Consider the following 144,179-nt stretch of genomic DNA (forward strand, 5'->3'; position numbering starts at 1 on the left):
AGATAAACCCTCGACTTCCTCAATGACAAGGTGGGAGGGAGGGGTGGAGGAGGGGGGTTAGAGGAATCCTCTCGCTGTTTCATAATTGTATGAATTTTAAATACACTGTCATAAGATCCTCTTCCGCATTCACAGCAGGGACTGGAACTATCATTATAATATTAGAGCTACAGGGTTGGCTGACCGAGAAGAGGCAGGCAGCCTTTGCACCTCTGCTCACACATGCGGGCCAGATGGCCAAAGACGCAGGATTTGGAAACACACTGTCCTTGTGTGCGTGTGTGTCTGTGTATTTTTCCTTAAACATCTCCGCCAACTCTTATTTTATTCCCGAATACATCGAAATTATATTAAAGTATCTTTAATCGATGAGAAACAGCGCACATTTCATCGCATGCTGCTTTTGAGCGGCATCAGCAAAACAAACAAAAAGTAGCACATTTTTTTTAACAGAGAGAAAAAGATCCAACTGAAATTAAGTCCTATGAATATTCAGCCCCACATTATAGCGGTTAGTGACGTTAAATTAGTCCTTATATTAGTGTGGGGCCTCTGGAAGCCCCTTCAAGGACCCCTGGAGGTTTTCGCAGGCTGCAGGAGATGCTGCAGGGCCAGTTATTATCATTCTGCTGCTACCTCACATTCACCATGAAAAACGGGAACCCTTAACTATAAAAAGGTGTGTATATATAATGTATTTTGCAACTTCTACGGTCACTTTTTGTAATTTAAACCTTTCTCTTTATAATCGAATTCGTTTTTTCTCGACATGCGCAGTTATGTCTGCTGGTCGCTTTGAGGGATAACAGGCAAACAACTAAAGATTTTTAAGGTAAAACCGTTCATTAAAATCTGTAACCTGCCTTTAAAGTTCACGATCGTCGTTATTGAAATCCATTATTAACACGTGATGCTGCGCGGTTATTAAATCTGTGCTCTATAGGCAGAGCCGAACGCAAACGCACTTGAAATAATTAAAGCTCCTGAAACGCGGAGGCCGTGAACGCCTCTGCAGGCTCGTTAGCTCTTAATTAAATAATCTGTTGTATAGAAGCGCCGGAACAAACAGAAACAGCGCTCATTGAGCTCACAAATGTCCTCCGGATGCCAGTCTTTTTGCTTTATTTCAACGCACCCCCCCCCCCCCCCCCCTCCAAAAAACAAACAAACAAACAAAAAAAAACAATAAAGTCAAAGAGGAGAGCTTTCCTCTTCTTTGTTTATGTGCGCCACAATCAAGTGTGTTAAATGTGTAATTTGATCCAGGTCGAAATAAATCGGTGGGGATACTAAAAGGCTCAGGTGCCTGTTTTTAGCAACGAGGGGATGCTGTGAGGATTCTCACTGGACTCTATCGCTGACATAAACTCCAAATATTACAGTTAGAATTACCGTGAAGTGATATAACTGAAAGTGAGCACAAATTTTAAAAAAATCTTAATAATTGGAGGAAAAATTCAAGCTGGCAAAAAAGAAGGCAGACTGTTCAGCGTAGACTAGTCTGATACTAATACTTCAAGAGTCACAGTTTCTCTTTTTGATTTGGGTGAAATTAAATGTATTTCTATAAGTCTTTCTGCTGCTGACCTTGGAGTGCGACACACACCACGCCATGCCACAGAGTTCACAGCCAGGCTCAGTCTAACCTGAACCTGAGGTCAAGTCAGGCCGCGCAGGACAGAGAGACGGAGCGCTTCTCCCCAAACCGCGAGTTCACGTTTCATTAGTATTAACTCGAGCGTGCGCGTTCACGCTCCAGCGTGTCCGGGAGAAAGTTGAGCAGAGGCGTGAAAACCTATAAATGCCCAGAATAGTTTTAATAGGTGAAATGGTATCCATCAAGGAGGCGCTGAAACAGGACCTGCTGTGCGATATATTTCTGTGTGTGTCTCAGTTTGATATGAAAGCTCCGATAAAGACTTCACATAATCCGCTGTTTTATAGACAGACGGAATTTAAAAAGGCCCGTAATTACACTTTCCTCCTTTAAACACGTTATGTGCCACGATTATATGTCCGTGTGGGCGTTAATATGTTGGGGAGTACAGGCAATGTAGTTCAAGTGAAATAATATTAATAATAATAATAATAATAATACCCAGAATTCCCGTAAATTCACCATATTGTAAGGAATCACTGTGACATGCTGACAGCTTATCATAGATTTAAATATGTTTTATTCTCAAATATGGCAACAAAACGCTTTTATTTCTTTCTCTTTTTTATCCGTGGAAATGTATGTAAGAAATAATAATTTAACCCATTAACTACCGCTCTCTCTCTCTATCTCCCTCTTTTTTAATTTCAGACTACATGTGAACATATTAAAATCTTTGGCTTGTTTGGCTTGACTGATGTGTTGAAGGGAAAATATGGCGCAAATATGGGGAAAAGGGGGGTGGGGGCAAGGAGACCACAAGAACCTATAGATCCTAAAAAACATTGAGGACAGAGAGGAGAGAAAAAAGGACCGGTGTGAAGAGACGAGCCTGAAATTAAATATACCGTATACAACATGATAACTGTGTGGCTATATAAACTTTAATAACGAGCGTTCATTTATATAACTATGTCCATATACTGTTACCATAAACAGAAATCTGTGTTTTTAAATAGCGTCCCCCGCTTCTCCTTCTTCTCCCAGTTCGTTATGTCCAAAAGAGTCCGGCCGCTCATTCGCTCTCCTCCTTCTCCTCCTGCACGGTGGTCGTTGAATGGTTGTAAAGTCCTTGAGCCATGAGCTGCAGGGCCAGGCCGTTCTTGTAACCGCTGGCCTTTTTAATCTTGGCCCTCTTATTCTGGAACCAGATTTTAATTTGGGACTCGTTCAGGTTGAGTTCCTGGGCCAGAGACTGTCTCCGCTGCTCCGTTATGTAGCGGTTGGCCTGGAACTCGGTTTTGAGTCTCTGCAGCTGCTCGGCCGTGAACGCCGTCCTGGGCCGCTTGTCCTCCTTGCCGCTCTTTTTCTTCTTCAGTTTCCGTGTCCTTGGGCCTGGTGTAGAAACAACAATAGGAAACAAAGATTTATTCTAAGGCTGGACACAGTCTGACACCGAGCCCCACTTATTGTTTTTTCTCTTCTATTTTAAAGGCGTTTTGAAAGCGTCTCTGTGAGCGATGATAGCGCCTTATTATCTGCCATGCCCGAATGTAGGTCACAAGTCTGTGCGGGAATGATCTGGGCAGGTTAGCCTGTGCTGGGGATGACTTCTATCAAAATAATGTTTTGATGTTACAGTAAAAAAAACAGCACAGAGAATGAGCGGAACTGTTAAAGCTGGACGCTGTGCAAACACAACTTGTTCTAAATCAGAGCAAATAAATATAAGCCTTTGGTGGAGGAAGTGGAGGGGGGATTGTGGGAGAATCTCACGATTGATTATTCATTACTATTTGACATGCTGAAGGTCTGCCTCACAGGTGAGTGTGGGACGTGGGAGACAAAGTAGCCAATCAGAAGAGAGCAGCAGCAACCCAAACAACAACAACAACAAGAAAAAAAAAGCTCCAGTGCAAATGATGAGACTTGTTAAAGCCTTATGAGCCTTGTCCTATCGCTCACACGTGGAAGTGTTGGAGGTGCAGAGATACAGATATCCTCCCTGCACACTCCACAGCTCCACAAGCTGCAGCACAGCTAATGGGACCTCATCCGAGGCTGCTTGATCAGTTATGACTGCAGCAGCGCGGTATTTTCACTTCAAGGACCCGATCGAATAAAGCTGAAGCAGCAAAAAAAGAAAAAAAAAGCACGGGAATTTGGTCACGTAGCTGAATATATGAGTGCGCATTGATCCGCTGATTAACTGTGTACTGCGCACATTTAATCCAGTGGGACAAAGGAAGCGCTGTCGCTGTGATACAGGGCAGGCTGGGGAGCTTCGGGTCTAATATTAGATTTCATAAAAAAATAATAACAATAAGTCGCAGAAGGACCTCTGCCTTTACCCTGACACATAACCACCACCATTAAAGCCAATAAAACCTTCCGCACCATCACATAGGCCGGCCTTGAAGCTATGAGGCACGCGCGCGCGCACACACAGACACACACACACACACACTGTTTCAAAGATAAATCAGCATCCTGTATGTTTGAACTGCTAAACATTAAACGGGCCTAAAAAGTCATTGCATGACATATGCAAACACTCGAACCTGTGTGGATTCAAATCTTTAAACGGCTTCAAACTCATCTCTACATCGAAAATACATCTTCTGCATCTGCTCAGAGGGAAGAAAGCGGATAAAAGTGAAAAGAAAAGAATTGCTTTCAGAAAAATAAAAGCAGCAGTGGTGGAGGTTAGAAAACAGATCCATGCCTCTTTTTTTAAGTATTATTATTTTCAGGATAAAATTCGGGAGCAAAAACAGAGAAAAACATTCCAGCTTTAGTTCTGTCAGACTAAATAAAATTAATGTAAAATAACCGGCAAAAACACGTTAGCCCGTGAAAAACCAGACAACAATACATTTGATTTTTTTTTAATAACCGTGTGGACTTGAAATTGGGTTTAATAAGGTATGAATCCTCGGCACTGTTGTTGGCTTGTTTTACATGACTTTGGTCTTTTCCGCATAAGGGAGGAAACATTAATATTAACAGAAAAGCCAAATACATTTCATATATTTTTGTGTAGTTTGCCTTATTTAGAGTTTTTAAAAAGTTTTTTTTTAAAATACATAAAAAATAAATCTGCTCGTGACACTGCCTGGGGCCCACATCAGCTTTAGCCCCAATGTGCTTCAACTTCACTCTGAATTAATTGACTTAATTCTTCACTTTGACTTGTTCTTTTGTCACATTGTGCTTCCGTTACACGCTCCACTATAAACTGCTAACCACTTTTACTTCAGCGACTTCTTTTCAGCACTTTACCCCCGACAGTTCTTATTTTCGAAATCAAATCCCTTTGTTTTGATTGGCTGGAGCACCTCGGTAAACTATTTAAACACTCACGTGCCAATTGTAAATTCCCTCTTTTTCTTCACGCTGGCACCTGGAAGAAATGTATTTGACACAGCGGAGAGAAACACAAGTCATCCCACTCCAGCACCCCACTCAGTATAATTCGGGGACTACTAGCGCCTTACCAGATGAGGGCCGGTCCGAGTACCGCGTACAGTACACCCAAGCGGGCCACAACAGCGGCTGGCTTTCTTTTGCCATGGGCGGAGAGCCTCCATTGCTGCCGCTCATGACCATAATTGACGAGGGGCTGTCTGCGTATCTACCAGTCCCGTTGCTCGTCGATTCGCACTGCTTCGACGAGTTCTGCTTGGAAGAGGGGGAAGAGGACGTGGACGACGACGAGGAAGGCGACGACGAGCTGCTGTCGCTGCTGCAGTTGGAGTCCAGGCACAGGCTGCCGGTGTGCAGCGGCCTCGCGCCCAGCGGGTTCACGTTTTCCCGACCCGACGTCTGGCTCCGATCGCGGTAGCTCGGCTCTTTTCTGCAGCCAAAGTCCGGCCGGAGGATGTTGTCTATGAAAAAGTTCGTGGTTCTGTGGGCTTGCTGGGCTGCCTGGTGGGGTAAAATCATAGCAGGGGATGGCAGGTTCGGCGACAGGGACATGCTCTCCTCCTCGGTTGTGTCCCGGCCGCTGTTGGACTCCTTCTGCTCTTCCATAGCTGGTGACCGTGAAAAACGTCGGCCTCTCCACGCCAAACTCCACTTGTTGCTCACTCTCCCGTCCCCTTCGGTATCCAATTCAGACAGACAGCATGTAAAAAAGCCTTTTTTAACTAGAATAAACACCTGCGTTCGTTAACAATATCACCTAAAGCATGCCCTCTCCTAACAGTGTTCCGAGACCTGGCATAGCGAACAGCTCCACGTTACAGCCAGTGTCCCTGCCGCTCCTCGGTGCAGCATAATATCTGTGTATTCGCTCTTCCCAAACTCTCCTAAAACCGTTATCTCCCCCCCGTGTGTGTGTGTGTGTTTTCTCCCTTTCTCTTACACCCAGCCGGAAGCACGTGTGCGCGTACACACAAAGCAACCGGCCAATCAGGAGGGAAGATCGTTCCTGTCACAATTGACGCTGTCCAATTAGAGCTGTGGCTGTGCTGCGGGAGAGCACGCGCACGCAGCACGCGCTTATTAGTTGGATCGATTCGGGAGAAGCGCACGTGCACAGACGTAATACACACCAAAACAAAAACAAGCGCGGAGACAGCCACCATTAAAAACACTGCTCAGAAGGGCGAAAGGGTTTTATTCCACATCGCTCCATGCTCTTTAAGCACATTTTAGTTTTACAAACTATTTGAATGCAAGCGCACTTTATAAAAATGATGAAGGAATAATAAAAATAAACAAATAACAAGAATAATTTTAGAAAAATAGGACTACTAGCATTAATGTTTTAGCTAAAATGTAACACCTTCTATTTGGTGAATTTTGCAGCGTAAATACTGTTAACCGTCCAAGTGTAAATTACATTACATCACGTGAACTGACATCAGCTATGTAAAACATATTTCATTTTACGTGGAGTGTTTTAAGTATGTGTATATTTAAAAAAATATTTGTATGTGTCTTCATAATATTAGATAAAATATAAACAAAATAAACAAAAACATTTTGTGCGCTAAACAGCTCCTCCGTAAAGTGCATAAAATGCACATTGTGGATTACAGCATTAGTTTCTACAATCTCATCAGATGATTTACCCTTGTTCTTTCCTTCTCATTATTTTTTTTTCTCTAACAGTGAAATACAACGAGGATGCTGTAAACGAGAACACGTCAAAGCTTGGACTGTTAAAACCACCAACAGCATCTGTACAGCGTTACTTTACCCTTAATCACAATTTGAGCTATTACAGAGCCACCAATTTGACATGAACAAACCCAAAATTCCGAAAAAGTGACCCAGTAGTTATTTAAAAAAGCACAAAAATCAAAGTTGAACACTGTAGTCTGTACAGTGTGTGTCCACATAAAGAAAGGTAACTGTATAGTTTCCTTCCTTCCTCTAAGTAGCTAAGACTTTGACTTAAAGTATGACTTTTGTGTTTTTTTTCCACAGCAACACGAAAAACCAACATGTTTGCGTTTCCCTGTGATATTTCAGTTCACAGGAGCCCACTCGTGAAAGGGTATAGGGGAGGCTGGAAAACAGGAGTGTGTCCCGATAATAGGTGGCTGCTGTTTTTTTATTTTTTTTCCTTTTTTGTGAAGATCTTCAGAAATTGCCTCCAAGCTCTAATTGGCGATTTGAATTAATAATAATATTAATAATGATAATGGCAACAGCGTGAAAGTGGGGGACGTGTTGATGGTTAACACGGCCGCGGTGAAATCTTCATCCGCACGGGGGTCGGAGTTAAAGATGAAGGAGGGGGTGTGGAGGAGGGTGTGGGGGGCACCATGGCTACTTAATTAAATTCCAATTAGGACAGTATCAATATGGCGTTTAGCCGCAGCGCCATTGTGGCTAAATGAGCACTCAGTCCCGCTCTTATCTGGCGCCGCAAAGAGAGGGGCTGCTCGAGAGGAGCTGCAAAAGATAATTTATAGCTTTTAATTAGTCTTCATTCCGCCCGATGTGCCCGGTGTTCATCACCGGGAGCGGGGGGCCGGAGAAAACCCCGAGTCAAAGCCGCTGTCAGCGCTCCCTGGCAGGGCCCTTAATCAAAGTGAAGCAGGGCCCGCGCTACAAGCCACGTAATTTCCAAGGTGCTGATAAAGCTTGTTGAATAATAGCGGGGGCCCTCGGAGACACCATTTACAGAAATGACTTTATTGACGGCTTAACGTTGGTAATTCATTTTACCTTTCATGTATTGGGAGCCGGATTTGTCGCCGTAATAGGATGATAAATGCACTGACGGATCGCAGCCCCGGTTTTATTGAGTAGCCTATATACTCCAGGAGCTTCACTGGTACACGCACACACACACACACACACACACACACAGTCAGCCCTGATGAGCTGATGTAAAACTGTGTGACACTGTGTGTGTGTGTGTGTGGACTGCACCTGGACTAAAGCAGGTTTCTCCGTTGTTTTAAGCAGCACATTGTTTCTTTCCTATCTGCGAGGTTCGGTGAAACGAGGAAGCCTCGCGAGAAGCAAAAGCAGAAAATCTTACATTTATTTCTTTAAAAAATAAAAATAAAAATCCTGCTTCACTTTCTCCACGTCCTCACTCTTAAACGTCACTGGCTTCATCTGTGTTTGCTATAAAACCAACAGTCTGGGCATTCATTCAAACACTACGCTTGATTGTTTTTTTTCTTTTTCACACAGAATTGCTAGATATAGAGTTGTATTTTGAAAGCTCATAAAGATGTATAATAAAAAACGCTTGGATTAAACACAAACATACTTTTTTTTATATTTTGTTTCAAAGTTTAAGAAATAGACCCGTTATTAACCTTTCAAATATGTGAACAAATGATTAGTTAAGCATTTGTTCCACATCCTCAAAATACTGCATTTATAATTTCCACACCAGCTAAAATGAAACACTGATGTATTTTTTGTTGCTTTATTTTATTATATTTCCCGATTGAACCATGTGTTTGGATGTGGTTTGTCCTCAAATCGTCAAGGATATTACAAATGTTTCCAAATGACAGCATAATTGTGATGCTCGGCGGAAAGTTGTGAGGTTTTGGATGGGCTGCTGCAGGTGTTTGTGTCTGCTGCCATCTAGTGGAGGATGACGGGAAGCGCAGTAAATGATTCTCTCCAAAATTATGTTGGCTTTTTTTGTGTGCATGCTCATTAAGGTGAAGTAAGGGAATAAGCCAGTATAACCAAATGTTGTTGTTCCTGAGTGAGAGAGTGAGAGTTCAGCTAAAGCTGGTATAAGCAGCGGCTGTAATCAGTTGGCTCCACCAGAGATTAATTCCCGCTGAGCATCGACTTAAATGCAAATGTTTTTAAGTTGAACAAATATGTATGAAATCCGGTGCTGAATGCAAATAAAGGCGACTCTTAACGTTAACCACTGCGGGAAGTCCCGGGCTTACATCGTCACTTATGTTCCCTTTACAAGTTAAAAGCGACTACGTTACTTTGGCGCCATCTACTGACCACACTGCGTAAATAGTTTTTTCTCCTTGCTGCTCCCTTTAGGTGTCGTCACAGTGGATCGTCAGCCTCCCTCTCCTCTTCTGTCCTTCCTCCTGTGTCACACCGTCCTCTGCATGTCCTCCTACACTGGCAAATCCCTTCTGTGGACTTCCTGTTTTCCTCCTGCCTGGCAGCTCCATCTTCAACATCCTTTGTCCATTTGCATCCACTATCATCTGCACATGCCCAGACCATCTCAACACTGCTTCTCTAACTTTATCACTACAGTTCAACCTGAGCTGTCCGTCTGTCCACCCTGGTCACTCAAAAAGAACATCTTGAATCTTCAGAGTGAAATACTTTTTATTAAATTCTTATTACATTTATTATTACCTTTGAAAAGTTCAGTTACTTTACAAACCGAGATTTAATGTCACAAACAGGTGGCGCTTACCCCTCAGTTAATGTGTTACAACAACACACTTACTTGCTCAGGCTACAATAATTTTGCACACTTTGATTTCACACTGTGCATTGATGTAGAAAGGAACTTTCAAGTAACCAATGAATGGCAGTCAGTGCAAAACATTCATCCATGCAGGCCCTCTCACTGTTTGCTGGAAATCTTAAAGGGGAACAGTCATGCTTTTCCTTGTTGCTCAATTAAGTTTCACATAATGAAGTCAGACTGTAGCCTGGTAGGATGGCCTGCTTTGGCAAGTCAGAGGAACTCTCATTTATACCGTTTTATATATAAGGACATACTTGGATTGCTGCCTTCCTATGTATGTTCCCTGCTTGCAATGAAACATGCTTGTTATTGTCTTTGTCTGCAAGGTTACTTGTTGGTTTCTGTTCCATTTGCCCAAACTGCATTTGGTAAAAGCGCTTTTGTCCATTTAGCACCCTTGACTTGGAAAATACTGCAGAACGACTGGAAAATGACAGAATTCATTTCATTTAGTGCTTTTAAACCTAAACTAAGAATCCTCGAGGCCAAGTCCATAACATGCAACTGTGTCAATTAGATTGATTGTCATTTCAACTGAATTTTTGCATTTTTTTTATTTGAATTTTATCTTTATTTTATTTTTTTTTCATTTATTTTTGCATGTGTGTTGTTGCTGCCTGTGTTTAATTGTGTAATTTTTGTAACTGTGAGACACTTGCTGCTGCCTATCTTGAAAAAGAGGCTTTTAATCTCAGAAGGATTGCTTCCTGGTTAAAAAGGTTAAATAAAATAAAAAAATAAAAAAATATGTGCAAGCAATCGCTGTGAGACAAAAGCTCTAAATGCTTCCTTTTTCTGCTCTTGTTTCTGTATGATGTCAAGGAGAGAGAGTATGGCTAATAAGGATATCGTAGATACAGAAGTCAAACCCACCTGCTGTTCAATTCTTTTGTTTATTAGGGGCAGCCAATCATCATCATCATCAATATTTATTTATATAGCACTTTAAAAACACACCTAGTAGACCAAAGTGCTGTACAATATAAATATGCATATAGTAATAAGATAGCAGAAACCAGACATAGCAATAAAATTAATAAAAATAAAAGTCAGTTACCCACAGAGTTAAAAGCCAGGGAATAAAAATAGGTTTTTAATAAAGACTTAAAAACTGGCACTGATGTAGCCTGTCTAATATGCAGAGGAAGGTTATTCCAAAGCATCGGCGCTGCAACAGAGAACGCTCGGTCTCCTCTAAGTTTCAGCCGTGACTTTGGGATCGAAAGCAGCAACAGCTCAGCTGACCGAAGGGAACGAGTGGGGACGTGGGGCTTCAACAAGTCAGACAAATATACAGGTGCCAGACCATTTAGAGATTTAAAAACCAATAAAAGGACTTCAATTGGAAGCCAGTGTAGAGAGGCCAAAATCGGAGTGATGTGATCAAATTTCCTTCTCCCAGTTAAAAATTGTGCCGCAGCATTTTGCACTAGTTGCAAGCGTGACAAAGTGCCCTGCCCAACCCCTATTAAAAGAGAATTGCAATAATCTAAACGTGAAGTAATAAAGGCATGAATAACACTTTCCAAGTCACGCTTGGAAAGAAAGGGCTCAACCTTCGTTAAACGTCTGAGGTGATAGAATGCTGATTTTACCACCCCGTTTACGTGGTCTTCAAAGGTAAGTGCAGAATCAATTTTTACTCCGAGATTTGTGATCGAACTCTTTAGTTGGGAAGTCAAAGCTGCAAGATATTTGGGTCAAATAAAATCGTTTCTGTCTTCCGATCATTAAAATTTAAAAAGTTTTTTGCCATCCATGCTTTAACATCAGTAAGGCAGTCAAGCAGAGGTCGACTTGGGAGACTATCAGAATGACTAAAAGGTAAATAAAGCTGGCAGTCATCTGCGTATAGATGGAATGGCACTTTATGTTTTCGGAAAATCGTGCCAAGAGGCAAAAGGTACAGTGAAAACAATAATGGCCCAAGAATAGATCCCTGTGGCACACCCCAAAGCAGAGGGGCCACAGAGGATAAAGCCAACACCAACTTAACACAAAAGGTCCTATTTAAGAGATAGGACTTTAACCACAAAAGTGCCGAACCAGAAATTCCCACACAGTGCTGTAAGCGGGAGATCAGCAAATCGTGATCCACTGTGTGGAATGCAGCGGTCATGTCCAACAAGACCAGCACTGCATATTTACCACGGTCTGTCGCTATCAGGATGTCATTCATAACTTTTACGAGGGCTGTCTCCGTACTGTGAAATGGCTTAAAGCCGGACTGAAATATTTCTGACAAATTAGAGTCATTCAAGTAGTCCATCAACTGAGTATAAACAATCCTTTCCAGAATCTTACTAAGAAAGGGAAGCTTAGAGATGGGTCTGAGATTTGATATGACTGAACTGTCTAAGCCTGGTTTCTTGAGTAAAGGATGTATGACTGCATGCTTAAATTCCCTAGGTACTTGACCAGACGAAAGACTAGTATTAATAATGTTCAGAATGTGTGGTCCGATGGTAGGAAATACCTTTTTAAGAAAACAGGGAGGAACAACGTCATTTGGAAAGCCACATGGTTTAGCATTCAACACAAGTTTCTCTAAATCAGATACAGAAACTAATCCATCTGAGGTGGACAACTCAGGAGGATAAGAAATAAGTTGGTCAAACAATATGGAAAACCGCTCGGCGGTATCTGAGCCAAAAGCACGATAACATCGAGCAGGTACAGCCCGCTTAACAACAGGAGGAATCAGAGGAAAAGGTGGCTTAAAAAGAGTTTAAAAAGAGTTTAAACTTATTATTTCAGACTGAGTACACGCTGGGGTGATGGACTGAGACCCAGTGTAAGATAATTACGGCTCATTTCAAGCATTCAGTAATGCAAAGAGACTCTAGAACGGATACAAAGGTTCCCTATCACGTGGTAGAAATAGAACTTGACACCGTGAACACAATAAAATAAATTGTAATGGAATTAAAAAAGACAAAAAAACCCCCAAAACTGGACAAACACTAAAGAAATAAAGACAAAAGGAAAGCAAAAAAACAAACAAACAACCCCAAAACAAAACCTGAACACCCAAGAAAGTGTTAGCATGGTAGCACTTTAAAATAGCCGTTATCTTGTTTAATGTTTCCATTTCAGCAACTGGAAGAAAAATGCAGATACTACTCTGTTTGCCCACCAGATGTCAGAATAAAACAGCTGAAATTATTCCAGTGAGGAGGAACCCAAACAGACAGCAAAAACCCTGCATTAACCACTAAAGATCAGAGGCCTGCTGCAAGGTTGATGATTTTTCTTACTGTTACTATCACTCGTCTTTCACAAAGGTCATCAAAGCCAGAAAAACCAACAGCAAAGACGTCTTTCCTGGATAAAAAGACCAAATAAAAATGTCCCTCTGTGGAACTTTGTGAACTGAAGCACTGGGGGTGTAAAACCACACAGCAAAACCCACAACCACTGCAAAAACTCATAATTAAAATAATGTTGTTCACTACAAGGAGTCTTTAAATGCAAATGTCTAATGAACAGTGGACCCAAAATGATTATCCCACCTGTTTCCTGCTTTTTGGGCTGTTTGACATCTAACATCGTGCCACGAGTGTCAAAGCGCCACATATTTGTGCTGAGGAGACACAAACCTTAACGAGACATCGCAAACAAGGACAAGTTTTCAACTTTGCGGCAGTCAGTCCCGTCTACTTTCTGCCACACACACAACTCCCTTCAAATATTGAAATGCCACCAATGTACAGGGGACATGTTTGCATACTAAACGGTGATTATCATTCACCGAGTGAATGTCTGTCTCTCTCTGTGTCTCCACGAGGTCCGGACTTTCTCCACTAATAATACATGAAGGGTTCCTCTCCCTCATCCATTAATCAGGAGGGAGGCTGAGGTAACGCAGGGCTGATCTTTGGCCTTCGCACACACACGCACACACACACACTTCACCCGCCATTAATAATTGAAGGGATATTAATGCAGATAAATAATTAAGCTTTGGGGGATCTCTGCAGAGTTCTAATGAGAGGTGGGCGACAGATTGCTCCTCAGTCTTATTACATCTTACGGAGAAGTTTGTGAAAGCTTAAGGTGATGATAAATGGGGGCCATTTAGTAATTGGCAAATTAAATCAATGCAGACAGTCCGTGGAGCTCCATGCATTCTCTTTCTGGAAGAAGAAATGTCTTCTTTTACGTCTGTGTGCTGAATTTGACCTCTTTTTTGGGCCTGTTGGTTGTTTGGTGACCTCTAGGAGGCTTAAATTAACAGTTATTTATGGAATACTTCAACATATATTTAGATAAGAAATTTAGTTTAAACGTTTGTGGTCCCCTGATGATGACTCCTGATTACCTCAGTTCAGCCCATAGAGCCAAATAATCAGGCTGTAAGTACCCACGTAGCCTCTGTAATGAGTTTCTATTCATACACAATGATTTTAACTGCTTTAAAACTAGAAGTTTCTATAAAAGACAACAATGTGGTGCTATAAACATAAATAGGTAAGGGAGTCCCAGATGAAGGTTTGATGTTTCGAAAATAGTCATCTTATCCCAAACACTACAAGCTGTCAGGACAATAGCTTGTATGTTAAAGATGGACACTGTTAAGTCACCCACTGTGTGTGGGATACATTTGCAACACCACAGGATCATTCTTCAATCAACACAGGCCTTCTGCTCAGCCTTTCATGATTTACATGAAAATTTATGTTGCAAATTTTGCTCACATAGAATGAATACAGAAAAGTTTGATATATTTTCCAAATTAAATCATTTAAATAATATTATAATTGTAATATTATTAATAATAAGAATTTTACCTATTAAAAAAAAAGTTGGTAGACTAGATTTGCATTGCCAAACATGTACCAAACTTAGCTGCTACATTTAGCTTGCAAATGTTGGTTAGAAGACCAGAGGCTGTGAAACTTCACGTTTAACTCTCAGCATGTACCTCATTGTATAATGAGCTTTCTGTACGCCATATAGTTATCAATATTTATGTCAAGTTGCCTTTTAAATCTCATAAACCAAAGACTTTAACAAAGCTAAAAACAAGCTAGCAATTTTAGAGCCGTGGCACTGACAGCGGTCTCCTCCTTTGCAGATCTCACTACTAGCTTTGTGAAGCTGTCCTTAGCTCGCAAGTGGTTCTTAAAAAGTGACATAGAGCTTTGTGGAAGCAGACAGGCACTTACTGTCACCCCAGGACAAGATAACTCACAGTGTAAAGGCCATCCTCTGTGCCATCGTGCTAGCTGACATGACTGACACAGCGGCAGGATTGAATACATTCCACTGGTCGGTGGGTGTGTGCCAATGAGTTGAAGCAAATGTGCCAGGAATACAGTAACATTCTGCTATAATGGGCTGCGTATTCTAAAAACGAACACGTTTGTAACTGTGAACCAAATGAGAAACTTCTACAGATGTCATCACAACTTGTCTACTTGGGTTGCTCTCCACTTTATGATGTGATTTTCCTTTTTATGCTTTTTTTTATTCCATTTTTTGTAAAGTTACGGAGAAAAAAATATAATCAACTTGTGGAATGACATACAGCCACCACATCAAGCAGCTCAGGCAGCTTTTTACACATGATTGAATGGGGTTTTGGTGTATGCATGTATATGTGTGTGTCCTCATCAGCCATGCTGCCTGGAGCCAATCTAACCTTTCAGTCAACTCTCAGAGGATCATCCCTCTCATCTGGCGTCTTTCGGCCTGTCATTGTCATCAGCCAGCAGAAAGATAAAACCTACAGTCCTTATTGGCTTTGTTACAAAAAGAGGCGCCTGCTTCAGTGACTTATTTCATTGTAACCTTTTCTCCCATATATTCAGGAATGACAGCCCGCGTGACACAGGATTCCAAAATCTTCCGCAGAGACGCTGTGATAAATTAATAATATCTCAGATAAGTCCTGATCAGATGTGAAAGCTGACAGATGACAACCATTTTGCATAGCTTGACTAATAAAAAAGAAAATATGATGCAGTTCACTTTGGTGAATTTAAACTAGACTGCTTTTTTATGACCAGAATTCAGTGTTTAAAGGTCAAGGTGCCTGTGACCTCACAAGACAACACGTCTTTGGTCGTTACTCAACAAGAAGCACTCAGCGAGTGCAAACCTCTGCCGAGGCAGCTCAATCTCTGTATTTACTTTTAAAGAAAGTTTTTGTTTTCTTTGTTACCATTTCAATACACTTGACATAATTCTGAGTGCAATTATTGTTATTTGTTATTTATGTGGATACAGTACATGTGTAGCATTCATTCCATTGTGTAGTAAAATTGGTTTAAATGTTTAGTTATAAATATGAAGTGCAAAACGTTTTTGATTACAAAATAATACTTACTCTGGAACATGTATTCAAATTGTAACCTGTTACTGTAATGTACCTAACAAAATAATACAAAATTATTAAACTGTACTCAAAAGGGATCTCATGCCGACATATTCCCTTCATTCTGAAAACAGCTATATATGGCATTATTATCACTTTAACCTTCAGATCAATCTATTGACCTCGAAGAGAGGTCTAAGGTCAAATGTGACATATTTTAATTTTAATTTAGTCATCATGCAAATTCACTATTTATAAGTTTGAGGAAACCTGTAGTCAGCTGAGACTAAATTCAATTCAGTTTTATTTATACAGCGCCAAATCACAGCAACAGTCACCTCAAAGTGCTTTATATTGTAAGGTAGAGTGTACGATAATACATACAGAGAAAAACCCAACAATTATATGACCCCCTATGAGCAAGCACTTTGGCGACAGTGGGAAGGAAAAACTCCCTTTTAACAGGAAGAAACCTCCAGCACAACCAGGCTCGGGGAGGGGCGGGGCCATCTGCTGCCACCGGTTGACTGAAAGTCGCGACTTGGATGAGTGAAATGTTTCTCCCACTGAAAACACTACATCCAGATGACCAGATTCAACCTTCTGGCATAGTTTCTGAGTTATTAGCCTTTTTGTTAGTTTTTCAAGTTCACCTTGGTGGATGTAAGCCAAATCTTAATGAACCTCCCTTCACGTGTAACTACACATCACGCTGACAAAGCCTGGATATACTCCAAAGACTTGATTCATTCATTCAGCACTGTCTCTTTCATCAATTAATTTTTTAGCTAATTCTTCTTCTGACACCATTTGTCAAATTAACTGAAAGAGAATGAATCAACTCGAAGAGGGAAACCAACACCAAGCACAAGTTAAAATGCTAGCAAGTGTGTCAGCAAGTTGCATATAGGCACTACATAGACTCAGCGCAGAAATATGAATTAAGCTTTATACTTTAACAGATTTTGCATCATCTTTTGCACCAAAGAAGCTAAGGTGAACCCAAAGATTTCCAATCCTAATGAAGCTAAAAACAGATGCTTTTGAATGCCCAAGAAATTTAGGCTGTTGGCTTCATGTTAAGACCTTTAGAGCGGCAGGAGGTGAATGGTTGAAGGCTCTAAAGCTGTCAGTCACGATGGGCTGAGGGAGGAGGCTGGACATTAATAATGACAGTATCAGTGAGAGAGAAAGCAGGGAGGAGGTGTTGGGAGTGCAGAGGTGGATGATGGCTAACAGGATGGGAGAAAGAGAGGGTGTGTGTGTTGGAGAGAGGCATTGATTTCTGTGTACTCTCCTTTAGCTCTCATTATGGCAGAACAAGACAGGGACGTGTTTTTCTGACAGTTATGCTATTTCCTCTGCATGTGAGCTGTTTCATTTCAGTGTACAAGAATCAAACGCCTTCACAGAAATAGAAAACAAATCAGCACCTGGAGATCTGGATAGAAATGAAAATTTATGAGTGATTTTAAGTCTAGAACTAGGATCAGGCTTATATTTGAGTAACTAATTATTATTATAGAGGATCTTAAAAATGTCGCGCTTCTTTGAGACCATCTTTAGTTTATTGCCGCAGAGCACAAATATCACTAAATATTCACACTGTTGATAAAAGTTAGCTGATCATATATATATATATACACCTTTTAAGTAACTAAGAATTTCAGATTAAAAGCACATGAAAATTTGTTTCTTGCCCTTCCAAGTGTTTCTGCAGCAACAATAAGGCTATAGGAAGTATAAAAATGGAATTTATTTGACTGGCTTAGAGGACACAGACAAGGGCGTAGATTTGGCATGGACGGAAGGGACATGTCCCCACCAATATTCAGCGATTATTGAATTGTCCCCACCAATAATTTGATCTATTCGAGTAAAGAAAATCAAACCCGATAGAAAGAAAGAAAAAAAGATCTGTCAACGTCTCATTCACCCAGCGGTGCAGAAAGAGTTAAATTACGTCCTCTTCTAGAGTCCTACCTCATGTGACAAACAGTGGCGGTCCTAGCCTGTTAGGCGCCCCTGGGCAAACACCCCCTCTGGCGCCCTGTGTCTTACCTGTGTCTTTTGCTCGTTTCTCCTTGTAGGAGCCATAATTAAATGTATTGAATTTTAAGGATCACTGGGTTTTTATTTGTTTGGTTGCTATGGTGATGTGTAACGGGAGTCACGTGGGTGCTAGCGGCGAAATTAAGAGGGCGTTGTCAGTCTGTCATTCACTGGTTTGATTTTGACAGAGAGGAGGGCTGGGTAGCCGTAGTTTTTGTTGACCGCAGCACAACGAGTTTCCCCTTGTTGAATTAGAGCCTGTGATGTTTTAAGAGTTTGAATCGCGAGCCGATCACATTGCTCTGTAAACTTTTCAAGCACTTTAATAAACAAGCAAGCAATTCCACCTCTGGCATTACTAAAGTTGACAGCGCATCAGGCAAATAGGCAGGCTCAGTCCCCGACCTCTAGCGACTGTGGAAGTTGCTACACTCCTCCTCTTCTTTTCTCTTTTTTTAAACTTTAAAAATGGGTTGTGTGTGAGACTTTAAATAAACAAAATATAAAATATACATTTTAAATTGTTATTGATCCCTTTACCCCGAGTACTAAAGTGTATATTTATTTTTTTTACTCTTAAATATTTATTGTTTGTTTTCTTGCACTGCTGTAACTGGAGCCTCGTCGTCTTGTCTCTCTATATACTGGACTGTATGTAGCGGAGATGACAATAAAGTTTACTTTGACTTCAGCAGCAAGCAGGCGCACCGAGGGCTCTCACGCTCACTTTTCGTGTACAGAATTTTGAAAAAACTCGGTGCAAATTATAAGTCTGTATCATGATGTCTGGTGTTTTCGTGTTTGTTTTTATTTTGTTTTATTTTGAGAGTTGGTAATTTTTGCTGCTCCAGCCAGCCAGAGAATCCCCCGTCGCCCCGCCCTCTCCTCCCTGTGCCGCAAGCAGCAGGCGCACCTCGGAGGGCGCCCTTACTCCCATGAGCGATAGAAAACCGATCGGTGCCTATGCCATTCCCAATATGCGCTCGCATGATGTCGGGGCAGCATGAGTACAAGCAATTTTTTTTTTTTTTTTTTTTTTTACCGATGCCCGTGATGCCGCCCCCACCACGATGCCGCCCCGGGCAACCGCCCGTGTCGCCCGTATCTAAAACCGCTACTGGTGACAAATATGGCCAATGTGATTGGCTGTGCCTTTCAGGGAGCTCTGTTTAGTTTTAGCAGCGGCAAGCCTGCGCTGCGAGGAGGAGAGGAGGACGGCAGCAAAAAGGAAGAACCTGGATATAAGAAAGTAATTTTCAAAGAAACCTGTAAGTCACTTAAAGCCAAGTTCACTCATAAAATGTGTCCGTCATAATAACGTTACAGGCTATGCTAGGCTTTGGCCCACATCAGTCTAAAATTGTATGTAACCACGAATAACGTGTTTTGGAAACTAACTGCACAACAGGCAGCACTATTAGTTATCTTATTCTCAGAGTAGCATTTCTAATTTTGATTGAAACTGTCAGAGAAAACAGCAGCCTCGAGCGAGCCAGGATATTAGTTTACAGAGGCTGTTAAAATTATATGTCTAACATTAAAATGTTGGTGATACAATAATTTCATCCTAATGGTCCTGAGATATTCATAGGGTTAATTTTTTTTAAGTCATGATTTTGCAAATATCCACCTTGTAGTGCAGTTTGCACAAATTGTTTTAAAAATGCACTCACCCTACAAACATTACTGATGAGTCAAGATCTGCACAAATTGACAGAAACACTGAAGCAGCTCCACATTTTATTCTTATTGTCATGTATGTCCTATTTGTCAGGTGACAGAAGAACCAACACAAAGCTCAGAGAGTAATGGTGACACAAGATCACAGGTGATATTGGATGATGACTTGCTGGTTCATGACTGCATGTATGTTGAATGTCTCACTGTTATTCATCAGGTGACAGAGGCAGCTCTGCCATGTTGTAGCTCGGACAGAGGTGAAGAGGCGAGGTCACAGGTGACTGACTGATGATTTGGTGCTATAGATTAACTAGTATTTATTATCATGACAGTTGTTAGGCTGCTGATGTAAATTGAATCATTAGTGTATATTTGACAAAGAATCTGAATTGACACGTCTCACTTTTTATATGGCACGAATCAATGTGTTATTTTATCAGTTGGCAATATGTCCTAGTGCAGTCAGAGGGGAAGAGCCAGGGCCAAAGGTGAGGCACATCAAGCACAGAATAATAATTGTAATCTGAGGATAAAACGCATGTACTGAGGCTGAAAGAAGCTTCAGTGCTCTCAGAAGACTAAAAAGATGGCTAAGGTCAACAATGACTCAAATGAGATTAAACAATGCTGCTGTATGTCCACCAGGAGAGACTGGACAGTATAGATGTAAACAAATATGCCAGCAGTTTATCTCAATTAACGAGAGGAGCAGGCATGTGTTTGGCTCCTTCACATAGTGGATATTGAGTTGGTGTGTGGGACACCAGTAGCTGTAACAGTAGTTCATGTTTAGAATAGAAAATCTCAGCTCACTGATTTGATCGGGGCAATAGTGCCTAAACTGTTGCATAATTTTGCTGAGAGATCTTTTACTTTGTGGTAATCTTAGATGAGTAGTTTTATGGACCAAAACCACCCGATCATTCAGTGTTTCCTTAGTGCTAATGTGTCAGAGATGTTGGTGTACTATAACTGAAGTAATGATGTTAAGTCCTCAAGTCATATTCTTTTATTGTCATGACTGTATTTGAAGCTATTTTTATGTTTGTATGATACCTGATTTATATGGATTATGGCTGAAGTAAACTAAAGCCTAAAATACTTAGTCAGTCATTTGTTTAATAGTAATTTAACATTATATAATTCACATATAAAACTATGAATTGTGATTTTAAATGGTTTAAAAGCACGTAGAATAGCATATGTAGGCAAGTATATTTCTCCTCTTTTTATTAAGAAGCAAAAACAAAAAGGAAAAAAAAAAGAAACAGGGCAGAGTTCGGTGGTTGAATCATCCGTCCCCACCAATGCCAAAACCAAATCTACGCCCTTGGACACAGATATGATCCGTGAAAGTCCCAGAGGTAAACAACTGCCACATGAAAAGGAGCAAAACCAGAATAAACAGAATGCATCAGGTCACCGACATATTTTAGAGCGAGGCAGTTACAGCAACGGATTAACACACGTGGACGTATTCATGATGCAATGTGTCCATTCGCCAAATAAGCTTAACCCTGAGTTTACACCCCCTGGAGGGCTGCACATGTTTTCTTTATTTGCCTTTATGCTCTATAAAAAAAAAATGAAGTTCCATGACAGAAAAATCCTCACTCTTATTTTTTTACCCGCTCATGGCTTTGTCTTTCCCTTGCTTTCTTTTTCCTTCTGCTTCCCCTCATTTGGCCGATTAAACTGTAGAGTAGATTTTTCGGAGTGCACGCTGACAGATGAAGTGAGTCACTATTTGGCCGAATCATTATCCAGCATATGAGCTGTAATCCTGAGCATAAATTCCACTGGAGCTAAATCTGTATCTCTGTGTTGTGGTGTTTGGACTCACTCCATCTCATTTATACATTGTTGGATTGTTAAATGTATAGCTGTGCCTCATATGTGATGGTGATGCAGATAAAATTTAGTTCTAATATAATCTGAAATTTTTAATGTAATAAATTTAAAGTAGCAGATAGAACAGAACTCTCATGATAAAGCCCATTAACTGTCTCATATCATACACGTTTGACCGTGCAGAAGTCTCCCATAGAAGCCTGGATTCTTCGACATTGAATATAACAAGGTACAGTAGTGCTGTTCAGCCACATCTGTGGGCACTCCTGGCACTATTCGCTGCCTGACTGCCTATGCAGAACCTATGAAGCCATACAGGTTGGGAGTTTGATACTTGGCTCTTCTGCTGCGAATTGTCTTTGGACAAGAAATTGAACCCCAAATTTCCCCTGATGACATGATCATCAAAGTTTGTCTTTGTGTACTTCAAATGACAAATAAACCGCTGCATACAAAGTATCTTGAGTATTCAGTACAAGCAAAGAACTAGCATGATATAAATACGAATGGACTAGATGTTTGGCCCCTGTCACACTGGCCTAGAAACTGGTTGGCAACCACATGTAGTCAGAGAAAAATGAATATTCCCTGAGTGGTTACTAGAAGCTGCTGTGTAATCAACTGCTAAAGTCCCACCTGCCCAAGCCTAGATTCTCCTGGTTGCAACAAGTGGTTGCAGGAAGTTGCTTGCATCTTGTCAGCAAACAGTCAGCAACTACTCATGAAGTGCTTGTGAAACTGAGTGTGATGCAAACTGGAAACAGAAAATATTTGTTTTCACAGTAAAAGTTACTCCTTTTGAAACATATTGGTTTCAGCAGTAAGGCACAACTTTTACTTTGAAGGTGAACAGTCTCCCTTTCCAGCTTTGCGTTCCTCTCTCTCAAGTTTCGCTACAGCTCAGAACAACAAGTGGTTGCAGAATAGTTGGCATCCTCCATGCAAACTACAGGTGACCGTGCCAATCTGTGTACAAAGCAATAAGAGGTGCAGCACCTCTTTGTGACCAATTTTACCCAGGGACCGCTCACCAAGCAGTCAGGGAATAAACAGTTTTTACTAGATACTAGCGAATATATACAGGTTTTACTCACCAACCAGTCTCTAGAATTGAGGACTTAACTTTTTGGGATAACAAATTTATTGTCATGATCCTGGGTCATTTGACCCAGCGTCTTGAGTTTTAATATAATTTGATGTTTATGGTTTATGTTTAAGTTCTTTAGGTTTAAGTTCATTTCGATTATGCCTAGCTTGCTGTTGTGGTTCGTTGTTTCTTAGATTCTCTTTGTGTCTTCAACCCTGTTTTTAAGTCTACAAAATGATATGACCAAGACAAAAACTGTGGTGTTTTGTAAATATAATAATAAACCTGAATTCACAGTGTGATTCTGTAACTTTATTAGCAGCGTCCTCCTGAAATGCGGCAACAATATTGAGAGTACCATCCTCCTCTCTGCTCCTTAATGCTCTCTGGTCGATATCATAACGCGTAAATATTTCCTTCAAAATAAGAAACACAACTACAACACGGGAAAAGACCCAGGGAAACCGAGTTAACGATACAAACCCTGAAAACCATAAATTTCATACCTGAGCCTCAACTCCTGCGGCCCAGTACCAAATGACTCACGGACCGCTACCGGTGCGTGGCCTAGGGGTTGGGGACCGCTGGTCTAGCCTTCAGATTTGCGTCACCAGCTGTCTCGGAGTTTAATAAAGCTGTGTAAAAAACTATAACTTTAATCAGCCAAATCGATTTACTCAGGAACAAATAAAACATTGAAAAAAGCCAAATAATAACATTTTTAAGTTATCTAAGTGACTCATATATCATGCTTAACCTGAGTAACGAAAGGTTTGAAAACGATGTACCGGGAGTTCGCACCAGCTGGAAGCCTGGAGCCTGGAACCCCGGTTAGCTATCGAGCTATTGGTAACAGGCCTCTCCAAAAACGTCGGAGCACTTTTGCAAATATGTGATGTCTTGATAAACCGAGCAGATATTTGAAGTTTACACAGCTACAAATATCTTAAAAGTTTATTTTGTGACCCAGAAAGAGTAATAAGAGTAATATTAAAACTAAGTAGCCTCCGCCGTTGTTGGAAACTGGAATTGGCTGGGCTGCGCTATGAATTCTGGGATAGGTTGGGCCACGGGGAAATGAAGGACGCATTTGGAGCAGCCTTCAAATTGGGACTGTCACGGCTGGGGCAGCAGTCGTGTGGTGAAGTGAAGGAGGACCCAAGTTGCAGATAGCGGCGGTGATGCGAGCGAGTTTATTTACAGTGCACAATCAATAACAAAGGCGAGGGGGAAACTAAACCTAAACTGGGGAAAACTAATATTAAACAAAACCCGAAACCATAACTCACGAAGTCACATGCAGGGGAAAACATAAGAAGGTTACCCGGGTGATGAGGAGCTGGAAATGGAGAGCAGAATGTGGAGCAGACAGACACGGAGATGACCAAACAACACAGACGAACCGACGGGGAACACAGGCAGGCACACACTACAAATACACACAAGGAAATGAGGAAATGACACACCAGAGGGGAACACGGCTAAACCTAATTAAACAAAACGAGACACAGACCTTCAAAGTAAAACAGGAAACTCACAGACTGTTTTACAACACAAACTCAGGGACACGAACAGAGCACAGGAGGGACAACACTAAAACACTGAACACAAGAACCAAACCCTAGGGACTAATACAAAATAAGAATTAACACAAAACATAAGATGACACCAAAGTGAAACACAAAACACTGGGTCAACGAACTAGGACCATGACAGGGAAAGCCTTAGTCGCCTGGATGTGACGTAATCAGACCGCAAATGCTGCCTTCGAAGGATGCGACCCCTGAATTGGGACATAGCAACAGTCTGCTTCTGCACACTGTGACATTTATAAGTTATTAGAGGAGACTGTACACATACTGGTACTGATATCATCTTTGTATGTTTGAAATTATGTTGTAATGATGTTCTGATGTTCTGACTGCAGGCTACATTGGACTCACTACTTTCAGTTTGAGTCACAGTGGATCCCACCAGACTCCATCTTTTGGAATAGCAGGACAAAGATGGAAAAAACTTTTTGCTTTCCTGCTGCTCAACTTTTGCAATTAGCCAGCAAAATGCCAGAGGTCATGATTTCCAACATCAACAGTCTGAACTTCTTAAACAAGTTCTCCATGTGTTGAAGGTCTTGGAACCCCAACCTTCCAGTAATCGTGTCTGCGCTCAAACCAACTAAAAATAACCAGAAAAAAATCACAAAGAAAGACAAACGTAACTGTTTCAACTGCACAGCAGAACAACAATTAAATGTGGACTATTAACCTTTAGGTCGCTCACCTCTAAGTCCCTGTCAGTATATGATTTAATAATTGATCAAAATATTGATTTATATATCCTCGCAGAAACCTGGCGGCAGCAGGATGAATACTTTAGTTTAAATGAATCACACCCCTGAGTCATATTACCTGTCAGAATCACCGAAGCACAGGCTCAGGAGGAGTGGCAGCAATGTTTCACTCTGGATTATCAATCAACCAAAGACCCAGACAGAGTTTGAATTCATTCGAAACTCTGACTCTGAGCCTCGTACACCTTAACGGGAAAACACAAGAAGCTGGCACTTATTTAGAGTTTCTACTGAATAGCTGAGACTTTTGATCTGACTTAGAGCTCAGTTCTGATAACAATTATTATAGTGTGATTTTAACATTTATGTAGATGTTGGAAATGACAACATCAACATTGCATTTAATGTTTTATTTAATGTTTTTAGTAGACCCAAATCTTAAATTTAACAAAATTTAACTCAAAATAGTTTCATCACAGTTTGGATCCTCTTTTGTCTGACCATTTTTTCATAACACTAAAGTTTACGATAATGAATTACACAGCGCTGGATGAAAAATTTCTTTACAGTAGATTTCTTTCTGGTTACTGTCTCCTCTGTAAAAGAAAGCAACAAATCGGTAACACCTGACTTCCTGGTATAACTAGAATGATCAGGCAGGCATACTTTTGGTTTCTAGAGTTTATAAAAGTAGAATGGGAGACAGATCCTCCAGCTTTCTTCCTGTTAAAAGGGAGTGTTTCCCCCCCGTGCTTCCTGGTAGGGTCTTTAACTTACATTCTGAGGTGGTGCTTGTTGTAATTTGGTGCTACATAATTAAACCTGAATCAAATGTCATTGTCTCTCCAACACAATAAATAGATATTTTACTGATAATACCTCTGATTTTTTTCCTTCACTTTTTGTTGATAGTTTAAGTTCATTTTAGCGGGTTTTAAACTTGCTAACTCTACAGAAACCACATTTAATTTAAAAAGTTTAAAGATTACAATCCTTGGCTTTTTTCTCTCTCCAGAACTCTTCATCCAGGTTCAGAGCATTGTTTGAACAAATGATGAAGTAATATTTAATCCATAAGGCGCAATCTTCTTTCATTTTTTTCCCCATGTGCTCTGCACTGACTCCACAGTTCCATCTTTAATGTGACGACTCTTCACTTTAACCTCCTTTGTTTGCTTTTCCAGTGAGCCTCGTCATCTCTCCCAGCTGTGCAGATTGCAAGCACACCATCTTGAGTAAGACTTATGCGATAAACAAAAGAGGAAGATAAGCAGAAGGTTTTAAAGTGTCAATCAGAGTGAAAACTCTCAGCGTCATCCCTCTCTGGGGGGTCTCTTTAGATGTCCCTGTCTTTATATTTCACTCATGCCACACTGCCATTTGCATCTCAGGCGTGAACATGGATCAATCATTGTAGGGAGAGAAGCAGTGGAGCGAACGAATGAGGAAAGGTTTTAAAAATGTCCCAATGATTGGCTGCCTTGTCTGCCGCAATATTTCACGCCGAGTTCGGCAATCAGACAAAATCAGCTGAAAGGAGACTGCTTTTTGTTCCCGCAACACGCGTTCGGGTAGCAGGCTGCTATGTGTTTTGCACTGCAGGCTCTATTGTCAGATTCAAAAATCAATTAAACTGATCTTAGTTAATAAAGGTGGCAACACTAAAAACACACAGCTCAGCCGCCTGGCGACACACGCTATCATTACTTCAGTGATGCCTGTTGCTCAGCTGCCTGTCAGGCTGAATTCCCCCAAACACAGTGTGTGTGTGAGGCCTTGCCCCACTTATCTCATCCATCAGAGAATTTCACTACTCCACCTGTCAGTCAGCAATCCCTCACTGTCAGGCAGAGTAGGGGGAAGCAGCAGCCTGATCATCTATCGTGTTGTTTTATATATATATATTTATATATATATATATAAAAAATATATATATATATATTATTTGTGTGTGTGTGTGTGTGTGTGCGTGTCTGTGTGCGTGTCTGTGTGTGGGGGGCATCCGTCAGGCAGTTAGTGACACTGTTGATGTCTCAGTTGGTGTCAGCAGCTCCACTTTTCATCCTAAATGTGTCTGCAGTGGGGGCTGCAAGCCTTTCCAAGGCCATCACGCTTTGATCTTTAAGCAGTTTAAAAGAGCCCTAGTGGTGACATCATTGCTCCAGTTAATGTCTCTAAACCTCTCTGAGCAGCGATCATCTCAAACAAATACTCTAACGTCACGCATTTTGATCAAATCTAAGAGATTTTTATTAATAAGCCCAAACCATACTGTGGTGTCTGCTTTCACATGCTCTTTTCTTTGAGCAGTTTCTAAAACATCACCTCCGAGGAGGATAGAGCTGGTTTTTGTGCAGGAAAATAAGCCAACACCTTAATAGAGGTTTATCTAACCAGACATGCTAATATTTGTTTCCCATGATTTCCATTTAAAGTGACAGGAGTGGTGTGTAAACAGCTGGTGTCCCTGAAGGGGATGGAGTCGAAGGGGGGGGGAATGGAAAATACACACAAAACAGCCATCATCTTAATAGATGTTTACAGCAATGTTTGGATCTGGCTAAGCATTTGCACATCTCAGGGCAAACTGATCAAAAATGAAACCACCAGCTTCCAAGATTTAGATCTGAGAATGTAACTGACGGCTTCATGAAGTCTTCAAGGCGGTTATTCATGCTTACCATAGTTTATACAAGTAACCAATATGGAGATTTGCCCATCTCTCAACAGGCTTCTGCAGGGGTGTTTCTTTGGAGGTTAAATTGGAAATTAGCATTGCCCCAGTTCCCTTGGCTGAACATCCGTTGGGTTTTTCCATAATGTTTGTGGATTATTGCAGAAAATAAAAGTAGAAAATATAATTTTTGATGCTTAAATGTTCCGTTCAGAAAGATCATGTCTACAAATTAAAGCAGTGTAGATGTAGATATAGATCTGAAGCTTAAGAAATAAACGCTAATGTTATTATTATTATTTTATGTATATATAGTACACATGTAACATTCATTTAATTTTTTGTAACATTTGTTTACATTTTTGGTACAAAGCTAGATTATAACAAAAAATTCAACAACATTTTTTTTGTTGTTACATTTACATTGTAACAATTTTTGTTAATTTGTTACGAAAAATGTTACCAACTAACTTTGTTACAAAAAATGTAAACAAATATTCCAAAAAATTCAATGAATGTTACATGTGTACTATATGTACATAAAAAAAAACTGTTTTTTGTAAACTGACCATGAATAACTTGACCTTATATAATATTATACTAAGTATTTTTCAAATCATGTTGGCAGCTCTTTCTTCTGATAATACTTTCTTTAAAGAAATAACACATTTTGGGTTGGAAGAAAGGCAGATGTGAAATGTAAAAGTGAACTCATAGTTTAAGTATCATGTTATTTACAGTCCTCATATATCTGCATCATTTCCTATATGTCCTTTCTAAATACAAAGGCATACTTTTAAAGAAAAAATAAATTTTATTTAAACTTAAAGAGGTCAGAGGTAGAAAGTAAAATGATATTTAGAATCCTCATATATAATTTGCTATATGTATATATGCTGAAAATACAAACAATGGCAGTAACAAACATAACTTTAATAAAAAGCTCTATATATCATTACATAGAGCTATATAATTTTGAACTTCAGATCACTCTATTGACCTTGAAAGCGAGGTCAGAGGTTTGACATTTTAAATCTTTATATGGTACTTTCTATATGCTGCCAACACATACCACACTTGTAAGAGTCATAATTTCTAATTTATAAGCATTTTGTCAATTTTCAGCCAATAAATCATTAAGTTGACCTTAAAGATCTTGGTGGATATAAACCAAATTTTAATGTATTTTTAACATGACCTCCCTCTGCACCCCGACAAAGTTTTATCAGAAACTTTAGTTCCATTCAAAACTTTTCCAATGATCGTGTTTGCAGACAGAATGACACGCACGCACAAAAACGCTACTAAAAAGATAACTCCGTGAAAAATGTTCTCAGTCAATGTTATATGGATTAAAATGACTACTGCAGATATTTAAGACTGAGCTATCAAATATTTTACATTGTGCTAAATCAGTAATGTAACATATTCTGTAAAATCATATTTTTGTAGTGACTTACCTGTGACAACCTGTGGCCTTCATCGATGACCCTGATTAAGGCCACAAGCCGAAGCCGTTGGTCAGTCAATAAAGTTGTTCCTCTTCCCTTAAGTGTTGCTGGAGTTCCTGCATTGTTACCTGTGACAACCACATGTTGACCAAAACACAAAAAACAAAAGTGTTTATTAATAAGCTGAGAAAAAATATAGTATCAAATAGAAAAACAATGAAGTGTGAAAATAGAACCTTGTCTTGTCCTGTCCCCTGTCAGTCTTCCATCAGGTTTATCCATGATGTGAATTTGCAAATAAAATGGCAAAACCTAAAGATTTCAATGGCTCGTAGTAAAGCTAGCTTCCCCAGACAACAGCCATTTGTGATTCCAAAAGGTAGTAATTTAAAAGCTGGATGCAAACAGGCGATAGGAGACATTTGATGGGATACAAAAGTGATCTTTTCACTTGCAAGTGAATGTTGCCCTAGATAGAACGCCACTGTTGTTTATTTTGTTTGCTTTTTTTCTTTGTACCAGGCTGTAGACATTGCCGCTTCCATCATGGCATCATTTTTCGGCCCCTAAGGTTTTCAAAGCTTAAAGCTGAGCTGGTTTGACACGATGATGTCACCAACAACGTTTGTAGTCTGAAATACATCATAGTTTACTGACATATTTAAAGTAGATTGAGAAGAGGAAACCAGAAATGCAAAATACTAACTAATTTCTGGGATTTAAGACTCATTCCTATAGTATTTAATAACCACAATACCAGCTTTGTGCCCTTCAAAATAAAAGCATGTAAGCTACAGAAGTGATCATTTTTTGCTCAGTATTATACAGAGAAAATCTCTTCTGCAAAAAGATATATTCAAATGTAGTGAGGTACATGTCATGGGTACATGTCATCTGGTCATTATATAGTCTGTGAATGTCAAAGACACCCATGATCCGAATTTCGATAGATGGTTAAGAAAATGTCAAAAACAAATTTAAAAATGCCAGTACCAACATCTGTGTCCAAGTTTATGACTGATATTATTTATTCAAATATATTCTGAATATGAAAATAAGAATTATTGATCATTTCAGCTCGCCAAAATAGAAAACAAAATATGACTAATGTGGTAAAATGCAAAGAACTCACTGTAACCTTTCTGAATAATTACAGCTTCAGTGGTTTGCAGTAGAAAACGCCAGAGAGCAGACTTCCTGTGTCCAAGCTCACTGACTAAAAATGTCTCCAAGCCACAGCAGAGCAAAGGACATTTAGAGAGGCACCTGGAACCCGAGGGACACATTGTAGAGAGGCTGCTTTATAGGCTACAGTGCAATGCAATGCATTCAGGCAGGCGACGGTTTTTGAGACCAGTGTGAAACAAAACGTATGCAGAAAGATTTCAGAGCTGTGGTGAAAAATTGAACCGGAAACGCCAAAAGTCGTTAGAAGACAGATGACAATTCCACCTACGTTTGCCGTGAAACAACTCAACACAAATTCCATCTGCATTTTCCTTAGATTTACATTCTCCTCTCACCCTTCTGCATCTGCATTTTGAAATGTGCTTGTCCTCACCAGGATTCGCTCGGTCACAGATACTCAGACAAACCAAACTTTTTGTCAAACAGTATTTATTGATGTCAGTGAGAGGAGAACAGAACAGATTCAGTAAGGACGTGAGACATCCATGTGTATCTTTCACGTGTGGTGATTAGTTACTTTGTAAGATGCTGGACACTATTCAGATTACCACAGATTTCCTTGTCACAGTGAATGTCTTCCATGTCTTTAAGCTCTGGCAGTTTCCACTGACTGAAGAGTTAAATGTACTGCAGTCCCATTTTAAGGATTAATATTTTTTTTCAAGACTATCTTAAAACAATGCTCATATGAATAAAGAAATGACTTTAACATTTCCTCCTGTCCCAGCTAAACATTATTGGATACGTCTGTGGCAGCGTTCCATAGCCACACAATCGCAACATCTCCAAAATTTGCACTCTTTTAGTACCACACTTCATTCGTCTCTCTTTAACATCTTTCTGTGCTACTCTTGAATGGAAAATGAAAGCACAAACAGGTATACGACTCCTGAACATGACGTTTTGCTTTACACTTTGTATTTAGTTCCTCCATCACTTACACTGAAACCACATTTGAAAGCCAATGTTAACGCGATGGTTTAATACACCAAGAAAAAAAAAGTTTTGTCATGGATATTGATACCTTATTATTGTTTAAAGATGGATATGAAAAAAAATATACACCTTACTTTTAAGTTGTTGCTCCAATTACCCACGCATACTGGTGGTGATGTGCTTGATTGTTAGCAATGGGGGAAAAGAAATAAGGACAGAAGGAAATAACAGTATGTCAGTATGTCAGTTCCACCAAACCAAGCACCTGGTTTGGTGGAACCGTTTTTAGAAACTTGTCGAAACTACTCACAAGCCCTTAGACCTACATGAACAGAAGTATGGGTAAACTGTTTTATCTGGTGGACTAGCTACAGTTATGCTAGCTAGCCAGGGATGTGTTAGCATATATATTATATTTCATCTGGGCTCTTTGCCTTTTATGGACGTAATATTCCCTTGTGGTTATGCATAATTTTATTCAACAAAGAATTTTAATGAATTTGGGGAAAGTATATTTAGAAACTTCTGAGCGTGCTAACTGATAGCTATAGCTAGCTAGTGGGAAAGCTCAGTCAATAAAATAACTTTTTTGTTGTAAGTGTGCAAAACTTGTTCAAGTTAGCCAAAATTTAGACTTTGGACTTCAGATTGCTCTAAATGCTTTATTTCTGCCAGTTTGCTCTATTCTTGGATTGGTATGATATCCTACAGAAAGGATGTTCCTAATATGACCATCACAGGCACACAAACCAGAAGAAAGGTGTCTTAAGGGGAGTTGGAAAGTAGGTAAAGTGAGTTTTTTCAAACAGAGGATGAACTGAGAGGCTGCATTAAGGCCCAATATTTAATAAATAAGAATTGCTTTTAACTGTGACTCATGCAAATCTACTCTACTTGAATGCAAGACTAAAATATGGAACTGGAAATTAACATGAGATATCCCCTTTAACTTTCCACAAACTATGATTTTTGAGTTTTGCTCATAATCTATTAGAGGAAGTTAAATAAAGCTGGACAGTACAATAAAACGACAACAGCTTCCTTCTTTTCCCCCTCCAGCTCCCTGAAAGGTCAGAACTCACTGAATGGATTGATTTTGCCATGAATGTTTTCACTGCTGCTATTGACAGCCACAAGGGCAAACATTACTGGCTAATTTATACTCTGAAAACTGCTTATCTGACATTCAGTTTGCATCTTGATTTCTTCATATTGTCTTCGAAATACTGCATACTTTTAACACACATGTGGCTTCAGAAGACCCTCTCAGCCTGTAAGCATCCAGTTGTTAGCTTTACGTCTTCAGACCTGTTGCCTCCATAGCATTTCAGAAAGGAGCTCAGGTAATATTTTCTCCCAGGGATGCTCTAAATTATCTGGAGCATTTGTTTCTTCACACTAAGGTATCACACACGCACTAATGACAGCAACCTCCAGGTGAACTTAAGTTCAAATAAATATACAAAAAGGATCTTTGACTGAAGTAACAGAACAACAGGTTGCAGATAAAGCCACTAATGTTGCACCTATTCAAAAGAACAGAAACCAAGTTGATCATATTCTTTACTGTAAACTATATTCAGTGACTGTCCAAGGATGTGCTGCAGCGTGATTAGTCGGGGTATAAGATAAAGCCAGAGAAGGTGCTGTATTTGTTATTATTTCCTCCATGAGCTTTGCCGCCGTCGAGCTTGACGTAGACCTCATCTCCAGAGTCCAAATGCAGTACAGCACTGTTGCTGGCGTAGTCATAGTTCTGGTCTGCATCCTGAGCTATGGCACTGGCTCGAACCTGGTTAAAGAGAAAGAGAGAGAAAGAGTTCCTGTAACGAACACTGAAATAGGACTAAGCAGAAAAGTTCACATATACCTGAGAGGCAAAGGGAAGCAGCAGTGGTGCGTAAAATGGATAGATTCCAACTTTTAGCTACCAAGTGTGCGGTTAAAGGGACGTCAGGTTAAAAAAAACGTGGAGGAAAATAGAATAGAGCAAAATTTGGCCCTAAGTCTGAACTGAACCCTGAACTAATGATGTCAACCCTCCTGTCTGACCCCACATCCAACTGAAGCTGTCTCATCTAAATGGGATTTACGCATGAGTGCTACCGTTAAACAGAGCGCACAGACAGGCTTATAGAGAACTAGAAATACCGCTGGTGTTATGCTAAAAACATTAAAGATATATCTGCTTCCACAATTCGTTTGGAGTCCTGTACCTCCGTGTGCGCTTTTGGTGCGTAAAATATGTATTTCGGCACGAGGAAAAAAGCCATTTTATGTATATCTACATAAACTTGAATAGTTATGAATTTACTTTATAAACTGTTAGTGCTCCCGCTTTTCCCGTCTGAAGCTACCCTCCTACCTGCCCGTTCTTGCACAGGTCGGCCCACATGCTCGTCCCGTCTCCTCCTCGCATCAGCACATGATAAGTGAAGAAATAGATCCCGGACACATGGCAGGTGAACTTCCCGGTGCTCGGATCGTAGTGGTTCCCCAAGTTTGTAATCACGTCGTCAAACTTTAACACCTCATATCCTTCGTGCGGATTTTTCAGACCGACGTAGAAAGCGATCCTGAAACCGCTTGCAGTGGCGTTGGCTACCTCTGTCTCGCCGTTGTCACCCCCCGCACCTCCGGTCAGCGCAGGGAAGGATAGTTTTACGTCGCCGCGCTCTCCCGGTGGGCCCCTGGGACCAGGGGGTCCCGGTTCGCCCGGCGGGCCCCTGGGTCCAGGTTTACCCGGTCGCCCTGGCTCCCCGCGGCTCCCTTGCGCCATCGGCGGCAGCGGAGCTGCCCCGTTCAGGTTCTGGATCACTTCCATGGCCGTGGCGCCTCCCGGTTTGGGACTGTACGGGTCGCAAACCATCCGGCAGGTGCCCATCATCTCATAGTAATGAGCGGTGGTTTTAGAGGTGCGGATCAGCAGTAATGGGACAGCGATGGCGAGAACTAACAAAACCATCGCGACGGCGGTCACCAGAAACACCACGGACCACTTCCTCCGCGCCGTTCGGGGACCAATGGAAGATAAAAAACCCGAGGAGCGGCTCTGGGGAGGAATCGTGACAGAGGACAGAGTGGGGGTTCAAGAAGAGAAAAACCAAAACAGGTGAAGTTCAGTAAGTGCGCGGAACTCGCTCCTGCTTTTCTAATTGGAGTCTTCTAGCCCGTGGGCAGCGGATATGACCGGAGAGAGGGTGCGCGTCTTGTCTGGCTGGCTGGGTGCGCGCGGACAGATGCCTCCAGCTGTCAGAGTTAGAAAGGATGAGACCGGAAGACAGAGGATGTGGCCTTCAAATTAAAACTCTTTTCTACCGACCGATGAACGAGTAATATCGAGATTAGAGAAGAAAACTGAGCAATGCAAACGATGTTTACAGCGCTTAGTGATGCGAGTGAGAACCACGAGGCTGCACTGCGCCGTTAAGACGCATCAAGAAGTTAAGGCGCGCAACTCACTGAAGGTCACATGGTGTGTAATTGTACTTAAATAAAGTTCAGAAGTGATTACTTTCAGTGGTCGAAATAAATATTTGCTGGAGCGTTACTTTTAACTTTGCAGATGTATTACACTAAATGTCGAATACAGCAGGTACAGTAGGGTCAAAGCACCACGAGGCCACTGTTGTACTGATTTGACGCCACGTATATGATAGATAAATCTGAACTAAATCTAATCAGTAAATAATCCATGTTAATAAGCCACCGAGCAGTAATTCACTTAGTTGAATTAGTGTCAGACCGACGTCCTTACACACTGAATATTACCCTGGGAAAATGAAATGCAATACTTGGACTTTTAACAGAGTGTTTCTGTACAGTACTCTCATGTTTTTTTTTTTTGGTTTTTTTTTTTTTTTTTTTTACAAAAGTAACATCGCGTTATCTCCATTACTTACTCCATTATATTACACTGCTACCTCAGCTACAGTACAGAGGGATGTGCTGTAATTGTTACTTCACTTCACTACTTGTTTTCTCGATCCCAACGACACAATGAAAAAATCTGTCTGTCAATGTTTAAAAAAAAAAGGTTGTGGCAAACATAAGAAAGGACCTGAGTCATTGCATCATTGGAAATATGACTATAAAATGTGTTAAATAATATGCACTAGAAGCTCTTTTGCTAATTATTGATCTAAAGCACTAAAGCTCAAAGTGATTTGGTCCGCTTTTTTGCCTATTATTCCCAGAGTTATATATTATAACACTTTATAATATGGCCTCTTGACTGAGGGTGTAATTTCTCTCAGTTTTAGTATTTATATGAATTTACAGTATAATTATATTAACCTACAAATACTTAAAGGTAGGGTAACAAGTCAGGTCTATACAGGAAACAAAGAAATAATTACAATGTAAGTCAATTCAAGCAGTCTAAAAGCATTTTTAAGTAACGCGTCAGTAATTTTAGGTGGTCCATGAGTCATTTTAAGTATTGCATAACATCAGTTATTTTAAAGGAAAGGAGATAAAATGATTGTGTAAGTAAATAATAACAGTCGTGATCACAAATAAAATATGGTCAAATAAAAGGACAGTTGAATATGAGAACATCTGTCATACACTTCAACATAATGAATATTAAAGAAAGATGTAAAGAAGAAAGATCAATCCACAACATAATATAGCCCGAGCCCCAAAAAGTACAGCATACTTACCATGTAAGACGGGGAAATTTCATTTAATTCATTATTTTAAGGCATTTTACTGAAATCAAACCTGAAATGCTTCTTTTAGACTTTTTGAACCCCTTCTATCAACAAAGAAATGAAAACTTCATGTCTAGTGATAGTCATGTTTACAGCAGAAGGAGGTCTTAATAGGCGGTTTTGATTCTCTTCATTTTTTTAAACTTTCAAATAATAATATCACCAACATCGGATACAGTTTAAAAGAGCTTTCATTTCTGCAGGCGTAACAGGAAATGCTCTATTTAGTTTTCAGTGACCTGACAAAAAGGACCAGCCATATAAAGTTTGCACAGATGTTATTCAAAATGTCAACGACTGGCAGTGTTTACATCTCGCAGTCTTGTAGCGGACTGCTTCAATCCATGCGTACATACACCGCCTTAAAAAGCCACATGACTGCATATTTGTTTACAAATTTTCTTTATGTAGGCGGAATAAATTACAGGGGAAAATGTATTCATTCATTCCCTTGATGGAAATGAGGTTTTCTAAAATAGATTTATTCTTCTGTTGAAACAAATTAGTGGAAAGTTTGGGGGCTTGAATTGTCTCCTCCTGATCCATCAGCTTTTAAAAATGTTTTGTTTTTTATTCACTTTGGCTTCATGCAGTCTGTCTGCACAGATGCTGAATTTTGCACTAATCATCATAAATACATGAAGTAGTTAATTACTCTGTAGTTAAATGCATTAAAGATGCAGGTTACTTCTTATTTATTTATATATTTGTTGTTGTTGTTTTGTTTTTTTTAGACTAAAGTCAAATTTAATGAAGAGCAGCTAAACTCGTGACCAAATATTTGACTCAGACCACGAGGAGATCTTTCAAAGTCACATCAGATGGCTGAGGGCAGGTTTGCAATGGTGACGTCATGTGACTGACATCATGTTTGCATCGGTCACTTTACACACACACACACACACACACACACACACACACACACACACACACACACACACACACACACACACACGCACACACACACAGGAAGTGGAGCACAGAAAGCAGGGTGGTGCGGGGTGGTGGTAGGGGGGTCAGCTAATATATGCAGGATGTGGACCAGAGATGTCTAACTGCTGTCGACACCTTCAGCAATAAGCTCCCCGTGGCTGCAGGGACACATTTGATGTCTTGCTTCACATCGAGCACCACGGGCCTTGAATTTAGATTTAGATTGTCTGGCAAATTAAAATTCTTGACGTGCACGGGCAATCATCATCATCTATTGCATACAGATTTGTCTTAAATGCCTCGACAGCCTCTCTTAATATCGCCCCGCTGAGGCTGCTGGCCTCCGCTTACTATGTGCTTTATGAGCTCGTCAGTGGAAATAAGACTATTGTTAATATTATTCACTGGTTGTTTGTTAAGACTTGCAAGCTTTTGAGAGACTCAATAAAGAGGACCCATGCTCACTGAAAATAAAAAGCATCTATTGATTTCCTTTTCAAGCTCAGGCCCTGAAACACTTCAAAACAGCAGGTCAGCGGAGCTAAGCACCTGGAATTGGAGCACGGGCCTCTCATCCACGACAGAGGCTTTAAAGCTCAAGGCAATGTGGAGAAATCTTCAGAGGCTGAAGACGAGGCTTAGCCGAAGCCCTTGTGCTGCCTCCCTCTCCAAGCAATTCCAGCTTGTGCTCAGCTCAGCTCCGACTCCCCTGAACATTGGTCCGGCTGGGTTTTTCTTATCTGAAGGTGAAATCATAAATGAAATTGGGGTTAAAATTTGTGGACGTGACTGTCCTGGCAAAGCTGAAATTTTTTGTTTTCCTCTAACTGAAAGGAAACAGGAAGTAATTAATAGAAAAAGAAAACTCTTAAAATAAGTATGCATGAAGGCGCACAGAGCACAATGTGATCCCCGACTGCAGAAATGACCTTTACCCAGGATTAGTACAGTGAACTGTATCCTCAGGCCATGGTGAGCCATGCAGGACACACTGTCCACATTAGGCACTGCGGCTTCTGAGAATATACTGCCCTGCAGCGCTGCCATGCTTCTAATCATGTTAGAGCACAGCTGTGTCGCGCACATGAGCCATACATTGAGACGAAGGAGGCGATGCATTATTAGGTTCCTGTCTAAATTGGGTGTAATCAGGGAAGACAGTAAACCAATATAGATACAGAAATTTCAACAAAGCAAAACGTGTGGTCACTCTGAGAGATCAGCTTAGGTAATGAAACACACGCAAATAAAGAAGTAATCTTCTCATAACTGGAAATGCATCTATGACATCTTCAGAGATCTGTTCAGGGTTAGACTGACATCTACGTCTCTACATGGAATATTCACCTAGTTGTCATACTCAAATGGAAATCTTATAAATGAGTAATATGAATGACAAAATATGTGTAAGATAGAAAGAGCTGACTTGTAGGTTCTGACATCTTTGTTTACCATGTATACAATTTACCATAAGTTAAAAAAAAACCACATGTAAATACACAAGTATTAACAGCATAATTTTATATCTTATATTTAAATCAGTTCAGCGCAGTTTTTAATACTTTTAATTTGGTCTCTATTTTCCTACAAAGGCAATTCTATACTCAGTAATTTTGGAATTACAGTGTTTGACATTTTATTTTCCAGCTTGGTCTTATTAGTGATTCACATAAACTAACTCCCTTGAATTATAATGACATTGTTGTGTTGTGAACAGTGTTGGTTAAGTCACATGAAAATAGTGTTTAGTTACTAATTACTGATTACTTCTCCAAGAAAGTAATCCCATTGCTTTACTGACTACTTATTTTCAAAAGTAACTCGTTACATTATTAGTTAGGTCCTTTTAAAAACATGATACACAACCTGAATACGTAATAAAGAAATAGACCTTTCAACCAAATTCCGTTTTTCCTGCGTAATCCATCATATAAAATTGAATCAAATGAAAAAGTGTCTTTTTAAAACTTGTTTTATTAGTTTTAATCTTTTAACTTTATGCACATTGCACGAAGCAAAAATTAAATTATATCCAACAGTCTTTGACTTAACATTTAAACGTGGTTCACCCCATTTCTGGCGGATAGAACACTTTTAGCTTCAGCTGGAAACTTCCGGTCAGATGTAGCTAAATTGTCATGTGGAGTCCCACAAGGATCAGTTTTAAGTCTCTTGTTATTTTCACTATGTGTTCTTCCTTTAGGCCGTATCATTAGCAGTTTCAAAATTATTTCCTCTCTCTGTCTTTTGATGCTTAAATCAGGTCTGTGACCCCTGCTGCTTTTTTTCATTGGAGAAATATTGGTAAACTTAGGACTATTGTCTCCAAAGGTGAACTGGAGATGCTTGTCCATGCCTTCATCTCCTCCCTGTTAGACTATTGTAACGCAATCTTTTCCTGTCTGTCTATTGCTTCCTTAAATTGTCTTCAAGTGGTCCAAAATGCAGCAGCAAGGCTTTTAACCCACAGTAATAAATTCTCTTTTGGTACAGATATCAGTTTAAAATCCTCACTTTTACATTTATGTCTTTACAAGGTGAGGCCACACCTATGTCACTGAGCTTCTTCAAACCTACTCTCCAAAGAGTAGATCCACTGATAGTGGTCTTCTGACTATTGCACAGACCCGTTTGAAAACGAAGGGGGATCGCACTTTTGAAACCCTAGCTCCAGTACTTTGCGTAGTGGGGGAGTTTACCTCCCCACTATGCACCATCGACTCTGTGGCTTCTTTTAAAAAACAGCTTAAAACACATCTGTTTAGACAGGCATTTGAGTAATGATCACGTGTAATATGTTGTTTTATTTGATGTTTTTATACTTCCTTTGTATAGTTTTATTGTTTTGTTTGATATGCTTTTATATTCCCATGTGAAGTGCTTTGTAATAGCTTCCTGTCTTAAAAAGTGCTATATAAATACATTTACTCACTTAGTTATACTAAACCTATTTTCTGCATATTGCAGCATATACAATAAAATAAGTTTTTGTGTTTACAAGTAAAACAGATAAAAAAAAAAAATAGAATCAAAGATTCAGCATCACTGAGTCCTGTCACTCTTAAATCTATTGCCACCTGTTTAGCAGGAGTGGGGCAGGTGGAGGTTTGCCCGGTGCCACAGCGGTTATGTCAGTGGGGGGATCCGGGGGTTTCTCTGTGAATTTCACATTCCCGTGGCAGCGTGCTCGATGCTTGCTCAGATTTGAAGTTTAATTTTTCGCTGTAGAAAGAAGTTTTCTTCTCACGTCGAGTGTACAGTGAACACTAATGTTTTTAGCACCTTTTACGTAATCAAACTCAAAGTAACGTCAGTACGTCCACGCTTTAAATGCTGCATGGTCGTACTCTCTCCCGCACTTCATATTATCCATTGTTGATCTGCTCACATCTGTCACCATGGACGTCGCACGCTCGTACGTCATTGTCATGAGACACTCTCACAAACAAAATCACGGTTTAGTAACGCAGTAACGCAGTGTGGTTACGGGAAAGTCACAGTAATCTAATTACATATTTTGCAATAGTAATCCCTTACGGGGGACTTGAAAAAAGTAATCAGATTACAGTAAAGCATTACTTTTAAAGCTCTATTAGATATTGTGTTTTTATTACGGCATTAAAAAAGGAAGTCAGAAAACTGCTAACGCCGTGTCCGAAGCTTTAATTAGCCAAAAGGTGCATTTACTGAGAGTAAAATGTTGCATAGTGTTACTGCAAATGTGCATGAGAAACCTGTAACTGAACCACAACAGGACAGCGAGGAGAACTGCAACATCAGCTCCTGTCTCAACGTGTGACCCCAATCCCCGGTGAAGGGCACTAGAGACACCTCTGCCCCTGATGGCTCTGATAGAAGCGCCTTCCTGCCTGCAGCACTTTGACACTGAGGTCCTGTCAGATGTTAACATTGCATCGCTGTACCTGTCCACCTGCAGGCAAACTTTTTGTGACCTTGCCTTTTGTCGCCTGCCACAATATCTCCCATCCAAGCCCGTTTGATTCATGATGAATTTTGCTTTGCTTTCATTCACTTAGCCACATAGACAAGGCAATTCGTAGCACTTGATATAATTTTTAATATTAGAATCCATAAAAAGAGTACTATTTTTTCCTTTAACAAATGTGTAAACAGTCTACTGGATCAGAATACCCTGCATTCACCAGTAATCGATACATATTCACGAAATCTCAACATCATATACTTGTATATTAAAGATATAAACAAACTAGAGGCCATAGCTGAGTGAGGGTGAGGGAGAAAGACTGTGTGTTTGTGTGTGGTGGCACTGATGCAGCACAGCGAGCCGCGGGGATTCAACCTTTTGCAAGTGGCAAAGGCAGACATGATGAAGTCATGTTGACAGTGCGTGTCCTGCGGTCAGGCAGCTTTTAAACACAGATTTGCTTTTGCTTTTCTCTTCTAATCCCAAGGCCAGTGTATCAAATACTCCGATTTTATAGCAATAGGGAAAATGTGAGGCGCCACTATCTAATATACTGTTACTACTCCTTCATTAGGCAGACATGGCAGTTTGGGATGAGCCTCTAAAATTATTTTTATAATTGAGTCCGCAGCTACAGTAGCATTTCTGTAAGGCTGGAACATAGACTGTATATAAAGGATAGCCGAGGCTGTTGTGTCGCCACACATTAGCTGCGAAGATTCAAGCTGAGCGTTGTCGCCGTTGGCTTCTCTGTGTTTTGTAAATGACCACGAAGCGCAGTCAGCAGACTTGAAACTGAGCGTACTATGTGCTCAAAGCGTACCCCTGCATTATATTCCTAACATAGCGTTCAACAAGACTAGCATGTAGTCACCAGGGCAGTGTTTATAGTGTTTTCCGGGGTGCTGTTCAGCTGTGTGCTGTTAATGTTTAGTTGTTTACAACGATCTACAATCTACATCTTAAATGTCAGACATTATAAACTGTCCTCACCCAGGAAACAACCCCTCATAATGTGTGCTGTTGTCTTCACCTTGAGTTGGGAGAGGACTTTACACCCTGGTATCCTAGAAAAGTGACATTTCTAATGCTTTAATGTTGAAAAAAGCTATTTTAACCCAAACTATGATCTGTTTCTAACCTTTAGTTTAGGTGCCCACCTGTCATAGAATGAAGGGCGAGGTAGACCCTGGACTGGTTTCCAGTCTCTCACATGGCCGACCTAATAAAACAGAGTGGAAATCTGGGCATGGATGCACCAACCAATATGATTGTTAACTTGGAGAACTTGTCGGGGTATTAACTGATTAACACTAAACTGTACAGAATCGAATTTTGAGCTAACAGTGGCACAAAATGAAACGCTGGGAAATCACTGAAGTATAATCACTGTGTTATACTCTGCCTGCTCGTTTGCCATAACTGGCTCAGGAAGTGGGGCCCAGATAATGGGAACTGTTGAACTGGGAGTTGTTTAAATCTTATCTGCCTCAGCAAACTATGTAACATGTCAAAGTGGTCAATTCTTTATCCAGAGCAGCTCTTTAGTTATATTCTCCCCCCAGCATGTCTTCTACTGTTATTTATCCTGATGATTCACTGTCGTATCTTTCTTTGTTTCTTTCCCTGAAGCTCCACATAATCCAGTACAACCTTACTGCGGTTACATAATCATCCCCCATTTCCAAAGGCTCCAAATGAATTGAACAAACTAATATGAGGACTGTTTTAATGCTTGGATGAAAACCCTTTGCAGTCAATTGAATGCCTGACGTGCAGAAGTCATGAACAAGACCAAATGCTGTGTTTCCGCCCTTGAGATGCTCTGCTGGGCCTTCACTTCAGCCTCCTTCAGCTGCTGCTTGTTTGTTGGTCTGAATTCAGTTTTGTTTTTAATAATTGAACAGCATGTTCTATTGGATTGAGATCAGGTGTCTGATTTGGACACTGAGGAATATCCTATTTCTTTGCCCTTAACAATGTTGGATTGCTTTGGCAGCATGTTTCCATCATGCATTTTTACTGTGAAAGACTGTTTTCTGATCCCATCATTCCATCATTTTTCCAGAACCCGGCTGGCTCTTTTAGATGTTTTTAAAATCTTATCTGGCCTTCCTGTTTCTGAGTGTACCGGTGATTTGCACCGTGCTATGAACCCTCTACAGTTCCATTCTTGAAGCATTGATTGAGTGTAGATTTTGACAGTGACAAAATTACCTCCACAAGTTTGTTATCAACTTGGTTCAACGATGCGAAGACGTTTTTCTTAACCATGTAAGCAAATCTCTGCTTTGATATTCTAGGCCTATTGATTTAGGTTTCTTCCTGTTAAATGGGAGGTTTTTTTTACAATAAAAAAGTGACTGATGCTGTGAGTTGGTGCTATATAAATAAAATTCAATTAAATTGAACAGACTGATGATTTGGCCACTCTTTGAATGTTGCCATTTCTGATAGGAGGATGTGTATGTATATGTGGCGTTGATATTTATTTGGAACTCAAGTTGAGAGTTACAGTGAACAGCTACCAAATGCAAGTTCAGCTAATTGGGCACTGTAAGTAAACATTAATGTAATTCACAAGGAGGTAAAGTAATACACTTGCTAAATCCCTGAACTGAATTTAAGTCTGCACTTAAATCACATCATGATTGCTTGATTTACAATCCACTGTAGTGGTGTGCAGACAATAAAATACAAAAATGTATCATTGTCAATAAACCTATGAACATAATTGCATATATGGCACAAAAAGAAATGCATTTTTGGCTGGCCACTCCATTTCCTTGGCTCATGTGCAACCCTGCCCTAAATGTATTATGTGAAAACTGGTACTGCACATGAGTTTAAACACTGTTTATAGTAATTACCGGTTTTGCAATGTAACAAACCAGGTATTAAGAGCTTTTCATGAAATAAAAATCATTATCCAACTTAAGTAACGTAACAATACTCATTTCTTCAGCACCAAAATGTGCTTAAACTATCTAAAGCAGGGATGTCAAAACGATTTTACATCATGGGTCACATTTTGTTCTTTAGTGGGCCAAACCAGTGAAAGTCCCCTTTCTGTCAGTCTAAAGTTATTTAAATCCTCATTTAAAGCCAAATTAAAAATAATAAGAAAAAACCTGCAATTTCAGCGTGACGTAAATGTTTTACAGTTGATAGTGAAAAAACAGGAAGTTTTCTGTCATTTAGTTGTTTATCTCTTACATGATTAGTTGTTGTAGTATGAATAGCAATGGCCATGACAGAGGTCTATATCAGTGGAGAATGCTGTAAATAAAATACATTTTAAACTTATGAAATTACAGTTATATGCAGTTAAAAGTCCAAAGTCCATGCTCTCCTTCATATATTCCTAAGCCATTTAGTGGGCCAGCTTGGCGTCCTTGCTGGGCTGATTTTACATTTGACACCCCTAATCTAAAGTAACGTTAAGATTTGCAGCTCTGTAGCCCTGTCTGGTGGTTAAGTCTGACGTCATTAGCCGTGTCTGGGCCCAAACTCCGCTGCAGGTCCCTAAGTCACACGATCACTGCGGCATCACTGAGAGTTAAAAACTGTCTAAATTCTTTAATCTATAATAAAATGATCAGTGCGGCTGCTCTACCAGGTGTAACAATTAAGTTTAACATCCATTCATCCATGAAAACCAAATTTATGAAATTTAACGGAGTTAAAAGTTAGCAGGAAGTTAGCTCGCTAGTTTCCATCTAAATATAATATAGCATATTCTGACTGAGAAATTTTGAAAACAAATTAAGACGTACAGCTCTGCTATCACTTCCGACATAAATGAAGACATGAAAGTAAACAGCAGTGACGTTTGTAAGGTTACTGAAGTTTGGCTAGCTGGTTTATAATGCTACGTGATCGCCAGCGACACAGCTATGTTAGCATAACAAACACTGAAGCTGAAGGATGAACGCTAACCTTCTTCCACTTGATAAAAGTTAATGTGAGGGTTCCCGAAGGTTAGGGGCAAATGTAATCGCATGGCAGGATGCTATAAAAGGACCAAACTTCAGTCGGGAGAACAACTGAGATAATCCATCCACAATATGAGGTTAGTCATTAATATACTGCTGCATGGGATGAGCTGCAGTTACATCGTAAGGTTTTAAAAATTGAGCTTTAAGATGAATAGTGGTAATAAAAACCGAGAGAGGCCGATTTTGTTTTTGATTTGTTTTAGGGGCTTGTTGAGATTAAGTATAACAAGATACAAGCACTAAAACATGTTAAAAACACAACAGCCTTATTATGTCTGTGAAGGTTCTCAGTCTTATTAAATGCAAAGTAGTTTGTGCCCGGGAGCAGGATTCATCGCATCATCACTTAAAGACCCCATAGCAGTAATCTGGGGGCACCAGAAGAATATATTGTATTCCAGTGGGGGTAGTGCCAGCCCATGCACACACCCCCTCTGGACCCGCCCCTGTTAAGGATGATAAACTTTTCATTTCTCAAACGTCATAATTAAGAGAAAAACGCATAAGTTTTCCTCTTAATTATGGAAATGGAGTAAGAGCCACTTTGTCTTTACTGTGTGCAGTGCTCATGCTTACTGTGGTGTTAACCCGCCCCTTTAAGTGCAGAAATCACACGTGTAATAAATATCATGGAGCCCGTTACGCTGCTTTATCTCGCTTACACACGTGGGGGCGTGGCTTTATCGCCCGCGTCATCTTATCAGGAAGAAAGGCTCCAGTTTACAGAAAGCTCTGTGGAAGCGTGGAGCCTGAACACCTACACGCGAGTAAACAGTGTGCCTGTAAGTATTCACAGACGACGTATTATGTCAGACAAGCTTTTATTTTACCAAAATACTCGTCTTCGTTTTGTCTGCGTTGTCTTGTGTAACTTTCTTCTGAGACAAAGTTTCCCCGAGTTGACTCAAGGGCATCAAGCAAAGTAGCTTTCTATCCTCTTTTCCGTTTTCATGCCAGAGTCTGTGTGGATTTCCGTCTGTTTAAGTTCTTATCGTTCTCCGAACCACTTTTAGCAAAAGTTACAACATTAACCGAGACAGCCTGTGAAGTATTGGCTTTTTAAAATAAATTCGGCATGTATCACTGTGATCATTAAATGATTATTAAAGTGCTTCAAAGTGTGTTTTCATATTTTTCTCGAATCCTTCCGCGTGTGATAATCCCATCAAACGCGCCAAACGTGTTTCAGTAAAGTTGAAATAATTAAAGTGAAAGCCTCCTGGGTTAAATGTGTGTGATTGTTTTGCTTTGTTTTTAATTTAATTTCTTTAGTCAGCGTGTCCAGTAGTAGCAGCAAAATTCGCAGTTGCTATATTTGGGCTGCCATAACATCCATTTACGCTATTATTGGACAGTAACTTTGCTTTGATAGTGCAGAGTTGTGGATCTAGGACATGCCAGCTGAGATTCACAGATAATGGGTATTAGACATCTGTGCTCTGCAAAGGTGCAGCTAGAAAGCTACCGTTAAATTCAACCTGTTGTAACTCTGTTATTAAGATTCGTGTTTGTTTTAGGTCTCATCTGCTGCTCTCTCTGCTGGTTTGTCAGTGCACTATGCCTGATGATATGGCGAGGCCTTTAATCCGAGAAAGAGCTGGGGGCTCCAGACACCTTGAAGCCTCCATGCTGAAGCCCAGCACCCTGTTGATTGGCATCCTGGGCACCGGCGACTTCTCCCGCTCTCTGGCCAGAAGGCTGGTGGCCTCCGCCTATCAGGTTGTGGTGGGCAGCCGAACCCCCGCGCGCTCCGCGGCTCTGTTCCCCGAAGAGGCGGAGGTGACATACGCAGCGACACTGACACTCACGTTCACACTCACAGTGTAATTGGTGTTTTTGTTTCCGTCCCTCTGGTGGTAATTATACATTCCTTTGACTTTTCCCCCAGCAGTGATAATGGATGTTGTTGCTTTACCTCATAAACATAGCTACTAGATAATCTCAGCTGATTGAGAGAAGAAGATGAGAGGCAGTATGGGAGGAGCATACAGCAGTCAATCCATCAGCCTGTGCCACAATACATTTGCACCACAAGATGACTTCTTGTCAGCCCCTGATTAAGTTCCCATCTGCAGCTTGAATAATTTTTTAAGGTTTCTTCACCACAGGCATACAAATATGGATGAGGAACAGAGAGTGCTATTGTTATGTTTTTCACATGCTTACAATGGCTTATATCAAATGCGTTCAAGTAATCCCTCTCAGCCAACAGCTTCAATTTAAGTCTTCTCTCAAGGCTCAGTTTAACACAGTTGTCTTTACTCTTATGGGGTGTGAGTGACTCTGGTAGTCAGCGCAGAAAGCCCCACTCAGCTGCTGTTAAAACCCCTCTGTTAGTGAAGGGCAGCCAATCAGAAAAAGGTTGGCTTAAATTGAGATGAAAGGCTGCACCAAGGTCCAATATCTCCTTATCATTTGTTTTGCTCATTTAGTGTTAGTGCCTCCTAGAATTCATGCTCAGTAATCAACCTGTCTTTTATAGGATCTGGAAGTTAGAGTTGGGCTATGTTGTAAACTTTATTGTTGCTCTGCCAAAAAATTGCTGACTAAAATCCGTAAGATGGCTCGAGTTATGGTCTCATGTCAATGTTAGGTCTCACACACTATCTGACTAGATCCACTTCCACTATTGTCACCAGTGTGGAGCCTTTTACCAGTGTGCTTTCAGCTCAGTATAGGCACCTCGAAGCCACAGGGGACAAAAAAATCTAAGGGTCAATTCTTCTTTGGAGTTAAGCCATGTGATGAAATGTGTAACAGCTGAATAACCTTTAACGTTGCCTTAAAAGCTCATGTGTGAATATAGGGTCAGAAATAGCAGTTGGGAATTTAAGTAAGACGTGTATGTAATGATATGCTCCTTTGCCACATGGAGTGTTTAATACATGGTCAAAGCACAGTTAAAAACCACACACATACATTCATCCTAGTAATGCTACCCCCCCCCCCCCCCCCCCAAAAAAAAAAAAAAAAAAAAAAACCAAACAAACAAACAAAACAAAAAACAACCCTGCAGCTTTCTTGTCATTTCTTTAAATCGCCTTCTTTAAGGACTTTCAAAGCTCTTCTTTGGATGTTGGCTACCTTTTCATCTGTTCACTGGCGTCAAGGTGATCCCACACTGCTTCAATAATGTTGAGGTCTGGGGAGGACACTCCATGATTGTCATAGACGTTATTGTTGCACTGCCAAAAACAGCACTGACTAAAATTACAGTAGATCCATTTAGCCATGGTCTCATGTCTCACCCAAACCGTGACACGAGACCATGACTGATAGTGTTCAATTGTATGTTCCTCTTTTCAAGCATTCTTTAGCACTGTGTTTGGGATCATTGCTGGCAAATGAAGTTGTTGCCATTCAGATGCTTTTTAAACTTCTTTAAATTCATAACGTCATCGATTTTGTCAAACCAGTGTCCAAAGAAAGGATTTGATAGACATTCAGGAAATCTGGAGAACTCTTGCTTAAGACTGCTTTTAATAACTACAAGAAGGTCTGTCTTGTAGAGTTTTAAACAGAACTGTAATAGCATATGTTATTACTACCTGTTTATTCATTTAGAAGCTGCAAGAGAGGACTTCCTGGCTTATTTGAGTTTGAAATTCAAATAATCCCAATAAAGCTTTTTGGAGGTTTTTTTTTTTTTTTTTGTTCTCTTTCATGGTTGTTTTCAGTAAACATAGTTTGTGGTTAATGGGAACTGTGCATTTGACTGAGACTGACAGCGGTGAGCTACAGGGTTTTAATTCAAAGATACAATTTATCTGTCACGTTCAGACGTGTGTTTTTAGAGCCAAATATGTATTAGGGTCAAGGAGATGCTTAGTGTAAATACTGTAAGCAGAGGTCTATGCTATGCTACGTTTTACTAATATTTGACCAGGCTGTATTTAACAATACGAGGAAATCAACTAATGAAATAAGCTAAATATAAGGGAAAGTTTTGATATCTATATCGAGTGTGAACGTTTCTGTCTTTGTCCATCAGGTGACCTCGCAGATGGAGGCTGCAAACCAAGCAGACTTGCTCTTTGTTGCCGTGTACCCTGAGCACCACTCTACATTGGTCCACCTGAAGCCAGCACTAGCTGGAAAGACTCTCGTGGATGTCAGCAACGGTTTGCAAATCAAGCAAGAAGGGCCTTCCAATGCCCAACAGCTGGCTGATCTATTTCCTGAGAGTTATGTGGTCAAGGGGTTTAATACCATATCAGCCTGGATGCTACAGGCAGGACCACGGGATGGGAGCCGACAGGTAGGGGACGTCATCACCACTCTAAGACTATTCGCATTCATGGAGGTCTGGTGGTATATGTGGTTTCAAATGAAATCGGTTTCTAGCCTCTAAACATGTCGTCTTTTTCTCCAGGTTTTCCTCTGCAGTGACGATCAAAATGCCAAGAGCTCTGTGATGCAGCTTTGCCGCAGGATGGGCTTCATCCCTGTTGACATGGGCCTCCTCTCCTCTTCACTAGAGATCGAAAACCTCCCGCTGTATCTGTTTCCATCTTGGCGCACCCCCATCATCTGCGCTCTGGCCCTCTTTGTCTTCTTCTACCTGTATAACTCCGTCCGTGATGTCTTGCATCCCTATGTGATGGCGAAGAAGAACAATTTATACAAGTTGCCCATTGAGATTGTGAATGTCACTTTCCCATGTGTCGCCTTGGTGATGTTATCACTGGTCTACCTGCCCGGTTTGATTGCCGCCTTCCTCCAGCTGTGGTGGGGCACCAAGTACAACCGCTTTCCTAACTGGCTGGACCATTGGTTGATCCAGAGGAAGCAGTTTGGGCTGTGCAGCTTCCTGTGTGCAGTTCTACATGCGATTTATAGTCTGTGTCTTCCCATGAGGAAGTCCGCCCGCTTCCAGCTGATCAACAAGGCCTATGAACAGGTTAGATGAAGAAGAAGAAGAGAGGTGTCGGTTCAGATGTTCCATGAGTCTAACAAACAGGACAGAATAAATATAATATACATATATATACAGAATAAATATACATAGTCTGTAATTAAATTTCCCAACAAACGCATGTATTCTGGTAAACTTATATTTAATCTGTTAAAAAACATAGCAGTGGGTGTGCGGTTTGTGGAAGCAACAATGTTCCCCCATCACATTTGAATACAATGACCAGGAAGGACGTCTCCCTTTGTGCTAGTCTCTAGCCAAATATGCCCAAGGCAGAGGAGAAGGGAACGCATAGGCGTTTTTGTGCTGAAGAGGGGACATTTAAATTAGTGTCTGCATCTTACATCAGGCCTACGCTTTATTGTTGGACGAGGAGTCCTCTTCACCAAAGAAATGAAAATGCAAAAGTGACACCATCTGCATCTTAATAAGATGTAATCTTCCTCGTAACCTTAAGCTTCATCTCCTGAACTAAAGTCAGGGCTCTAACACACGAAACATTCATGAACATCTTATTTATTTATAATAACAGATAGTCATTGGTTACTCGGTTATTATCTGCCCAGGTAGGCTAGTTGCTCTGTTTGTGGCAAATGGGGAAGTTACAAAGCGCCCCCTGATGGACAAACTATGCAACATCAGCAATCAGAACATGGTTGAAGGATGTTTGTACCGTTTTTTTAAGTGCTTTTCTTCCACACTTCTTTAGCACTTGAGAGTTAAAGGATCTGAAAAGGCAGTTGTCAGTTTCACATTTTTGTCATGCTCTTGAATATGTTGCTGTTACCCTTTCATTGACTGCATGTCTATCAATGTTGCTTGTTACGCAGGTGAATGCTGGCCACCCAGATTCGTGGGTTGGGGAGGAAGTTTGGAGGATGGAGCTGTACCTGTCCGTGGGCATCATAGCTCTCGGGCTGCTCTCTCTGCTGGCTGTCACCTCGCTGCCCTCAGTGGCCAGCACTGTCAACTGGAGGGAGTTCACCTTCGTTCAGGTACGCACCCACACATACTTCAGCCATGCTAGCATGTGCTGTCAAATGTTTTTGTTCTCCGTGCTTGTAGGATGATGATCAAAGACGTTGGAGACAGGCAGGACGTTTGAGTCGCACGCATACGAACAGACAGGCGTCACTCTGATGTGCAGACAGATGCACGCTTTGTCTCTTACACCACATAGTGAATGTGTGGCAGTAAGACACATATACAAACACTGACTCTTAGTGTTTGCAGTCCCGCAGCTGCCCCAGATTTGCTGTTAAACTTGTGCTGTGACAAAGCCGTTAGGAGGGTTGTGACTCAGTTTGTACACACTTCCTCCTCTCCTCTCCTCTCCTTACCCCCCCCCCCCCCCCAATGGCCTCCAGTTTTCCAGGACGTGAAGTCTGTTTGTGCCACTTTTCCCATTTCATCTTCCTTTAATTCGGTGGCCTTCAGATTAGTCACATTTCAACAGTTTGTGCGATGAAAGCACTTCTGGACTTGTTGTCAACAGCATGGGTGCACAATTTGTTTGTTTTTGTGTTTCTCTCCTTTTTTTTAAATGCATAAACACTGTCAGAGCTAGCAACTGTTTTTGGGGTCTTTTTTTAGTTTCTGCTTTAGTGTGGGCGCTCTCGGACAATTAAGGAACCTTTGAGTGATCTAGCTGTTTAATTTATATAGATTATATAGTCAATTGTGGTGGCATTGAGTTGCTATATCAGTTCTCAGCTGGCTAATATTTTAGGTGCTTTAGATGTAAAGTATACTGAGTACTCGGGTAGAGCAGAAAAATGCTATATGTAAACCAGTCCATTTATAAGTTGCTGCTGTTACCCAGGCATATGCAAATTGTTAAGCCCAATGTGTGACCCACCTGTCACTGGGACACTGACTTCAATATAAGAGCAGTAAATTTAGGTCATAGTAATGAGTAATATCTCAGGCTAACCACCTCCTATTACCAGTTTAAATTCCCTTTTTTAATAAATAAATGTATGTAAATATGTAACCTGCCAAGGGATTGCAGATGCAAATTAGCTGTAAGATAACAGTGTTACAATGCATCATGGCAGCCTTTATGTTAATTTTGCACTGTGTTCTTTTTCAAATAAAACAAAAAAACAAACAAATAAACCTATGCGTAAGGAATTTTGACTTTCAGTCCTGATCAAAAATTTAAGAGCACTTGAAAAATGGCAAAAAATCATATTTTGCCAGGTTGAATCTCAACAAAGTTCCAAGTAGAACTTCAACATGCAACTAGAAGAAATGGGAGTGAGACAAAACATATTTTTCAGCATGCAATTTATTGAAAACATCTTTTGATCGGGACTGTTTGTTATTAATGTGGCTTGCCTGCAGTACCGTTACAGTCCACCAGGGCTGGCCACACTTTGGGAATCACTGTTTTAGGTGACACGAATGCAAAAAAAAAAATGTTCTGGGTTTAAAAATAATGTGTTTTTTATGGTTTAATTTTTAGTATGTGTGTTTGTGTGTTTAAGCACCGAATGAAGACCACCCTGACCTGCATGTTTCCATAAATTTGTCATTGCTTTCAGCAGTGAGGATAAACTCAAGCAAACTTTGAAGTTTGCAGGATGTCACATGATATAAATAGAAAATTATTCATCTTTTGCCATTGCAACTCACTTGGTGTTTAATTCGCCTCGAGCTGAGCTGACTACATGAGCACTTGGAGAGCACTGTTTCTGTTGGTGAACCTGTGGAAGGATTCATAGCAGAAACCTGCAGCCGCCTTTGGCTGTTGGCTTTGGCTCTCTGACGACCCCCCACCCTCCCGTCTGCCCTTGCACGATGAGTTTTACGGTCAAAAACAGCCTCTAGTCTCAGCCTAACCCTTACTGCTACATGAGTCTTTGTCGCCGACCATCCCACCACTCTTTTTCTTTTACGTATTTGCTTTTGAATTGAATTATATTTAAATTTCAGGGATATCCCTTGTAAAAAGTTTCAGCCTCAATAAATCTATTGTGTTTTTTGCAACTAATTAGGTTCACTGGCAACAGGTCATCAACATGAGTGCGACTAAAAACAGCTTATTAGTCGTAAAGGTTGGCAGAGTGTCATTAATCTGCGAAGAAACTGCATCTACGAATTGTGGAACAAGAATAATTTAGAATAATATCCCTTAACATAAATTTATGAATTCCTTGAATATCTCATCATCTACACAGTCTCTGTATGTGAGGGACAAATCATTTATTAATGCCTGTGATCCTTTGGCCCTTGGGAGGCACTGCAATAAAACAGACACGTGTCTGTCATTGAAATGAATGCATGAGCTCAGAAACACTTTAAAGCTCTGTCAAACAAAGAGGAACTCGTATGTTAACATGATTCAGAAATGCTGCTGCTGTCTAAGGACCTAAGCTCTTTTATACAAAGCAGAACTACCCGGCTTTTTATCAGCACTTGGTTCAAAAGCCTGAATGACTGATGTTACGGCAGTGTTTCAGTGCCTATTTGATTGGCAGCTTGGACGTCTGTAAAGGCACCATGAATGCTGAAAGGTATATACCTTTAAAAGTTATACGCAAATGTTCAATTTAAGTTTATTTATATAGCACCAAATCACAACATTTGCTTCAAGGCGCATTATATTAAGTAAGGTAAAGACCTGCAATAACAGAGAGAAAACACCAACAGCCAGACAACCACCATATAAGCAAGCAGTTGGCAACATTGGGGAGGAAAAATTCCCCTTTGACAGGAAGAAACTTCCAGTAGAACCAGTAGAGTTCGATTAGAAAGTGTGCTAACTAAAATGTAGCTAATTTTTAAATCTAAGATGGAAACAGCGATTTTAATATTGCATTTTTTTTAATTGTCAACACAAGGAAGGTAAAAAAATGCAATCAGTGTTGTAAGATTTTATTAAAGGTATTATCCCCTTTATTCTGCCTCCTGCAGTCCACACTCGGCTACTGCGCCTTATCCATGGCTACCCTCCACACCCTCATCTTCGGCTGGAACCGCGCCTTCCTCTCGGCCCAGTACCACTTCTACATGCCTCCCACCTTCCTCCTGGTCCTCATTCTCCCCCTCGCGGTGCTGCTGGGCCGCGTGGCCCTCTTCCTGCCCTGCGTGGGCCACCGGCTCAGGCAGATCCGCCGCGGCTGGGAGAAGAGCCGGCACATCCGCTTCATCCTGCCAGACGACGACTGCCACAACGGGCTGGAGAATGTCAGCAATGTGTGAGAAGCACCGTTTTCAGCAGCGTGCATGGAAAACCCAGACTCATGAATATAAAGCACATAGAGGATAAAAGATTTATACACTCTTTGAGCACTTTGGAGGATCATCTCTGGCCTTTTGAGGGGGTTCAGAGAGGATCCTCTTCAACAATTAGCTGGAAGACTCTTTGAGATTTTTAGAGCGGTGGTGCCACCTTTACTGCTCGATGCATTGGTAGTTAGACTACTTAGTTAACGTTTAAAGTGTTTTGTCGATCTCTTTCTTTTCTGTTCATCCAAAACTGAAGAGCAGTATTCGTGCAATCAAAACAGCCTCTGTAACCTTACAGCTGATAGTCGAGCTTAAATGAGGTTTACTATGAGCATCAGAAGTGCGCTTGGCTTTCCTCACGCTGTCTGCATTCTTCTCTGGGAGCATTTGGTGTTGTACAGATCTGTTTCTATTTGAAGTCATTTGAAGGTTTTCTTTTCTAATTTCTGCTTTTCTTCCCTTGACAGTGATCAGCACTGTGTTAAAACAATTTTTTTTGGGAAAGGCATATCTTAAAGAAAAACTCCTTCCCAGAGTTGACACTATGTTTTGAATCCTCTCCTTTACAGAGAAACACTGCAACAGTAAAATATTAAACTATAATATTTAAACACTGAATATCATCATAATCACTATTTTTCACAATATTTGACACGAGTGCGTATGTTTGAATTAAGCCATTTTCTCAAACGGATCAGCCGCCTGCCTTGTCGTAACCTAGAGGTGCTAACTGCTCATTTTCCAGATCGATGCACGTAGATGCAGCATCCAGGCCAGCGAGATGCACGTCTGCTGCTGCCATCTCGCTCAGGGGAATCTCACCATGGCCTCTGACTTATTCTGATGTAAAATGTCAGATGTTTCTGCTGCTTTTTTTTTTCTCCCACTCTGATGAAGTAAACACCAACACAGGCAGTAATATTTCAGAAGCTGTATTACAATATTTTACTGTCATTCACTGTTTTACTGTTTATCCAACTGGAGTTGGATAAATCTAAATAAGAAATTATTTATTTAAGCTTACTTCATGTCAGGTGACAGTCCTGACACTAAACTAAGGTACAGCTAGCTTATATTGGGTAAGGTAAGAGGCCATAGTTTAAATGTAACCAAGCATCGTGTGACATTAATACTTGTTACACACCAAACTGAAAATAGTTTGAAAACTCAGATTAATTTTAAGTGGATATATCTGCATGTAGAAACAAATGCAATTTCAGGTGTAATGCTCTGTTAGGAAGCGTGGCACAAAATGAAGAAGTCTTTCACATGTTCTAAATAATCTGTCATACGGAGAAGGCGGAGCGGAAAAATAAAAACGGATTAAAAAGGAAGTTTTAACTCTTCAACCAACTTAAACACTTTTTCTTCATTAAAGAAACTCCCAAAACAACACCTTTGTACATCAGCCCTATGTGCACTCTCATTTTTCTGCTCTTGCCAGAGATTTTCATTTATATGCTGGATGTGTTAAGTCTGTGTCTGTCGTCGTGACAACATGATGATTTCAAGTGTTAATTTATAAAACATGGAATAAAGTTTTCTATGACAGAGCGAGCTTTCACATCTCTGGTGTTTGTCGTCGTTTTTGGAATTCTTCAGATTAGATTAACTTCTGGATTTAAATAAATCATCTTCATGTTTTAAATATTACACTTAATGCCACCAAATCTGCACACACACACACACACACAGCCGAACATGTCATTTTGTGCTTGCTGCCATCTTGTGGTGACTTTTTCTATTGTCTTGCACGACTTGTCCTTGGATTTTTCCCCCCGACTTCATGGCCTCCTCAGTCAACAGATCCCAGTCCAGTAGAGGATATTTGGGATGTAGTGGAAAGAGAGAGTCACATCATGAACAACCTGCTGACAGAGTAATGTTTTCAGCTCCTTGTTGATTATGTGCCACAAAGAATCAAGCCAGTGCTGATGGCAACAGGGAGTCTAACCATGCAACAGCAAACTGTACCTAATAAAGTGGCCAGGTACTGAGTTTCTATGTGTTTTTACCTTACTCTGCCGTCATAACTAAAATATGCCTTTAAATCCACATTTCCTGCTGATAAAGCTGGACCGCCACAACAGGTCTGTTCAGCAGGACTGACTGGAAGAAGCGCACATAGATTAATATGTGCGTACTGCCCTCTTGTGGTGACTTTTTCTACTGTCACACAAAACCACTCCCTTGACATGTAACGATTAGATCTTTTGCAGAAACATTTCTAAGTATAATATATATAATATATATAGGTTTGCTATAGTGGGTGTAAAATATCTCACAGATTCATACTGGAGAGTAGATGTGGATAGATCGATCCAATTATAAGTATCAGTACAAGTATCGATACTGACACTGATATTAGTCTCTGATTGACATTTTGTTTCTATGCTTCAAGATCAGCATGTTGTCCACTGATATCTGTTAAAAAAGTTGGTTATGGAAATTAAAAATACACGCCCTACACACACTATGAAATGACAATCAATACTTTGTTTTAATTGTCTACTTTAGTGCATCAGTGACAGATATGTTTACATTCCAGGTCACCAAGTTTCAAAACACATGATAAGCTTAAGGGTGTGTTTTACCAACTAGTTATTGATGAAAGTAAAAATCACAGTGATCTAGTGGTCATTAAAATGTGCCTAGAATTAGCAAATTGATGACGATCAGTCTCATAAATCATGACTGTAAACTGCCTTTATAGGTTAAAAGTATTGGAATTGGTATCGGCACTGGCAACAGTGACTGTATTTACTTGGTATCCAATCAATACCAAACCCCCCTCTCCACCCCCTCCCAAGAAATCCCATAAACCCTCCCACTTCCTTTCTCTCAGCAAATCACAGCACAGCTGACACAACTGCAGCGAGTTGGACGAGCAGGCCTTTGAACAGGAGCAAAGGTGTGCCCCACTGCAGTCATGACTGTAAGTATGACCTCTTTAGTATTTAAAACTTTCCTGGAATCTTATCTAAAATATTAACATTGTTTCTAAGTGATTTCTCTGTAATGTTGACTTACGTATAAATCACAGGGACTGGAAAGAGGTTTTTTTGGTGGGGGAGGCAGGAACCAGACCGTTTAGCTCGACAGGTTCTTGTAGTTGTAACGTGGTGTTAAGTTTAAACTCGTTCCTGGTTATAAGCACTGAGAAGAGCATTCAGGTGATAGTGAAGATGGGCGAGTGGATATGATCTGAGGATATGCTGTGACTTGTCCTAACCAGGAGGCCTTTGACAAAGCGGTAGAGGAGGTGAAGGTTCTGAAGCAGAAACCGAACCAGCAAGAAATGGGCGATCTGTACGGCTTATACAAGCAAGCTACAGTCGGTGATATTAACACAGGTGAGTAGCGTGTGTGTGTTTGACATATGGAGCCACTAACTGCCTGTGCATGTGCAAAAGCGGAGACGGGTGAGAAAAATCAGGTTTGACGAGTCCTGCGTGATTTGCTGAATAAGTTCCCACAAGTTTTTTTTTTAACTTCTGATGTATATCCCAAACGATATATATATTTTTAAACCCCTGATACCTTAAAGGACTTATTATGCTGATTATTTTAATCTCCACCTTTGTTGTCAAACATAGGGCCCGGGGCCAGAATTGTCCTGGTGAAGACTATAATATGGCCTACTGGACGGCTTTGGCAAATATGATCAAGGGCATAAATTTTTAGACTTTAAACTGTAGTTTTTAAAAATAAGTTTTAGAGCTTTTCTTGCTCATAAAGACACACACACACACACACACACACACACACACACACACACACACACACACACACACACATATATATAAAACCTGTTGTTTGGCTTGAAACACATATTAACAAATTGCTCAGTAATGAACAAATACTCAGATCATTTACCTAAGCAGTGTGCTTTGTCAAAACCAAGTAAGTGTGTTGGTAATGAACAGTGTGTTCATTACATTGACATTCTGTTGTGCAATTGTTATTTACTTGTATTTTATAATTAGACTTTACATACTGCTGGGTGGTTTGTAAAGTTTACAATAACTAGTATTATCATTATGCTATATTTTCTAATATGTATAATAATCTCAAAAGTAATAACTTGAAGCAGAAAATAGTAATACTTTATTAAAATTTTAAACTAAAGTACAGTATTTGAATGTGTGTATTGTGTCTACTGTTTGTTAACTCACCATATTCATAAACATCTTAATAATAAATTCCATATTCTATCACCACATTATTTGTGATCAATGGGTTTGCGTGTGTTAGGGGTGTGGGAGGGTAGGGTCTTTAGGCTTTGGCCCCACCCCTGCCACCAGTATATTTTTAAGCAAGTATTTCTGACTTTTATTTGAATATTCAGTTTCCTACCATCTGCTCTTAAAGGGCAATTGCCAGGTAACCCGCCCTCCCCCTTCGCACACACATGCACACAAACAAAACACACAGTGTAATTCACACCCTCATTATAGTGAATAAATATTTATGCCATTTTACACCATCAAACTTAGATAGCTAAGAATAAAGAAACCTTTTGTTCTTTAAAGAACCGTTTGTAATAGCTAAAAAACCATCTACAAAATAAAAAGGTTCTTTGACGTATGATGGTTCTTTAAAGAACCATTTAATTCAATTCAATTCAATTCAATTTTATTTATATAGCGCCAAATCACAACAAAAGTCGCCTCAAGGCACTTCATAGATACAGAGAAAAACCCAACAATCATATGACCCCCTATGAGCAAGCACTTAAGCATTTAAGAACCATAATTTTTCTGAGAGTAAGGCTAGACCCCCTATGCTAAGCGAGCCAACCGCAGTGTTGTGCCAAACTAGGTATCCCCGACAGAATTTGTTTCCCCTGCGTCGGGAGCACACGCTGGACTGTCCAAATCACGGACAAACAGCATCCCACATTGTTGATTTTTAGTTTACAAACACTTCTTACAATGACTAACTACTCCTGACATTTTTGAGATGTTAGCTCTTTATACAACAAAGTTATAGTGGGATACAAATAATATCAGGCTGATCCTGCCACAATTTGTTCCCCATGTGTAAATCACGCACAAACAGTATCCCACATTGCTGATTTTTAGTTCACAAAAACGTTTTATTATGACGCATTACTCCTGAAACTTTGGAGGATTTAGCTCTTTATATAGTATAGTTACAGGAGAATAAAAATAGTTATCAGCCAAAATGTTAATGGTTTGTTGAAATAATCCCATCTGATACCCCGTGAGCAATAAATATATAATTTTCTGTTGTAACCCTCAAACTGAATGGTAATGTAACAATACTAATTTTTCACTTTTTCACAAAATGAAAACATCAGTACTTCCTGCGTGCTCCCAGCACAGGGGAAACAAATTCTTTCGGGGATACCTACTTTGGCACGACAACGGCCGTAGTGATCGATGTAGTGGTTACGAATGACAGCAACATCAGGAAGAAGGAACATGAGAAGCTCGACAAATACCAAGGGCTCAGAGAAGAGCTCGAGACGATGTGTAGGGTGAAGGTCACGGTGGTCCAAGTGGTAATCAGAGCACTAGGTGCAGTGACTCCCAAGCTAGGCGAGTGGCTCCAACATCGGAGATCTCTGTCCAGAAGAGCGCAGTCCTAGGAACAGCTAAGATACTGCGCAGGACCCTCAAGCTCCCAGGCCTCTGGTAGAGGACCCAAGCTTAAAGGATTGACTGCCCACAGGGGCGAGTGGGGATATATATATATATATATATATATATATATATATATGAAACTGAATTGAATTGAATTGTGGAGCCTCTGCAATTTATTTCCATATATCACTCTTATTATTAAAGCATCAAAAAATATTTTTTCCACTAACTCACAGCTACTTTTATTTTCACAGAGCGTCCAGGGTTCCTTGACTTTACAGGAAAAGCAAAGTGGGATGCATGGAATGCAAGGAAAGGTCAGAGATATGAAGCCTTTGAAAACAAATCTCAGCAATGTCACATTTTTCGTAGTAACAAACTACTTTCTCCTTTGTGTCTGTTTCCTGATCGACAGGTCTGTCCAAAGAGGAAGCAATGGCCAAATATGTTGCTTTGGTGGAGGAACTCAAGGAGAAATGCGGAATCTAGAGAGTGTGTTTCATCATTGTGTGCATTCAGATGGTTGAAAGAGATAAGCCATCCTTACTGGAACCTTATTTATTCGTGTTAACAACAAAATGGGACTGGAAGTGCTCTGGTTTCTGTTTTATGAGTTCTACTGAACCAGTGAGCGGGCTGTGGTTAAATGCACGTAAACCATCCTTTTTGGAGACCCCCCCCTGGTACCACTTCATGCTAAACTAAACCAGCTAGTTCTAACTTCATACTGAGGATAGACATGAATGCAGTATTGGGCTTCTTGCATCCTATCGAGGCAGCAAATAAGTGTTTTGTAAAATGTCTGAAAAATAAAGACTATTAAATAATATAAAAAATAAAAATAAAAATTTGTTTCTGTTGTCTTCGGGAAACTCTTCCTCGCCATCAGCCTTGCATGTTTGCCACAGATGGCTGATCTGTGTTCAGTCTGGCTTCGTGTAACAATCTCACCCCGAGCTTCTTTCAGCTCTGGAACACATCACGGGTGGTGGTGCTTAATCTCAGCTGACGTCTTGAGTCAGAGGGCAAGAAGGAAGCGCTCTTGTGTGGTTGAGGGCAGTAGATGTGTGGCTAAAGCAGCGGCCTTAGGTGCCACTTCTGCTCCATAGAATAAAACATACTACAATGTCAGCGTGGTCATCAAACTGAATTAGTTTTAAAAACTTGTTTTTTTTAAAATCCAGGCTGTGTATTTGAAAAGATAGCGTTGAGTGCTGTTATGGGAGCTGCAGGACATACTCCTCAGGAGCTTCAGCTATGCTAATGACAAAATCAGGATGCCTTTAACTCGGTTTTGACAATTCCCTGTTTCTAATTTCCTATCTTTAAGAAATTGATCAAAATGTTACTAAAATAACTACAGCAATCAACATGGTAAATGGACTTGCTCTTATATACTGCTTTCTGCTTAAAGACCTTCATACAACATGTCATTCATCCACTCACACACATTCATACAGGCACTTTTTTGACATCTAAATGCTTCCTCACATTCATTCCTTATCGAATCGTGGTCAATCAACAGTATGTTGCACTCTTGTGTAATACTCACTCTGTGCCACAAGATGGTGTTGTGATCAAAGTTATTATAGTTAACTAAACCTGAACTAAAAATAGGAATTAAAAGCCTTTGAGTTAAGTAAAATAAAACTGTAAATTTTATTTTTTTTAACAATGTAAAGTGAACTTGAAATATTTTTGAACTTGGAGCACTGAAATCAAAACTACTGGGGGGAAATAGCCTTAGTTTTATCATCTGTTGGTTTGGTAGAAAATTGTACCACAAGTTGTCTGATCAGGGTGTGGATGTGGAGTCTTGCAATAAAAATCCAATCTGGAAATGAACTGAAAGCAAATTGAAAAAAGTCAAAACAAAGTAAAACTAAATGCTAAAACATAATAACTCTGGGACTGAGCTGATGTAAGCTTTATTTAACCAGGCGAGTCATTAGGAGCAAACACTGATTTAGCACTGTCACCTTGCAAGAGGCAAAACCTGTATAAGGAAATGGGGGGTAGGACAATAAAAAATAAAAAACATAAAAGAAAACATTTCAACACACCCACTAGTAAAATTAAAGCTTAGTTACAATGTTACATCCATTAAAAAAAAAAAAGAGCTTATTAAACGTACACCCTGGACAGGTTGCCAGGGTAACAGAGGGTAACTACATTTTGCAGAAAGTGATTAGAGAAAGTAGCTTTTTGTTCACCGACTCCTAAAATCTTCCTGTCAGTACTTTAAATCTCCAAACAAAGCGTCCGATGCTGTTTTAAGCAGCCAAGCTGTCGACTGTCAGCACTAAGTGAGAGTCCGTCATGCTATGGATGAGACGAGCGAGAAAATGAGCTGGTCCCAGCTTGAGTCACATCTCCAAGGTGTCCACAGGGAGCCCACTTGTCGACAGGCTGCCTGGAGAGCAGGGCAGCAGGGACACCTGGGTGTGAGGGGTCCCGCTGTGGCTGATGGAGCCGTGACGCTGGCTGCGTCTGGTGGGCAGGTGCTGAGTCAGCCTCCATCTCCTCCACCGCCTTAGAAATTCATGCTGCACCTGAATACACACATGCACGTTGGTCTGCACGTTCCAAACTTTCCTTTGAATCTATTTATTGTAAAAGGGGAAGACCTCTCACCTCTCCGTTCACAAAGCAGTAGAGGACAGCGACCACAAAGCCCTTCAAGAGAGAAAAGTCAGCTGATCATGTGGTTACATTTGTCATTGAATTGAGTGAAATGGTCAGGGTGTCACCTGGTTTACCTGAGTGGATGACAGAGCCAGCTCTACAAAGGTCCAGATCTTAAACATAGAGCTGCTGACTTCAACGGGCAAGAACACGAACAAGATGTAATGCACGCCAAACAGAGCCACCAGAAAAAACGTGGATTTGATCAGCCTCCTGGGTGAGGAGAAATCAGCATTTTTGTTTAAGTGACAGTAAAAACAACCTATTAAAACTATTAAAAACTAACTTTTTACTAGTCAAAATATGTACTACATGCTATAGGTTTCCCTGGATACAGTCACCCATCTGTGTTTGAACTACACAAGTGTCTGGATCTGTTCTTGTGGGATTGAGTTCAGTGTCCGGCTGGTCATTGGTTGTGGCTGCCTCTGGGACATTGACCCAGCCTGTCCCAGGCTCATGTTCAGTAGCAAACATACCAGGACTAATTGCTAGCTAAGGAAGTGTCTGAATGTGCTCTGAGTCCTGATCCAGAAAGGCCTACTTTGCTCTGGCAGCGTGGAGATGGGCGTTGTTGTGCTGAAACACGAGAACAATGAGGGGAAGGGGTGGTGCTGCATCTCTACTCCACAGTTTATCTGTGTCCTCTCTTCCTCCCGTCAACCCCAGATGATGGCAGATGGCTGCCGCTCCCTGTGCCTAGTTCTGCTGGCAGTTTTTTCCTGTTAAAAGGGAGTTTTTCTTCCCAATTTCGCCAAGCACTTGCTCATAGAGCACTGTGTGATTAGCCTTAAAGGTACTTTTTGTAACAACCCTCCACAAACTGGAACACTCAAAGTTTTTAACAGGGGGCAGCAGTTTCATTGTTAAGTCTATGGAAATGTTTTTGGACGTGCATTGCTGTGTAACTTTTTTCTTTTCAGCCCTACCCCTATTCCTCAGGAGGAATCACATTTAAGAGTCTCTTAGATGTATGAAACATAAGGCCCAGGGGGCTAAAATTGGCCAAGCAAAGACTCCAGTCCTGCCCACTGGACAGCTTATATATATATATATATATATATATATATATATATATATATATATATATATATATATATATATATATATATATATATACATATATAATTTTTTTTTACTGTTGATGTATATTCAGAATGATATATTTTTTAAACCCCAGACACCTTAGGGGGACTTATTATGCTGAATATGTTAATCTACATCAAGGGTGTCAAACATAAGGCCTGGGGCCAGAAACAGCCTGGCAAAGACTCCAATCAGGTCTGCTGGACAGCTTTGAAAAATATGATGGAAGGCATACAATTTTAGACTTTTAACTGTATTTTTTGATGATGACTGATAAAGACCTCCTCCCATCGTCATCCGTTATACACCAACATGATTACGTAACAGACATAACATGTTTTTTTACAATGGGTCCACAGTTTAAAAAAAGCATTTTCTGTGAATTAACAAAAACTTCCACTTTTATAATTACAGGGCAGTCTTTGTGGCCAATGAGCTGCCAGAAAGTTTTCTGTAATTTTACATATTTATTCCTTACATTTTAAGCCCAAAGAAATGCGCTGACAGATTTCTTTTGTTTGCAAAGCATGTAGAGCATGCAGACACACTTCTTTTTCTTATATTGAAATATTTCAGGATTTAAACGTGTAAGTAAAGTTCTTTGCACTGACAGAACAGGGAGTTTCACAGGTTAAACCATGCAAAATGAGTTTGACATCCCTCACTTGCCTGGCTGAATAGAGTTTGCATTGACTTGCCGCATGTTATGTCACAGAGCAGTGTGACTGAGCTCTAGTTAAACTTCAGTTGATAACTCTTCAACACAATGAAACCGTTGTTTTATCACATTCTATTGACAGCTATAGATTTTAGGGTTTTAAACTCTTTTTTTTTTGAATGAGTTTACAAATTTACCTTTAGGTGAACATATTAGTATAAGTATAGGTCCATCAGTATGAGTATATCATAGAAGTATAACAGCAAACATTACCCTGTATGCACTACTCACTTATACTGGCTTAATTCGTTTCTCTGTGCATCTGGCATTCTGAGTTTGCTCACCAGTATCCTCAAAATCCCCATGAAAAAGATGAGGTTCATCTGAAATGATAAAAGCAGTGCAAATGATTGTTTCTCCTTCTGTGCTTCTAGTCCCTTCTCAAGTAGACTTTGCGTCAGAGTTGTCCGCCATATTGGACATGATACAATCAATGATTTCTAGAGAAAAATGCATATTTTCCAACTGGGTGGCAGTGGTTCATGGAGGTTGTGGGTTCTCGCTGGGTGAAATTGGATTCTAAGAAGGTGCTACTCCAAAAACACTCCCAGTAATTGCTTTTGTTGCCACCAGTGTTGGAGAGTAATGGAATACATGTACCGCCATTACGTATTTAAAATAGAAAATATGAGTAACTGTATTCCATTACAGTTACTGTTTAAAAAGGTGGTATTCAGAATACAGTTACTTTGTTGAAATAAAGGGATTACACGGCGGTCTTTTCCGGTTTCATATGTTAGGCTATGCCCTCTCCATTTTTGGTAATTCCACGCCGTTGGAAACCCAAACAAAACACACATTAAGAAGCTCTAATGCCTGTGTCTCGATCCATGTCACCTCTACCTGCAGCCCGCATAATGACATGCTGACATAATTTTAAAAATTATTGTTCAAAAAATCATTTAATATGAAGGCAGAGTGTTACAGGCATAGCCCTAAAGAATGGAACCTTATGGGCAGTGTAACCCAGTTGTAAGTAAGCTATTAAGATTCGACTGTACACAGTGTTCGTGTTTTTCTCTGAAACAATAAGTTCCATTGGAGCAGCCTTTCAACGCCTCTCTCTGTCTCTCACTAGCAAAGTTGACCGAGACAACAAAGTAAAGCTAGTTTTTGGCTACGAGCCCGACACGGAACCCGACGTATTAGCCAGAGGTCCCTTTACTATGGTTTGGAGACGCGGAACTGTTTTATATATGCGCCGAATAGTTTTCTATATGAGATCGCTGCAAAAAGTCCAGCCTTACCTAATACCCACCCTACTGTTACTCATTTATATTAAGATTTAAAAATCTAGTTGGTATTTATATGGCGAGTAGCCTTTAGTAATAGTAATACCTGTCACCTTGACCCTCTTCCCACTGTGTTAGTTAAAGCCTGTCTTCCCTCGTTAGCTCCTCTCATAACCACTATTATCCATTCCTCCCTTAACAATGGAATCATTCCTGAATCACTGAAAAAGGCTTCTGTTATTCCAACTCTCAAAAAGCCTGGTGCAGACCCCAATAACTTTGATAATATTCGCCCTATATCAAATCTCCCCTTTATTTTCAAAAATTCTTGAAAAAGTTGTCACCTCCCAGCTTCACTTACACCTCAATAACCATAATCTCTATGAACAATTTCAATCTGGTTTCTGCCCCAATCATAGCACAGAAACTGCTTTGTTAAGGATTATCAATGACCTTCTGATGGCAGCTGACTCTGGTCTCCTATCCATCCTCATCCTTCTTGATCTTAGTGCGGCATTTGATACAATTTCTCACAATATTCTCCTGAACCGGTTAGCATCCATTGGCATTAGTCATACCCCCCTTGCCTGGTTCACCTCCTATCTCTCAGACCGCACTCAGTTTATCCAATTTAAATCCCATTCTTCAAGTCTCCATCCTGTTTCTGCTGGTGTGCCCCAGGGTTCAGTATTAGGGCCTCTTTTATTCATTATTTACATGCCCCCTCTTGGTCATATATTCCAAAAATATAATATACATTTTCACTGTTATGCTGATGACACCCAGCTCTACATTTCTTCTAAACCCAATTCAATCCTCCCACCTACCTCCCTCTCAAACTGTCTTATCGAGATTAGATCCTGGTTCTCCTCCAATTTTCTTAAACTAAACAGTAACAAAACAGAAGTTTTACTTGTTGGTACAGTCTCTATCTTATCCAAATCCCACAGTTTTTCCATTAACATTGAACGTTCTCCCACCCTTCCCTCCCCCCAGGTTAAGAGTTTGGGTGTCATACTTGATAATACTCTCTCATTCCAGCCTCACATTAATTACATAACCCGGTCTGCATGCTTCCACTTACGTAATATTAACCGACTCCGCCCCTTCCTTACTCCCCATGCTGCTGCCATCCTTGTCCATAGTCTTATTACGTCCCGCATTGATTACTGCAATTCCCTCTTATTTGGTCTCCCTAAAAGGTCCCTTTATAAACTCCAACTTCTTCAAAATTCTGCAGCTCCGGTCATAACTCGTTCTCCGTCAAGAGCTCATATTACCCCAGTTCTTCAGCAGCTTCACTGGTTGCCCATAGAAGCCAGGATAAACTTTAAAATCTTACTTCTCACATACAAGTGTGAGAAATGGCGAATATTTGCCTTCAAATTACAAGTTATGCCAGCCAATACATCTTGGAAGGTGAACATTTTACTTAGAAGGCAAACTGTCACCAGGTATGGAGGTTAAGAGTATAAAGAGTGACCAGCAGGTCAGCCGATCCCAGCCTGTACGCAAAGAAAATCTACGGGAGCTCACATTAGACATTTTTGTCTTTTCTTTACACTGAGCCACTACAGCAGATCTTAGGGTTCCCAACACTTGCTGAATCTCACTGTAACCCCTGACTGTTTTTTTCTGTTTAGGTGTGGAGGCAATATAATAGTAATATAGCATATAGTTACCTTTGCCTAAAAATAGATGGTAGAATTGTCCTTTAGGGAGCTAATTTTACTTTAAGTACATTTCAGAGGCTGTACTTTTTCACTTTTACTTGAGTAAAGAAGTTGAGTCAGTACTTTTACTATCTTTACTTCTACTTAAGCAAAGAATATCTGTACTTTTGCCAACTGTAAATAAGAGCACTCATTTTTCCCTCATGACTGGTGGTTGCCAGTGGTTACAGACCATCACCATGACTGTCACATATTCAAAATGGCAGACATTTTCACAAGTTTTACAGATATAGTTAGAAGAACTGGCACTCGAAGTATCCACCAAATCCATTCATGCCTCCTGGTTTCCCAACATCTTTGAAAAGAGAATGAGAAAAAACTGTCAAATAATAATACATGACATGAAAATATCATAACTGCAAGGCTGAGAGAAACAGACCTTACCCTTCATCTTCATAAAAATATTTTGCACACCCCCAGGAGATGATCACAATGAGTGGCAAACCTGTGTGATGAAATAAATCAGTGACTATAGATCTGAGGTTGAGTTTTAGGAAAGGAGACACCACAAGGTAAAGACGGTTCTTCCCACCCCAGCTGAGGACGATGTACCAGGCCAGATGTTTCTTCAGGGAGAAGAAGGAGCGGTTAACAAGGGTGTATAGGAAGTGGCCCTCCACCAGCAGCCAGCTGTAGTTTGCAAGGATGGAGTAGTTGGAAAACATCAGCACGACCTTACACGGCGCCTGCCCCACCACAATTACACAAAAGAACTTGAGTTAGGCTTATTGTTATTCCAAGTTATCAAAAATAGTTTTAGTTCTAGAACAAAGCGACTCTGCTAAAACGATGCCTATGCTAGAATTCAGTGAGTCCGTGCAGTTTACATCACAACCTCAGTACCAAATTAACTCCTGAAGATTTCTACTCGCTGCCAAAAGAGCATATTACCACATTCTTTCTTTTGCCTTTACTGCCAACATTTATGCTAAGCTAAGATAAGCCAAGAACTTCTTGGATCAGTTTAACTGAGAAGAAATGACAAAACAGTAACACAGTTTTAATCCTATTAAGCCTCAGAACTTGGGTTTCATCAAACAATCGCTGGTCCATCGCTACCGGATAGTAGTCACAGTGATAAATCTCTTCATCTGTAAAGAGCAGAGCATCTCGGATGAAGATGAAGATGGCTCTCAGGCTGAAGGAAATGAACAGTTGAATGTGAATGTAGTTCCTGGTACAATGAAGTTTCCTGAAGAAATATAAACACGGACAATTCGAGGTTAGGAACTATTCATCATCTTTAAGCACAGGGTTGACAGTTATTCAGGCCAAGATGTTGCTCACCTAAACACACAGAATATGGTGATGGCAATGATGAGAGAGATGAGGGAAATTGTGTATCCAACTGTGTACATTGTCTTCACATAGGAGAAATACAAGTGGCTGTCTGAGGACTGAATCAAGAATAGACAACGGTATTCAATTATTTTCCTAAGCAGCAGGATATGAGAATGCAGTATGATATAATATAATGACGGAAACTAAGAATACACTGATAATTTGTCTTATTTAACTGCATGTATTCTGTGCAAAGGTTCATGTCTTTATATTTGGCTAGTTAAATGGAAATAACCACAGTGATTTATTGAAATGTACTACAATGCACGGAAATGCAGTATGCAAGGCAAAAACTAATTATACGATTCTAGCGAGCTTGAAAGTCAAAATTTGATATGACCGCCATTATTCTTCAAAAGAGCCTGAACTCTCTTAGGCAAGCTTTCTTGTAATTTCTTTAAGTGGTCAGATACTGTTCATCTACTGTAGGTACTTTTGTTTGTCCGATACTCCAGCCTTTTTTCATAGATTTAACACTCAAAGTGGGAATAAATGATGTGCTTCTGTGACAGACAGTAACAAAGTGTCTAAAGATACAATTTTAGTTAAGTTATTAGTTATGTGTAGACACAAAACTAGTTTATCCCTTGAGTTAAGTGGCTTTTTTTATGCTTGAATAATTAATAAATCAGCGTTCAGTGGTTTAAAATACAAAAACAAAAAGACATAATATCATGATCCATGAAAAGGCAGTTTACAAGTTTGAGCAGAATTAGAAGTTAGCAGTAAATTAGCTAGCTAGAATATACTGTAGCTAGCATTTCTAAATAAACCAAAAATGTACAGCAATGCTGTGACTTTGAACATAAGCAAAATGGAAAAGTAAAACTAAGTACTGTTTTAAGGGTCAGTTCATTTGGGCTAGTTGGCATTGACAATGCCCTGCTATCATGAGCTAGCTTTAGACATATCAGCATATTACCACAGGAGCAGCTAGGTTAGGTTCAGCGGTTAGCAAAGACAAACACAATCATATATCAGGAAGAAGACACTAAAAATGGGTATCACCTTAGTCATGAGAATACCTGCATAACTCTATCCACAACATGAGCTTAGTCGTTAATGTTTGTGCATGGTCTTTATTAAAGTTGTGGCCCTCATGCTCATAAAAGTGTCGAAAATGACACTGAAAAATGTTACGGCCATGTGTCTATTTCAAAACAAAGAACAAAAGCTCTGAAGAAGATTAAAATGACAGGAGCCTCATCCAAAGCAGTAAATGCGTGGGTCTGGAAGCAGAGCTGTTTATATCATCACTTAGCAAGTGAGATAAGCATTGGCTTTTAGAAGAGTTCCCATGAGGCACTGTTTTTATCCTTCAGACCTGAGCCTGTTTCTGACATCTGACAGTTTGATGACATCTATCTATCTATCTATCTATCTATCTATCTATCTATCTATCTATCTATCTAAACACCAACCTCTCCAAGAAATAAGAGACTTTCATTGAAAGAGTAGCCACAAGCATCTTCGTGTGGAATGAGCAGGTCTGTCCAGCCATTGTTTGTGCAGTTGCGATGCACTTTACCTGTAAAAAGCAATAAAATAACACTTGAGTTTTGTCTTGGTCTGCAAACTGCACTGCAATTTATATATATATATATATATATATATATATATATATATATATATATATATATATATATAGATAGATAATATATAGCTCAAAGGAGTTTGCAAAGAAAAGCGTCTGGACTTCTTTAAGTTCTGGGACTCCCCACCATTTGACCTTAGAACTGAAGACCCTTCTTGGATGAGAGGAGAAACGTCTTCAAGCAAATATATATATATATATATATATATATATATATATATATATATATATATATATATATATATATATATAATATATATATATATATATATATATATTTATATTTATATATATATATATTTATATATATATATATATATATATGTATGTATATATATTCCCAAAGTAGCATACATATATACATATATGTATGCTACTTTGGGAACCTGTGTGTACAAAGAAAGAAAAAAAAAGAACCTGACATCTGTGTTTATTGTATAATCTACCAAAAGACATGCAGAACCTTTTATTTTCCTCTTCAGGCACTTCAAAATTTATCAAAGTTATCTCCCAGAGTAAACCTACCACTAAAATGTTACCCAGTGTCCTATGTACACATGTATTTTATGGCGTAGTGTTTGGATAGAGACCCTGAGAGGGAGTAGGTGTTTAATTTCCTTATGAAAACAAATTAGGTTACTGGCAAATATTTAACAGGTGCAATGTAGTATAAATAATAGGTGCAAGTTAATGCTGGTGTGTGTGTGTGTTTGCATAGTACCTCCTGAATTAAAAAACTCTGGACAAGGTTGTGAAACAGTTTCCCCAAGAAAAGCCGGTGGCCAGCAGTTCAAGTCGTCCCACATTCCTTTGCAGTGTACGCTGTTGTTTTCTTAGTAGATCAAAAACAAATATATATTTCAATTTTATAGTAGGTTTTGTTTCCATACAAACAATGGAGCCACATTTTAAAATGTGAAACACAATCCACTTCAGGATTAATATTTGTTGCAGTATGTTATGTAACCAGCAGGTGTCGATAAAATACCGTTAAGTTAAAAAAAAAAAGTTTAAAAATTTCATTAATTTCAGATATGACTAGTATTCCCTCATGGCACTTTCCACCAAGCAGCGGTCCTTGACATGTCACGACAGAGCGGAAAGAGACTATTTAGAAACCGTATTGACTTACCAGCTGTTTTGTATGATGTTGAAAGTAGCAAATCTTTCATGCACTTTTCTTCCTCTCTCATAAGGCGAACATTAGGATGACAGACTGGTGACGATTTTGCCTGTTTTTAAGGAAAGATTACATCGGGCTCTGCTGATTTATCATAGATTTTTTTTAAAAAAAAACAACGAAACAAGCATGCCTCTTTTTTCTCACCTGTGGGAAAAGTAAAACCCAAATAAGTCCAAGTTTTATCATTAGGTCAAAAACTTTGATTTTCTCCATTAAAATGTGTACTTGCGTCCAAATCCCAGGGTGTATATATGATTAGAATGAAAAATTAGCATGGCTGCTATACAGCAAATGCGTGAAGTCGGAAAATCAAACATGCGCCTCTTTGGCTTGATAATCACGCAGGGTATGCCTCAGGACAAGTGTGATAGGGGCTTTTATCAAGGTCGCGCTAATACAATGAAAACGTCCTTCACGACTTTCAAAGTGTTCATGTATTTACTGTTAAACGTAGTAATAGGACATCTGCGAATATATTTAGCAACATATCCATAGAAAATCTAAGTTTTAATTATTTTATATATATTGATTTACTGTGTAGTAAACGTATTCAAACAAATAACAGCACGTAAGCTTGAAGCTTGACTTTTATTTTGAAAGTAAAATGTTTAGCTTCCCGCCTAACATCGGATTATTGACGTGATGTAACAACACAGGCAGCCGACGAATCAGGATATTTGTCCCACCCCTTCAGAGTTTGGTGGTCACCACGGTAACGGCCGCGTTTGACAACAGCAGTAAGGTGTTGAAGCGAAATACCCGTGTCACGAAAATACACGAAACACGACTGCTGTATTTGAATAAATAAACGCACCCGCCCGTCTGTTACATAAGTAAGTCCTGTTTTTTAAGAGGCTTTAACAAAACTATTTATATGAAGCTTTTAAAGTTATTTCGAATTATTCATATTAATAGTCAACAGTACATGGGTTATTTGCAATTTTTAGCATTCCTAGCGTCGCACGTGAGTTTGTAATTTCTCAGTTTTATAGTGAATGCGTTAATGAGTCTAACAGAAAGTGACTTTATTAAATTAACTCTATTTTCCTTACATAAAAAAAGAAAAGAGAAAAATAATCGCCGTCTTTCTTTCATAACCCTTCCTCTGATGATTCCTTCAGATGTCGCAGTGACTGTCCTCCGACCGTCTGTCGTCCCTCTCGTGAGGAGCAAGGGCTCATCGTTTGCCAGGATGGAGGTGGCTCTGTCTGGGCCACAGAGGCTCTCAGAGCCCCTGAGGAGGAGGGCATCTCTACCTCTGAGCCAGCTGGTGGAGGCGACCCAGAGCAGAGGCAACATCCCCAATCATCTGCTGGAGTCAAGTACATATTAACCATGACCTCTGAAATCCTCGATAGAATTCATAATTGCAGTTTTCTGGAAGCAGTGATACTAAGTACTTGATTTTACAATGACAACTTAGGTTGAGATTTCTGTTTATTTATTTATGTATTTCTTGTAGAAATCTATGCTAACCTGAAAAGCAACAGCCTGATCCAAGCAGAGCCCTCTGAGCTTCACTTCAGTGGCTTTGAGCTCGGCAAGGATTATGTAAAAATCCTGGTAAGGAAAGTCCTGCTGTTTTCTCTTACTACTTTCCAAAAAGCAAATAATGTAGCTAAATCACAGGGCAGGTGTTATGTGGTTTTGGTCTCTTTATTTTGGAGTTATTGTAATAGGAATGTACTTGATAAATGTGACATGTGACACCTCATTTGAGCAGGTAGCTTAATATTAATGGTTGTGAAGACACTATATAGATATGATAGAGAAGATAGTGCTCAGATCTCCTCTGTGGAGAATTACCACAGCTGTGTCAGGCAGACAATAGAGATGGTGTTGGGTCAAGGCCTCTGGTTGTTTTTGTTGAATTTTGCAGTCAGCACTAACCAGACCTCAATTTTGGCACCCGCCGGAGATGTGGAGTTGCTTTGTGTCTTATTATGCAGTCAAACACAAATGTTTTACTGTAGCTAAAATAAGACTGTTATTATAATGTGAATCATGAGTGGGGACCTACAATGAAATATATGAAGTATATGAGATTTATCATCACCAGTTTCAGTAGCAGCGAGCATGTTGCATCCAAATGAATGCAGACTGTATTTGTTTGACAGTCTGTTATATTTAAATAGGCCAAAATACGTCTAGCAGCTGAAGGATGACAAATACTCTATTTGAAACACTAGTTCAAAAAAGGCATTCTGGCTATTATTGAAGTAGCGATTAAGTGTAAATATGCCTGCAGTGCTTTTCTCTTTTCTCCAATCCCCGTTTGTATTTTCCATCAAATTTCTCCCACTTATTGGATGTCGCCAAGCTGCCAGCTCAGGGACAAATACAAGTTTGTGATTCATCAATAAAACGTTTTGATTTAAAGGCAAAAAAAGATTTCAAAGACGTTTTTTGGATTTGCGAACAAGAATTTTTGGTTCACACTTTGATTTCAAAGGAAAATGTTTGAATTAATTGGATCCACAAGCAAAAACAAAACTTTAGACTACAAAAAAAATTCTGGGGTTTCTAGTTAAACTTTTGGATTCACACACAAACATTTTTGGCAAACAGAACCTTTGGATTTGTAAACAACAGATTTGCATTCATTAACAATTTTTTTTTAATTCAGAGACAAAAATGTTTTATTTGAAAACAAAAACTTGGAAGGTTTGGTTTCTAATAAAACCAACTCATTCAAAAACATTTTGAAACATTTTGTTTGCTAATAAAGTTTTTATTTCAAAGGAAAACTTGTGCAAACAAAACGTTTTTGGATTCACAGACACATATTTTTGGTTTGAAAACAAAAACATTAGATTTGATTTTGATTACGAAACAAAATATATAGCATCTAATTAAATCATTGGATTTGAATCAACTTTTTTTCCACAAATAAAACATTTTTAAAACATCGTCAGTACTTTTGCTCTAAAGTTTCTTTTTGATTACAGACATTTTGTCCTTGATTGCATTTTAAAGAAACAGTAACTTCAAACACAAACAGATTCAATTTGTATTTTCTTTACAAAACATTAAAATAATTTTAAGAATCCTATTGCATCATCAAGTCCTCTCATTTGGTTTCCATTAGGGTAATTTAAAGTGAATGGGGGACTGATTTTACACCCTGTGAGCATGGTTGAGCACTGTAAGCACCAGGAATATGGAAATGGCTTTCTCAAGTGCACATTTTAGGTGGAATGAATGATTTTTTTCCTCTCCTCTTCCTCTCCATCAGAAATTAATCAACATCTCATCTGAAGTTATGAATATTCATATAATTCCCACCCAAACCAAGTACTTCCAAACAACTTATACCAAAAAGGTATTTTTTTTTTCATCGTTCCAAATTGCTGACCTGAATATAAGATTATAACTCCACTTGGCCATGAGTGCAATCAGTGTTGTTTCTGATGATTCAGTCTTGTTCCATCTGTTTTCCTTCTAGTATCGACTCATCCCAGGCCTCGCCTACACGCTGAAGGTCGGATTCTGTCCTGATGAGTGGCGCTACTTCTATGACTGCATTCGAGTTCACTGTAAGGTTAGGTTCCAACAGTTTCTGTGCCATTGTGGGCACTCTGTTACTGTTTGGCAGGGAGTCAGCTGCAGTGTGCTAATGCTGTTTGTTTTGTGCTTAAATCGTTCCACCCAAGGCATTAAAGAGAAGTTGATTTTCGCAGAATTTACACTGTGACTCCCTGCAGGAGCTAGCTGGTGTAACATTCATCTTATCTTACTTATGGAGTTTAGCAAACATTTAAACAAGCAGGATTTACTCCCTGCTTTAACTTATCTACCTCAATCTTTACTCTGAGAACTGTTTTCTTTTTTTTTCTGTGCTTCTTTCACACTTCATATCCTCTCTCTTATGTTTTCTCTTGATTTTGTTCATTCAACCTGCCTACACCCTTTCTCAGGGGGAAGATAACCTGTTAATTCCAGTTCATGCTTACCCTGTCATCGATGACCTGCACATCCCTACTCATATCGACCTACCAGCTGTAGCACTCGGACAAAGGTGTGTGTGTGTGTGCTTCATGTTAGTCTCTATGATGGACTGGTTTATTTTGACCTCATGTCTGCCTGAGGTCTTGCCTGTCTCCTTGTATTCTTCCATGCAGCCAGCCATGATTTCATTCACCCATTGATGTCAAGTCATAAAAAAATAATATCATCTCTGTCTTTCTTTCCTTGTCGCTAGTGTTTGCCATGCTATTCCTCTGAGATGTAGCTGTCCCATTGGCTTTGAGTTTCAAGTGCATATTATTCAGCCCCATGAGTCCTTCTCCATCCACCCCCTCACAGGTAACCATTCACTGAATGTTTTCTGTTGTTGACTGGGTTTTTTAACAATACAAAAATCTGAATGTTCAGATTAGAACATATAAGCGGTCTAATCTATTGAACGATTACTGATGGGCTGTACAGCACCACATCTTGGGCACAGAAGGAGCAAGTCTATGGGACCGGCTCTCAGTGACGCAAGCTCTCGCAGGTTCTGAAAATTCCGTGTTTAGACAGTCTTGCTGACTTCAGATAAAATGTTTCCCAACTTTAAAGCTCTAGCTGAGGAGTTGCAGGTAATTCAAGTGAGCCTTCAGAAGAAAATCAAGCCAGACTTGTAAAGTTATCAGTCCCAGTGAAAGATGGAAAACCAAATAACAGTTGTCTAAGGAGCTTGGAAAGAAAAGCGTCTGGACTTCTTTAAGTTGCTTGAAGACATTTCACCTCTCATCTGAGAAGCTTCTTCAGTTCTGAGGGTCAGATGGTGGAGAGTCCCAGATTTAAACCTAGTGGGAGTTTCCCCCCAAAGAGGGACAAAGGACCCCCTGATGATCCTCTACCTAATCACATGAGCCAAGGTGTGAAAACAGGTGTGGGTCACAATCAGACAGGGTTTTGGGTGAGCTCACTGTGAAACCTGGCCCCACCCTATCATGTGATTTCCTGAGGTCAGATGGCCCAGGGTGTGAGTGGGCGTTAAGGTGTCTGTGAAGGGATCTCAAAACTGGATTATAGATGGCAGACAGTTGGTGTCGTAAACCACCGCCTCTGTTCAAAGATGGTCGCTCACAGTGGACATAAATGGTTTCTTTCACTCCTCTTTCAAACCATCTGTCCTCTCTGTCCAAAATGTGAACATTGGCATCCTCGAAAGAGTGACCTTTGTCTTTTAGATGCAGATGGACAGCTGAATCTTGTCCTGTGGAGGTGGCTCTTCTATGTTGTGCCATGCGCTTGTGAAGTGGCTGTTTGGTCTCTCCAATGTAGAGGTCTGGGCATTCCTCGCTGCACTGTACAGCATACACCACATTGTTAAGTCTGTGTTTTGGCGTTTTGTCTTTCGGGTGAACCAGTTTTTGTCTGAGTGTGTTGCTGGGTCTGAAATGCACTGGGATGTCATGCTTGGAGAAAACCCTCCTGAGTTTCTCTGATACACCGGCTACATAGGGGATGACAATGTTGTTGCGCCTGTCCTTCTTATCCTCCCTCGCTGGTGTCTGATCTTCTTTTCTGTGCCTCTTTGCTGACTTTATAAATGCCCAATTAGGATAACCACATGTTTTGAGTGCTTCCTTTACATGTGTGTGTTCCTTCTTTTTCCCTTCAGGCTTAGAGGGAACATGTTCTGCCCGGTGGTGTAGGGTCCTAATTACTCCAAGTTTGTGTTCCAGAGGGTGATGGGAGTCAAAGAGGAGGTACTGGTCCGTGTGTGTGGGCTTCCGGTCAACTTCAATGTTGAAGTTGCCATTCTCTTCAATGTGCACAGCGCAGTCCAGGAAAGGCAAACAGTCGTCCTTTGTGTCTTCCCTGGTGAACTTGATGTTTTTATCCACAGCGTTAATGTGCGCAGTGAAGGATTCCACTACTTTTGATTTTGACCCAGGTGTCGTCTACATATCTGTACCAGTGGCTGGGTACTCTTCCTTTAAAAGAGCCAAGAGCCTTCCTTTCCACTTCCTCCATGTAAAGGTTGGCTACAATAGGTGACACGGGGGAGCCCATGGCACAGCCATGTTTTTTGTCTGTAGAAACCCTCGTTGTATTTGAAATATGTAGTGGTGAGGCAGAGGTCTAACAGTGTGCAAATCTGATCGGGTGTGAAGTTGGTCCTGTCTTCCAAGGAGCTGTCTTCTTGTAGTCGTTTTCTGACAGTCTCCACTACCTCCGTTGTGGGTATGCAACTGAAGAGAGAGACTACATGAAAGGACACCATGGTTTCATCTGGATCCAGGGTAAGTTTCTGGACCTTGTCGGTGAAGTCGGTGGAGTTCTTGATGTGATGTGGGGTGTTCCCCACAAGATTTTGTCCTTTTCAAGGTCTTGAAGGCAAGCTATAACTTTCTTTTTTAGCTGCTTGTGGGGTCTCGCTTTAGGGCTTCGTAGGTATCGTTGTCACTGAGGAGAGTAGTGATCTTTGTGTGGTAATCCGTTGTGTTTAGGACCACGGTGCACCTTCCCTTATTAGGTGGTAATATAGTGATGTTGTGGTCTTTGCTCAGGGAAGCGACGGCCTTCTTTTCTTGTATTGTGAGGTTAGATGGAGGGACTTTGGCACTGGAGAGGGTGGCTGAGACTTTCATCCTGATTTGCTCTGCTTCTGTCTGTGATAATTTATTAATCCGTATGGCAGATTCTGTGGCTGTGATGAGTTTTTTTTACATTTATGAAAACAAATGTAAACAATAATGATAAAAAACAATCAAAAATGAACACGGTTAAAGGTACAAATAAAAGTTACGGGTAACAGTATGATTATAAATCACATTAGCTAGGCTAACACTTGCAGCTTGTGTCTCAAACAAACATTGAAGATTCAAAGTTCCATAATTCTGTATCCTAGATGATTTCAACTAGGCTTCAGATATTCACCATTTTGATAATAATGGTAGACTTTTCAAAGAGACGTTCATACTGAAATAAATGTAGAACTAGGCTGGCTTTTGTTTAATTTTTCTCCTCCTGTGGACGCAACACATAATGTGGGTTTCTTCTGGATAATTTATCAAACATGGTTTTGTGTAAATAACATGAGAATGAACTATGTAAATATTTCTTTTGTTAGATTTTTTCTACATTGCCCTGTAAAAGTGTCCCTAATTAATGAACAGTGGTAAATGTCGGAGTTTTACTGGGAAATAAAAGTGTAGGGAATTACAGTATCATATTTAGCCTAATAGATTAAGGATAAGCCTCAGCAGAAAAAAGCAAGTGTCCTGCACTTCCTCAAAACCTCAGCCCAACGTTGTGCATGCAGTAAGTCACTGGAGGACTTGAAAGATTTGTTCTGCTTCCACACGCTCAGAATGATCAGCATTCATGGTCTGGGAAGCTTCATAACGCAGGGTGAAAAAGCACTTGGATCTGAATCGAAGCTGAGAGAAACAAATGAGTTTCTCATTTTGGAAATACCTTTGTGTATTTTCTCCTTTATGTTTACGCAAGAAACAGGTCCACTTCTCAACAGAGCTCAGCATTTGTAGTATAACACAACAGTATCTTTTTGGTCATTTGTTATTCTTTTATAGTAAAGTCATTACCGAAGCCTTCTTTGATCAGCCCAGTAGTCAGTCAGACACATTCATTATGTTTCAGAATGTTCATTTGAACTGATGGTAGCATGGATGGTAATGCACTGCAATCACTGTGACATTAAATAGTAGGTCAGCGCAGGTGTTAGCAGTGACACAAATGAAAGTTGATTAAGTGATGTGACTGGAACTGTAGTTAGCTTAGTATTGATTGTTTATTCAGAACTTTTAAAGTCATTTATTGTTTTCACTGCTAATTAACAACAATAATAATACATAATACAATAACCTTAATTCATAATTTCTTCCCTTATGATGGATTGTTTATTCATAAATTTTTAACTCTCAATCCAGTGATCCTAAAAAACTACTGGACTATTATTATTATCAGTTTGTTGTAAAAGCTCCCTGAAAAGCAGAGAAGACCATGTTTGTCACTATATTTGTCACCAACGAGACAATATTTGTCCTGTGTTGGCTTCATTTTATTGCATCCTTGTTGGAATCCTGCCCCTCACATTCACACACACTCTTGTTTCTTTTAAGATTAGACTCAAAATGTTCTTTATTTGATAAAGCTGATAGTTAGGGCTGGATCAGGGTAACTGGAACCAATCCTTACATGTACTGCTATGGACTCGCACTGCCTGTGGGACTTTGTGTGATCCACTGAGCATTTATTTTCCACTCACCTCCTTTGACATCCCACATGTTTATATACCACTGCAGCACGTCACTAAATTTTAGCCATCACTCCCCCTTAGTCTGTGTTTTGTCCTGTCTCCCTATGCTCTTTTTCTTCCCCTCACCCCCCACCAGAATGCTGCCCCTCCGTGAGCCTGATTCTGCTAGAGGTTTCTTCCTGTTAAAAGGGTTATTTTCCAACCCACTCTCATCAAGTGCTTGCTCATAGGGAGTCTTTGATTGTCAGGGTTTTGCCTTGTCATCTTGAAGTAACTAATATTGTGATTTGGAGCTATATAAAGAAACCTGAACTGAAACTGAATTGAATATTTTTACATATATTTTAGAAATATTTTTCCCTTTTTTACTTTATATTCAAATTTTTACTATTTCAGGAAAGTATTCAGAGGAAGAGGTGGGCAAAGAAAAAGTGGGATAGTCAGGGAGATGAAGAAAATAAACAGCTGCGGTGAGGTGCGCGGGGAGCAGTGTTGGTCATTACTCAAATAAATGAACATATGGCTCTTCTTAAAAGTAATGCAGTATGGTACTTTATTACTTACCGGAGAAGGTCATTTGTTATGCTGCTCGTTACTCTGTAAAATGACCTGAAACACATAATATGAAAACAAAACTGAAAGTACAAAGCAAGCCTAAAACCAGCCTAAAGTTTGATTCTATCTTGCACCTGTCCTTTTGTCCAATAGAAAAGTAATGCCCATATCCACGCTAGAGACGACGTCGTTATTTTCCTCCTCCGGCACACGAACTGATCCAGCTGATTGTAGTGCAAGTGCGTAGGAAGAGAAAATGCATGTTTGTTTGATTGTTTTTTTTCTTTCTATCCATCCGGTGGGCAGATAGCTGAAGAACCTTTGTAACACATTACACCCTATTTGGGCTCAAGGTGGGATTTCATCAGGGATCAGCTCTGAGCTCCTTCTTGTTTGCAGTAGTGATGGACAGATTGACAGATGAGGTCAGGCAGGAGTCTTCGTGAACTAAGATGTTTGTAGACAACATTCTGATCTTTAGTGAGAGAAGGGAGCAGGTGGAAGAGAACCTGGAGAGATCGAGGTATGCTCTGGAGAGAAGAGGAATGAAAGTCATTAGAAGCAAGACAGTCTAGATGTGTGGGAATGAGATGGAGACAGGTGTAACAGTGAACCTGCAGAGATCAGAGGTATCGTGAATGTAGTTTAAATATCTGGGGTCAGTCATCCAAGCAAGCGCACAAGAGAGATAAAGAAGAGAGTGCAGGCTTGGTGGAGTGGGTGGAGACACATATTGGGGGTTATTAACAGCAAGAGTAAAAGGAGAGATTTACAAGTTGGTTGTGAGACCTGCTGTGATGTATGATTTAGAGAAGGTAGCACTGAGGCAAGAGGGTGAACTGGAGGTGGCAGAGTTAAAGATGTTTCATGAAAGATTTTCACTGGGAGTGACCGGACTGGACAGGAAAAGAAACGAGAGCACGAGAGGGACAGCTAAGGTTGAGCGTTTTTTGGAGACACAGTTGGAGAGGCAAGACTCAGATGGTTTGGACATGTGCGGATAGTGGACAAAAGATACTGAACATGGAACAACAAAGCAGGAGGAAAAGAGGAAGACCACAGCGAAGATTGTGGACGTAGTGAAGAAGAACGCGAGGACAGGGTGAGATGGAGGCAGATGATCTGCTATGGCGAGCCCCGAGAGAAGCAGCTGAAAGAAGAAGATTCAAATTTTAACTATTTATTCAGAAAGTTATGGAAACACTTTAAAAAAATAATTTAACTGTCCAGTGCTCTTAGCTAAAAAATCAACAAGTGCAAGTGTTAAGTTCGCTTATTTTGTTTGTAAGACCTGTCTAATGTTATGTAGCTGGCTTTCTGCAGTAGAAAGCCTTAATGCAGTCACCTGTGGTTGCAAATCACTGACCTAGGTTAGCCAAACACAAAGCTCCATTATTAATATTTGTTTTCTCCCTCTTCCAGGTGTGATACCAGCCAAAGGTGAGGCAAAGATAACTGTGACCTTTTGTCCACTCCAGTTTGAGACTTCTCAAATCACCTTTCAGCTGGTCATTTCACAGTTCAACACCAAGCCTTACCTGTGTACCATCACTGGGAGCAGTGCACCGCACATAGCTCTCAGGTAAAATTTCACAACTGACTAGAAATACAGTGTTGTGTTAGAATGTTTTTACAGATGAGCAATTTGACTAATCAAAATGTCAGTTTTACTTAGCTGTTGGTGTTTTGTTCCTTTCACAGTCATGTTTTACTCTATTACTCTCAGTTGCTGTCTTACTGTCCTATCATGTGCTTTTGCTCATAACAGCTGTGAAATCCTCAGCCTAAGTACAACCTCAAATTCAAAAACACCGGGATCTCATTCATGCTATCAATGTACACTACATAACAAATTTAAGTCTTTCCACCAGTGCTTTATTGTTTTCACGAGCATCCGGCATCCTGAATGATAGCTTGGTGAAGTTTGCTGTTTTATCGTAAAAAAACAGTTCTCAGCTTGTGGGAGTAAGTTTACCGCTGAACCACATGGGAGTGAAAACATCCCCCAAAATATCTGGGGACAATAACTAACTGGGTTCAGAGAAAATGGGCACATGTGCAGATCAGAGGTTTTTCAGCTGATATTAATTTGGTTCCCATGAGAAAGAGGGTGCTATCCATCACACAGCAGTAGCTCCTGACTCCATCCCCTGCGCTGTCTGGTGTTATCTTGGCCAAAAGTTAATAATTCATGAAAATAGCTTGGTAGCTGCTGCAGTGATATAAGGATGGATACAGCTCCCAATGGATGTTTAGCATATAAAACACTCTCCCTCTGTTTGTTGTCCCTCACGGTGGAACCAAATAAAAGATGATAGATATGCAATGGAAAGATTAAGGAATATATGCTAGAGCCAATGTTTATCCAGCTCGAACCAATGTCTGACATGTGCTTGTTACTGTGTCCTCTGCCTGACTTCTCTGACATAGAGGCTCCTCATAATACAAACAGTGACTTGAGTGATTTTGCTTCTGTGTTGCAGAACGTCATCAGTGTAATGCAGTCTGATATGATGTTTGGTAATAAATCTAGTGCTTCTTTGTGACCGAATGTTCAACTCTTGTTAACTCCTTTTTAGCCAAAGGTTGCAGAGTCAACTCAACTGTGATTTAAAACTGTAGTTGGCTAGTTCTCTGTCTTGGACTGATTGCTAATTTAATAGCCATTTTGAATTAACTGTTTTTAATTGTAATTATTAGGCCCCGACTCCCAGCCACCCTGACACCCGTGTATTCTCTCTCTGCTCATATATCATTTTATAAATACTCAGAGTTTAGAGCCATTCCTACTCTGCTGAAATAACTATTTCTGGAACATTTGTAAAGGGATACCTTGACAGCTAGCTTCTTCTGATTGAAACCCATCTGTTTAGAAATGATCCAAACAACAACTTCAATGTTTCATCCACTACTTTGAGCTAGGTTTGCAAAGTTTGCTTTTCTATCCACTAATTAGCCATTTTAGCAGTTTATAGATTGCTTTTAGCTAACCATTTATCCACTGTTTTAAACAGTTTCAGTTTTAGCCAATTCGTTACTATTTCAACACTTTTCCATGTTTTTTGTTTTGTTAATTATTTCAAAAAATGATATGAAATTTTTTCACTATTTCAGCTAATTATTTCAACAATAACACCATTACTGTGTTAAACACAGCTCATTTTCTGCTTAATTTGAAATCGTTCTCTTTTACTAGGGGTGACCTTTTAGTGTGAAATTATTACAAAAATGTAAGTTGTGCTTACTTTAGCAGTGAGCTAATTAGCAAGTATTGAATCAGTTTTGGTATACTAATATATATAATTTTTTTCACTTTTTTCCCCTTCCATCTTTCTGTTAGTGAACTGGAAAAAAAGTTCAGTTATGAAAATGCAGTGACTGTGAAACACAAAGGAGCCTCACCTCCTACCCTAGTGCTTCCTCGAAGTAAATCCAAATACAGGGCAAATAAGGAGGCTGACAAGTCAAAGGTATGGTCAACCGATGGTCTGACTGATTAACTCACTAAACTTTCATAATCCCGTGTAGTTATATTTCGACAGGTTAATTTCCCTGACTCAAAAGCAATGAAATATTTTAATAGTTTTTTTTTTTTTTTTTTTACATAAAAATGATCTTTTCTGTAAAACTGTATCTGCAGTACCTCTGTTTTGGGAACTCTGCTGGGAAAACAGTAGCAAGTAGTAGCAAGACCCTAGCATAGACACACCAGGCATCAATAAGAGCAAATATGATAAGACAGACAGAGCTTGAATAGGAAACACATGGGTTGGAGGTGGGTTGCAAAGTGGTTTGCAGAGTTAGGATGTTTAGAAGGGCATCAGATGGGATTAAGACAAAAGACACAGCTGATTTTCTGGGATGGCATCTTGACTTTATGACTTTTCTTAACTAATGCTACTCTTTTTCCTGTCCTATAGGCAATCAGGGATCCAACTAATGTGAAGTTTAAATTGCCAGTAGATGTCTGTACTCCTGCAGGGGTGGCAAAGATGCTGATCAAAGACTCTAATAAACTCAGCTCTAAAGACTTGAAGCAAGGTAGATGCAACCCAGTGTTTCTACTCTTGACGCTGATATGCGTGTCAACATTGTTGCCTTATCAAATCAATCACCTCTGTTCAGTTTTTGTTGAATTACATTCATGCATGTCTCTTTTCTGTTGGTGCAACCTTCACTTCAGCCATGTCCTCTGGCAGCATGATAGCACGGCAAAATAAGCAGATAAAAGAAGCCCTGTTCATGAAAAAGGTTCAACAAGACACGAAGGAGGAGCAAACAAATCACCTCAAATGGTAGGTTTGATTAAATATAAAACTCAACCAAAGTTACTGAATGTTTAATAGATGTGTTTACTTTATGCACCCCCTTTGACTCAGGCAAGTCCATCTGGGTATGGACCCCATGTCAGAGCATGCAACAAGACAGATACTGGAGGAGAGAGAAATTGCTCTGCATGAATATATGGTAAGTTATTTCAGCTCGTGTGGATGTAAAGAAACACTGTGCTCATTGATACTCATTGAAACCAGAGAGCTTGGCTAATACACAGAGAATCCCTGAGAGAATCAGAGTTGTTTGAGTTCTCTTCCTGTGTTTTCTGAGAGGTGTTGGAGATGGTGACAGTTTGCTGTGTCTGCATTGTAGAGGGAAGATTAAAAAAAAACTTTATAAAGAATTCAGAAAGTGTATTTAATCATTCCTTATCTGACCATCTTTGATTTCTTAACTTTATATACACTGTGTAAACTGGAAGGTTCTTTCTATCTACAGCCCTTACTGATAAAAGTTTGACCTTCCATTAAATGGAGTTTTAATGCATGAAAAATATTTCTTGCTCAAATAACTGATGGGAGCCCAACTCACAGGATCATAGAAGCTACCGAGTCTTTGCCCCATGGGCTTGATGATGGCGGTACATAATTCATGGGAGGCTGTAAGCGGTGAACTACATAGTGCTGCGTATAGATTTTCAGATATCCCCATAATAAAGCCAAGTTCTTTCCATCACACCAACACACCAGCATGTACATGTAATTCCTACCATACATAGTGAATACAATAACATATTGAAAGAAAAAAAATATGCAGGACACAGGAGGACACAGACCTTGGGAGGATGGAAATGAGTCCTAGTGGGACAGTACTATCTTGCAGGGTAATTTTGATTCACCAAGTCCTCTCTTCTTGGTCAAGGTATTGGTTTTAGTAGAACACATTTTTTCTGTTTTCATGTAAGACCTTGGTGACATACTCAAATGTGCTGATATCAGCACATTTGAGTATGTCAGTGTCAGTATGTCAGTGCGTTCCACATTCATACCGTTAACGTTACCTTATTCAGATGTAGAATTATTGGATCCACAGTGGGTTTTTGACCCTTTACAAAAACCCTCTTGGCTGTATAATTGAATTTTATTAAGTCGCCATGGAAATAGTGCAGAGTCAGCCAAACTAATGTCAGTTTTGAAATATGAGTCTCTCTATGTCCTCAGAAAGGTTGTTTGAATAGTTATCAGATCTCTCACAGACACTTAACAGCACTTCCTCCCCCATCTCCTTTCCACCTGCACACTTTATAATGCAAATACACACACGCACACAAACACACAAAGTGTCCTGTGCCATACTCATTCTGTTTTACAGCCTTGTATCACCACACTTTGTGATTTTATGGGAACTCTGTTGTTTTTATTATACTGTCACCTGTCATCATCTAATGTGGGCCCTCTGTTGAGTCTTGACTGGAGGCCAAAGAAATCTGTTTGTCTATTTGCTTCAGAGTTATGTAGTTTTATAGCTTTGCAACATTAATTTTTGCAACGTTATTTTTTCCTCAGCCAGGCTGTGATGGTTAAGTTTACGATTCTGAGAATTAAGCCATCAACCTTTTTTTCCTCTTTAGCCAAAGAGGTTCCAAGTTTTCCTTACAGAGGATATAGATGTTGGGATGTTTGATTTTCAGTGGCCCTGCAACAGCTATCACTGCCACAGCTCTAAAGGGTTTTTCCAAAAATAGATAAAATATATTTTTATTCCTTTTTATTCCAGTCAAATTGCAAATCATTTAAAGCCTTATTCACAGAAAGTATTCACAGCTGTTCACTGAGCATCTCAGAGAGGCCGGATCTTTCACCACTGTAACAGAGAGTGGGTGTGATCAAATAGTGCAACAATTAGGAATAATGTCTCATTGCAAAGTTGTACTGAGATTGCATAGATTTTTTTTTTTTTAATTTTGTCATCTACGCTACATAATATCATTAACCAATATTAAATGGCTTTAATCTACATGCCTTGAGGCAGCATTATAAATAGACATGATTATGAAGAGGAGCACCTTCACTGACAGTGAACACAGTTCACAAATACAAACTCAAACTCTGCCAACTTCACTGGACTTCCCACCTCGTTTAGGATGGACACAGTCAAATTGCAGTTCTTTTGAAATTAGTTTTTCACATGCGCCAAGTTAGCTGGCTTAAGAGGACCATGCAGCATTAACCTATGCTGCCATCCACGTCGTGTCGTAGTGAATTAAGCCCTGCTTGTTTCAGAAAAACCAAGCCAAATTTTCCACGTCCGAGTTCAAGATTGGCCCGATTGCTGTCCAGAGCTTCCAATAAACATTTGGAGTTTTATGAAATACTCCAAAGAGCACAAAGGAAGTTTCCAAAACTGGACGAGTTTTTCTTTTATTTTCCGAACCACTTAAAGTGTTGCTGTGAACACAAAAGAAAACAAAAGAATTTGTGAATGATTTGCAAATGATTGCATTATGTATTTTATTTATATTTGAAATGGCATCAAATTTTTTGGGGAGGGGGGTGGATTCATACGATCTTTTACTGTACACTAATTGACTATTTTATAGGTGAAAAGGGGAGCTGTAGAGCAAGAAGAAACCTTTGCTGCTGGACCACCTAAAATGTTTTCAAGACGAGTGCTTTGTGAAGTAGGACAGGTATGTCCTTAACTTTGTTTTTATGCTAAGATCCCCACAAGGAGCTGACCTTGATGGGAATAGGCGCTGGCATGGTTTTTCCTTATGGTAAATGGTAAATGGACTGGTTCTTTTATAGCGCTTTTCTACTCTGAGCACTCAAAGCGCTTTACACAACTAATTCATTCACCCAATCACACAAGCACTTTTTCTAAACTGTTTAGTGCTTATTGTCTAACATTCGTACACATTCACACTCCGATGAACATATCGTAGAGCAACATGGGGTTAGTATCTTGCCCAAGGATATTTGGCATGCAGACTGGTGAAGCCTGGGATCGAACCAACAACCTTCCTGTTAGTAGCTGACCTGCTCTACCTTATGTGGGTTAACTTCTGGAACTTTTTCAACACGACTCAGTAAAGTCTCAGGCAGCACAATGTGCCTCCACAGCAAAATCTGAAGCTTAAGTCGCTGAATTGAAAGACTGCTGCATGATGATCTTTAATTAATACTAAGTATATTCTGTCTTGGTGAATGTGTGGATATGCTTCTACGAAGTACCAGAAGATCTTTTATTCTTTGTACAAGAGCAGTTTCACGAACAAAAGAAAAAAAAATCAGTTGCTCATAGCTCATTTCCAGTTTAATCCAATCTAATATTGACTTATTAGTATTCCACTTTCTTTTGTCATTTAAATACTCCTAGCAGAGGCCTAATAAAATTTAACTTTATGCTTTTTTTTATGTACACTAAATGTGCAGCTAACTGTCGAACACGAGCAAGTGAGATTTAACAATGAATGTGTTTCTAACCTGTTCCAGGCCCCTGAGGGAGCCCCGGCTTTCCAGTTTTACACCACTTTTCAGTGGGAGCTGAGACGAAGAGTCCTCAGACTGTTCCAGCAGGCAGCTTGCAAGGTACAGTCATCTATATACTGCAAAGTCTCTGAGGTACATGAGCAAGTACACACATCCATGAGCATTTGCTCAATGCATCGTTCACATACACATCCCTCAGGGGAGGGCTGTTACACCAGCGCCTGTCCATTTGTTTAGCTATGTGTAGCTCAAATGTATCTTCTTTACAGTATAGTCAGTTTTCCTGTGTGAGGTGTGTTACAGTAAAAGTAAAGAAATGTAGTATTGAATTCTGGCCTAGAGAACTCTCAATCAAAACAATAACAAAAGACACAAAGTGTGTCTCTATGGGGATACATACATTTGATACGCTGTACTACTCTGTGTACTATATGTTCTTGTATAATTTATGAATTTTGGAAGGTTAATGTGAGACTAGCTTGTCCACTCTATGACCCTGATGTTCTTCTTTAGCTACTGCTATGCTGACTTGGTGGTATGTTTTGGGTCGTCATGCTGGTCGTCATGATGGCTCCAAGGGCCATCGTTCAGTTTCTGGGTCAAATCCTGACTGATGGCAACCCATTCTTTCATAATCAGTGCTTGGAGTTTGTCACAATTAGAGGGTTTTTTTTGTCCACCTGCCTCGTGATCTGATTAAGGCCTGGGGAGTTTCCTGGCCCTGGACCCAAGATTTCAATGTTTTGTTCCCCAAGTCATCACTTTGACCTTATGGCATGGTGCTCCGTCATGCTGTTCTTCAACAAAATGTTCTTGGATGGTTGAAAGAAGCTGTTGTTGGAGGATGTTTTGGTGCCATTCTTTATTCATGGCTGTGTTGTTTGGCAAAATTGTGATTGAGTCCACTCTTTTGGATTAGCAGCAGCACCCCACATGAATGGTCTCAGGATGCTTTACTGTTGGCATGAAACAGGACTGATGGTAGCGCTCACCTTTTCTTTTCTGGACAATCCTTTTTCCAAATGCCCCCCAAATGACTTTATCCCGGTCCTCAGCAGTCCACTCACTGTACCTTTTGCAGAATATCAGTCTGTCCCTAATATTTTTTTGGGAAAGAAGTGGCTTCTTTGCTGCCCTTCTTGAACCCTGGTCATCTTCCAAAAGTCTTCACCTCACTGTGTTCGCAGATGCACTCAAACCTGCCTGCTGCCATTCCTGAGCAAGCTTCGATCCCACAACTGAATCATCTTTAGGAGACCGTTCTGGCCCTTTCTGGATTCTCTTGAGCACCCTGATGCCTTCTTCACAGCAATTGAACCTCTATCTTGATGATCCGATAAATGGTTGATGTAGCTGAAATCTTAGTAGCAACAACATCCTTGCCTGTGAAGCCCTTTTTATGCAGCACAATGATGGCTGCACGTGTTTTCTTGCAGGTAACCATGGTTAACAGAAAGAACAATGATTTCAAGCATCACCCTCATTTTAACGATTCCAGTCTGCTATTCTAACTCAGTCACCATGACATAATAATCTCCAGCCTTGTTCTCATCAACATTTTCACCTGTGTTAACGAGAAGATTATTGAAATGATCTCAGCAGGTCCTTTTATGGCAGCGATGAAATGCAGTGGAAATGGGTTTTTTGGCATTAAGTTCCTTTTCATGGCAGGGAAGGACTTTGCAATTCATCTGATCACTCTTCATAACATTCTGGAGTATATGAAAATTGCCATCATAAAAACTGAAGCAGGAAACTTTCTCAAAACCAATATTTGTGTCATTCTGAAAACCTTTGGCCACGACTGTATTGACATTTAATTCAATTTCTGACTTTTAATGTGTTTTTTCTGGACTTTTGTTGGTATTCTGTCACTCCCCATTAAAATGAAACTACCAAAACCGTTGATACTTACAAATTCAGCAGGGAGTCAAATAATTATCTCCTCCAATGTACCCACTGCTCCTTCTTTGTCCTCTTCCCAATGCTCCCCCTCCAGGGCTCATTATTAAATAAGAGAAAAACCAAAGGACTTAAATGTCAAAAAATAATTAGAATTGGAGTGAACCTGAAATCTCTGTCTGACATGTCTCCTGAAATCACAAGTGTGAGTGAGAAGCTTTAGCAAAGCAGTAGCACCCTGCACCACCCTCGTCTCTCCCTTCCAGGTTGTGATTCGACGTCGCATGAACCGGAGACTGGCTTCTTTGAAGAAACTGGCAGACAGTATGAAGAACCTGCCCTTGGCACAGAAAGGTTTTCATTATCCTATGATCTCCTCATTCAGAAATAATCTCATTATCCGATGGCAGTAAGGCATGCTTTATTGAATTTATTCCTTGAGGAAAAAATGAAATGATTATGAGGCTCATAACACATATGCAAGTGTCTGGAACAGAGTTTTGAATGTGAACACTGAAAATTGCAACAAGTCTGGAGAAATTAACTTTTATTTATTCTTTTTTTACATGTCACCTCCTCACGTTTGCTTTAGCTGATAAAGAAAAGACATGCGACCTAAAAGTGTCTGCAGACAAAGTCTTTCCATCTTCATCCCCCTTTTTCTCTACTGAAGATGACCCCCTGGTGAGTACCATGCACAACTGGTAGTGGAAAATAAAGACTTAACACAGATTTTGAACTGTTCTTGTCCATTGTTGTGTAAATTAATGTAATCACTACCAAAAGGTGCGTGGTAATTTATTTTGAATCAGTTTACCTTTCAACCTAACTGGGAGATGACACCCAAAAGACAAGAAACCACTGACAAGTGGGTGCTAGCTAGTGTCCTGCACTCGAAACAATTTTCATCCATTATTTCCTGTGAAAGACGTCCTTGATCAAACCGTGGAAATCAATGAGGAAGCTCACTTTCCCGTACTTTGATTAAATCTTTCATTTCCTACATGCCCCGCAGAGAGAGAGAGAGATGGGGTAGCCTCTGTGTTCACTGGAACAAATAATGCCATTTTGTCTCCTTCATATTTCTAGGCTAACATTAATTTGCCTGAACTACCTGTGGATACTCTTGATGTGACTGTGACATCGCACATTCCTTTCTTCAAGCTACAGGTAGTTATTTACATACACAGCACTTTCAGATCAACAAATTTCACCCAGCAGCGGTGTTGATAAGTGGTAATATAACCATAAACCAGTATAGACCGTGTATATAGATTAAACTGGAGCTCTTTCTAACCTTTCTAGCTTTTGAACAAATGTGTTTGGTGACCCTGTGGAGGGCTCAGACACCTAATTTTCACCTTCACCACCGTCAGCGATGCCAAATGCCACGTACAAAGTGTCAAATTACTATTAATACTGTCATGTATGAGAGCATTTGCCTGTAAAACAGTGCTTTACTTTTCAAACTGGGATATATTTTTCTGAATACTCCTAGAATTATGAATGTAAAATTCTGACCTATAATTATTTTTATTGTTGTTGTACTATTTTATAGTGAAGTGGACATGTAAAGTGCATAAAGTGCAAAAGTCTTATTTGTTTGCTAGAAAAATGGGAAATAAGTGCAACAATTTATTGAAACACGCAAACATAAATTAAAATGTAAATACATGTAATATGAATACCTGTAGTCTTCAGCAAAGTCTGAGCTTTCTAAGAATATTTCTTCAAGTGTTAACAAGCAAACCAAAAACATTGCTCTGAAAATGGTCGGGTACAGGGACTGTACTGAAAACAAGTGAAAAAGCAGCCAGTTTCCAAAGAAAAATTCAGAAAGATCTTCAAAAAGCCCAAAGAACTGTTGATTAAGACCACTTAATAAAAGGCAAGTACTCACCTAGAGTAGCTTGTACCACGCTTCAAAATAATGCACTTCCTCTGACACAGGTGACGAGTACTGTTAACACAACATGTGACAGTGTAAAAAACTACATTTTATGTTATCTGGGTCACATTCTGCTTACCTTATAAAAAATCTCATCCTTTGAGTGTTTGACTTTTGAAGCTAGAGTGGATTAACAACCACTGTAGCGTCATAAAATTAAAATAATAAAAGCATCGACCAAGGTAGTGATAGAAATATGATTTCCAGCGGAAACCATATTTTGGAGCAAATTTTACATCTATTTTGTCTCAATAACCGCTGAGATTAGAGTTCATTGACAAAATGCTTCATTAACTAAGATGGCTATAGAGAGACAGGGCCTCTAAATGGATTGTGATGGTAATAATGCGGTCATAGGGACTCCTCGTCCTTGTTGATGTTATGTTGTAACCATGCTTTCTGTTGATATTATGCAGGTCCCTCTGCACTATAAGCTTATGGGCTACCAGGCTGTGTCAGCTTGGGAAGCATTAAACTCTTATATTCCCATGACTTTGGCCAGGCCACTGCGTACTGGAGCTCCGGTAACTTAGCACCACACACATGTTTATTTATAATATATCAGCTATGTATTTATCCACTTATTTGCTTTAAAATTTCTCCTTTTTTTAGGACAAGCTGGTACCCAACAGAGCTCATTTTCCCATGACAGAGGACACCACAGCAGGAGAGCAGCTTGATGAACAAGACAAAGATGCAGAAACAAAGGATGATTCCAGTCTCTCTTTCTGCGCCCCTGAAAATCTGCTCAGACCTTTTCCAGCAAACCCACTGAGAATCTTTGTAAGGCAGTATTAATCAGGTGCAAAATAGAGGTGCTTTTCCATTTATGATGAATGTTATTATTATTATGTTTCAGAACCCAGCTCCGGGACTTCAGACCTTTAAAACCCCCCCTAAATATTTGGAGAGTGATTTGGAGTTTCATCTCTGCCCTCTGCCCAGGTAAGTTATTCTCACCTCTATGATCAATTTATTTCTATGAAACGTCAAACAGCTCATTCTGCTTTCAGGTATACGGTCCCTGAGAGCACATTGTGTAGCATAAGGACCCAAACGCCACACACTCAGAAGAAGTTTCTCAAATGCAAGGTAATTTCCCCCTCATTGTGCAGTTCATGAGTTTCTTTCAGATAATTTTTGTGTCCCATATAGAACATGTCTTCGGAGATTTTTGGTAAAGCATGTTAAATAAACTTGTTCTTACATATAGGGCTTTATACACCATGTCTCATTCACAAACCACTATTTTCTATGTCTAAGTAGAAAAGTATCTTGCCCAAAGATATGTTTGCATGCAGAATGGAGCAGCTAGGGATCAAACCACCAACCTTCCAATTAGTAGATGCACTGCTTTCCCTACTGAGCCATAGCATCCCACAAAACATAGAAAGTGCTTTTCACTTGTAGTTGATCTATCAAAAATGGCTCCCGTTTTCTGTCTGAAAATTGACATGTCCAGTGTAGCTCAGTGTGATCCCACCAAATCAGCTGATGACTCAGCTCTTACCCTTCCTTCCACTCATCCAAGTGGAGGATTTTACGTCGGCAACACTGTTTAAGCTGCTGTAGCCATGAGCAACAGTTGCTGTAAATCTGCAAGCCACTTTGCAACCCATCTACATCGCAGCTCCTACTGTCACGCTGGATCTGACCTAATCAATATCATATCTGCTGTCAGTGATGCCTGATCTGCTGTGTACTGCGCCTGGCTCCTGCTCTCTCCACCTCTGGCTTTACACATATGCACACTGGGGGGCGGAGAGGTCCCAGCACAGAGCCATGCCACCAAAAATAAATTACTGCAAATGGGAAAATCAATCATCTTCTGACTATAGTGGTCCTGACCGAAATGTTTCTTTTTTTCATGATTTATAACAGGAAGTGATCCCTGGGGTTATGAAGTGGAAAAATTTGGATTCTATCACCTTGAAAAGTCTTTCAAACCAGCCCGCTCTCACCAGTGACTGTGCTCCACGCAGGTTGGTCAGAAATATTGTGTCCTCTTTGCTTTCCAACGTGAGCTGTGTGTTGAGAAGAGTTCAATCTGGCCGCTGACACGAGTGAATCAAAACCTGCAGCTGAACTTTTCCACTACATCACTGTTTATGAGATGTGTCGGGTCACATTTTCTTCTTATCTGCTAAACTAGGCGGCAAAAAATGACTTCATACCAAGAGCAGATACCCAAAAGTTAAAGAGAAGGTTCTCATGTTCTCAATAAGAGTGTCCAACTAGAACAGTGTCGGTTCATAAGTTTGTTTATGGTCCTTGTTTACAGAGGACAGAGACAAAGAAAGTGGCTCTTGTCCATTTCCTATGTGAAAGAATTTGAACTTTTGACCCTCTCGCTGCCAGACCACTTGAAAGACAGCGTTTTCACAAACTACATCAATATATAAAAAAAGACAAGTTACATAAGCTACAGACTCATATTGGTAGTTAATAGTTACCTTCTCGGATATTATCCTCTTTCTGCAGTTTGGGACTCACTCTATCATCTCAGTATTCCAGAAACACGACTTCTCACTATCTTCCAAAATAAATATGTCATGTCACATCCACACAGCTTCCAGCTCCTGCCAGGATGCAGGATGTCAAACTCTCCACTTGTAATCAAGATAACGGAGTTCCTTTTACACGCAAAGAGTTGGAGAAGATGGTTGTACAGTATGTAGGACTTGAAGCACTTCTGATTTTGGAGTTAAAATGCTGGGCACCATTTCCAGCTTTGTAAAACAAAGTGCTTTTATTTTAAAACTGTCCATTTAACCAGATAGTTGAGAATAGTGTTTTGATCAAATCAGAGGTTCTAAACGCTGGTGGGGAGAAAAGCCCCACTCAAATCTTCTTTTTCACTTAGCTCTAGTGTAAATAGCCAGACTTAGGGGTTTTTACAGCTGCGATTATCCATTATTTTTACTTATTTTGAGGTAAAATCTGAGTGTCTATCTGTAAAGATAGAAAGCTTCTTCTGATTCTAAATGTTTTCTCCTTTGCTATGTATATCTGTGTGCGCGTGGAATCTAGGTCATACAGTATGGAGGCTTCCCTCACGCTGCAAAATAATGATTTATTCAATCCTCAGTCTAAATGGGCAGTGAATAAATGATGATATTTTTCATGTAGTGTATTAGTGAACACAGCATTGGGCTGTCCTGTTCTATTTGTGGTGGGCTGTGTGCTTCTGTCTGCGCCCTGTCATAACTGATACCAATCAGGTGTGCAAAACACTCTGTGTGTCTGACCTTTCTCAAGCCTATACCGCCATGTGCATTGTAATTTGTCTAGCATGATAGAGTTTCTTGTTTAAAACCAATTTAAGTACCAAAGTGAACATTGGAAAGCTAATGAAGCAGCACTCCTCAAGAGATCCGAAGTCATCTCAAGTCTTTGTTTGACAAGATGCCTGCATAATCTGGGCAACCACAGTTCATGGGGTGCATTTGGGAATGTGTGGGTTTGAATCTCTGCTGCAACTCTGTCTTTTTACCTTTCTGCCTGCTTTCCTTTTTTTCCTCACCTGCCTTGTGCTACGCAATCAGAGCCAAGGGAAAATATTAGCTTCATACTTGTCAGTACTGACCTACCTGATAAGTGTAGATATATAATTCTTTATTCGTGTAACAGAAAGCTTTATGTCAGCATTCCTGTCAGTCTTTCCTATCACTGGCTACAGCCACAGAGTCTGCAAGTAGCTTGTGAGTGGCCACAATAACTGGTGAGAGCAAAGTTGACAGAGCCATGAGTTGTAACATGATTTTAAATTATCAAAAGGACAGTGGTGTGGGTACAGAGCTTTTTAAGAACCAAAATCAATAATGCATGAGAGTAACTACCTCTTACAAAGTGTAGTATTAAGTATTTACACAGAGTAAGTGCCAGGTTAACACACATTACAGTTAGCTAATTATCCTACGCTCGCTAATGTTAACATATGTAACATGAACAGTAATAGGAACACAAAAAATGCAGATACAGTCCACAACTACTGGGTGTAAATATGTAGTACTAATCATATATTTATATGCATTTAGTACTAGATGTAACACATTTTACATGTAGCTGAAAAGGCTATCTAACTAGCCTTGGCTTGCTAATCTTTAACCAAAATCTTATTTCACAAAAACATAAATGCAACCCAGGCCAGGTCACAGAGTCTTTATTTGTACATCCTTTGCCCCATCATTACAAAGTTGCTCTTTAATATTTTTAAGGAATCCCTGGTTATTCTGTGGTATCACTGACATTTGGCTTATCAGTGTTCTTTTTTTGCCCCTAAGTGGTTTCAGCTTTCACTAAGGAGCACCTTTATCAAACATGTTTGAACTGAGATATGAAACCACCTTAAGCACTCCTTTCATCTCAGTGAGACTGAGGAGCTATCTGAAAATTATCTCAATTCATCTGATGCATGGTGGTCCAGCTCTTCAGGGGAAAAAGCGCTGTATGTGTGTGTTTCCTGTATAGACCTGTCAACTACAACACAGAGATACTTCCACTCACCGCAGCTTCTCCTCTCGCCAACCTCCCTGATGATGATGTGGCCCCGCTAATGGACACACTGTAAGTAGATGAGGCACTATATTGATCTTTGTGCTGGGAGCTTCTTTTTTTTATGGGTCTCATGGGAAAGTGCTCCTTTGATTATTTCACTGTGTGTGTGTAACCTCATGCAGGTGTGAAGGCTCAGGAGTCCAACTGACACCCGAGATGATCAGAGCAGAATTCTTGTGTGGAGAAGTTCTCGTCTCCATTAGCAACCTCGATGCAGGAAAGACAACCGTGTAAGTGTAGCGATCGTGAGCATGCAGCAAAGCTAAAAGATTACTCATACATACAGTCTGGAAGAGTTTCAAGAGATAGTTTATGGCATGATGAATGGATGTTTACATGAAGGAAGCCCCTCACAAGCAATAAAAGGGATGAATGCTCCTTTTCACACACATAGATATTTTGGAAAAGACAAAACACATGTTTAGTTTGAAGAGGGGAAGTTGTCAGGATATACCAACCATTAAGTTAATGGATTGAATCAGTTCGTGTACCTAAAGTTTGTTCCAGCAAAAGCTTCCTGGGAGCTGGGAGTTTTTTTAAGTGTTGTCATAGCAATGAAACTGATCTTTAATCTATTCAGCTTATAATCACATTAGATGTAATATATTGTAGCAAATATGTTCTTACATCACTGGTCTATGCTGATAGCGCCATTTCTCAAAATTGAATTTAGAGGCTAAAAAATATTTGTTTAGGTTTTCAGGATTTTATGAAAAACATATTAATGAGGTAATAATGATACTGTTAATACTACTGAGTAGGGCCCAACTAATATAGGAATAGGATTAACCCAGTAGCGATACTGAAATTTGATGATCTGAAAATAGCAAATATAAACAAAAGCCAACCTACTAGTGAACAGCTTTTTTTTTTATCATACAATTAAAATGAATAGTAATGCTTGAGTTGTTTAAACATTACAATATTAAACATTTTAACACCTGTAGATGGACTTTTAAAAAAATCCTATTTTGGAAACTTATTAGCGTGTGCTAGAAACCGTACGGGTTTTCTTTTTTGGGTTTCACTAGTTGTAAAAGAAATTTAACAATTTGCTCAGTACCATTTGCCTCAGTCTTATAATGGATTTATTCGTGCTATCTCTCCTTTTGTAAATCTTTTTACAGATTTACTCAGTGCAAAATTGACGTGATATAATTGCTAACTACTCACATTTGAAAAGCTGATATGGTTTTGTTTTTTAAGCTTTAATTTAGTTTTTATCATTTCTTATCATTTTGAAGGTTTTTTCTAAATTGTCGTTGAGAAATTAGGAACGATACGTGTTGTACTCGCTACTACAGCTGCTCTTCTTCCATCTGTAAAGTTAAATTGTTCTGTCCCAGGCACCAGAGGCAGCATCACATTGAGGCGACCTACAGGTCTGAGTTTAACCAGATGGGGAAAAGAGTGATGACTAGACTGAAGCAACTTGGAGTCACTGACAGAACTTCTCATTTACCTGAAGAAGACCGTGAAAAGCCGTAGCCTGTGCACACACATCCTATACACTCACATGAGTAAACACCACTGCAAGACTACAGATAAGCATTATACCCATCCTACTCACTCATACAACACACTCCTTTGTTGGCCCTGACATGTCTTTGAAATAAAACCTGGTTACTTTCCCACCCACTCATAAGCCTCCTTTCTACCCACTCAAAATTACCAGTGAGCTCCCCTACTGTGCTTTTACAAAGCCTGAAAATTTGTTATCCCTCCACCTACTCAGATTCATATATAAGCATGGCTGCATTTTACACACCATTACCTACATTAAATGAAATATGATCGTTCTGCATTTTATATTTTAATTCTTTCGTAAAAGTTTATTACAATTAAATCTTCTTATGTTATCCAGCAACATATAACGCTTGATGTTTGACCACTGACTCTGACTCTGTGTATTTTCCATGTTCCTGCTGTAACATGACATTTAGATTCAGCATGCACTGATTAGAGTCAGCTATTTGTCTGATGTGTAGCTACCTGAAGAAGAGATATTATTTCTGTATTTATTAGGAACATCAGTTCAACATTTATATTTTTGTGGCTCTTAAAGAATAGATGCTTAGGTCAGTAATTAGTTACCAAAACAGCTGACTGGCTGTGAACTCACTGGGTTGGAGTCCAGTTCATACGTGTTCTCCGACCCCTAGAGGGAGCTCCAACTCTATGAGTGTTATAAGGGTCTCCACATTTATTTGTCCTTCAGTGAGTATGCTCGCTTGTAATGACTCTGCTGTAGAGAAATACAGTAGAAGTGCAGTATATGAACTTGTTTTACAGACATGCAAAAAAAAGGGTCAGATTTTTTTGACATGGGGTTGGGTGCAGTGTACTAAAGCCCTTAGCCATGATCCTTCACTGTCAGAATGCATTGAGGTGACAGTGAAGCGTGGTCCTGATTTCGCCTCAGCTTAAAAAGGAGAATTCCACTCAGAGATTAAGTGAATTATTATCACTCGTGTTATTATAGTCCTATTTCACTCTATAGCTTAAACCGAGATATGAGCAGTCTGCCTCAAAAGAAGCCTATAGCCACAGATTAAATGCATGTCATTGCTGTCTCAAATGAAATACGTAATAGACAGCATAATAATAATAACAGGCATCATGATGTGTGTGTCTGCGAGTAGGAAATAAGGAGTTGCAGTACACCAACATATTACAGTTTGTATCAATCTTTCACCCAGCAGTCTGCATCTACCAATTCCACAGAAAACACATCTACCACGGCGCCTTTTATGGCTCATGCTACACTAAAGCTTTCACCCCGTGAATACAGGTGCTTTTATTCGTGTCTCCATTCCAATTGAAAAATAGGACAAAACACTCAAAGACTCAACAGTGAAAACGGGAACTCTTTAGCTTCAGCAAGCTCAATTTGTGCAGCACCCCGTGGTAAGAAAACAGCTTCACCCCACTGACACGCTGGTCACGATGACCCGATCATCCCCTCCAATCTCCCAAAGAGGACAGAATCAAAGCAAGAGGTCCTTTCGGGGGTAGAATCTCCCTCTCTCTGTAACTCCATCAATCACAGTTTACAACCTGCAGCAACAGCCTTGTTCTCTGGTTTCTAGAACATTCCCCTTCATTTGTGCATACTTGTAGCTGCTCTTGTTCTTGTGGAGGCTTTTCACCTGACACGTTTCACTGAGTGATTTGCCAACACTTAGGTGAGAAATTGTGCTGGGTTTTTGCCTCAGAGTAGTGGCTCCTCAGAGATACAACATTCTCCCTCAAATTCTTTGACAGGGCAACCCCAGCAGCTTCTGTGAAAAGCTGAACAGTCCTAGTGTGTTGCTTGGAATGTCTTCGAGGACCTGAGCTGTGCAATATTTATTTTACCTTATACTGTAGTGTGCAAAAGAATCTCGAGTCACACCTCATTTCTTTGTATTTTTCTTGGAAAAGACGACATGGGTCGTTTATTGAAATGTGTGCAAACTCACGGAAGTACAGTCTTCTTCTTTCAGCTGCTCTCACAGCAGGTAAGGGCCTCCATCTTCCTCCTTTACTACATCCATGAACCTCCACCAAGAGCCTCCTCTTTCCCTCCTGCCTGGAAGCTCCATATTCAACATCCTTTGTTCAGTGTATTCACTATCCCACATGCCCAAGCCATCTCAGCCTTGCCTTCCTAACTTTGTTTTAACCACCCAACATGAACTGTCCTGATTTCTAATCTAGTCCAACCTGGTCAAATCTCCACACACGCAAAAATAGTTTGTACAAGTCTGGTATGACCACCTTTATTCTATTTGTTATTATTTATTCTAACACAGCCTAAACTCAGATAGGCAAGCTTTCTTGGAATTTCTTTAAGTAGCTGAAAGGCATTCAAAGCTTTTCTTTGGATGTTTCTGCTTTTTGTTCTGTTCTCTGTCATGATGATGACACACTGCTTCAACAGTGTTGACGTTGGGGTCTGGGGAGGCCAGTCCATGACTCATAGTCTTCCATTGTGTGTTTTTCTATCCAGCTATGCTTTTACTGCACTGGCAATGTATTTGCATCATTATCATGCTGAAAAATGACATCATTATCATGCACTTTCCAGATGGTATTGTATGCTGGGTCCTTTGTTGCAATCATAATTCCATCAGTTTTGCCAAGAACATCATTGGCTGAAACGCAGCCCCAAACCACGACAGAGCCTCCACTGTGTTTTTGCAGCACTCACTGTTGTACTGCTTACATGAACACTCATACATACTAATGATGACCTGAACCAAACATTTGTCATTTTTCTTATATTTAGTTAAATCTCTCCCTTAAGATTGGATTCTTGACAGCCACCCTTCCGCTGAGACTACTTCTGAGACTTCAGTGAGTAGTGCATCTCTCGTGTCCTATGTCAGGTCCACCATTTGTCCAATATCCTCAAAATCCAAAAACACCATGCTGAGATATGGCAAGTTTTTAGTCAATACTTCTTTGAGGGTACTTTTTTATGCCTGTCAAACTGAGTTATCTTTGGACTTTTTTCAGATTAAAAAGAAAGGGAACTGGGTGCCGTTTCCCCCTCTGGGGGCGAGGGTACCTGGACCCGGGGTATATATAGAGTATGTTTGGGGAGTGTGATTGTGTGTACATGTCCATTTACGTTTATCCCTACGTTGGGTGAGTGCTGAGTGTTTGTATATGTGTGCATGAGGGTGGGAATGCACGTCTGTGTCTGTGTGTGTCTGTTTGTCTGTGTCTATATGTCAGGTCGGGTCTTAGACTCCACCTCTCTGGGAACTCCCAGGTCCTCCAAAGTGTGGAGGCCTATCTCCCCTCACCACACTCCCTGCCGGTGACTGATGCCCTCAGGGGTCGGTGCATTGGTGGTTCTTGGTGTCCGGGGCTGGGCGCTCAGGTATGTACCAGCTCACTCCTGGTGGCTACTTGGCGGGGCCTGGCGCCTGTTGCTCGGTCAGGCCTCTTCCGGGGCGCGGGGGGCCCTCGGGCCTCCGGCCTCTGTGCCTGTGGCTCAGTTCACTCTGGCACAGCTGGCTGCCGGCGGAGCCGGCGGGCACGCCGGTGCAGCCCCCTCTAGCTTCTGCCCGGTGGCTACTGGGTGACCCCTCGTCTGGGGATCCTCAGCCCTTCCCATGAAGGTGGCACGGATGCCCCTCTGGTGGTCCTCCTTGGGCTCTTGCACTCTGGGGCCTCTGGATGTCTGGGGCCTGGATCTCCTCCATGCCTGCTTCATGCCCTGCATGGGGGACGGGGCTATGGCTCTCTACATCCTCTTGCAGACCATTACATGGGGAAACCATTTGAATATAAGCGCGCCGATCCACACAGGTGTGCACACAGGTGTTCACTGTTCGTAGACTTAAATCACACCTTTCTTGGCTGTTACTTCAAAGCACATTGTGCGCTGTCTGTCCTGCGTGCTGCACAACAACATTCAATATTTAGTATTTACTGCTGTTTACACTTAGCTAGATTAATGCGATGGTGTTGTGTATAGTATGTTGCTTTGTTTTTTCTTTGCTTGTTTTCTATTTTTTTTCTCTCAACAGGTGATCCCGGAGATATTTTTTTTCCCCTTTCTCACTGTCCCTCTCCCCTTCTGTTTTTCTTTTCCTTCATCTTTTTTTCTCCCTTTCCTATCCCTCACTTATGTCTGTCCCGTCTGTAACAACTGAAAATAAAATAAAATAAATAATAAAAACAAAGGTCGATCAAATGGACCAATACGGCAATGCCATGATGATTCATTTGGCAAAATAAATCCATTGGGTATCCTTGTTGGTCTTCAGACAACAATTCTGACGGCTAAAGAACCAAATGGGACGGGCAAAAAAAAAAAAAAAAGAAATTTTGTGTTTGGCTAGCAAGTGCCGAAAATATCACGTACAACTGCTTCTTTGCTTAGTTGTCCGTTATATGTAGTCAGGAAAGTGGCTTAATAAACAAAAAAACATTTGAAAGTCGCCAGGTACAAACGACAGGACTGAAAATGAGTGAAAAAGAAGCCAATGAAAAAGCGTCCGGAAACCCTGAAGAACTACTGTTCAAGACCACTTTAAAAATAAATTACAAGGAAGTCCGTCTCCTTGGAAGTACAATAGAAAGGAATGAGGGGTGACTCAAGACTTTTACACAGTGCTGTATATAAAGCCCTAACTGAAGTCTATTTGAATGCAGACTAAAGCTTATTTTATAATTGTTTCTGACTTTGAATGGAAATGACTTCATTCATGTCCGTGTCTTCAACTAGAGAGAACAGGAGGCAGAAGGCAGTGCTAAAAATGTGGAGGATGGTCAGGTCACTTTGTCTGACAGACTGTGAGCCAGAGATAACAAATTAGAAACAAAATTTTGCTAATGCTATGTCAGCTGTTTTTCTGACATAAACAACTTGCTGCGACATCTTCACCGACTATTTCTGAACATAAACTCAGGCTCCTGCTAATATCACTCCATGTCTTGTCCTTGATGACAGAGAGCTTTAATGGCAGTGGCAGTGGCAAGATGCCCTGAACAATTTGCTGAGTGAAGTCACTGAAAGGTCTGTCTAAATTAAGGGATGTTGTACTTCTACCTCTGTCAAAATTGAGTGCATTTAAGTGGGAGGAACAGCCAAGCTGGCAAAACACGGCATGTCTCTGAGTTGCCCTCTGAAGCAGGCTTCCAATGGAAAAACTAACAACAGGTAATTTGTGGTCATACAGTTATTGCTGCTTTTACATCAGAGCAAAACTAGAGTTCCATTTACCTTTAGTGGTACATAGAGAGCCTGACATTTGATCATATTTGAACTTTTTTTTTCCAAATGACAATTCATTCTTTCTACTGGCTCAGTGTTGTTTGATGCTGTTTTTTTTTTTTTTAAATAATGTCTTTTTTAAAAACCATGGTTACCAAATGGTTCATCTTTTGGTTCAGTGATTTCATATTCGAATACCAAAAACAAACAATAGACATACATGTAGCAAAAGAGATGCTGAATTCTGTCAAAGTTCTGTAACAAAGATAAAGTTTGAGTTTTCAAACAAAATAGATAAAAAGCAGAAAGAATGCAGTTTATTCCAAAAGAATATCCAACCACAGATCGAAGCCATTGCTTATTGTGAATATTGTACATTTTATAGCCAATATTTAGGGCCTGAAATAACCACGATGATCAATCTTAGTTTTTTAGATGACAGATGCTATCTATTTTCCCAAAAAGCCAGCTTCATGACTTTTGACTAGAAAATGGAGCCAGATTTGGATGACTCCTTTAAAATTGATGGGTTAAGGAATTATTTGCTGCTATTGCTGGGTCAATGTATATAGAAATGGAAGATCAAGAAAAGCCAAAGTGGGACCTTAAACTGTGATTGAACTACTTCTACTTTTGTTAAAATTGGTTCTATGCGATCTAAAAAAGAAAAAAGTGCTACAGATTGGGTGCTTTCATTGTATCGATTGGTTGCTCAATTTAAATTGCTGCTCACATTTTCCATTCTCCAAACCTGGGGTGATTTTTGTCATGCCTGGGAAATTAACTGTAGTTAATTTTATTTAATTTAATAACTGTACAGTACTCTGTTTATAGTAACCATTGTCCTTAATGTAAATATGTAAGAAGAAATTGTGTATGTTTCTGTTCTGTGTCCTGTGTCCTGTTTGTTGTATATGTGTCTTTCTGGCTGCTGTTACAACCAAATTTCCCCTTCTGGGACAATTGAAGGATTATTCTATTCTATTCTTATTCTAAAAAGCTAGAATCTCAGGATCGTAACTTTGAGCCAGAGTGCTGTGTGATTTTTAAAATTGGAGTCTTCCTTGCTTGCACACTTATCATTGTGGTGCAAAAAGCATTTATTTATTTATTTATTTTTAAATGCCAGACCTGTCATCTCTCTATAGCCAGCAGCTTTTATTCATATTCTTGCGAAAATTATGAATCATCTCTTAAGTGAGCTATGCGGAGCAGCAGTGTTTTCCACGTTTGACGCACTTAATCTCAAATTATTATTTATTGAATGAAATGACAGAAATGTGAATGACGTTCTGCTGTCTCATCAGTGGGCATAATTACCTTTCCTTTAAATGTCATTTATGTACTTTTTGTCGAACGTACGGAAGCTTTATGAGCCCTTTTGTCTTACTCAACAATATCATAACTTCCACTGCAAAATAAATGACTTCTTTCTTCTGCAGTGGCTCAGTTTTGATTAATGCACATTCTCTACCTTAACAAGAGCGAATTTTCTCTAAATAACCTTTATCACTGACTCACTTGTGTTGGCAGTGTTAATACGTTGTGTTTTGAAATGTCACTGGTCTGCAACCCCTGACACAGCCTCAAGCAATGCAAAATTGCTGCTGGATTCTCTGAGTCATCTCTGAGTGGTGTGGTTGCACTGTTTCCGCTGCTATCAGTCTCTGCAGTTTGTTAAACAATTACTTCTCACTTTTCAAAGCAGCTACACATAACTTTTAAAGTTACTGCAACCGGATAAGAGATCGTTTTTTCAACTTTTAGTTGCATCATTGAAGTGGCTGCCAGTTAGATGCAGACAAGCAAACTGATGCCTGCATGGATGTCCCTGAAGATGCCTGGTCTCTAGGGAACAATCAGGGCTCCGATTGTCTGGTAACCCTTTCCAGGTAAAACCAGTTCTATTTACATTATACATGCTTCCCTTAGGCATAGCATAAATCTTCATTGCAGTTGAGGCCCAGCTCTATCTATGGCACACACCAATTAGTTAAACTGAAGGAATGATCTCTGATTTCCTGCTTCTAGATTTAGATAAAACCGTGTGTGGTGGGGCATGGTCTGCGGTGCCATGCAGGGAATCTGGGTTTTGGGACAGTCGAGAAATATCGTAAATGATTCCCTGTGTTTTAACATGGCGGGCGTGATTGAGGATGCTGTGCAAGTGCGTCCGCCTTCACTGCATGTCACTGCAGACCACGCCCGTCCCCACTGTGATTACTATACTTGGCCCTAAAAATCTTAGAAACATGGTATCTAACCATATACTTACTCTGGGTGGCATTACCTTAGCCTAGAGTAACACTGTGAGGAATCTTGGAATCATTTATGACCAGGAAATGTGCTTTTATGTGCATATTAAACAAACATGTAGGACTGCTTTCTTGTATTTGCACAATATCTCTAAAATTAGAAACACCCTATATCACCCTAACCCATGGTGATATTCAATTCAATTTTATTTAAACAGCGCCAAATCACAACAGCAGTCACCTCAAGGCGATTTATATTGTAAGGTAGACCCCAGAATAATACTTACAGAGAAAAACCCAACAATCATATGACCCCCTATGAGCAAGCACTTTGGCGACAGTGGGAAGGAAAAACTCCCTTTTAACAGGAAGAAACCTCCAGCAGAACCAGGCTGAGGGAGGGGCGGGGCCATCTGCTGCGACCGGTTGGGGTGAGAGAAGGAAGACAGGATAAAAGACATGCTGTGGAGAGTTCTTTCCTGTTATGATGTTTGGAGATGACATCGTGATCTGTGGAGAGAGTACGGATCAGAGCCTAGAGAGACGGAGGTATGCTCTAGAGAGAAGCAGAATGAGAGTTAGTAGATACAAGACAAAGTACAACAGGTGGAAAGATGAAGATGCAAAGAGTAGAGGTGGTGAAGATAGATGAACTTAAATGTCTTGGGTCAACTATCCAAAGCAACAGAAAGTGCACAAGAGAGGTGAAAAAGAGACTACAGACAGGGTGGAGATGAGTATCGGGGTGATATGTGATAGAAACATAGCACCAAGAGTGAAAGAAAAGGTTTACAAGACAAAAGTGAGATCTGGTATGATGTATGGTTTGAAAATGATGCCACTGACAAAAAGACAAGAGACCAAGCTGGAGGTGACAGAGCTGAGGATGCAAACATTTTCAGTGGGAGTGACCAGAATGAAGAGGATTGAAAATGAGTATATCGGAGGACAGCTCAGGTTGAGATGATTTGGACATGTGCAGAAGAGGAAGAGCAAATATCCTGGACCTCTGATCCTCTGTGGTGACCCCTGAAGGGAGAGGACGAAAAAAGAAGATGCTGATACTGTATTTCCATGTATGTTTACACATTTCAATACATCGCCACAAACATTTATCCAGTTTCCTTTAAAATATAAAGAATTAAGGGAGGCTCAAGACTTTTACACAATACTATACTTTTAAGGTGGAATATTTTTTTACATGAGTAGACACTGTGGCTCTCCTTTAATATCATTATATCAATACAGCGGTACACGGCCATTTTCTCCTCTGCTAAAGAAAATCTTAAGCCTCTTAAAATACCTCTTCCCCACTCCTAACATTTCTTTACCTTAGAAACTCTAAGATGCTTTATCATTCGTATCTCTAATGAGAGATTCTTAGAAAATTCTAAGGAATTTTTTAGAGTTTCGTCACTAGGATCAGGACTTAGTATTGTGAAGCTTTGTGAATATGGGCCCAGAGCTTTAGCTGGCTGAATTTGAGCTGAAACAGGTCAGTGCCGGTAAGTTCCATATCCACAATGGATTTGTCACATTAGCAAATCTGCACCTCTGATAGGGGAATATTTTCCTTTGCTTGCACATTAAAATGCTGCTCGTATCCCAAAGAGAGAGATGGAATAGATCCTCTGGTTATACTTCTAGATGTCCATCCAATGTTTAATTCAGGTCCCTGAAAAAACGGACTCAATCAAATCAAGCAAGCTTGGGTGGACCAGTGCAGCTTTAATAAAAGCATTATTTAGAAAGCTGATGGATGGAGTTCATTCTGAGAACCTGAAATTCGGATTTTGAGGGGGAGTTCTTTAGGCTTTGCAAGAAGAAGGCATTTGAAGGAAGATATGATCAAATGGTAGGTGTCCAAATAGGAAGAGCAAAAAGCAGATATCACACAGGGATTATCTTACCGGATTCTCAGAAAAAAAGACTAAAAGTAATTTGGGTATATGATTTTTAACAAGCTCGTGTCATTTTTGTTTTTTGGTCAGTGTACTTGTGCATGAACTACTTGTGCCTCGTCCACATATAGGAAAAATGACGCTGCTGTAGTTTTACAAGAAAGAAAGAAAGTGTACTTTATTGATCCCCATGGGGAAATTCCTCTCTGCATTTAACCCATTCACTCAGTGAAGCAGTGGGCAGGGACGGTACCTTGCTCAGGGGTACCTCAGGGTAGCTGTTCAGGGGAATTGAACCCCCGACCTTCCGATCATGGGGCCACCACTCTACCTAGTGAGCTATCCCTGCCAACAGGGGGTGCTTTCAACTGTTCCCTTATTTCCCATGGGCTCACCGCGTGTCACAAAGGGCATCCAGCAAAATCGTGTGAATAGGGAAGCAGCTGAAAGTAGCTTTGGTGTAATCAGGGTACAGCAGCTTCTGATTCAGTGTCTCCTCTCAGTCTTGGTCCAGAGCTCTGTAAGCATTCAGAGCATATTTGTCATGCTTACATGTATCAGATAGTCAAACAATGTTTAATACTGGACAAAGAGCCTGAGTAAATACAAAATGCTTTCAATGATTATTTCATTAATGAAATAATCATTTGATAATTTAAGGGAAAAGAGCTGTCCAAGGTTACCTGGTTTTGTGTGAAAAAGCCTCTCCTTGTGAAATTATGAAGTTGCTGTGATTAACCACAATTTTTGGGGAAAAAAAGCTGAGTTAAGTTTCACACCAAGGCTTGATTACTTCCAGGCCTGCTGAATCAAGAAGTCACTTAAATACACTCGTCTCAACACATCATCCCAAGATCTAAAGAAAGAGCTGAGAAACAAAGTCACTGACATTTATCAGCCTCGAAAGATCAACAAAGCCATTTCTAATGACTCCAGTGAACTGCAGTGAGAGCCATTATTCACAAATGGAGAAAACAGTTTGTGGCAGGCCTACCGAAATTACTCCAAGAGTGCATCAACGACTCATCCAGGAGGTCACATGAGAACCCAGAATAACATCTAAAGACCTGCAGACCTCACTTGTATAAGCCTGGTTCTTTTATACATACCTACATATACACTCAAAGCATTTTATACAACTTGCCTCATTCACCCATTCATTCACTTTTTTCTAGATGCGTTCCATCCAACATTCACATACATTGACACACCTATGGGTGCATCAGAAAGCATTTTGGTATTAATATGTTGCCCAAGGATATTTGGCATGCAGGCTGGAGCAGCCAGGGATCAAATCTCCAACCACCTGAGCTACAGTCAGTTCATTATTCAACAATAAAAAACACTCTGGGTAAAAATGTAATCCATGGGAGAGTTCCAATATTAAAACCATTGCTAGCCAAAAAGAAACAAAGTCTCACCTCATGTTTGCCAACTTCTTGCTGATCAAGAAGACTTTATGGAAAATAACTTTCTATAGAGTATGGAAGCCCGTTTCCACCACTAAAAAAAAAAAAAAGTATCCATGACTCGAAATTTCGACTTATCAACTCAAAATTTCGTGTTACTTTTCTCAAAATTTCGAGTTAGCATTGCCAATTTGCGTGAATTACATCATTTCCCAGTTACCTGGAAGCTGAAGCCCTCAGCTACAAATGCTACAGCTAAGCTACCAGTATTACAGCCAGTCATGAATACACAAATTGCTGAGTATTTTCAGCGTGGCTTCACAAATGATGAAATCCTTCTGTTATTAGCTGAATCACATGGCATTACTATGAGTAAACGCACTCTCGAAAGTGCCAATTTGTTGCGATCCGGTTTTGAGTGTGCTTTCCTCTGCGCTATATCCTTCCGGGTAACAAGAAAATGACGTCCTTCACGTAGATTACTGATTGGCAGAGCTAACTCAAAATTTCGAATTAGTTTTCTCAAAATTTCAAGTTAATAACTTGAAATTCTGAGAAAAGTAATTCGAAATTTTGAGTTATAGATACTTTTATTTTTTTATATTGGCGGAAAACAGGCTTCCACAATAGACTGAACTTTTTGGAAGGTTTGAGTCTGGTGTAAAATTAGGTAGCATGCAGCTTTATACCAACAGTCAACCACAGTGGTGGTAGTGTGATGGTCTGGGCTACTTTGCCACTTCAGGTCATGGATGACTTCCAATAACTGATGTAACCATGAATTCTGCTTCTACCAGAAAATCCTAAAGGAGAATGTCTGAGCATCAGTTTTTCTGCTCAAGAGCACTAGGGTTATGCAGCAGGACAATGAGGCAAAAGACAGAAGCAAGTCCACCCCTGAATGATGGAAAAATGAAACAAAAAGAAGGGTCGTAACTGGCCTTGTAAAAGTCCAGAATTAAATCAGATGGAGATGCTTTGCCATGGCCTTAAACGGACTGTTCATGCTTGAAAACCTTCCAGTGTTGCTGGATTAAAACAATTCTTTCAGGATGTGAAAGACTCATCGCAGTTGCTTGATTTAAGTTGTGGCCAAGGGTGGCACAACCAGTTACTAGATTTAGGGCACAATCTGACCTCTTACTGTAGAACTTTACAGTTGTGCTTGAAAATACTAACTTGATGAAGGTGTAATTGTAGGCAGTCATGTCCACTGTGTGGCGCTGCAGTCCCCAGAAGTACTTCTGTCACACAGGTGAGGTCTGCATCCCCACTTCTTGAAACATTTATATCACTTTATCTATTCTTCTTCTTTAGTGGGTATAATTCAGTGTGTGAAATTAACATCTTACCCATATCTGGGAGTGCATTTAAAAAGTTGGTCAATCCAAGAATTTAAACTTGGTATATTTGTCAGTTTGATAGGCACTTAATATGACCGGCTACATAAAGAGACACGCTTTCATTTCACATACTGAGGGGTGTGCACTGTAGCATTAAATAGGCCACCAACACAAAACGGGGACCTCATAAATCCCCCTGACATTTCGGCGAAGGGAAACATAAATGTTTCTTTTTGATGTTTGGGAAAAAACAAGCTGGAAAACAACCAATTTTTGAGGAGGAACGTGCAGGCCTCACCTCGCGCTGGAAAAGAAAAAATGTCAAGAACGAACAGAGGTCACTGCAAGTCCAACAGTATTCAAGGAAGTAGAATTTGTGGTTCATTTTATTCAGTTCATTTAATATTTCTGAACATTTAACATTCTGCCTCTCATCCTTGATCCCCGTTGTGAATATTTATCAAAAATCATTTAACGAAGACATAATTTCGAGCCATTTTTAGCTGAATGTACTCTTCAAGCTGAAGCTGTACAACATGTCGAGGTCAAGACCCAAATCCCCGTTGCTTGTGGGCTGTGGAGCGGCGCCTTGTTTGTTCTCTGTGCATCATACAGTATGTATCTGCACTCCTGCAAAATTGCCGGTTTTTGTAAATATAGCTGGCTGTTATGCCCCTGAGACCGTTAACTGCTTTCACTTGGCAAATACAGCCATTCAAAACTGAGAATACCACAGTTCTAGCATAAACTACTTCAGTAAGAAACTGTGTTTATGCAGTACTTTTGAAAGCAAAGTTTACAAAGTGCTTTTTACCAGATGGTTAAAGTTGACTTAAAATGTCTCGGTTATCTCCAGTTTGCAAGTGGACACTTTGCAGAGCTTTCAAAGCACCGTGGTGTCAGCAGAAACTTCTCTGTTCAGACTTCAGTAAACAGCCAGTCAAAGGAAAACGGGATCTGCTGTGCAGCTTGTCTAAGATGTCAGTATGAAAGCCTGCAGGGTATTTTCTTTTCTTTAAAAAAATCTAGCTGACCAGTATAAGGATCGGGATTCATTATCCCTGTGTATTATAATGTGTTGATCATGAAAACGTGGAGCTGTTCTGATACAATCTATCAAAAGAAATAAAACAAACATGTAAATTCACATGGGAAAAAATGAATTGTGCAAAAAATCAGACAAAGTCAATAAAGCAGAAAAATAGAAAAGATTACACAAGAATGAAATGAAATGAACTGAAATGTGTGTTGACTTTGAATCATTTGAGAGCACAAGGTGGAAATGCTTGTAAACCTTAATGGAGGATTAAATTAAAGCAGTTGGTTATCAGTTTAACTCATCAATGGGGCTAATGGGGTCCAGGTCACTCTGTCACAGGTTCAGTCCCTGTTTCCACAGATTTGTGCAACACTGAACGTTTCCAGGGTCAGTGTAGATGGCACCACAGTAATGGATGTGGCAGGACATGCCTAGGTGTTAGAGTCTGAGGATTTCCCCTTGGATGAGCAGAGCCTCGTGACTGGCCTTGTCAAAGTCCACAATTTGACAAGGCCAGTCAAATTCATGAGTGCATCTCATCCAAGTCAGATATGAGTCAAGAAGAAGCTGTTTTTCGAATCTTACGTCTCTGGCACAGCAAACTTAGCTCCTTGGGGTCTGAAAAATAGCAAAACCTGAGCTTGGTATGAAAAAATAAGGGCCACTGTTCCATGATTGGTATTTGCACGAGTTTTATGCGTCCGGTGTTGAAAGGCTTTTATTCACAGTGGGGTCACCACATAGTTGATTTAGCTGGTGTTTACACCAGATGGTCTTCCGGTATAACCCTGTCTCCTTCCAAGCTCAAACCTGGAATCTTTTACTTATTAGTCAAACATGTAAACCACTGCGCTATAAATTACATCCCCTAATAGGAAAAAAAAAAACAAAACCCAAAACAACTAATATTTGATTATTTAGTCTCTGATAGAAAATTGAATATATCCAGATATCTGTCACTTCTTGAGTTCTTTTGCAGTATATCAATGGAAATTCTATTTTACTGAGGTTTTGGATCAATGGCTCTCAGCCTCATACTTCTGTATTAAAACATATGCTGGCATCTTCACCTTGTGATAGCTGGGACAGGCTCCAGCCCCTCCCAGCAACCCTGAATCACACACATGGTTAACGTTGGATGGTGCCCTGTATCACTTACTGTTTAGTTTTAGCTTTAGGAAAAGATGACAGATTGGGTTAAAATACAACAAATTCAGAGTGAGATGTTACTGCTGTAAGATGTGCATCAAGCTCTGACAGACAGCTTAAGCTCATCATCATCAGAGTCCTTGCAAGTGTTGATGTGTGCCAACAATGACATCACTGCCACCGTGGAGTAGTGCCCTTGACTTCAGCTCCTGATTTTTGTAACCTGGCTCTGCAACACAGGCTGGACTGGAGGCACGGCTGTGGGAGTGTGTCTTCTCCACAGGCATTTTAATGACGGATCACTGTGGGAGCATACTGCTGGCTTTGACTAAACAGCAGTAGCTGATTTCTGGGAATAAGAATGGCCTCGCTGATCTGCCGTGAAGTCTTTAATACAAAAAAGCCAACATTTGGTACTTCTTACAAAAACATATTATTTAGTATATAAAATGTTACCCGCTTCCTTTTTGATAAAGCATATAATTAGAGCCAATAAGGTGACCCTGAACCCTCCCTTAGGTACTGTGCAATAGACCTAGGCTGATGGGGGTTTCCCATGATGCAGCATTTCTTCTTCACTCACCTCTTTTTACTTTGTATTAGTTATTAATAATGACTACAGCATGTGGTTTTGTCTTGTCTCCACTACCCCCATCGCATTAGAGAAGCCTGGTTCTCACAGAGAACCAGGGTTCCTGTTAAAAGGGAGTTCTTCCTTCCCACTGTCACCAAGTTCTTGCTCATAGGCGGTCATATGAGTGTTGGAACTTTTTCTGTATTATTGTGGGATCTCTTTACCTTACAATATAAAGTGCCTTGAGATGACTGTTGGTGGGATTTGGCGCTATATAACTAAAACTGAATTGAACTGATGTAACTGTTTTAGTCTCATATCAGCTGTGAGACAATACCATATCATTCAAGCACCAGATATCACACAATTAATGGTTAATAGAATGTAAAGAATATCAATTCATTTAACAGTAACATTAAAGTTTATTAGTGACCGTTATCATTAAATGTTACCAGACGTTAAACAAAAACAATATTCATAATAATAATAGAAATAATCACAGTTTAAGACAGCTTTTCTGAAGGCATGAGTACTAATTAGTTCCAGGACATTCCTCAATGGACCAATTTCACTGTCATGTTTCTGTAACATCCTTGATAACTACTTTTAATCGGCTTAATTGGAGACATGAACCTGCCATTCTCGGGACAAACCCTGCACCACTGGATGGTTTAATCCTTTCAATAGACCAGGAGGCTGGGAAAAAAAGGGAACACCGCTCTCTCATCACACTGGCGTGAAAGCTCTGCTTTCAGTGCCATTGTGGTGTAAGATAATTAGAAACGCTAAGTGGTCCTAACATCGCTGAAGCTCATAGAATTAAAAGCCAACAACAGTAAAAGAAGTTGTCTGTGTACTATGTTCCAACATATAACTCGTATACTCAGACATGCTCAGAATGATGCACAAGAGAATCACGTCACTTAAGTACTCAGATTGCCCTGCTGAAGAGCCTCGGGAGGAGCGCCGCTTTCAACAGCAGTTACCAATGCATGAGCGCTGTAATGGAAGCTGTTGTTTATGTAAGACACAGACCAACATGAGAGAATCAGAAAGGTGGTTACCAGCTGCTTGTTTACCACTAATTAGCTTAGTAACCACAGCACAAACACAGTGAAGTAAGCTTTACGGGCTCCGAGCTATCTATCCAATTACTGAGCTAGAAAAGCCCATTGCAGCCAGTGCAGTCCCCAGCGAGTATTTGTTTGCAGCAGTACAACACTTGCTGGGAGAACTTTTCTTTTTTTTTCTTTTTTTTGAGAAACCTTTTTCTTCTCTTTGGTGAGGTCATTCTGTTGAGTCTAGGCTTGCTTTCAGGGAGACCTAGTCAAAACGAGAAGATGAGAGAAAACAGAGGAGTCAGTCGTTTAAGCTCGGCTTTTTTCAAGCTGATTCTGAGCTTTGAGAAAAAAATAGTAATTGTACTTACTTTGTGATAGCCCTCCAGTTATAGAACATGAAGCAACTGTCTTGGTCTGTTTGTCCTGGTAGGTCACAACTCATAACTACTTTGTACTTAAATAGCACTGCCTGGGGGATACCACGTAGAATCCTTTTAATTAACCAAGTGTAACATTCACTCACCTCCGTATTTCACCTCTGTTTGTGTTTCAGACATTTGAACAGCATTTGCATGAGACCAGCCGCATTTTAGTCTCTCCTTTCAGGATTCAGTTAATCATCTGTGTCGTCCTGTTGTTTGCTATTTTGTCCTGTTCTCTTGTTGCACTACTGGGCAGAGAACAATGCTGCTTCCAAGTACTTACATATGTAGAAGCGCTGCATGTAGCGGTGGTATAACAGTGCAAATGTATGCTGTTGCTGCCAGATGTTGCTGCTCCTAGCAGCTGCTGAGAGAGTCCATGTTGACAAGATTGATTACGTTTCTCGACATAAGCAGATGACTCTCATCAAATTTTCAACCAAAGTAAAATAAAGAGAGACATTTCATCCCACTAATAAGTCATGAAATCTGCGTGTCAGCCCATCTGTTGTTTGAGGCTATTTGACTGAGCTGTTCTCATTTTTTCCCTTTTTTTTTTGCCTAAAAGTTGTTCTCTGTTTCCAAAAGTGTGTCGTGATACTGCATATTTTGATATTGAAGTAAATACCAAAGTGCCAACATTTTAACCTATAAAGGCAGCTTGTGCAGGGGAGAGCAGTGTGTCATGATTTATGAGCTAAATCATCATCAGTTTGTAAATTCTGAACACATTTTAATGACCAGTAAATCATTGTGATTTTTACTTTCTAGAATCATTAATTATACAACAAAAACAATCAAAACAACAAAATGCACCTCAGGTTTCCATTGCAGTGACTGCTGCCTACTACTGTACATACACACACAGTGATGTTTGGGAATCTTTGTAAAGCTACTGATTTATTCCCAAGTGCTAACCTGTAAAAAAAAAAGAAAAAAGAAGCTGTTATTGCTAAACTAATGGACTTGTGCTCTGGTGGACTAATTCACAAGAGAAAAATAAATCATGATAACAGCAATGTAGTTATGACACTGTTAAAACAATCCAAGTTTACAGAGCTTTGGCAAACAAGCACAGGAAAATAAAGTGCTTTGCAAAAGTATCAAGCCTTCCCTTTCATTGTATTTTGCTAAGGGAATGCAAAAAAGGTGCAGCCATTAATTTGAAATGTGCAAACATACAGGGAAACACAGTATTTTTTTTGCATAATTCTAGTGAGCTTGAAAGTCAATATTTTATTCTTCAACACAGAATGAGATCTCTTGTAATTCCTTTAAGTAGAAATAGATCTCCAGGCTTCTTGGAAGTCACACAAACAATAATGTGTAGGTCTGGGCTTTAGGGGGGCCATGACTGATAGCGTTCAGCTGTGTGTTTGTGATGATTGTCACGCTGTAAATCATGTTATTTCCAGACACTTTCCAGATGGCATTCCCTGGTGGATCAAAATCTGATGGTACTATTCTGTGTTCAGAATTTCATTAATCTTTTCAAGCTCCTCAACACAACCGGCTGAAATACAGTCTTAAACCATGACAGAGCCTTCAGTGTGTTTTACACTGTAGACACTGTTGCACTGACCTGACTTTAAACAAAAAAATTCAATTTTGGATTCATCATTCCATAAGACCTGCTGCCACGCATTTTCATTTTACATAGTCGATAATGGCTTCTTGACCACCATCCTTCTTCTGGGTCCACTTCTAATGAGGACTCAGTAGAAGTTAAACTTCAGGTCCAGATGCATCTTGCGGATCCTGTGCCAGGTCTTTGCTATTTTTTTTCCCTAATTCTTAAAGTCATAACAGATCTGATGTTGTTCATCTGACGTAGATAGATTTATTTGGGCTGCACAAAGTGAGCAAAGTGGAGACAGCTGGAGAACACAGCTGAACAGAATCCAACTAATGAACCAAGGGAAGCAAAACTGGTGAAAAAAAATGGGGCGAGAGACTATGAAAGTAAGACAGGAAACATAATCACAAAGATAGAAAGACTCAAGACATACACACTTGATGCATGTAAACAAACACAAAGACTTGACTGACAGAGGAGACAAGACTGACTTGACACAATTAATAGAGAGACAGAAAACCACAGAGACAGAGCCCTAGATGACTAGGAAACAGACATGGACCACAAATGATGATAATTCAATTATACAAAACCCAAAAGACCAAAAAACAAACTAAAAAAGGAAATAATAAATGCTCTAGGAAATCCACTCATCGCATTAATATAAGGAGCCAGAAAAACACAAGAGATCCTTTAAACTAACATGAATCACAAAAAACTAGAAGAACACAAAGCCCCGAGTCCACGACCCAGAGACCCCGACAAAATTAGCATTTCATTTTCTCTGTTTTCTCTGTTTTTGGTTAAATTAATCTCCCACTGCTAATATGACTCATGTGGTCCACTAAAGCACACATATACAATGTGAGAAATGCACAGAATGTCAATGAAGATTACACAGCGTAGCATACATTCATTAATATTGTAATGGCAATATGTTCCACCAACCTGTTGAAAACAGGCAGCTATTAATGTCATGTACCATTCGCTGATGATCATCGCGAATACACGAGGTCAGTCTCCTGCAGTGAGTATTGTCACTGCGACCAGTGAACCTTAAAATCACGTGAAAGATAAACCTTTGTCAGCTCAGGCATCTTGGTTGCGTGCCTGCTGTTAAAATGATTATTTCAGGGATTTTTTTTTTCTGTTTGGCTCCATTCCTCTCTTTTCCATTTTTCGAGTATTTAGTTTAACCACTGCCAAATATCCGGATCCTGCTATGCACCAGGCATCCTGCTGTAATCAGAGATCACAGTGCATTCAGAGAACCTCGGGGCTTTTTTGTAACTACATTCTACCTGCGAGAGAACAGCTTCAGGGTTTTGATTTTAATCAGGCAGAAACTGGTTGGGAAGTCATTAGAGACTCATGCTCTTTGGTGTCAAATAATCAGCATGACCTCCAGAATACTTTTTTTTAGTAATTTTTTTTTTTAATAAACTCACATTTCCTAAATCTATTTTTTCGTATGCAAACCAATTTAATTAATGTACCTCAGTAATGAAAAAACACTTCCGGCAATCAAAACTGCCACAAATCAGAGTTAATGAGAACACAAATTGTTGGTAATGTCCTTCTGTGTAATTGTTTGGCTGTTTGCTTTCACAAAATGAAAGGTGTGCGAGCTGTGTGGGTCCAGAGGAGGGCACATAGTCAGAATTTGAGGTTTAATGTTTTATTTGTACAGACGTGTTAGTCTTGTATGGCTGTGCTCCCACACAACATCACTAAAAATTTACTTACTTGGAAATCTAAAACTGAAAGCAACAAATGAGACTCTGGCACATAACTGTGCTGCCATATGTCACGTACTGAATTATTCAACAGAATTTAATTTTTTACTACATTTTTTAAAGTAATTGTTCGCCTACAACCCTAACTCCAGTAAACAAAAAAAAAACAAAATACAGTGAATACAGTGAGTACAGTAAACCCACGGTATTTACAAAAGGTATCAAATGTTTGATACAAGAAAATGTATCACTGTGAGAAAAATATTAGCTCATTTCATGGCAGCGACATGTTTCAGAAAGGTTAGGACAGGGGCATCAAAAGGCTAGAAAAGTAAGTGATACTAAAAGAAACATATGGAGGAACAGTTTGGAACTAATGAAGTTAATTGGCAGCAGGTCAGTAATATGAATAAAATAAAATAAAAAAATAATAAAATAAAAATATCTTTGAGAGGCCAGCTGAGAGAAGTAAAGCTATGCTGAAGTTCATGCACTGTCAAAAAAAACAACAACAACAAATATTGGGGAAAAAATTAGACTAACGTTCCTCAGTGTAAAATTGTAAGACTTTTATGGTCTATTGTGAAAATGTGGATTTATGAGATTTACTAAAAATCCAGCTTTGGGGGATTGGGTTTCTAAAAAGTGCCATAAAATACTGTATTAGACCCTTTCTTAGAATAAGCAAGGCAACATTTTGATTATATCTCAAATTTGACATTAATGTGTGGGGAAAAAAACTGTGCCTCTGAGGTTTCCTCTGTGAAAGACAACTAATAGTCTCACGACTGATTTCATCACCAAGGCCAATTATGCCTGTGAGCTGTCATGTTAAGATACCATCAGGCCATCAGGTCTAGCTAGCAGCCTCCCTCTCCTGGGCTGCAGGATTTAACTTACAGTATGCTGTCACATCACAGCCTTTCTGGCTCAGTATCCATTACATCTTTGCAGAAATATCTGCTTCCATGATCAGTAATAATCAAGAAATCTTCATAAAACAATTTTAAAAATATTTAATAATTGAGAACGATAATGAGCTGACGGGATGAAGGACAAAGCAATATAATAAACCAAAGTGTTTAGCAATTATTCTTTAATTCAGAGAGCTGAGAAGAAACTAAAGACATCAGCCAGAGAGAATGAAATAAGTGCAGATCCAATCATATGAAGGTCAGTATGAATAAACTAAATTAAAATGGATAATATAGAATGTTGATGTTCTGCCAGCCTAGAAAAGGTCTATAACAATTCAAGACAGTTATAAAATATGCAAATGATATAGTTTAATTACCTAAAGATAGCCTATAGCATCCAACAACAATAATTCTGCCTGTTGTTGCCTTTTTTTGTGTATCTGTAAGACACAAAAACAGTTGACTTAGTTCTTTGACTTAGATTGACTGATGAGTACAGCTGGGTGTCATCAACATACGGGATAAGTGACAATATACAAACTAGTTAATTAACTCCAAGCAAAGCACATATGGGAGATTTTTATTTTATTTTATTTTATTTTTTTTTTCAAATCATGCGATTTTCCTATTAGTCTATATCACTGTTTCCCAACCACTGTGCCGTGAGAAATGATCAGGTGTGCTGTGGAAGATTATCTGGTTGCACCTGATTGGTACTCTAAGCGATCGGCGTGAGTAACGGGCAGAACAATTGCATTCTCTTCCACTACGGGGCAGTACAACTACCTGCTCTAATTAAATGGGTTGCCAACTGCCAATAAAACAGAAGAAGATAAATAAGAAATTACATAATAGTTACATAGCTATTATTAATAGCTACATGCAGTGAAACGACCCAGATGAAGGCCCTAGCATGATTAGTGGTCAGAAGAAAGCAAAAAAGGTATACTGGGGACAAACCGAGCCAAATTATCAATATGCTTTTTGTGATATTTTTGTTTGGTGGTGGGTGAGCCGTGTGATTTTTCGAATGTGAAATATGTGCCGTGGCTCCAAAAGGTTGGGAAACGCTGGTCTACAGGATTATTCCATAAACTACAAATGCTTAATTTGATCAATTTTTGGGGCAATTACTTAATGGTTTAGGCTTTACGGGCTAATATATTCGTTCCTTCAAATGGCAACCGTTTTTTCAAGCAAGAGCTTGAGATTCAGATAAACAGTGTATGTGTAAAATTGTGTAAATTACGGTGGCATGATGGTGACACACGGTGTGATGGTAAACAGCCAGTTATCATTTAATGTGCACAACCTTTACCATATCAGAAGAAGACAAAACTATATTTGGAATGTACATTTATGCACTGAATGTCAGAATGACGGCCAGAATTAGCCGTCATTCACTACAATATTTTCAATATTCTGTCTATTCAGACGAACAGTTTCCACAGCCATGGCTGGTGTTTGCTTTGTTTTGTTAACTGACACAAGACCAGAAGCCATTTCTGAAAAATGAGTCGACCACCTCCCTACAACTAGGAAAACTCTTTGCATGTGGAAACCATTTGCAAGTAGTTTTGATGACCATCTGGTCACCCAGAGGTTGAGGGAATCAACTCCCTCAACCCGTCTTCAAATAATCATGGTCTGACTCAGAGTGAATGCAATCACTCTCAGACAGCTTGGCAAAGGTTCGCAGACAAAGGCCATCTAATTTAATTTAAATACACACAGATAACAAGACGCTGCAATCCATCTAAGGCTGTTATCACGCCTGTGTGTAAATTAAACCCTGGTTCATTTCCCCCCTTGGTGCGCTTCGTTTGAGCAGGTGTAAACACAGCAAATACACTCCAGTGTGCACCAAACTAACCGCACCGAGCCCCTTTTTTTGGAGGAGGTGGTTTCGTTACGGTTCCAAACAAACTACTTTGTAGTGAAGCATTTTGGTTCACTTAGGGTTTACTTGGATTTTTCTGTGTGTGAAAACAAACCAAATGATGGGGAAAAGCTTTACAAACTCAGAGCAACCAGAGTAAAGAAACTATAGATGTGAAAATGCCATGAGTCAGTCTGCACCAGTGGGTGCAACTCATCTAAAATGCATTTCTTTGCAGTAGGAGACTAGACTCAGCTGCCACTCAAATGGATGTATTCTATTTATATTTCTATATAAACCAAAGTTACTAAACATTTATGTCACTTTGCAGTTAAATGCCATCCTATAGCAACAACGTCACTGTATGTGGAAGAATTTCAGTGTCAACTCTTTGAGGTTCTGCCTGGACTCTGGATGTAATTAATGTCAATTTCTATGTATGTAGATGGCAACAAATGTGCAATTGTCAATGCTTTATCCCAGATATGATCACAAACAGATTATATGTAGCTGCCAACTTGACCCAAGCTAATTTACTACATACAGGTATGTAGTAAATCGTGCAGCATGTTGAGTTTAAGTCTTTTGCAAGCAATATTTACAACATCTCTGTTTACACTCTGTGGGATCAACAGACAGCAAGAATGCACTAAACCACAAGTCACTTATGTCCTGTGATAGTTCAAGCTTGCAAGATAAGATAGCATCAGTTATAGGTGTAGATTTCACCAGTAACAAATCTGCACCTGAACAGACACCTTAAAAAGACATAAAAAAAAGCAAGTGACTCCATAATACGGCCAGTATCCAGAAAAGTGCAGAAGTACAGACGAAGTAAGAGGTGGAAATATTGTTCATTCACAAAATTCCCCGGTAATTACAAACTACTTAAAACTAGTTAAAATTACTTACAGTATAATTTGTGTCATAATTTGGGTTAATATGGTCCATATCCCAAAAAGTACAGTGTACTTATGATGTAAGATTGGGAAATATTGTTTGTTTGTTTTTTCACTAAATTACCAAGAAATTACACAGTACTTACAGTATGGTTATTTCTTTGTTTCCTCTAAAGACCTGATTTGTTATCCCCTCTTCTAGTACTACATTTATGTATCTTTATGTAATTTTAATTGGTTTTTTTTTCTCTATTATTGTAGGGTCTTTACAGTATAGTGTCAGAAGTAAAAAGGCAAATTCCTCTTTTTTTCAGTAAGAATTAATAACATAACAGAGATGGACATTATTCATAAAAACTGGCAACTCAATGTTTTTGCAGTGCCCCTATAAGACATATGCAGCTTTAAATGAAATCACAATAATTGGATAGGCTGCCATTACGCTTTGTTCACCCATTGCAGTTAGACATTAAAAATACATTAACAGCTTAGGGTCTGTTCTTACTGAGAGTATACTGTATCAGAGCAAATAAAGAATCACACTCAGCTTGACACACTCAGATATTTCATTTGTTTTTTCAAAAGTAAGCTTGAGAAAATCTTTCCCCGTTGTGCCAAAAGCGATGATATAACAGGTATAACACCTGAATGACTGCACCCTAGACACAAAACTGCAGCTGAGTGTGGTGAGAATGAATTCTGAAGATATGTGATAAAAATCCAAACTGTTAACGAGGCTGACAAGAGTATAATTGGCTAACAGGAAAAGGAGAACAGTGGGTGAGGTATAGACTGTAACACTGATGGTTTTGGTAAGTAAAAGTCAGCGGTATTTGGTAACCTCACCCTAATAATGATTTACAGCCCATCAGAAGGTACTGGCTGCAATCATTCAGATGCAAACAGATTTTTTTTAAAGTACTTTGACAAAGTCAATTATGGTTATACGTAACTTACGGTGATTTTTTCACCACTTTACAATAGAAATTAGGATTTTTGCATAAAATGATACAAATATGTTTGCAATTATGCTTTTATATCCAGGTTGTAACCACACATTTATTCCCCGTCCGCTTTGTTTTAAATCCCATTCTGCACTCCGGGCTCTTCTGATTTATTTAATGATACAGTGGGTGTTACTCAAGAGCTCCATCTCCCTGGCCCGAGGCGGACGTCACTCCGCTACAAACGAGCCAAGCCCTGCCTACAACTTGATTAGACCCTGGCACTCAATTTCACTATTGTCTAATCTGTGGAGTCAGGTGATGATGGGGAGTTCAATCTTGTGAAGCAATACACTTAATGGTGCATTTCACTGGAGGCGCACGTGCTAAAGGTGCAGCAAGAGAAGTCGTGAAAAGGTCAAGAAAGACAACATGTTGAAGGGAATAAAGAATAGAACCGAACAGAATAGAATAGATCTTTATTCTCATTGTACATTTACAACAAATTGTGGGGATAAAATATAAATAGTAGACACCAGGAATAAATACAAAACAACAGAAATGTATACAAAAATAAGAGAAAGGCACAAATTAGAGAACAAAATGCTTGGAAGTAGTGCAAAGAGACTTGGTCTGAATAGAGTCTGAGCCTGAGTGATGGACTTACTCAACCAGTGAAGTGGGTAGTAAGGGGTAGGTTGTTGGGGGTTAGCGTTCATTGCTTGGGAGTCTGGAGGTATGGGACCTGATTGGCCTGAGGCGCCGACCAGAGGGCAGCGGGTCAAACAAGTGTAAGGGGTCACCTGTGATGGCCAAAAGGCATCCAGTGATTTTTTTGGGGGCGGTGTTAAGAGACTAGAAGGCCAGCAGCAGCTTCTGGTTTGGGAGGAAGTGCAGCTGCTGTTGGGCCTACTTTACCAGGGTGATGGTGTTGTGGGTCCAGGTGATATTGGTGGAGATGTGGGTGCCCAGAAACCTGAAGGTGGAGACAGATTCCACCTGTTATCCATTTATAAAGAAAGGGGAGTGGACCTGTCTGTGCCTCCTGAAGTTCATTATGAGTTCTTTTGTTTTAATGACGTTCAGCTTCAGGTTATTTTCTGAAAACCAGCGGGACAATTTCTCTACCTCCGCCCTGAACGCTGTCTCATCTCCATCAGAGATGAGCCCAACCATGGGTGGTCTCAAACTGAGCAAAATAGGTGTTGAACTCCTCTGCGAGTTTGAGGCTGCTGTCAGGCATTGGGGGACTCCGGCCTTTCTATTTTTTTTTTTTTTTTTTTTTTTTTGCCTGTCCCATTTGGTTCTTTAGCCGTCAGAATTGTTGTCTGAAGACCAACAAGGATACCCAAAGGATTTATTTTGCCAAATGGATCATCATGGCATTGCCGTATTGGTCCATTTGATCGACCTTTGTTTTTATTATTTATTTTATTTTATTTTCAGTTGTTACAGACGGGACAGACATGAGTGAGGGATAGGAAAGGGAGAAAGAAAGAGGAAGGAAAAGAAAAACAGAAGGGGAGAGGGACAGTGAGAAAGGGGGGGGGGGGGGGAAATATCTCCTGGATCACCTGTTGAGAGAAAACAAGCAAAAAAAACCCAAAGCAACATACTAAACACAACACCATCGCATTAATCTAGCTAAGTGTAAACAGCAGTAAATACTAAATATTGAATGTTGTTGTGCAGCACGCAGGACAGACAGCGCATAATGTGCTTTGAAGTAGCAGCCAAGAAAGGTGTGATTTAAGTCTACAAACAGTGAACACCTGTGTGCACACCTGTGTGGATCAGCGCGCTTGTATTCAAAAGGTTTCCCCATGTAATGGTCTGCAAGAGGATGTAGAGAGCCATAGCCCCGTCCCCCAGGGCATGAAGCAGGCATGGAGGAGATCCAGGCCCCAGACATCCAGAGGCCCCAGAGTGCAAGAGCCCAAGGAGGACCACCGGAGGGGCATCCGTGCCACCTTCATGGGAAGGGCTGAGGATCCCCAGACGAGGGGTCACCCAGTAGCCACCGGGCAGAAGCTAGAGCGGGCTGCACCGGCGTGCCCGCCGGCTCCGCCGGCAGCCAGCTGTGCCAGAGTGAACCGAGCCACAGTCACAGTGGCCGGAGGCCCGAGGGCACCCCGCGCCCCGGAAGAGGCCTGACTGAGCAACAGGCGCCAGGCCCCGCCAAGTAGCCACCGGGAGTGAGCTGGTACATACCTGAACGCCCAGCCCCGGACTCCAGCCTTTCTAGCTACGGATTTTAGCTAAAGTCAAGTCCTACCTGTGCAGGAACGATCTAGAAAGGGTGGTCCATGCTTTTATTACATCACGGCTGGACTACTGTAACTCCCTTTATGCTGGTTTAGATTGTTCCTGTCTGCATCGCCTCCAACTGGTGCAGAACGCTGCTGCTCGCATGCTGACCGGTTCCAAAAAGAGAGACCACATCACTCCGGTCCTCTGCACTCTCCACTGGCTCCCAGTTGCTTTTAGGATTGATTTTAAAATTTTACTGCTGGTTTTTAAGGCTCTTAACGGTACTGCACCTCCTTACCTGGCAGAGCTTCTTAGCATTTACCGCCCCAGGAGATCTTTGAGGTCAGCAGACCTGATGCTTTTAGATGTTCCCAGGTACAGATTAAAGACTAGGGGAGAGAGGGCTTTTGCTGTGGCTGCACCCAGACTGTGGAACAGTTTACCTCCTCACATCAGATTCTCCACAAGCCTAGGAACTTTTAAAACTGCTCTTAAAACTCACCTCTTCTCATTGGCTTTTAGCAAGGTTTAACTTACTGTTTTAACTTATTGTTTTTATCAGTGAGGTGTTTTATGTACTTGTGTTTTATTGTATTTTATATTTGTATTTTATTGTACAGCACTTTGGTCAGCCTTGGTTGTTTTTAAATGTGCTTTATAAATAAACTTGACTTGACTTGACTTGACTAGCTGGTGAGGGCTTGGACGCCTCTCTACACCTGACGGAGGTTGTGACGGAGGCAGTGCTGTACAGAGAACTGTCGCACAGGTTCTGATGAACACAGCACTTAATGTAGAAAAGGACAGACTGAGTGAAGTTCTCCATGTCCTGTTGTTCAATGATGGAAAAAGGGGCAGAGAAACGAGATTTTAGAGTGAATTTTGTCCTGCATGCAGGCTGTCGTGGAAATTAAAGAGATAAATATGCAAAATGTAACTGAGCATGCTCACCGTTGTACCAGTATGCTAAACATGGCTGCCAGTTGTGTTTTTATTCAGCTTGGACTCCTGATTGCAGATAAAAGCTCTGCTGACTGTGGCTGCAGGATGACAGCCACCTTTTAAATAAGTGGAATGCTTTCAATTAAAGCATGCTTTCAAGCTGCGTACAGGAAGTGTGATTTATGCTGCCGGGCTTCATCAGCGTGGATGTGTGCGCTCCAGGAAGGATTAAAGCCCATTGCACAGTTTTAATCTCAGACACAGATTACTTCTTGGCTTTCTACGAAAGGCTTCGCTGTCAGATACAGTATCAGTGCTTCTGTGTGTTTAACTTCAATATATTCCCGGTTCTTTTAACATGTAAAAAAAATCAAAGTAAATCTTTTCAGATTTCTTGGAAAATCTTCCCAGTTTTCCGTCACCAAACACCTGCATGTGAAAAACACAGGAGAAGCATGGAAGTGACAGAGAAGAGACATCATCAGCGTCTCATCAACACGTTATTGTTGTACTAACCACTTGCCTGCAAAAACTGGAAATGCTGGAAGAACTTTCTGTCTCTTCTGTGTTCTCGTGCCGTAGACATGCAGTGTAATTGTATATTATTCAGTTAGAACTACGTTTCATCAGTGTTTTGTCTTTTTCACAGACTTTTCACTGGACGTTGTTAAAGCTGCACAGACAGTTATGCCTTTACTCCACCTGCCCAGCCTTCCTTTTCCAACCCAGGGCTTGAGGCAAGCAGTTATCAACTCACAAGTTCTCCCAAGCCATGCTCTATTGCGGGACTGCTTATAAAGATTTACTGGTTGACGCGTGGTTCATCGTAATTTTCATATATACATTACATGTTATTAGTGTGTTATCACTTTATGTAGTTGTTCTGTGGAACAGTGGCTGTGTAATTTTATTTTTTTTATCATTTTTTTTCTGCTTCTTGTGTTAAAGTTGCTGAAATTTTTGAAGCGATGATGGCAAAATTTACTGTAGATTCGGCCTGGTCAGCGTAATAAACCTTACTGATATTTACATGTGTCTGCCACTTAGGTCAGGATGTGAATATCTCAATAACTATTGGATGGACTACCTCAAAATCAAAAGGTTTTTTTCAGTGGGTGTGGGGGTGTACCCCACCTCTCACCTTACGGCAGCTGGGATAAGATTGTGACTCTGAACTGGGTAAGTGGAAGAAACTGGATGGATGCCATTTGGTCGAGACATTCATCCTTTTGGGTTAGAAACTGGAATTACATGCAGTAGTACTTTTCTTCTACCATCCTCACATCGTATTCATGACATTTCTGTGAGTCTGTACAACGGCTGCATGCTAACTAAGATGGCACATATAGCAAACAATGCACCTGCAGACGTGATGGTATGTGTTGTTATTGTGAAAACTCCAGCAGTGTGTTTGTTTAGTGTTAAGGTCGAAATTCGTAGGGACACAAAACTGAAGCTGACAGAGAGATAGTAAAAAATAAAGAAAGTGTAATTCAGATTTAGGTCTAAACAAAGTGCGTTGCACATACAATGCAGAGAAATCCAGCAAACAACAAAAATAGTAGATACAGGGAACAAGAAAAATTGGAATAAACACACGCACCACATTTGAAGTAGCCTTTAAGAAGTAAGTTTATAGTATTTATCATTTCAGAGTGCTGACACGGTTTAACTAACCTGTCCCTTAAATGTCTTTCCCTGTTGAAAGTTATCATAGGCCAGTCTCTGAATGTCTCCTGTAAAGATGAGTCACTTTGTAGAACCTACAAGTGTTTTAGGTCAACTTCATTTGCTACAAACCCAAGCCAATCTGAATTCAGCAAACATTTCTATTTTGCTTTCATTCTGTACTCCTGGATCTTCACATATTCTTTTTAATCTAGTAAGCATGCTTTTCTTAAGCAGGATATCACGGAAATTTTAAGCATGAAGAAGTGTGTTGCGATTTGTGGGCTTAGTATAAAGGGAGGAAGAACGGACACCAACTTTTTTTTCTTGTTTTAATATCAAGAAAATTCACAGCTAAAATCAAGTGCAGTCCTGCAAAATTACGGCACAAAAATGTTACAAACTCAAATAAAATACAAACTGATCCTCTCCGAAGAAAAAACATCATCTGTGTAACATTTGTGTAACATTTCAAGAGACTGGTCAAGTAAAAAGCTGTTCTTCTGAAACATTTAACAAGGCTGAAACTACAAACATTTTAATTAAATATTTGTCCAAAAGGGAAAAAATACTGAACTAGAATTTTGCAAGTTAGGTTGTATTTCAAAGAGTTATTTAAAATATAAATACATGAGCTGTATGTAGAGGACTGTAAATGCATGTAGACCAAGTGTGAATGTGCGAGAGATCTGAACACACTGGGCTCAGCGAGAATGAGTTTTAACCCTCCCCGGCAGTCTGAGGCAACTCTCCATATCTGGAACGTAAATGCATGCAGAGGGTTCCTTTCACCTGTAATGCACATGCTATAAAAGCATAAACAGCTTGTAGTAATATATGATCATTACTGTCAGTTATGCTGCTGCCTTTGTGTGTGATCCCAGCACATGTGCACACACACACGCACAGAGACAAGGGATGAAGGATACAGCTGCTAATCTGAGAAGACTTGAGGTTAACTAGCACCATACTATTATTAATTGTGGTTGTGTATTTTCTCCATATCTCTCAGAGGAAAGGAAAGAACAGATTGTTTTGATGATCCTCCTTTTTCGCTCTTCTGTGTGTGAGAAACTCCTTGACCTGTAAGTGTTATGCGCACTGTTCCAGCACATCTCTAACAATCCATCATGATATTTACTGCACGGACCTTCAGATAAACACCTGATAAGATGAAATATTGATTTTCCCTGCTTTCCTCTCTCTCTCTCTCACACACACACACACACGCGCACACACACGTGCACACCTTCTTCCACATAATAAAAATCTAACTTCACAGCCCATGTTGCCACCTCTGTATGCTTAAGAGTCATGGAGGGGCCAGTTAAAAGGATATGTGTGCAGTTGCTGCTGTGATATATCACCAGTTGATTTTTGTTTTCCATCTCTCTCGTAGAGCAAACAGGAAGCGATCCTCTGCCAGATACATTTTACTTGATCAGTGCCGTACTGGGAGAACAACAAAAAGAAAACAGTTGGAGGTAATTCTTTTTTATATTTGCCTTATACCTTCATAGATTCTGTCCTGCTTAAATGATAGGGCTCACTGAGTTGTTACTATGTCTACATGTGCTTTTGTGTATCTGGAAAAGGTTTTGACAGTACAACCTGACACATCCTGTGGGAGTAGAGACTGCCAGCATTGCTGGTGCAAGCCATTTGGTCCCTCTATGCTCCAAGTGAGCGTTGTGTATCCTTGGCGTGCAGGCAAGAGCAGTCAACAGAGTCACTTTGTGTGTGTGTGTGTGTGTGTGTGTGTGTGTGTGTGGGGGGGGGGGTTCTTTTTGCAGCATTTGATTCTGAGGTGCTGGTAGGATGTGGAGTGGGTTCAAATCTGTGACATACAGGTGACATCTGCTCTTTGCCGATGACACCGTCCTTCTTACTTCAGTGAACCGTATTTTGCTGATGTGGGCTGGAGCACTTTGCTGGCTGAAAGCGATGTGGATCAACACCTCTAAGTCGGCAGTAGTTCAGCTGTCTTCGGGTCCAACTCATATTGGGGAGCAGCTGCAACAGTGTATATGCTGCACTGCACTGGACTGGACCTCCCTTTGCTCTCTGCACACTGATCTTGGACCTGCTGCTGGATCTTCCAGATGGCCTTTTGGCATCTGCGACCACCGCCCTCCACTCTGGGAGAAGCTGGAGTAAATTTCTGGGGAAAATTTGTCCTACTAACCTTTTGTTGTATCAGCATAGTTTTCTAGTTAAATGGACTGACATATAATTTATTTCCCAGACAGTTATTACCCAAAGAGAATGCAACCTAATTTTGGCAATCCCTCACTTTACCTGCAAAGCTACCACATAAATGAAGGTGATTTTTGTGAAATAGTTCCTCAACAATTTGGCGAATTAGTCCAAAATCTGGCACAATTAGGTTGACAATGTTCAGGTTGGTATTGGAGCAGTTTGCAGGCCTGAACTAAGAGACTTGCTAACTTTCTTTTGCAAGGACACTGGATGGATGCCATTTGGTCGAGACATTCATGCTTTTGGGTTAGAAACTGGAATTACATGCAGTAGTACTTTTCTTCTACCACCCTCACATCGTATTCATGACATTTCTGTTAGTCTGTACAAAGGCTGCATGCTAACTAAGATGGCATATATAGCAAACAATGCACCTGCAGACGTGATTAGCCTTCGTTGTTGCCTTCGTTGTTACCTTCTTTGTTACCTTCTTTGTTGCCTTCTTGGCTCTCGCAGCAGGTTTTTTCCTGGTAGACCGGGTTTAAGTATGTGTTAACAATGTGACACAACAGAGAAAAAAAATGGCTGTAGTGCAACCTACCCATTTATTTCTATTTTGCTTTGTTGACAGGTGAAATATGAAAGTGCTGTCTAAGTCCCACCCTCTGTCAGACCTGCTGCTTGGGACACCTTTCCCATTTTTCCTAAAAACATACTGAAATAAACTGGACCACATAGCAGAGGAATACATTAGACTTCTAAGTGAACCCACCACAAATATAAAAACCTACTGTATCAAATCATCATAGTCTCCAAAGGACAACTTCACCTACTGCACATCTGATGAGTGCCCAGGAGAGCCAGACAATAATATCTGAATATACACAATATAATTTTGTTTTTAAAGTAATGCTTTTAGCATAGTAGCATTAGGTTCACTGCATAGTAGCCCTAAATGCCCACTGTGCACATTAGCCTGCTGTTATTCGGTGATAAAGTACCGGTGCTTTGCCCATGAATATTAAGTGGTCAGTGGTCAGTGTTGATGTTCTTATCATCAGCCTATTTATTTTATAAATCTTATTTAAATAACAGCAAGTGCATAGCTGCTGGTTTAGATGGTGTTTGTGTTTTGTGTATGCTTGCTATCAGATGAACAAGTGGGTGTTATGGTACAGAGGAAAGCCCCTGCAGGTACAGTCTTTATGTGTCAGCTTTACCAGTAAATAACAGCAGAGGTGGGATAAATCTGCCTTTCTTCTGAGCCACTTCCCAGCTACAGTATTTGTTATTCTGCTTTATAAAAATATTATATTTTAATGAGATATTTAACATCTTTAAATTGACAAATTATGTAGGAAAACATGCATAACCAATATATCGTACATTTATATATAGCCCCACAGCACCCCCTAGATGTTGCTATAGCTCTGGAGGCAAGACCTAGTCGATGGCTACAAGTGCCTCCATTCAGTTGAAGCTGCCACAAGGTTGAATCATATTGGAAAGGTTAAAAAATGAACTCACCACATAATTGTTTTGTGTGGTGGGTGCAGCCTATCCCCAGAGGCCCAAATCACTTTTTTGGTCTCAGCGTATAAAGATGACTTTAACCCTCTGTACCACACAACAGCCACAGCTGGCCAATGTGCTTCTACTAAAGTGTTTTTCAGGAATAAAAAAAGAAATCATATATATATATATATATATATATATATATTTATATATATATTTATAGATATAGATAGATAGATAGATACACATATATATATAGATAGATAGATAGATACACATATAGATATAGATAGATAGATAGATACACATATATATATAGATAGATAGATAGATACACATATATATATATAGATAGATAGATAGATAGATACATATATGTATATATATATACACACACACACACACACACATATGTTTTCACAAGTCATCTCAAATGCTCTTTATCTGGTGAGTGAAGGAAATCCCAGTCCACAGTTATTTACTCTGAAAGAGCCTGTAAAACTTAGTGTAAGACATCCGATGCCGATCAATGAGTCAGTTCACGATCGCGATCACTTATGTTGGATGACAGCGATAATGATACCAATACTGTCGGTAAGAGCTGATGTTTTTTCGCTACTGTTAGCCTTTGTTAGCTGGAGTTAGAGAAACTTTTTCTGAAGTGGGTCTAACATTGTCAGACCCTTAGTGAATTAAACTCTCATCCAACGTGAGAATGTAATCAAAGTATTTATTAGAGGGGAAGTGTGATTCTTCAGACATTCAAGGCTAACATTACCTGACATAATGTTAGCTTAAAACCTGCACACACTTGCTGTGCACACACTAGCTAACTTGTGTAATGTGTTCTGTTGGTTGGTACATCCGCTAAGTTTATCCCTCAGTTTTTCTGTGTCTAGTATAGTCATATAGTTTACAGTGTGTGAATATGATGTTATTACCAAACTTGCTAGCCTTAGCTGTTAGCTGCTAGCTTCAAAATCTAGAGTCGAAAAGCAATCGATGACTACGGAGAAATGTTTCAATATACAGCCTATGAGTCATACACATAGATACACACAGTACACACTGACACCATATAAAATGCATGGCTTAGATCGAGCCAACATCGACAGCAAAATTACACATTGCCTACCACACGCTGCTCATATGATACCTCTCACCCCCGTATCTCATGCTCTATCCGCAGATCACAGCATGTTGTTAATGTTAAAATGACTCATTCAACTGTATTCTAACTACATTCATTCACAACTCTGCGCACGTTAAACGGGAGACTGCACAAACCCAGTGCACCTTTATGGTGCCAGTGCTTGTCATGCTTTTCAGAGACCCACTGAGACCTTAGAGACTGTGGGTGTATGTCACATGCTGGCTGCAAAATTAATTGCCATAAACTCAATGTTCTCGGTTTGACTTGAAAAAATAACAGTAAAAAAAAATACTGGCAAAGAATTCATGTATACAAATATTAAATTGAGCAGCTGCAGGGATTTTTCAAATCCATATAAATATGGTTTTTTAGGTAGAAGTTCCCTAATAAAAGCAATTTTGCCATTTAACATGGAATCAGTGTATAACAGACGTACAGCAGACCAGAGACCATTATTTACCATCTGCTCATAAAGGTATCAAATATGAACTATTTACATTAATATCAAAATCAAAAGAAAGTGTCACACACAGCTAGCTGTGGGCATAAACACACCAGCAACATGTAACTAACATCAGGGTGCAGCGAGCTTTAGACACTGAGATCAGCCTGAGCCACATTAATGACTGCATTTTGACAGACCTTACAAATGTTATGTAATAGATGGGATATGAGAGAGAAATAGCCTGAAAATAGAAAAATACTTAAAAGTTGATTTTTGATGTCGGAGAGCTCTGCGTGAGCACACACCTCTGCTTTTGAACTTGCTGCAAATTTCATTATGGACCAGTCTCAGTGGAGAGAAACAAAGAAAAAAACCCTAAAATGCTGGAAACCCCTCCACTTATGGACAAAAATACAACTGAGGAGCTGGAAAATGAGGATGATAGGTTGTGTTTAACAAATTGGAAAATCTGAGATCTGAGCCAAGACATGAAAGTAGGCAATATTTAACACATTTTCTTCTTTCCATTGTGGGGGTGGGGGGGGGGGGGGGGGAGGGTGGAGTGGTCTTGCCTCATTATATGGGTGGGGCAGAATACCAGGGTGGTGGTGATGGAGATACCCTGACTGTTGCTGCTTTCATCTGACCATTTTAAGATTTTTTTTTCTTTTTTGTTTACTCAACCACTTAAGATTGACCTATGCAGCATTCAGTGATACAAAAGAGTATCTAACTCAAGGGATGAACCAAAGTTGTGTCTGTACATAACAGACAAATTGGCAAAGAACCAATAATTAATTGCAGCTTTAGGCGCTTGTTTTTTGGGTTTTTTTTACTAGCGGCCTGCTGCAAGACACAATATCTTCCAATTTCTTTAGTTGAGTCTATTAAAACAGTACATGATTTGAACAGTGCTATCACCTGAAAAGAGTGTGACCTTAAAAACATTATGGAAAATGGACAAGCGGAAGACAAAAGAAGAAGCAGATGAAAAGCATCTAAGAGCTGTGCCATTAAGAAATAGGAAAAAGTCTAGCAAAGACTTAACACATGACCTAAGAAATACATGTACCCCTTTAGTTTCATTAAATTCATCTACAAGTATGCTTTCCTGCCAATACAGTAAAAGCATACCAGGACAGAAAAACACACAGTCATGGATTGGGCCCCAACCCTGAAGCAGTGTGGGATCACCTTGAAAGAGATCAGTACAAAAGGCAGCAAACATCCAAAGAAGAGCCTGTCCAAAGACAGTTCAGACTGTGTTGGAGAACCAAATCTTGACTTTCAAGTCATTTCTCAAGTTAGAATTGTAAAAACTCTGCGTTTGCCTTTCATATTGTATTTCTATGTGTGTTTGCAAATTTCAATTAATTGCTACGCCTACACCGATCAGGCATAACATTATGATCACCTGCCCAATATTATCTTGGTCCTCCTTTTGCTGCAGAGTCTAAAACTCCACTAAGCTCCTAAAGGTATGCGGTGGTATCTGCACCAGGAGCTTACCAATCCTTTAAGTCCTGTAAGTTGTGAGGTGGGGCCTCCATGGATTGGACTTCTTATAGATGCTTGAATCGATTGAGAGGAATTGAAGGTCATGTCAACACCTCAGAATTGTTCTGCAACATCCACATAGATGTCAAGACTCAAGGTTTCCCAGTGGAGCATTGCCCAAAGTATTACACTGCCCCCACTGGCTTGATATCTTCCAATAGTGCATCCTGGTGTCAGGTGTTCCTCAGATAATGGAACACCTGACCCCCATCCAATGGTGGATGGGGGTCAGCATGGGCCTTGTGGCTGGTCTGCAGATAGGGAACCACATACGCAACAAACTATAATGCTCTGTGTATTCTAGCCTGTTTGCTTGATTGGAATACACAGGCCAGCCTTTGGTCCCCACGTCGATCAGTGACCCTTGGCCATCCATGACCCTGTCACTGGTTCACAAGTTTTCCTTCCTTGGAAAAGCGCACATCCTTGCTCACCAGGAACACCCCACAGCAGCTGCAGTTTTGAAGATGCTCTGATGCTCAGTCATCTAGCCATCAAAATACTGTCTTAGTCCTTACATTTTCCCATGTTTCCTGCTTCTAAAATGTCAGCTTTGAGAACAAAATGCTCACTTGCTCCTTAATGCATCCCATCCACTAACAGGTGCCATGATGAAGAGATAATCAGTGTTATTCACTTCACCTGTCAGTGGTCAGAATGTTATGCCTGATTGGTAAATTTCCCATTTTCCAAGCAAAATACAAAGAAATGAGGGGAGGCTCGACACTTTTGCCCAGTACTGTAACTCACTAGTTAATAACACTCACATAATTGAGCTGAACCCTGAACTCTGGTGCAGCTAGTTAGAAGCGAGCAGACATAATTGGTTTTCCTCCTCTGAATACAAACATAAATACTGAACGCACAAGTGCTGCCTTTTATCTGATGAATCCATTGAAACGGCTCTACCACCATCACGGAGTGAGCGACCCTCGGTTTTATCTCGACAACCGCGTCCATGAAAGCCGTGATCACGGTTGTCGGGGTCACCGGCATTCTGCCGAATTTCTGTTGCAACAGAAAAGTAACTACCAAACTTTTCTGGATAAATATAACATTGAAATGAATGCATGTACTCGGAGAGGAGGATGGTATTTTGGTGTGAGCTCTCCCAAGGTGTTGCTTTGTGACACCAATAAGGCAGACTGTAGCTCTGTAATGAGCTGAGAAATGGCATCCCACTCCTTGGCTCTCTGGTGGCCGGAGTGAAACAGGCCTCGTGCTATTTTTTGACAAGAACTGACAATACGTGTCCATCGTTCTCGGGGAGAGAGAAAGAAAAAGAAAAAGCAGAGCGACTGGACTGTGCACTGGCACCATGTCATCGCCGGGGTTAGTGTTTTCTCACACAGCACTGTCTGCGAACACTGTATTTATTTCCACACAGATGTTCTGGAGATGACAAATCGAGTCCCCCGCTGTTTACTGCCTTGTATTTTCAATAACACATTATTGTTTAGAGCATTCAGTGGCACCTACTCACTTATCTTTAAGTGTACTTAAAAGCAAGCCTTTGTGTTTATAGCATGCTTGGCACTTTATATGTACCCCATTACTTTTGTTGCCCAAGAAGAGAACATTTATTGTGATTGTAAATGTCGTCCATGTCCATTCAATTGCTCTTTAATAGAGTGGTTTATTTGGGAAGATTATTTCCTGGTTGCCAACAAAGAGGTTTATTTACTCTCCTTTTGGACATCTATGCTTTTTTTATACTTTGGCACACTTTCAGGGTTGCACAGTCCAGTGCTGTCTGCGCAGCGTCAACTTTAGAGGGATTCGTTTCTGCAGAAGCGAGGCTCTGTGCGTAAGTGATGGCTGCAATCTGTCTTTTCAGTGTTGTTCTCCGGCTACAGATCAGCAGCTCGTGGCGGCTGGCGGAATGTGGTGGGCGAGTGGAATGCAACAGCTGATGTTTTTCATGATGCAATCCTAGCATGAAGCGGGCAAGCACATCATCGGCAGCTCGGCAGCCTCTTTTATTCAGCCGTTATTTACTCAGCACTTCAGCCCGTGGGCACATGACTCCACAGATGGTTAAGGTGGGGAAACACGATCGTTGTAGGGCCATTGTTGGAGCTCAGACCTCTGTAAAATAGTATACAAACATGGAGAAATGAACGCAAAGAGGTAAAAGATAAAAATTCATGTGAACCTGAAACAAATGGCCACTTTTTGTCTATTGATGTTGCCCATCCATTTAATTCTCTTCTTTATTTGTTTCTGAAAACCTGTAAATGTAAAATGCATCACTTCCTGTAAACTCGAGTACCATCCTAGGGGGGGAAACAAAACAACAAAAACAAACCAGTCCAGTCGCAGAGAGCTTTTAACACTCACCGCAGAAGCTTTTATGAACTAGATATAGCCTCTGTCATTATTGTTTTATATCAGTGCGTAGAGATAGACATCAGTGAAATGAAAAGCTTTTATTGCAAACGTTAAAGCTGCACATTAGTGGGGGTTTTATTAACAGTGGCTCAAATCAAAATGAGTGATATGAAAGCAATCTTTGTTATTACATCACGTTTTCTCTCATCCTTTTAATGTTTTTACCTTCTCACTGCCTCCTGTGCTCCCTCTGGTTTAACCTAACTCTTAGTTATGGTGCCAGGAATCAGTCTGTACATGCTGTTTGCTTAGCATTGTGCAGTATCATAAAAGCTGGTGACTTCTATGTTTTATTCTCAGGTATGTGAGTTACTTGGGATATGAGTCTGGATGATGCAACAGCAGCTCCTATACATGGACATACTGCTGTCTGATTATGATCCTTCCCTTCCTTCTGAATATTCCCTCAGTCTTTGTCAGACTGTGAAGTAATCCAACAGAAAATTCAGAAAATGTTGGAATGCTGTGGAAAATAAATAAAAGCAGACTGCGACGGGGCTTCCTGTGATGCACTGACTTGGTGTTCGCTCGCTCGCTCTGTGGTATAGTATCGCTTCCTGTTCCTGCTCAAACACAGTGGTGTTTCTGAGTAGCTTATTTGCTTAGCAGTTTAATTAACAACTTTTAAATACATTCTTTTTTCACAGTATAATCTTCACGTGCTTCATCCGAAGCACACTTTCTGTGTAATCACTACCTAATTTATAGTATTCACTCACTGTCTCTGTACTGTTTCGCTAGCTTAGCTCGTAGCCGACCCGTTAGCACCATGGCTACTTCACCTGTCCTTTCTGCACTTTCTTGCTCATTGTGTCAGATGTTTAGTTACTCCTCGGCCTCCTTTAGCAGTAATGATATCTGTAACAAATGTAGCATATTTGCAGCTCTGGAGGCCAGGATTACTGAACTGGAGACTCGGCTTTGCACCCTTCTCTCACCCTCAGCTAGCCAGGCCCCTGTAGCTGGTGCAGCCGAAGATAGCGTAGGCCCCGTTAGCTGTTCCCCGGCAGACCCCAAGCAGCTGGGGAAAGACGGCTGGGTAACGGTGAGGAGGAAGCGTAGTCCTAAACAGAAGCCCCAGGTACACCACCAACCCGTTCATTTGTCTAACCGTTTTTCCCCACTCGGTGACACACCCGCTGGGGGTCAAACTCTGGTAATTGGTGATTCTGTTCTCAGACATGTGAAGCTAGAGACACCGGCAACCATAGTCAATTGTCTTCCAGGGGCCAGAGCAGGCGACATTGAAGGAAATTTAAAACTGCTGGCTAAGGGTAAACGTAAATTCAGTAAAATCATAATTCACGTCGGCAGTAATGACACCCGGTTACGCCAATCGGAGGTCACTAAAATCAATATTGAATCGGTGTGCAACTTTGCCAAAACAATGTCGGACTCTGTAGTTTTCTCTGGTCCCCTCCCCAATCAGACCAGGAGTGACATGTTTAGCCGCATGTTCTCCTTAAATTGCTGGCTGTCTGAGTGGTGTCCCAGAAACGATGTGGGCTTCATAGAAACCTGGTCTTGTTAGGAGAGATGGCATCCATCCCACTTTGGATGGAGCAGCTCTCATTTCTAGAAATATCGACAAATTTATTAAACCCCTCAAAATATGACTATCCAGAGTTGGGACCAGGAAGCAGAGTTGCAGTCTTACACGCCTCTCTGCAGCTTCTCTCCTCCTGCTACCCCCCCAAAAACCCATCTCCATAGAGACTGTGTCTGCTTCCAAAAAGACAAAAAACAAACTAAAAACCAGCAACAAACAACTTAAACATTTACAAAGAAAGAATAATACAGTATCCACATCTGAACCAAAGAGTAAAACAGTGAAGTGTGGATTATTAAATATTAGGTCTCTCTCCTCCAAGTCTCTGTTAGTACATGACTTAATAATTGATCAACAAATTGATTTACTCTGCCTTACAGAAACCTGGTTGCAGCAGGATGATTATGTTAGTTTAAATGAATCAACATCCCCGAGTCATTCTAACTACTAGAAATCTCGAAGCACAGGTCGAGGGGGCGGTGTGGCAGCAATTTTTCACACCAGTCTATTAATTTATGAAAGACCAAGACAGACTTTTAATTCATTTGAAAGCCTGATGCTTAACATTGTCCACCCCAGCAGTGGAACTCAGAAACCAGTCTTACTTGTTATCATCTATCGTCCACCTGGGCCTTACACAGAGTTTCTGTCTGATTTCTCAGACTTTATATCTGATTTAGTTCTGAGCTCAGATAAAATAATTATTTTGGGTGATTTTAACATCCATGTAGATGCTAAAAATGACAGCCTCAACATGGCATTTAATCTGTTGTTAGACTCAATTGGTTTCTCTCAAAATGTAAAAGAACCCACCCACCACTTTAATCACACTCTAGATCTTGTTTTAACATATGGCATAGAAACTGAACATTTAACAGTGTTTCCTGAAAACCCTCTCCTGTCTGATCATTTCTTGATAACATTTACATTTACAATAATTGATTACGCAGCAGTGGAGAGTGGACTTTATCAAAGTAGATGTCTTTCTGAAAGCGCTGTAACTAAGTTTAAGAATATAATCCAGCCACTGTTATCATCGTCAATGCCCTGTACCAACACAGAGCAGAGCAGCTATCTGAACGCTACCCCAACAGAGGTCGATTATCTTGTTAATAATTTCACCTCCTCACTACGTACGACTCTGGATACTGTAGCTCCAGTGAAAACTAAGGTCTCTAATCAGAAGTACCTGACCCCGTGGTATAATTCTCAAACACGTACCCTAAAGCAGATGACTCGTAATCTGGAGAGGAAATGGCGTGTCACAAATTTAGAGGATCATCATTTAGCCTGGAGAAATAGTTTGTTGCTTTATAAAAAAGCCCTCCGCAAAGCCAGAACAGCTTACTACTCATCACTGATTGAAGAAAATAAGAACAACCCCAGGTTTCTCTTCAGCACTGTAGCCAGGCTGACAAAAAGTCAGAGCTCTTTTGAGCCAACCATCCCTTTAACGTTAACTAGTGATGACTTCATGAACTTCTTCACAAATAAAATTTTTATCATTAGAGAAAAAATTACCAATAATCATCCCACAGATGTAATATTATCTACAGTTACTCTTAGTACCATTGATGTTAAGTTAGACTCTTTTTCTCCAATCGATCTTTCTGAGTTAACTTCAATAATTACTTCCTCCAAACCATCAACGTGTCTTTTAGACCCCATTCCTACAAAACTGCTCAAAGAAGTCCTGCCATTGATTAATTCTTCGATCTTATATATGATCAACCTATCTCTAATAATCGGCTATGTACCACAGGCCTTCAAGGTGGCTGCAGTTAAACCTTTACTCAAAAAGCCATCTCTAGACCCAGCAGTCTTAGCTAATTATAGGCCAATCTCCAACCTTCCTTTCATATCAAAAATCCTTGAAAGAGTAGTTGTCAAACAGCTAACAGATCATCTGCAGAGGAATGGTTTATTTGAAGAGTTTCAGTCAGGTTTCAGAGCTCATCACAGCACAGAAACAGCTTTAGTGAAGGTTACAAATGATCTTCTTATGGCCTCTGACAGTGGTCTCATCTCTGTGCTTGTCCTTCTTGACCTTAGTGCAGCATTCGATACTGTCGACCATAATATCCTATTAGAGCGATTAGAACATGCTGTAGGTATTACAGGTATTGCACTGCAGTGGTTTGTATCATATCTATCTAATAGACTCCAATTTGTGCATGTAAATGGAGAGTCCTCTTCACACACTGAGGTTAATTATGGAGTTCCACAGGGTTCAGTGCTAGGACCAATCCTGTTTACATTATACATGCTTCCCCTAGGCAGCATCATTAGAAGACATAGCATACATTTTCACTGCTATGCAGATGACACCCAGCTCTATCTGTCCATGAAGCCAGATAACACATGCCAATTAGTTAAACTGCAGGAATGTCTTAAAGACATAAAGACTTGGATGGCCACTAACTTTCTGCTTAACTCAGATAAAACTGAGGTCATTGTACTCGGCGCTGAAAAGCTTAGAAATATGGTATCTAACCAGATTCTTACTCTGGATGGCATTACCTTGGCCTCCAGTAACACTGTGAGGAACCTTGGAGTCATTTTTGACCAGGATATGTCCTTCAACGCACATATTAAACAAATATGTAAGACTGCGTTCTTCCATTTGCGCAACATCTCTAAAATTAGAAATATCCTGTCTCAGAGTGACGCTGAAAAACTAGTTCATGCATTTATTACTTCCAGGCTGGACTACTGCAATTCATTATTATCAGGATGTCCAAAAAACTCACTGAAAAGCCTTCAGTTAATCCAAAATGCTGCAGCAAGAGTACTGACAGGGACTAGAAAGAGAGAGCATATTTCTCCTGTTTTGGCTTCCCTTCATTGGCTTCCTGTTAAATCCAGAATTGAATTCAAAATCCTGCTCCTCACATACAAGGTCTTAAATAATCAGGCCCCATCTTATCTTAATGACCTTGTAGTACCATATTACCCTATTAGAGCACTTCGCTCTCGCTCTGCAGGCCTACTTGTTGTTCCTAGAGTATTTAAAAGTAGAATGGGAGGGAGAGCCTTCAGTTTTCAGGCCCCTCTTCTGTGGAACCAGCTTCCAGTTTGGATTCGGGAGACAGACACTATCTCTACTTTTAAGATTAGGCTTAAAACTTTCCTTTTTTCTAAAGCATATAGTTAGGGCTGGACCAGGTGACCCTGAATCCTCTCTTAGTTATGCTGCAATAGATGTAGGCTGCCGGGGGATTCCCATGATGCATAGAGTTTTTCCTTTCCAGTCACCTTTCTCACTCACTATGTATTAATAGACCTCTCTGTATTGAATCATATCTGTTATTAATCTCTGTCTCTCTTCCACAGCATGTCTTTTATCCTGTCTTCCTTCTCTCACCCCAACCGGTCGCAGCAGATGGCCGCCCCTCCCTGAGCCTGGTTCTGCCGGAGGTTTCTTCCTGTTAAAAGGGAGTTTTTCCTTCCCACTGTCGCCAAAGTGCTTGCTCATAGGGGGTCATATGATTGTTGGGCTTTTCTCTGTATCTATGAAGCGCCTTGAGGCGACATTTGTTGTGATTTGGCGCTATATAAATAAAATTGAATTGAATTGAATTGAATTGATGACTTGCAGATGTCATAAACTCATGTTTTCTTCACAACAGAGAACAAATCAAACATATCACATGTTTATACTGAGACTTTTTACCATTTTATTTTCATGAAATAGCAAAATGAAATCCTTCAGTGTGCAAAAGAGAAATTTCAAAGGTCTTTCCTTCCAGCTGCTGTCAGACTCTACATTATACAACAGCAGTGAATATACCCATGTGAAAAACACCACACATGCACAAACTGGGGTCTGTACAGCTCTCCATGTTCAATACTCAATACCTAAATCCAACCACGCCTCTATGAAGCATTGTGCTTTGCTGCTACCAATCTACCAATGCTACCAAGGTGCTACCTGCAAAATAAAACCCAGCAACAAAATAAACAAAAAAGGTGGCTATAAATTATGGAACAATTTTAGAATAATGTTCCTCAACATGAAAGTCTGAATATTTTTATCTTCTGCAGTCACATCAAAATATGAATAAATGTGAAGGAATCTCTGCGCGCAACGGACAAGGGCAAACTTCCCACCCTCCGGTGGCACTGCTTTAAAAACAGGCATGATACCAGTTTGCCACGCCATCCGCAAATAGTGGTTAAACTTCAATCACGCAAAACAGAAGCTATACATGAACATAAAACTCAAAACTTTTAAACATGAACTGAAGTGCAAAGCTGGAATTGGCAGCTTTCACATGTTAAAAGGGACCATTAGTGCTAAAAGGTTTACACAGGTTTTAGAGCAACATACGCTCCAGATGATCTTTTTCAGCCTTACATATTTAAGCAAGACCATTCTAAACACTGCATATATTACAACAGCATGGCCTCGTAGAGATTTGTAAATCACTGCATTCTGTCTTTATTCACAGTTACACACTTTCCCGACTTATTTATTTGAACGTATTTGAAGTTTTGACACTGGCTCATTGAATCTTGTATATTTTGCCTCTGCAGCGTCTGCCTCATGTGTTGTATGGTACTAAGAACATGGCCATGCAACACAACAGCTGCTAAATTTATATTAAATATTGGAAACAGTTTCACCAGAAACATTAACCTTCAAATGTCAGTGTTCTGTTACTACTTGACAAGATTCATATCTTAAGCATCTTTAGCTAAAAATGAGTAAATAAGAAACAAAACTCAGACTCTATAAAATTCAAAGCGGCGTCTTTTTAAATATTCTCGGTCAGTTCTGGAAAAATACAAAGACAGGCTAAGCCAAGCGGACGTACACTGCAAACTAAATTAATTGGCCTTTACTTTTCCCCAAGCACCAAAGCAGCATATGACAAAAACATGGAGTCCACCCAGTCATAGCACCACATTACAAAGGTTTCCAAATGGCTTTTTGTTTGGATTTGCATGTTTGCTCCTGCCCAAAAGAATGAGCAATTAAAGCATGTTGCACTCAAGTAAGACAGGCGGTGCTTGGCAAAAATCACACTCTTCGGCTCAACCCTTCAGAAAATAAGCAATTAACACCTGCTCTTCTAACCTCACTCACTCCTGATGACACTCACAATCACACTGCCTCATTAAATCCAAAAATACATCCACGTGTGTGCATGTACACGGCTGCTGTCCTAACTTTACTTCTTAATCGCAAACACAACAAAGGGAAGACTGTTTTCTGCTCGTGTTCTGGCAGTTTCAGCGCTATTGATAGTCCCCTATTTCATTTATTCTTTTTATAGTCTTGGACACACATACACATACATTTATGTGTACACTGACAGAGTATAGTAAGGTCTCTTTGCTATTCTTCCACATCAGGAACATAGTGTACTTGCTGATACACTACACATTGTACCCGACATTCTTTCAAGACGGTTGATAGAGACACAAAATTGGAGTCCACAGCAAGAACAGCCTAGATTGGTGCTCTGTGTGTGTGTGAAGACAGGGCACCGGACATTAGAAACCCTAATGACCCATCAGCTCCCTGAATATAATCTACTGTACTCCGCCATTGCTTCCTAAAATGAGCCTCTTTTATGCACTTCCTGACTTTCTGTAGTAACACATGGGATCAATTGTAGTCAGGGTTACTGTTAAAACCAGCCCATATTAGATGGCAATATCTACATGACAATGAAACCTCTGTCTATTAGTCAAAAGTTATTATCATTTTAAGTTATATAATTTGCTCTGACACACTCCTAACATTGTTTCAGTCTTCTACTTGGTCGTCAGGCCTTATTTTGAAGCTTCTCTGTTGGGTCTTTGAGTGCCAGAGGTTACCATTTGAATGGGAAGATGAGGTTGTTACAAGGTTGGATCTAAAGGGGGCTTGTGGAGGCCCTGGCCACCACCAAAATTTGATTGGTCAATTTTGTGTTAAAAACAATGTTCTCAATGCATCATTTTAAATATATTTATATATTTTAAATATTAAACAATACTAGCAAACCCCACACCACCCACAAGTCTTTGTTTTGGTTAATAAAACAATAACTTCCTTTTTCTTTATTGTGATTACATAACACATTTACGAATTTTCATTATGTTTATATATTCATACAAGCAGGTCTTGCATTAGCTGTCATCACCTAATCCTGTTGAACAACATCAGCACAGACACACATAGCACTAAGCACATGGTTTAATATTTTTATGAAGGAAGGTCTATACAGCATAGTGGTAAATTTACCAGATCAGTACTGTTACAAATTTACAACAATTTTGTTAGATGTATCTGTTATTAACCTCTGTCTCTCTTCCACAGCATGTCTTTTATCCTGTCTTCCTTCTCTCACCCCAACCGGTCGCAGCAGATGGCCGCCCCTCCCTGAGCCTGGTTCTGCCGGAGGTTTCTTCCTGTTAAAAGGGAGTTTTTCCTTCCCACTGTTGCCAAAGTGCTTGCTCATAGGGGGTCATATGATTGTTGGGTTTTTCTCTGTATCTATGAAGCGCCTTGAGGCGACTTTTGTTGTGATTTGGCGCTATATAAATAAAATTGAATTGAATTGAATTGAATAGATGTGATATTTTGAATGACATAAATATGTAAAATGAAGTATATCTTAAAACAATATATTATATGTATTGTAACATTAATGATGAATTATAGATTTTACATTTATAGATTTTGTAGACTTTAAGAGCTTTTATAGTGGCATATTTCAATAACTTGATCAATAATCAGCAGCACTGAGAAGATGAAAAACCCCACAGGGAG

At 40.1% G+C, this 144,179-nt stretch overlaps 6 protein-coding genes across 10 annotated transcripts; 3 read left to right on the forward strand and 3 right to left on the reverse strand.

Annotated features, from left to right (window-relative positions):
• Positions 1-2,160: 2,160 nt before the first annotated feature.
• en1b (engrailed homeobox 1b) lies at positions 2,161-5,951 on the reverse strand. Its single transcript, XM_006795703.3, has 2 exons — positions 5,095-5,951; positions 2,161-2,992 (listed from the first exon to the last, which is right to left on the reverse strand). The coding sequence occupies exons 1-2, from the start codon at positions 5,627-5,629 to the stop codon at positions 2,673-2,675; spliced, it is 855 nt and encodes a 284-aa protein (XP_006795766.1). The 5' UTR covers positions 5,630-5,951; the 3' UTR covers positions 2,161-2,672.
• Positions 5,952-30,543: 24,592 nt separating this feature from the next.
• Positions 30,544-34,263, reverse strand: LOC102785711 (complement C1q-like protein 2). The gene is made up of 2 exons (XM_006795701.3): positions 33,433-34,263; positions 30,544-32,859 (listed from the first exon to the last, which is right to left on the reverse strand). The coding sequence occupies exons 1-2, from the start codon at positions 34,030-34,032 to the stop codon at positions 32,680-32,682; spliced, it is 780 nt and encodes a 259-aa protein (XP_006795764.1). The 5' UTR covers positions 34,033-34,263; the 3' UTR covers positions 30,544-32,679.
• Positions 34,264-45,366: 11,103 nt separating this feature from the next.
• On the forward strand, positions 45,367-55,360 carry LOC102785218 (metalloreductase STEAP3-like). 2 transcript variants are annotated; one of them, XM_006795699.2, is made up of 6 exons: positions 45,367-45,441; positions 46,177-46,438; positions 48,651-48,917; positions 49,032-49,559; positions 50,405-50,569; positions 53,493-55,360. In XM_006795699.2, exons 2-6 carry the CDS (start codon positions 46,217-46,219, stop codon positions 53,778-53,780), a joined length of 1,470 nt encoding a protein of 489 aa, XP_006795762.2. In that variant the 5' UTR covers positions 45,367-45,441; positions 46,177-46,216; the 3' UTR covers positions 53,781-55,360. The 2 variants fall into 2 exon arrangements, with proteins under 2 accessions (XP_006795762.2, XP_006795763.2); XM_006795700.2 differs by having other exon boundaries at positions 45,377-45,441; positions 46,211-46,438.
• A 1,293-nt stretch (positions 55,361-56,653) lies between these two features.
• On the forward strand, positions 56,654-60,272 carry LOC148096271 (acyl-CoA-binding protein-like). Its single transcript, XM_087835940.1, has 4 exons — positions 56,654-56,742; positions 57,043-57,160; positions 59,671-59,733; positions 59,832-60,272. The coding sequence occupies exons 1-4, from the start codon at positions 56,737-56,739 to the stop codon at positions 59,903-59,905; spliced, it is 261 nt and encodes an 86-aa protein (XP_087692066.1). The 5' UTR covers positions 56,654-56,736; the 3' UTR covers positions 59,906-60,272.
• Positions 60,273-61,358: 1,086 nt separating this feature from the next.
• Positions 61,359-71,325, reverse strand: LOC102793076 (secretin receptor-like). Of its 3 annotated transcripts, XM_087836032.1 has the most exons (13): positions 71,133-71,325; positions 70,938-71,037; positions 70,527-70,637; positions 69,633-69,739; positions 68,158-68,267; positions 67,930-68,062; positions 67,403-67,556; positions 67,255-67,315; positions 67,096-67,165; positions 64,137-64,228; positions 62,176-62,314; positions 62,051-62,092; positions 61,359-61,968 (listed from the first exon to the last, which is right to left on the reverse strand). In XM_087836032.1, exons 1-13 carry the CDS (start codon positions 71,199-71,201, stop codon positions 61,783-61,785), a joined length of 1,374 nt encoding a protein of 457 aa, XP_087692158.1. In that variant the 5' UTR covers positions 71,202-71,325; the 3' UTR covers positions 61,359-61,782. The 3 variants fall into 3 exon arrangements, with proteins under 3 accessions (XP_087692158.1, XP_087692157.1, XP_087692159.1); XM_087836031.1 differs by having other exon boundaries at positions 67,255-67,556; XM_087836033.1 differs by lacking the exons at positions 67,930-68,062; positions 68,158-68,267.
• A 374-nt stretch (positions 71,326-71,699) lies between these two features.
• Positions 71,700-97,818, forward strand: cfap221 (cilia and flagella associated protein 221). Of its 2 annotated transcripts, XM_006795698.2 has the most exons (25): positions 71,700-71,821; positions 72,110-72,310; positions 72,451-72,551; positions 74,224-74,310; positions 74,434-74,529; positions 74,906-75,006; positions 75,190-75,293; positions 81,181-81,340; positions 83,099-83,228; positions 83,679-83,799; positions 83,942-84,053; positions 84,138-84,225; positions 86,633-86,722; positions 87,528-87,623; positions 89,693-89,780; positions 90,019-90,110; positions 90,516-90,596; positions 91,791-91,898; positions 91,987-92,157; positions 92,234-92,319; positions 92,388-92,466; positions 93,256-93,356; positions 95,845-95,940; positions 96,054-96,161; positions 97,278-97,818. In XM_006795698.2, the coding sequence occupies exons 2-25, from the start codon at positions 72,181-72,183 to the stop codon at positions 97,417-97,419; spliced, it is 2,568 nt and encodes an 855-aa protein (XP_006795761.3). In that variant the 5' UTR covers positions 71,700-71,821; positions 72,110-72,180; the 3' UTR covers positions 97,420-97,818. The 2 variants fall into 2 exon arrangements, with proteins under 2 accessions (XP_006795761.3, XP_035765784.2); XM_035909891.2 differs by lacking the exon at positions 86,633-86,722.
• The last annotated feature ends 46,361 nt before the right edge of the window (positions 97,819-144,179 follow it).

The sequence above is a fragment of the Neolamprologus brichardi genome, chromosome 23 (genome assembly GCF_056152115.1).
Source record: "Neolamprologus brichardi isolate AB-2024 chromosome 23, ASM5615211v1, whole genome shotgun sequence".
Classification (NCBI taxonomy): Eukaryota; Metazoa; Chordata; class Actinopteri; order Cichliformes; family Cichlidae; genus Neolamprologus; species Neolamprologus brichardi.

Excerpts from the sequence above, each read along its gene's own strand:
- LOC102793076 (XM_087836031.1), bottom strand. The coding sequence starts at position 71,201 with ATGGAGAAAATCAAAGTTTTTGACCTAATGATAAAACTTGGACTTATT. Across the intron at positions 67,166-67,254 it reads TATTTTTATGAAGATGAAGG|ATGTTGGGAAACCAGGAGGC; the intron begins GTAAGGTCTGTT and ends CTCTTTTCAAAG. Across the intron at positions 61,969-62,050 it reads ACTGCTTTGTGAACGGAGAG|GTGCAGCATGAATTTCTAAG; the intron begins GTGAGAGGTCTT and ends GTGTGTATTCAG.
- en1b (XM_006795703.3), bottom strand. The coding sequence starts at position 5,629 with ATGGAAGAGCAGAAGGAGTCCAACAGCGGCCGGGACACAACCGAGGAG. Across the intron at positions 2,993-5,094 it reads CTCGGACCGGCCCTCATCTG|GCCCAAGGACACGGAAACTG; the intron begins GTAAGGCGCTAG and ends TTTCTACACCAG.
- LOC148096271 (XM_087835940.1), top strand. Across the intron at positions 57,161-59,670 it reads AGTCGGTGATATTAACACAG|AGCGTCCAGGGTTCCTTGAC; the intron begins GTGAGTAGCGTG and ends TTATTTTCACAG. Across the intron at positions 59,734-59,831 it reads TGCATGGAATGCAAGGAAAG|GTCTGTCCAAAGAGGAAGCA; the intron begins GTCAGAGATATG and ends CCTGATCGACAG.
- LOC102785218 (XM_006795699.2), top strand. The coding sequence starts at position 46,217 with ATGCCTGATGATATGGCGAGGCCTTTAATCCGAGAAAGAGCTGGGGGC. Across the intron at positions 46,439-48,650 it reads TGTTCCCCGAAGAGGCGGAG|GTGACCTCGCAGATGGAGGC; the intron begins GTGACATACGCA and ends TTTGTCCATCAG. Across the intron at positions 49,560-50,404 it reads TCAACAAGGCCTATGAACAG|GTGAATGCTGGCCACCCAGA; the intron begins GTTAGATGAAGA and ends CTTGTTACGCAG.
- cfap221 (XM_006795698.2), top strand. The coding sequence starts at position 72,181 with ATGGAGGTGGCTCTGTCTGGGCCACAGAGGCTCTCAGAGCCCCTGAGG. Across the intron at positions 89,781-90,018 it reads CCTGCCCTTGGCACAGAAAG|CTGATAAAGAAAAGACATGC; the intron begins GTTTTCATTATC and ends CGTTTGCTTTAG. Across the intron at positions 93,357-95,844 it reads AGTGACTGTGCTCCACGCAG|ACCTGTCAACTACAACACAG; the intron begins GTTGGTCAGAAA and ends TTTCCTGTATAG.
- LOC102785711 (XM_006795701.3), bottom strand. The coding sequence starts at position 34,032 with ATGGTTTTGTTAGTTCTCGCCATCGCTGTCCCATTACTGCTGATCCGC. Across the intron at positions 32,860-33,432 it reads ACCTGTGCAAGAACGGGCAG|GTTCGAGCCAGTGCCATAGC; the intron begins GTAGGAGGGTAG and ends CTCTTTAACCAG.